The sequence below is a fragment of the Euleptes europaea genome, chromosome 12 (assembly GCF_029931775.1).
Source record: "Euleptes europaea isolate rEulEur1 chromosome 12, rEulEur1.hap1, whole genome shotgun sequence".
Classification (NCBI taxonomy): Eukaryota; Metazoa; Chordata; class Lepidosauria; order Squamata; family Sphaerodactylidae; genus Euleptes; species Euleptes europaea.
The window spans coordinates 36,245,105-36,389,283 of record NC_079323.1 but is presented as its reverse complement, the minus strand read 5'-3'; the positions used below and the strand labels follow the sequence as shown (position 1 = coordinate 36,389,283).

At 41.3% G+C, this 144,179-nt stretch overlaps 1 protein-coding gene and 1 pseudogene across 2 annotated transcripts; one reads left to right on the top strand and one right to left on the bottom strand.

Annotated features, from left to right (window-relative positions):
* Window positions 1-51,251: 51,251 nt before the first annotated feature.
* CBLB (Cbl proto-oncogene B) lies at window positions 51,252-143,896 on the top strand. 2 transcript variants are annotated; one of them, XM_056858493.1, is made up of 18 exons: window positions 51,252-51,440; window positions 64,770-65,020; window positions 77,397-77,543; window positions 98,017-98,173; window positions 100,717-100,838; window positions 101,538-101,675; window positions 103,580-103,667; window positions 105,728-105,859; window positions 110,038-110,241; window positions 119,297-119,482; window positions 123,338-123,706; window positions 126,480-126,574; window positions 134,250-134,390; window positions 137,420-137,505; window positions 137,610-137,738; window positions 138,063-138,200; window positions 139,986-140,105; window positions 143,086-143,896. In XM_056858493.1, exons 1-18 carry the CDS (start codon window positions 51,273-51,275, stop codon window positions 143,346-143,348), a joined length of 2,934 nt encoding a protein of 977 aa, XP_056714471.1. In that variant the 5' UTR covers window positions 51,252-51,272; the 3' UTR covers window positions 143,349-143,896. The 2 variants fall into 2 exon arrangements, with proteins under 2 accessions (XP_056714471.1, XP_056714472.1); XM_056858494.1 differs by lacking the exon at window positions 139,986-140,105.
* On the bottom strand, window positions 102,099-102,227 carry LOC130485701 (U2 spliceosomal RNA; annotated as a pseudogene).
* Window positions 143,897-144,179: the final 283 nt, after the last annotated feature.

Genomic DNA, 144,179 nt, shown 5'->3' with positions numbered 1-144,179 from the left:
TATGCTACAGTGTTTTGGATGAAGTACCAAAGAGAGAAACCTGGAATTATGGCATCCAAATCGCATCAGTCCCAACATCATTCTTCACTTTAGGTTAAAAGCACCAAATCTGAGCTAGTGTACTTGCCCCATTGTGGGGACAAGTTAAAGCTTCCTACAGTCCTAACATGAATAAACACACATGTACACTGGTTCTTGTAGGTTATCCGGGCTGTGTAACTGTGGTCTTTTCTTTCCTGACGTTTCGCCAGCAGCTGTGGCAGGCATCTTCAGAGGAGTAACACTGAAGGACAGTGTCTCTCAGTGTCAAGTGTGTAGGAAGAGTAATATATAGTCAGAAGGGGGTTGGGTTTGAGCTGAGTCGTTGTCCTGCAAAGTATTAAAGGTAATGTGCAAATCATTGTCCTGTAAGAATCAAGATAATGTGCTAATGAGGGTGTGTACACGTTTTCAATTAAACATTCTTTTTTTTTTAAGACAGCACCAATCAATGGGGTGGTAGAGTCTAGGTCACATAAAAAGGAGGTGGGATGGAATTATAAGGCAGTACCACAACCATAAGAACTATCTTAACTGGTCTGGCTCTGCCAGAAGCAATCATTAAGTTTTACAACAGGTACAAGCGGTAAGCTATTGGAAGTATCATATCTGATCTGATATGGACAAGGAGGGAGGAGAGTTTATCAAGTCCAAGGGACCGAATGGAATTAGGAGGTGCCGTGACCCCAACACTGGTGTCTGGGCCACTTGGGCCATGCAAACTGGAACAGATCCCAGCATAGTGCCACTTGCACCAGCCCCCCTCGACTGTCACAGCAGAGCGGCCCTCGGACGCCAGCTCGGGCTCCCGCCAGTATCCTGCCGGCGCAAGTCCTTGCACTGGCATCCTGGGAGACATTCCTAGGGTGTTCCGGGTGGCAGAGCTGCTGGTAGGCAGCTTCCTAACCCCTTTCGGCCTGGGGACACCCCCTTTAGCAGCAGCAGTGCTGCACCAGATTTTTGTTGGTGCAGCATCTGTTTTCAATGGGACTTCCCCCCCTTTTCTTATTTTTCTGTTTTAAAATGCCCCTTTTTCCTCCATGCTGCAGCAGCCAAACCTCTTTTAAGGCTCCGTTTGCCACCAGCGCCACGCCATCCCCAGTCACTGCAGCTCTCAGAAATGAGCTGTCAGTCTGAGTTCTCAGCAAGAATTTGGTACATGATCTTCTCAAAGTGAGCACGCTTGAGGGATAACCCTTGGACTTGATAAACTCTCCTCCCTCCTTGTCCAGACAGCAGTAGCCAGTAGATTCCCAGCTGGAGTCCTGTGCTGGGGATCTGAATGGGAAATAGGGAGTGCACTAGCTTCTCTTAGTAACAGCCAGCATACCCCAAAAAGGTGGAAGGAGAAAGGGCCACCAAGGTAACTGACAAATTAAAATATACATCATAAAATCCCATCTTAAAAACCATTAAAACAAACAAGAAATACATCATTAAAACAATTAAAACCGAGGTAAAATATACACAAAAATATTTTTTTAAAAAAAACAATGAAAGGAAGGAGGGATCTCTGAGGGAAGGCCAAATGAAGCACACAAAAAAGTAGAAGGTAGCAAGAGGGGATGAGTCTCCCGGGGGAAACAATTCCAGAGTTTTGGTGCCACAACAAGAAGGCCCTCTCCCTGGTTGCCACCTACCTAATCTCAGAAGGTAGTGGCAACCGAAGCAGGGCCTTGGAAAATGACTGTTGTGGTGGTTGGATAGGTTCATAAGGAAGTAGGCTGTCCTTCAGGTATGTTGGTCCAAAACCATATAGGACTTTAAAGGTAGGGTTGCCAGGTCCCTCTTCCCCACCGGCAGGAGGTTTTTGGGGCGGAGACCGAGGAGGGCAGGGTTTAGGGAGGGGAGGGACTTCAATGCCATAGAGTCCAATTGCCAAAGCGGCTGGTCTCTGTTGGCTGGAGATCAGTTGTAATAGCAGGAGATCTCCAGCTAGTACCTGGAGGTTGGCAACCCTATTTAAAGGTCAATACCAGCACCTTGAATTGTGCCTGGAAACAGATTGGGAGCCAATGTAGCTGGACCAAGACTGCAATAATATGGTCCCTACAACCCATACCAATCAACATGTTAGTGGTAGCATTCTGCACCAACTGCAAATTCTGTACACTTCTCAAAGACAGCCCTATGTAGAGAGCATTGCAGTGACCTAATCTAGTTGTAACTAGGACACATAACCACAGTGGCCAGATCTTTTCTGCCCAGAGAAGACTGCAGCCAGCTAACCTGTCAAAGCTGGCAAAAGGCTCTCCTGGCCACAGTTGCCACCTGCTCATCCAGTCGTAAGCCATGTGAGGGATCATGCCTTTGGTGTGTTGTGCATGTACATGAGTGTGAGGAGAGTGTAACGTACTGTATCTCCTTGTATAAAGTACTCTTGAAACATTGTAAGAGAAAGCTAGTGTGTTTGGTGCAGGGACAGTGGCTAGAGAGAGAGATTGTTGTGAAGATATTAGCCTTAAAACCAAGAAGGCCACCTGAGGGACAGAAAGGAGAAGGAAAGCTTAGCCGGTTGGGTGACTCCAGAGGAAAGGCCTGTTAAGGTAACTGCAGTTGTGGCCTGTATCCTCTTTTCCCCATTCTACAATAAAAATTCGTCTCTTTACATAAATCTGCCAACTGACATATCTCTTGCAGTATACGTGTGGGCGATACCCGAGACCGGAGATGGAGTTCCAACAACAACGGCTTTATTGAACGAACTAGAACTGAACTGCTGAACTGTGCAACAACCCGGCTTATATGCCTGCCCAGCCACCCGGAGCCACGCCCCCCCAAGTCCGTGATTGGACGGCTGTAGCCCATTGTCCAATAGAAACACACAGGCGAAGGAGCCTGGGGAAACTCCAAGCTCAACATGAGGCTTGCTCCCAGACTGCGTACATTACATCCCTACCCGGCTTAACTGTTAGAAAAAGGTAATACAGCTATGATACAACTGAACTGGAGGAGACTTTAATGCTAAATAACATAAGCCACCTTCAAAACGTTGTTTAACAACATAAAAAGTCCCAAAACACTTAACTGGTTGGCTCTTTTTTTTGATGCTGGATTGCTGACTTGAGGTGGCAGACTTTACAGCTTGCCTGCCAAGAACAAGACATTCCTTCTGTTGTGTCACAATCTGCCTTATTAGAGATTTCTGTAGAAACAGAAAACAACTATGAAAGAAACGGAAGTTCAAGTACACATTATGTAACTGACTGATATAATAAGAAAAGGGATACGGTTCCTATGAAGTATGTGCTGACAAAAGATATTGGACTTAAATTATGGAAAGCTGTTCAGTCAAAAGAGATTTGAACTTACATTGTTGTTCATCCAAGAATACTTCCAGACTTTAAAAGGGATGTAGAATGATCAAGCATATCAAACATTTCTTGCAGACTTAACAGTCTCTGTATATACTTCTAAAAAGTATTAATGACTTGAAGAAACTCATTAATTTAAGTAATCCTGGAACTGTATACAGAGTGATTTACTGGAGACGCTGCTTTTAAAGACCCAACCACAACACTGAATGGAATGACTTAGCATGAGTAGGAACATTTTTCCCATCTGTCTACAATCGACAGTATATATATATATATTTCAAAATAGCAAAGGTACATATTTGGTGTGCCAAGCAATATACAGTGCTCATGTTTATTACATGAAGTAGGAAGATTTATGCAGTGATATGATAAAGGAACATTGCTTTTTTGTTCGCATCAGTCCCAAGGCGATTAAAGCAGGCCAGTGGAAAAATAAAAATGACTTGGTCTTGTCATCTGAGATTCTTAATTGCTTTGGAAATTAGGGAGGAAAGCTTTTCAGGAGGCCTTGAGCACTATTATTCTATTGGGGCCGAGAGAAACAGGATAAACTTTTCCAAGCCATTTAGCAGCAGAGTGAGACCTCTACTTCTGTTAAAACATATCATTTGTAACATCTGAATAAGTGTACAGACCCATTTTGCTGTCTCAGGCATGAGGATTAAACCTAGGGTTGTCTACCACCAGGTAATTTTACAACTGATCTCTAGACTACAGAGATCCTTTTCCCTGGAGAAAAATGGCTGCTTTGAAAGGCTAACTATGTGACACTATGCCCACCTACGGTTGCCAGTAGGGTTGCCAACCTCCAGGTGGTGGCTGGTGACAGAGATCAGTTCCCCTGGAGAAAATGGCCACTTTGGCAATTGGACTCTATACCATTGAGGTCCCTCCCCCTCTCCAAACCCCACCCTCCTCTGGTACCACCCTAGTTGCCAGTTCCGGGTTGGGAAATACCTGGAAATTTGAGGGTGGAGCCTGAGGAGAGCGGGGTTTGGAGAGTCCAAATGCCAAGTGGCCATTTTCTCCAAGGGAACTGATCTCTGTCGCCTGGAAATCAGTTGTAATAGTGGGAGATCTCCAGCTACCACCTGGAGGTTGACAATCCTATACCCACCAAAGCCCCTCCCCTCCCCAGACTCCTCCCCTACCTCTCCAGGAATTTCCAAACCCAGAGTTGGCAACACTAGTAATTATCACTGCTGCAAATTCTACTGCACTGTTAACTAACAATACACTGACCAGGGCTGCTTCCACTCAGATGCCCTGCTCCACCTTGGCTTCCTTACAGCAGAGCTGGTTTAGGGAACATCCATATGAAGTTTCCCTTTTTCACCCTGCTTCTCTTTCCCCCCCGTTTCCCATGATCTTTTCCAGACTTGGTTTAATACACTATTTTGGGAAATGCAGCAATAACGCACTCTTGAATGCTGCATGGATGGGAAAGTGCATATTTTTTCAGCTCCAGTCCACGTTGGCACCATTTTTTTTGTGTCAGTTCCCCATGACTGCCACCCCTCCCCACAACCAAAAGACTTCAGGGGATTTTGTAAAATGACATCTCACTATAGCATTAGCATGCATGCATGTTAATTAAAACACTACAGTGATACATTAATTACTCTTTTTAAAAAGTCTGCCAGTGGTAGTGGTTGGAGTGTGTGTGAATGGCTCTCACAAGGGATTGAAGCAGAGATAGGGTTGCCAACCTCCAGGTACTAGCTGGTAAACTCCTACTATTACAACTGATCTCCAGCCGATAGACATCAATTCACCTGGAGAAAATGGCCGCTTTGACAATTGGATTCTATGGCAGTAAAGTCCCTCCCCTCCCCAAACCCCACCCTCCTCAGGCTCCACCCCAAAAACCTCCCACCGGTGGCAGAGGGACCTAGCAACCCTAAGCAGAGAAAGTGCAAGGGAAACAACTATGTGGGCGCTTACAAATGCATCTGCATTTGCGGCAGCAATTAAAGGAATGTGAAAAACCAGCACCATGTGAAAATTTATGCTTTCCATCACTATTAATTCAACAAAAGGATTAAATTATATTAACATTATATAATATAATCCCCCACAAAGGCTCACATGAAGTGTTCAATAGTCAGAGTTCCTCCAAATGAGAATTCTATCATTTTTATAATTACAGAGGCGTCATAATTAGGGGAGACCAAATATTTCCAGCTCAGGTATTATTATGATTGCATCATTAGTATGGATCAGCTGTCAGCCGATATTAGCATGGTGCCAGCCATCCCTATTGCTTGACCAGGATTCTACTAAATTAGCCCATCTAAGCTTTTTTTAATCACACATTCTTGGTACGCCTGTGGTCATCAGGGTCTTGATCACTTTTGAGTGTCTAATCAGGGCATTTCTGATTTCAGGGGATGTGTGAAATTACCATCATAAAAATGGTTAAAGGTCCACTCTTGAATATTAAATTGCTAAAAGGCCATATATATTCAAAGAATTGGTTGTGATTTTTTTTTAAATTAGTAAAGCACAGCAAATTATTGCTCTAAGGTGCTATCCTCAGAAGAAGGTCCAGAAGGTATGAGATCAGGCATTTCCCAGATCCAAGTCCATTGCTCTTGTAATGTTACCACTTTTGCTTTCCATGGAAGATTCAAGAAGTTCAAAGTCCATGTGAGAATTCTCATTTTGCCAGTCTTGCATCTTCCAGATTATGGCACCAATAGATGTCACCTAGACCAATTGCCCCCCAAATCCAGGAATAATAATTATTGTAACTTAGAGCATGAGCTGAACAACACATGAATACATGAAGCTGCCTTATACTGATTAGACCCTTCGTCCATCAAAGTCAGTATTGTCTACTCAGACTGGCAGCGGCTCTCTGGGGTCTCAGGCTGAGATCTTTCACATCACCTACTTGCCTAGTCCCTTTAACTGGAGATGCTGGGGGTTGAACCTGGGACCTTCTGCATGCCAAGCAGATGCTCTACCACTGAGCCACAGCCTTTTTAGCATCCATTGGTTCATTGGTATATATTTAGAACAATTGTTGACCAGCATATATCATCAATGAATTGTCCAAAGATATGAGTTCCCGCAGAACAGTAATATGAGATTCAAAGGGGGGGATTACCCACCTAAATAGCACCCTATCAGGCTCCCCATAACAAAGAAGTATTTGTCGCTAATTCAATCATTTAATTGAGAACCGGATTCTGACATTATGTCTTGTATTGCCCCCCAAAGCATTACAGGTGGTATGTGAAATAGTGAAAAATAAAACACATTTTCTTCGTTTTATTCTCTTGCCACATGTTTCCAGATTTCTGGCTGAGAAGAATTTTGGATACATGAGAAGCACAGTAGCTCTGGCCATAAAAAAAAAAAAAGAACCAGTTTCCCCCCTTGCCAAAGTGCCTTTTATTTTGCTTTGCTTTGTTTTGTTTTATACATGGCTGGTGTATACATAGCAAAATGAGATTCTGACCTATTAAACTTTAAAACTCTAGAGAGAAAAGAATGGTTAGTGTTTTCTTTTGGTGAAACAAAAGGAGCAGACAACAGCTCCTTCGACAGCTGTTATAGATTAAGTATTCCTTGAAATCTAAACCATTAATGCAAATAGAACAACCAGGATTGTTTACCTTTGGTCCTAAATTCTACAACCTGTCTTTTCATCATCACTGATCAGCCTTTCCAGTACATTAGAAAAGTCACTCTCTTAGTTCTCTAATAATACATGTTTTAGCATCCTGGGAACTAGGAGGAAATGAGCATCCAGATGAGGGGGACACAAGGAGTGCTCTTACTAGCCACTGGAACCAAAGAGCACCAGATGGTCTTCAGCTTGGAATTGCCACCGTGGGACTCATTTACCACAAAGTCCTGAGGCAGCTGCAAAATAATGAAGGCTCTGCTAGACAAATCTGGTGCTGCAGAGTTGTGAGGATGCTATAGGGCATTTGCTAAGGAGGTGCACTTTGTTTTTTAACAGTTGGCCCTGTGCCAGAAGGGGAAGCCTACTTGGTGGCAAAGGTAAATGCAAAAGGTTACTCTTCATCATTAAAATATGATGCTTTCATTGTTATTATTCATTATCAACAGTTGGTTCCAACTGGAAACACGTTTTCAGTTGTAGTTCCCCCCCCCTCCCCATCAGTCAAATTGGGGTGAAATTCTAGCGGATTGCAGTTCTCTCCCAATCGAATCTATGGGTCCAAATCGGCCCATATGGGCCAACAAAGCAACTCCAGTTGCCAGACCAGGTATTAATAGTAGTTCCAGAACTCAGGTCAGTTAATATATATATAATTTATTGCAGTTATAGACCAGTAAATATAATATTGCCTTGCTATGCTACAAATCCAGAATCTCAAACCTTCCATTTAAAAAACTGGTAACAAGACAAATAAAAACCAGATAAAAATACTATTCGCAGTATAAAACTTGAAGCAGAGTTTCTATACTGATTAAATTTCCTTATCCTTTCTATTGGCCCTTTTCTTGTTCCGGGCTTTTATCACATCAGCACAAAAATTGGCCACTTGTTTTGAGATGGTAGGGTTTTCGTCAATCAATAATTTATCCAGCCATACCTGCTCTGGACTTTCTGTGAATTTAACTATTATAGGATCGACAAACTTAACTCTCAGACCACTATAATATGAGCATCAAAAAAAGACATGCTTCATTATCTCCACCTCTTCCATGGAACATGGGCAGAGTCTCTGTAGATGGGGGTGGGGGTTTGCATTTACCTTTCAGTAATGCCGAGGGCATAGCCTCACATCTTGCCATCTCAGGTCAGTTGTTTCTGCTTGGCCTCTTCTCAGTGGCCACTTTTGTTCTTCGCAGCAGGCTTTCCAAAGAAGTGAGGAAAGCCCAACACTGTAAAGATTTTGGAGCCTCTGTAAGGAAGAGATTTTCCAACATTCTTCTGGTGGCTCATGAGTAGAGATCTGTTATTATGATGGAGTAATGGCTTGATTTCTAGTTTTTGATTAGCATTGTATTTTTGTGAATTGAGAGTTTAACTGGTTTTAATCATGAGTCCTGTTGATCAGGGGAAGAGCAGGATATAAATACTTTAAATAAATATGAGACTCCACAACCCTACGATTTGCCTCCAATGGGGGGGGGAGAAACAAAATCAATTAGCTTCATTTTATAAAGATTTGTGCATAGAAATGAACCCTCAGAGCCATTTACTTCCTATTATTGATTCAATCATTTCAAACTTACATCAGTCTGTCAGAAACACAAGACAGCAAACATATTTCTTCATCATACTACGTAAGATTGCTGATGCTGGTTCATATAACTGAATGAAAATTTCTGTTATTTTTTTAAAGTAACTGTTGACAAAACACTGTCAGGAAGATCTAGTCTCTTCCTTAATTTCTGTCATTCCATATGCAGTGAGTTATTTTTTTATCTATTTGTTTTAGTGGTATGTAGGAGCACTGAATCATATGAACCTGAACTGGTACAGTCCAGAAAAAGGTTTCACACCTCATCTATTCTTTGTGAGAACTAGGCTCATGCCTGTTCTTCTCATGCACTTGCTTGTAGAAAGCAGGACCTAGGGGGACTTTGAAAGAAGAGAAGGTCATGCAAACAGGCTGTTTGATGACTGGATGTTGATGGCAACTGCTTCATCTTCTATCTCTGGCAGCTTCTTGGTCTGGATCATGCAACTCTAGAAATGTTTCATGGCCATGATTGCACGAGCAGACTCTAAGAAGAATCTGGATGTCATCTGAATCACACAGATGGAAAGGCATGATGTCATTCCTTGATAAACTCTGTCAAATCACAGTTTACTGAAAATGAACTGGTTGCTTATGAGTCGTCTGGCATACTGATGGTACAAGAGAAAATTTGTCATTTCTGTAACATTTCAGAGTCAAACAAAAAGTGAAAGACACACCTGTCTCTTTTTAACTATAGGTCTGACCTAGGGGTATCTGTAAACAGGGACTAGGATTCCCAGACCCCTGTGGGTGTGGGGATCCCCCACTTTGGGGTCCCTCCCCTTAGTGTCATTCAGCTGGTCAGCAGGGGGACTTACCAGCAGCAAACAGAGGCCCAGACCTCTGTCGCTGGCGATGCATTGCCATCACTTCCGCCATGCACCAGAAGTAACATCATCATGCTGCAGGCAACATGAGGACACTCTGGTGTTTGGGTGAAAACTCTATAGCAAAAACGGGTTCTACCATAGAGAGTTTGCCCACATACCAGGGTCCCCACTTCACAAATGCCTTCCACCTATCCAACTCAGTCCAGAACAAACCATCTTCTGTGCTTGTTCCCAGGGTCTCTGATCCCCCCAGGAGGTGTGTCATCTCTCTGACTGGAATGTGCTTTGCCAGGGCTACCAGGAGTTCCATAGTGGGTGATCTAGTTCCCAGCAAAGCCATAAGGGCCTCTCCTCCACAGTGGGCAATTCTATATCTCCAATAAAATGCCCAATATATCCGGTGTTAGACTGGATAACCAAGAGGCACCCTAGTATTTGCAATTACAATATTTCACTCCTGATAAATATCAGAAATAGCCAGAACTGGGCAAGTAGGGCTGTTGAAAAAAAAAATTCGGTATAGTTCGGATTCGGCCGAATTCGGCCTGTCTGGATTTGGGATATGCCGAAGTCCGAACTCCCACGCTTTGGGTCCGCGCAATTCGGCGCGAATTCAAAGTTTGGAAAAAAATTTGGCCGAATAAAGCCATTAAAAACACAACCTCGCCTTTCCGCGGCTCGGGGGGGCATTTTTGGGGTTAGAGGTCCCAAACTTTCAGCGGCGCTTCAAAGGACCCTTCTTGCCAGACCCCCCAAGGTTTTGTAAAGATTGGGTCTGGGGGGCTGAGATATGGGCCCCGAAAGGGGTCCCCCCACCCTTAATGTGCATCTCTGAGCAGAGCTTGCTGAATTCAGCGAGTTCAGGCTGTTTGGCAAATAAATTCAGCAAATTCGGGTTTGGCGCAGCAGTATAACCGTCAGTTAGTTAGCAGCATTCTCCCGCGGCCAATCGGTGGCCATGCTGGGTCTTCTTCTGGCCAATCAGTCACGATTGAGTGCATGAGCCCAGCTGCTGCGCGGCCCGGGGAGAGAAAGAGAGAGTATCTGTTTGTGTGTGAGAGAGATCCCCCTTGGGGGGGGCGTGTGCACATTCGAGCCATTCCGTGGTTGCAGGGGGCACATTTTTGGGGGTAGAGCCCCCAAACTTTCAGCATACCTTCAGAGGATCCTTCTTGCAAGAACCCCCATGTTTTGTAAAGATTGGATCGGGGGGTGAAATATGGGGCCGGGAAGGGGTCCCCCACCCTTAATGTGCATCTCTGACAATGGGGATTTGCAATTAGCAAAGCTTGCCTCCCACGCCCAAAGCTCCCAGCCCCGACAAACAGCTGAGCTGCGGGGAGCAAGGGCGGGGCAGGTGCAAAGAAGATGGAACAGAAGACTTCCACTGTAAGACCCGTTTGGGGGCTTTTCTCTATAATTTTTCTCCTGTGTGTGTGTGTGTGGGGGGGAAGCAGAGTCTGTGTGTGTGTGGGGAGGGAGCAGTTTCTGTGGGTGGGGGGAGCCAAAGGGGGCTTTTGTCTGTTCTGCTAGGGGTGTGTGTGCCCCCTCGAGTCTCTCTCTCCCTGGTTTGAGGGGGGACTTCAGTTGTGTGTCCTCAGGTTTTCCCTCATTCATAAGATCGGTTAGGTCTATTTTGATGCTTGCTCAAAACTGGTTTTCAAATTGTGACTTAAAGAAAGCATTTGCCTGGTCCTGAGTCCGATGCAAAAGGGGAAATTCCACCCCTCCTGCTCCTTATGCTTAGCTAGCGTGCCTCTGTCCCTTTCCATGGTTTGCAAACTTCCAGGCATCATGTGTTGCTTTGCATGGTTGCAAACGTGTTGCTTTGCATGGTTTGCATGGTTGCAAACGTGTTGCTTTGCATGGTTTGCAAACTACTTCACACCTGCCCCACCCTTGCTCCCCCCAGCTCAGCTGTTTGTCGGGCTGGGAGCTTCCGGAGTGGGCGGCAAGCTCTGCTAATTGCAAACCCCCATTGTCAGAGATGCACATTAAGGAGGGGGGACCCCTTTCAGGGTCCATATCTCAGCCCCCCGGACCCAATCTTCACAAAACTTGGGGGTTCTTGCAAGAAGGGTCCCCTCAAGCTACGCTGAAAGTTTGGGACCTCTACCCCAAAAAATGCCCCCCCGGAGCCGCGGAAAGGCGCGATTGTGTTTTTAATGGCTTTATTCGGCCGAATTTTTCCCCGAACTCCGGATCTCATGCCAAATTGCACTGACCCAAAGCGGGGGAGCTCGGACTTCGGCATTTCCCGACTAAAAACGGGCCAAATTTTGCCAAATCCGAATTTTACCGAATTTTTTTTTCAACAGCCTTAGTGAGGTCAGGGACAGTCTGGAGGAGACAGGCCACAGGCAGGGAAATACTTAGCAACCCTCACCTGCATACCTATTGTCTCTTGGAACCTCAGCCCCCACTTTTGATATGATACCAGCAGACCCACATTTAAAGAGGCAGCTGTTCTTCTATGACAGCCATTCTGTTCTGGTTAGTCTCCCCTTTACTCAGCAGGATTTCTTTAACATGCTTTTTTTTTTGGTTTAGTAAGGGAGGTTTCTTCCAATAATTCTGGCACATAAAGAACATACAAGTGCCTGAGCTTCCTCTGCTAAAGTATTTACAGCCTTCAAAAGTGGTAACCCTGGGAAGAACACTATGAACAGAATGTTTCTTTGATGGGAAACAAGTGGCCCATGTGTACTGTGTGGAGTGGTAAAACCAGTGTTGGCTGAATTGTGCATGGTTTACCTACAACAATCAACAGGCATAACAGTCCTTAAAATGACCATTGTGTTGCTTTGATTTAAAATCTTGCGTTTGCACACTCTAACGAACTGAATCCAAAATGTGCATTTTGGAAGTTCCATTGTGTTTGGGACTGAGCAAGAGCACACAGCAAACGGCACAGTGGAGCCAATATTGGGGGTGCGGGGGGAGAGAAGTCACTCGCAGAAATTGATAGTAGCGCCCTCAGGGCAGTTTTTTAAGGCCATAAACTGGCTTTTATACTAGGTGGCACATAATAAAACTTGTCCTGGCTTGTGCATTTGCTATACTTTGTTAGTGACTACAAAGCCTTTCAGTCATTATGGCTTTCCAAAATGTTTATTGACACTTGTGAAACTCTGCAGCCAAATGAAGTGTCAGACTAGTTCATATTCCAGATGTATAGTGAGATTTGACTTCAAATGAGACAGATAGTTAACTGAGACAGTAAACAGCGAAAAAGACCTTCCATGAGCATTTGGGATAATCTGAGTTTTTATTTTTCTCCTTATTTCAAGGAACCCTAATGACATTCTGAGGATCAAGTTTAAAGTATACTAACAAGTGGGGAACTTGTGGTGGGGCATTATATTCTCCCCCACTATTTCCTCCTTCCCTACCTAGCAGCCCCCATAGATTCTCCCCCTTTCCTGCTTCCTTCTCTTCTTCCCACCCACCCAACAACCTACCTTTTATTTGTCCCCCCATCTTCAGCTACACTGGTTATTTATTTATTTTTTGTTTATTTCTATCCAGCCTTTTTCCACAATGGGGACCTAAAGCAGCTTACATTATTCTCCTCCTCTCCATTATATCCTTACAACAACCTTGTGAGGTAGGTTAGGCTAACGATATGTGAGTGACCCCAAATCACACAATGGGTATCCAGAGTAGAGTGGGGATTTGACCCTAATCTAAAACTCTAACCGCTACACTATGCTGGCATTTGTGTGGAGGCTGCTGTTGAATAGTGGTAAGGAGCCGGGCCTGGGTGAGTCATGCAAGTAATGAAGTAGCAAGCTGCTGGTTGTTGCTGGCCCTGGCCCCAATGAGTCCTCCCACAAAGGCCAAAACGGCCCTGGAACAGGCTCTGCCCCCTCACACACACCTTTTTCTGACAGAAACCAAGGCTTGTCAAAACAGTTGTGGTTGCTAGGGCTGTCAAAAAAAAAATTCGGTACAGTTCGGATTCGGCCGAATTTGGCCCTTGTGGGTTCGGTACGTGCTGAAGTCCGAACTCCCCCACTTCGGATCCGTTCAATTCGGCGGGAATTCAAAGTTCGGAAACAAATTCGGCCGAATAAAGCCATTAAAAACACAACCGCGCCTTTCTGCGGCTCTGGGGGGGGGCATTTTTGGGCTTAGAGGTCCCAAACTTTTGGCAGAGCTTCAAAGGACGTTTATTGAAAGACTCCCCAAGTTTTGTAAAGATTGGGTCAGGGGGGGCTGAGATATGGGCCCTGAAAGGGGTCCCCCCACCCTTAATGTTGTGCATCTCTCAGCAGAGCTTGCCGCCCACGCACAAAGCTCCCAGCCCGACAACAGCGGAGAAATTAGCAAAACAACTGCAAACACAACCTTGTTAAACAACACCTTTGCAACACACAACTGAAACCTCCCCCCTCAAACCAGGGAGCGAGAGACTCGAGGGGGAACACACACCCCAGGCAGAACCGACGAAAGCCCCCTTTGGCTTCCCCCCCACCCACAGAAACTGCTCCCTCCCCACACACACACAGACTCTGCTTTCCCCCCACACACACACACATACACAGGAGAAAAATTATAGATTAAAGCCCCCAAAGGGGTCTTAGTGTGGCTGTCTTCTGTTCCATCAGGACGGGCTGTAATCCAAGATGATTCCAATTAGGCACGGAACGTTTTGCTCTGGAGAGATGCACACAGGATCGGATCGGCTGCCCCATTCATCCCAATAGGGGAAAGGGGAAAGCCCATATCTTGGGACCCCCTGACCCAATGTTCACAAAACTTGGGGGGTTCCTTAAGAAGCTTAATCTAAAGTTCCAGTGAAAGTTTTGTGTCTGCACCCCCAAAAATGCGCCCCCTGCAGCCATGGAAAGAGAAAAGGGGGGAGGCGATATTTCTGCCCCCACTGAACCCATCTTTACAAAACTTGGGTGGTATCTTAAGAATAATTCACTGAAGCTATGATAAAAGTTTGGGGGCTATATCCCCAAAAAAGCGCCCCCTGCAGCCACATAAATGGAAGGGGGGAGGGAAAAGGGGGAGAGCCCATATCTCGAGACCCCCTGACCCAATGTTTACAAAACTTGGGGGGTATCTTAAGAACACTGGTCTGAAACTCCACTCAAAGTTTGGGATTTGTACCCCCAAAAATGCGCCCCCTGCAGCCATGGAAAGAAAAAGGGGGGAGCCCATATCTCGGGACTCCCTGACCCAATGTTTACAAAACTTGGGGGGTACCTTAAGAAGCTTCATCTGAAGTTCCAGTGAAAGTTTTGTGTGTGCACCCCAAAAAATGCACCCCCTGCAGCCACAGAAAGGAGCGAATGTGCACAAGCACCCCCCCCCACACACATGAGGATTTCGCTCTCTCTCTCTCCCTGGCCGGGCCGCACATCAGCTGATTCCTCCAGTACTCAATCCTGACTGATTGGCCAGAAGAAGACCCAGCTTGCCCACCGATTGGCCGGGGGAGGAGAATGCTGCTTACTGACGGTTATGCTGCTTACTGACGGCCGAATTGGCCGAATTTATTCGCGAACTCCCGAACTCGCTGAATTCGGCCCCCCCGGTTGCCCGCCAGTTTTGAGTTCGGATCCGTCCGAACAGAAAAGCAACGAATCGGGAAATTCGGTTTATTTTCAGTTCGGACCGAACCGAATTGACAGCCCTAGTGGTTGCATGTCTGACTTCACTCTCCTCTGCTTAAGGATAGATGGACTCACATTCTAGCTATATCTGAAGAAGTGAGTTGTGAATCACGAAAGCTCATACCCTGCCAGAAATTGTGTTAGTCTTTAAGGTGCTACTGGACTCTTGCTCTTTTCTACTGCTAAAAAGGTAAAGATAAAGGTCCCCTGGCTGTGCAAGCACCGGGTCATTCCATCCTGACCCATGGGGTGACGTCACATCCCGACGTTTACTAGGCAGACTTTGTTTACGGGGTGGCTTGCCAGTGCCTTCCCCATTCATCTTCCATTTACTCCCAGCAAGCTGGGTACTCATTTGACCAACCTCGGAAGGATGGAAGGCTGAGTCAACCTTGAGCCGGCTACCTTAAACCAACCTCCGTAAGGATCGAACTCAGGTCAAGAGCAGAGCTTTTGACTGCAGTACTGCAGTTTACCACTCTGCGCCACGGGGCTCTTTTACAGACAGACTAACATGGCTATCCATTGAGTACTAACTAAAACTGTCTTTAACTGCCTCCTAAAGGCCAAAAGTGAGAGGGCAAGGCGCACTTCCTTGGGGAGGTTGTTGTCCCATAAATGCAGGGCTGACACCAAAAAGGCCCTCTCTCATGTGCCCACCAGTCAAGCTTCTTCTGTCATTGGGACAGTCGGAGGGCCTCTCCCTGTGATCTTTATTCCCAGGCAGGAACATATGGTAGAAGATGGTCCTTCAGATACTCTGGTCCCAATCCAGGTAAGGTTTATAGGACAAAAACAACACCTTGAATTGGGCTCAGGATCAGGTTGGTAGTCAGATTGGATACAGACCATTTTATATGGAGGAAAAGGGCTGCTAAAATTGTCTCTAACTGGAGAGGGAAACTGTTCTGTCTTACAATACAATCCTAAACTGAGTTACAGGCTTCTAAATCCAATGAAGTCAATGGGCTTAGAATGGGGTATCTCTGTTCAGGATTGCACTGTCAGCCAAACCAAACATTTGATTCAGCCCTCAGAATAACAACAACCAGGCTTGAACCATCTTCACCCCCAGACTTCTGGAACAAGATGCATGTTACAATCCTTAGAACATCATCCCCATCCAGTAATTGAGTTTTCACTGTAAAAGTACATGACACTATGACCTACAGTCCCCTTAGTTCAATTAAGTTCAAAAAGGACAATCCTTCAGGGAGCTGAGGGACCTAAATCCCTCAAACTCCGTTTGACCAACCTATCTGCAGAGCTCCTAACAATAAACTTTTAATTTTAAATGGTGTCTGCTTTTCCTCTTTTAAGGTTCAAATTTTCTAAAAAGATGAAATAGGAATTTAGTGTCAAGGCTAAGCTGTTATTAGTAGCTCCTGCTTAGTATTAAAGTGGATATATATTTCAGGAAAGTTATGGTGTCTGCTTATTTTTGCCTTTTTATCTTTTTTTTTTTTTTTTTTTTACAAAAGGAGGGGTCTTAGTGTTCAGCATTATGTGTTTACTTTTGACAGTCCAAGGAGGGTTAAGCTTTTGATTACAGCTTTAGGTTCCAGTGAATTGCCTCAGGCAGTACACATATAAGATGGCAAAGAGCGCATCTTCAAAAACATTTGGAAATTATTTTGATGTATCTTGCTTGACTTGACAGTTTGATTTCAGCTCATTGCCAGTGGCAATTCCTGTTTTGGGTCTCGCCTGATTCTTAACTCCTAGTAGCAATATATATATGGGAACCTGGCCTGTATTCTATTTTTACTTCTTTGGAAGTCAAGTAGGAGGCTAGGAAATCAAGAGTTTAAGCTTCCAAAATGCCCTTCTACCTAGGAACTGCAGCAGGGAAAATCAAACAAGGCGGCGGAATGAACCTTTGCAACATCTGTATTTCCTTTTTTTCGTGCAATATTTGAAACTACTACTTGGCGTGTGGAGAGTGTGCATTCCATGATCCCAGTTCAAAAGGTGCCCAAGCAGCCATCTGGTCCTCACTTCAGATGGAACTTAAGCAGTCAGAGAAAAACTTGCCTTGTGTCAGTGAGGGTCTGTGACGGACGTTTCAAGCTTTGCCTTCTAGGAACCTAAGCCAATCACTTTCAACAGGTGGATTGGAACGCTGGAAAAGAAAAAAGGAGGAGTTTGGCAGTTCACTATTGGCCAAATGACAAAGTTGATGCTTGTTGGATTTTGGAAAGGGAGAGATGCTATGGGGAGTTCCAGGGAAAGGAAAGAAGAAATAGAGGGGGAAGGAGGATACAATGGAAGAGATGCCCCCCCCCCACAAGTCTTTGTGGGTCTCCCATTGGCATGTATCTGACAGTCTTAGTTAATTTGAGCTTGAGCTCACAAAAGCTCATTCAGGACCAGTATTTTGTTTTCATGTCCAGATACACTAAAATAAGAATAGGTTTAATTACTCTGAGGAGATGTAGAGTGCATTACTACTGGATCACAACAGAGAATCTTCACATTTCAGAGATTAAGGAGATGGACTCCTAGGACAGTTAGTATTGTTTCCAGACATGAAAACCCAATGTATCATTCACTCAGCTGAAGTCATATATTGACTGGTGAATATTATCCAGAAAATAACCTACGATTTTATTGGATCTTTATTAGGGTGTGGGTACAACTGGAGGCTTTAGTGGTATTTGATGTATTAATTATGCATTATAAGCTGCCTGAGTTATGGGGAAAGGTGGGATATAAATGTCTGAGTAAATACATTGTCTTTCCTTTGTAGTAATGCTTTCTGTATAGGAACTTCCATTATCTAAAATAACTGTTGACTGTCAGCCAATCATAAACTCAATTAGCTGACAGCATTGTTAATCAACATAACTAACTTGTTTTAGAATTTTTAAATACTGACAAGTAATTTTTTGGTATCAGCTCTGTCTTAATTCTTGAACCAACAGAGTCTTATTCATAGATCCAAAAACCATCAATACCCTTTTTGTAACTTAAAAGTCAAAGACATGACCATATGGAGGAAAACATTACTTTGGGGGCCCTTCTGCTAGGCTGGCGATTAAGCATGCTAATTACCACATACACACTTTAATTTACATACTTGTAGAACATACAGCCCCACAAGGATTTTTTTTTTTGCATGACAACATTTTCAGCACAAAGAACATTGTTGATATAAAGTACCATCAAACTGTTATTCAATTCTAAATTGTATTGCAGGTAACATTTGTGAGGTTTAAAAAATGACATTTTATGGACTTGTGTGGATAGATTTATGAGACGGTGCAATGTAATGAATTGCTCTTCAACTCATGAATCATGACCCTCAGATGAGTGGCAGAATTCCATCTGTGGAGTCACGAAGCTATAGAGTTGCCATTTTTCCTGTTGCTGATGTGAATGAATAGAGAGAGAAGTTTCATGTCTCCTACCTTCACCTCTCAGGAGATGGCATGTGCTCTTCAATACTGGTTGCTATGATCTAACTTCTCCCTTTTAAAAATCTCCCCATTTTTTTCACGGTGGCCCATATTCTCCATACTCTTCCTCTCCATGGCTCTGAAACAGCTCCTGCTTTCTGCCATGGAGCTTCCTTTTATCTCTCCAGATCTCCTGGTTCTCTAGCTTCTGCCAGACCCGCCCATTTTCCCATGTCTCCTGCATAACATTCCCTCTCAGATCCCCAAGCCTCTTCCTTGCATTGTCTTTCCCTCTCTCCTCTAATCATTTCCTCCACGTTCTTCAGAAAAACGCACACATCAGCACAACTCTATCTGGGACAAGCCATGAGTGAGACATAACCAGGGGTCTTAATTATCTAAGATTTTAGTATATGTTGGATTAGGACTTGGCAGAGTATATATTCAAAGTATTTTATTCTGTTCTTGTAGGTTATCCGGGCTGTGTGACTGTGGTCTTGGTATTTTCTTTCCTGACGTTTTGCCAGCAGCTGTGGCAGGCATCTTCAGAGGAGTAACACTGAAGGACACCTCCTCTGAAGATGCCTGCCACAGCTGCTGGCAAAACGTCAGGAAAGAAAATACCAAGACCACGGTCACACAGCCCGGATAACCTACAAGAACTGATGAACTCTGACCGTGAAAGCCTTCGACAATATTTTATTCTGGTTTGCCAAGTATTTTCTTGCCAACTTTTAAATTTCCTTTCTGCCTTGCCTTCAATTTATCCATTTTTAGTTAACAAGTTAACCTTTTTAGAACAATGATCTTGCTCTTTTAGAGTGAAATTGCCACATTAGTCTAAGAGCGCAATCCCGAAGGGGCCCCCGAATCGGCATAGAAGCTGGTGTGATCCTGTGCCGACACAAATGCCCATTTATCCTAGGATAAGGGGCACTTACGCTGGTACGGGAGCATTCATGCCTGCACCAATACTCCATGCCACTGTACAGGGCTTCACTATGGGGTGCAGCCATGCCAGGAGTGAAATCCCAGAAATGGGGAGCCTGTGCTGCCGTGTGTGTGTGTGGGGGGGAGCATTCCAGGGGCCAGAGCTGCCTTTAAGGAGCATCCTAACCCCTTTTGCCCCAGGAACACCCCCTTGAGATGCAGCATTGCTATGCCACCTTTTTTGGTGGCGTAACCTTGCTGTTTTCTATGGGGGATTTCCCCCCATTTAACATTTTAAATTGTTTTATTTTCTCCACAGTGGCTGGGAGAAAATAAAACATGACAGTGCCATTCCTGGCCGCCACGCATTCACCCCCACTTCAGGAATGGGCTGTAACAATCTGTATATACAAAGACCCAGGTCCCCAAAGACCCAGAATTAGAAGTTCATGTGTGAATAGCCACCTAGCATATACTTCTCCCTGGGTAACATGTGGTAACAAATCTTGGTCATTCTTTCAACAGGTTACTAACACGCCTATTTTCGTCAGAGTGCTAAAGCTGAAAGGCGCTTGCCCCAAGTTACTCAGTAAACACATGGCTGATTGTGAACTGAAACCCAAGGCAAAGCACTACCCACTATATTATCTATCTATCTAGGGACTCTGCTTGAGGCAGCTTATAAACCCCATAAAAGTTGTTAACAATTAATAAACTATTAAAAACCTAGCATTAAATACCCAGCAAGGTAATAAAGACTGAATAAACTACACTGACTCAAATATAAGGAATGTTATATGGAAGGCAAAAACAATGTACGATTTGAATAAGTTAAGAGGGGAAGGGATATTTCATTGTGCTTCATTTCCTAAAGAATCTGTTCTTCTCTCCACACTCTTCTCTCCATACTCTTCAGCAGAAGAGTAATAGTAACTTTTAATATCCATCCATGCTCCTTAGTACCCACTTCTCCAAACTGTCAAGAGAGAATAAAACAGGAGCAAAAATTTATGTGCTGACCTTCTAAAACAATCACTTCTAAAATATAAGTTAAAAGTCCCTCTTTTCACATCTGGGTGGGTATTTAAGTTTGCCCTTGATTTTTACACAAAGCTCAACCATCTGCACGAAGATACATTTTCTAGCTTTAAAGACCATCTGGGGAGGTGGGGAAGAAAGAGAAACACCATATTAATGCTTTAAAAATCTCTTCTGAATACCTGATAGCTCCTGGAGATATGTAATTTTTTAAACTTTAATGCTTTTCTGGGAATTGGGTGGGAAAAGAGAATCACCAGATGATTGTTTTTAAGTCCCATCTGATTAGCAGATTGCTCCTGGAGACAGTTAAATTAGCCACTTCATCTGCTGAAGAAAGGAGTATATCAGTAGTTAGCAGCTGTCAGACTGATGCCAGACTGTTTAAGGCTGGTGGGTTACTTAGAAAAAATGACTTAGACCTGTTAAATAATGTCCTTAACTATGACAACATGTGAGAACTAATGATGCTTCATGTATAATTTCTAGGACTCGGCTGAACTGTGAGGAGGGTCCATTCTGAGGAAAAAATAAAGCTTTTCACACTGCAAAATGTGACCTCCTTTTGTGGATCATTTGTAGAGGCTCAAAAAGTGGGAAAGTGTTCATGTGCCACCTGACACAATGAGACCGTCATGCTTCCCTCTCCCAGACTCATTCTCCCTCTTCCTCATCCTCCCCAGACTTTTCCTCATTCAGTTTTGCAGAAAGGTATACCTACTAATTGTTTGTCCTGCCTTTTCTCCAAGTAGCTCAGGTTACATAGTTTTCATTTTATCCTCACATCAGCCTTGGAATGTAGGTTGAGCATAGAGAGATCGACTGATCCAACTTCACCCAGTAGCTTCATGGCAAACATTTGAACCCAGGTCTTCAGTATCCTAGTCCAACACTCTAACCACAGCACCGTACTATCTGGACAATCACATTTGCCTCCAATGATGAAGCTGTATAGCCACTATCCAATTGAGTACCTTGCTCAAGAATGAAATATTAGCCATCAGGCAATAGTGATTTAGGTCATTTGGGTCCAGGGCTGCCTTTTTCAGGAGGGGTTGGAACTAACCCTCCCACAGAGAGGCATGTATTACCTCCTGTACTAGTACAAATTCAGCAAATTGGTTGACTGGGACTGAAAGAAAAAGGTAAGTGATTGGGAATGCTTTGTTCTCCACCAAAGGGCCTTTATGCTAAAAAAAAATTCACATCAAACTCCATCAACCCTAGCTGTATTGTTCTCATTATCTATTGCTCCTTTACAGTTTGGGGAGGGGGGTTATACCTTTTCCTATAAAGGTTTTATATGACATGTGGTCATTTTATACTTCCTGGGTGGTCTGCATGTTAAGATTCTTTGGGACACAGAAAAATGTCACAAAGGAATATTGTGGTTTGACTGTGTCCATAAATATGGATGTTTAATCATGTCTTTGATTTGCCTTACATAGTTGCCCTGCATAACATGAGGCTGATTGTATCATCAAATGTAAAATCCACAAGATGGTTGTCTATAAAAGGGTATGCCAGATGGCCACTTCTCCCACTGCATTTTAGTTGTTTTTGGAAGATATAAAATCGTATACCTAAAAATGTAACCGTGTGAATCTTACATATATGACATTCTTCAGGACTGGCTAACTAGGAGCCAGTCCTGGGTTTTATTTCCATAATTCATTTAATAGTCTTTAAAAGAGGTGCAGTAGAAGAGGTTCTGTTTGTAATCTCTGACTGTGGTGCTCAGTTTTGGCTTTGTCAAAAGCAGCACATTTACTTCAGTAAACGGCCTAGAAATGCGTACTGGCAAGTTGCCAGTCTTACCTGTTTGCAGGGTGGCACCCGCAGATGAGCCAAGTTATCATGGCCGAGAGAAGCAGGAGACGCAGTAGTACTGAAGGTATGTTGGACCAAGGCCATTAAGGGGAATTAGATGATAACCTGTACCTTGAATTGAATCTGGTAACTGATCGATAATCAATGGAGTGACTGCAGAATGAGTTTGATATGCATGCTCCACCTAGCAACTGACCTGCAGTGTTCTGTACAAACTGGAGTTTCTGATATGACTTTAATGGTGGACCCATATAAAGTGCACAACAATAGCACAGTCTCCATGGTTCCTGTGGCATGCATTAGCTCGCTTAAGGTAGGGAGTCATCTTCTGAGCCAAATGATGATGGAAGAAAGCATTTTTCTTTTGCAGCTGCATTATTTTGCTTTTGCAGTAATAATGTTGGATCCGGTATAACCCTTAGGCTCTTAACTGAGTCAGTAAGTGTAAGCTGGACCCCATCAAATGTGAGAAGTGCAATATCCTTCATGACCTGGCTTTTCCTGCCAAAATCACTTCTCTCTTGTCAGGATTTACTTTCCACTCTGTGTTGCCAGCATGCTGATGACAACCTACTCCAAAACTATGAACGATTTCTTCTCCTTTAATGAAAGCAAATGAATAAACAAATGGCATTTCATCCCACTTTCCAGCCTCCCACTGACAACCCTACTTCACTCTGATGTGGGATGTAGTGTTTAGTTGAGCCGGCCATCTGTGATGTGGCCAGATATGTGGTGTGCACGCCAGGGTCTCATAATTACTGTCTCACTGAAATATGGTGCCAACTGCCTAAGAAAGAATGGTGAGCAAACTGCATGTTAATATTCAAAGATCTACAAACCTAAAGTAGCTCCCCCAAACTACTTTTGAAATTTAATGTTCACTTTGTCCGGGATCATCAGCTCTTAAAAATAAAACTTACTTTTTTGCATCCAGAAATCCTCAACATTTTATAAAATAAATGGAAGGATTTGTTCCAATTGATACTATAATAATAAACACCACATTTTGAATTATCACCACATACCCTACTCCTGGGCACCCATGGTGCTTGAGAACAGCGGAGTTTTTCATCTGCAGATACCCTCTCATCAAAAATTGCATCATGGTAAGGGAGGAGAGCTACATTCCTTGAAACCCTCCCCCATTTGATAATTGTTGCTGGAAGCTACCAAAAAAGTAAAGCTCTGTCTAATAAAGCACATTCCCTATGTTAACCTTATTTCATATCTGCCACATTTCTATCTGGGACCACACCAAAAAGATCTTGCTCATGCTTAGCCTTGTGAGTACCTAGCACTTGCTCAACCTTGTAAGTACCTAGGGCAAACCCTCCATGTTCAACCTATGCTGGGAGGGATGCTGCTAAGCAATTAGATAAGAGCCACAAAACAGGATGGCCTATGGTGCACTTTTATTCACATCATGTGCTCCCTAGTAGAATGGCACTGTAACATATGACCATTAATTCCACACCACTAGGTAAGGAAGGGAGCATTAGATTAATTCAGTCAAGATGCACAGTTAGCTTGTGGCAGATCTGATAGGTCATTCACAATTGTTTGCATGGGGTGTCTATCAGTGAATCCCTGGTGTTTATTGTTTCTGCTGTTTGTATGGGCCTGCTCTAAGATAAAATTACATAGGTAACTTTCATCTCAATATATCTGTGCTTCTATAACTCTGTTGTTTACACACACAAAAATCTATCTTCTGTGTTTAATGTGGGTGTGTTTATCTTAAATTTCTCGTTCTTGATACAGAGCTCTCTCTGAGGGATAATACTGACTTTTTGAATTTTATTGAAACTATCAAGCGAGATTCAGAATTAGTTGCCATGAATGTTGTTTTGCTATATACCAATATCCCACAGAGAGAGATAATGATGGTTATTGAAGAGACACTGAATCAACAAGGAGATATATCTGCTTACCCCCCACTGCGTTTATATGAATGTTGACAAAATTGGCTCTTAAGAGGAATTATTTTCAATTTTCTAAACATTTGGAGGGAGAGTAGATACCAGGTAATGTTGTAGGATGTAGCTTACATTTTCATGGATTGTTTTGAAGAGATGTATGGATTCCAAGAAGATAATACTTTTAAAATAAATTGGATATTTGGATGCTATGTTTTGGATCATACCGGCTTTTCTACTCTTGTCTCTCTCAATTTCCCTTCTCACTGTAGCTCCCATCCCACATGGGTTTTGTCCACATACGAAGCCCACATAAGACATTTCAATGGTCAAAAGGAATTGCTGTTTCTTCTTCCACCTCCCCAATGCGTGTGCCTGGTATGGTTGCCAGCTCTGGGTTGGGAAATATCTGGAGATTTTGGGGAAGAGCCTGAGGAGGGCAGGGTTTAGAGAGGGGAGGGACTTCAATGCCATAGAGTCCAATTGCCAAAGCGGCCATTTTCTCCAGGTGAACTGATTTCTATTGGCTGGAGATCAGCTGTAATAGCAGGAGATCTCCAGCTAGTACCTGGAAGTTGGCAACCCTAAGAACCACACATTACCGAGAGGGAGAAGCCACATGAACACATGAAGCTGCCTGATACTGAATCAGACCCTCGTTCCATCAAAGTCAGTATTGTCTACTCAGACCGGCAGCGGCTCTCCAGGGTCTCAGACAGGGGTCTTTCACATCGCCTCCTTGCCCGTCCCTTTAACTGGAGATGCCGGGGATTGAGCTTGGGACCTTCTGCATGTCAAGCAAAGGCTCTACCACTGAGCCACGGCCCCTCCCAGAGCCCCCCAAGTGCATTTCCCTTTTTGAAACCGATCTAGGGTGAATGCACCCTTTCCCTTCTCTGCTCAGACCAGAGCGGAGAAGTCAGTATGGAACGACTGAAATATAAAGCTGTATTTTTTTAAAAAAAGGTATCTCTCTCTCTCTCTCTGTGTTAACATAAGATAATTTAACCCTGACTGAGAAGTGCAATTATGCCATTAGCGTGCATTTCATTTCATTGCAACTAACTCCCACTTAAGGGTGCTCAGGAATTTGGTACCAATGAACTTAAATCTAAGCTTTCCCAATATAGAATGGTTTAAGCAGTTGCTGCTCCTCTGTGGCCATGTCTACCGACCAGAATTTGTGGTACTTTGCCACCCACACGCAGGGTAATATGGTCTGGATATTAGTCACCAGCTTTAACGGAGCCCAGTGAACCAGAACTGTAGAGTCACTGCACTGTACTGTATGATTAAGTGGAATATTCCGCTTTGAACTCACAGCACATAAATAATTAAAGAAGTGAGGGAAAGGAAGTGAGAAAACGAAAAACACCCTAAATTGCAAGGCGCCTGTACTGATCTTACTGAAAGTCTACTCTAGCTACAGGACAAGTATAATGTTTAAATTGTCTCCACCCCCATTTTACAAATGTGACATTTTCAGGACATTTTGTTTCTGAAGAAATGTTCACGAAGATTTTTGCTGTATGAATAGTTTCACAAGACATAAGCAAGAAACAGGTAACAAATAAGAAAAGGATTGGCTTGATTAGTGTCATACCACGCAATTGTAAAAACATTTTCCTGGAAGTAAGTCCTACTAAATAGACCCATTTAGGGTTCTGAGTAGACCTGCTTAGATACGTTAAACTAAAACAGTAAAATAAGGTGATATAGTTCTTTCAGCTTTAAAATGAGAGGCAGCCCAAATTATTCCATAACCCACTTTAATGTAAATACTGAGAATATTTGTTACAATCCAGACTGAAATCAGGAATATCCAAGTGCCACTGAAATCAATGGGTCATAAGGGCACAGTAGCGCTGATCTGAATAGACACAAATATTTACAATTCACCATATTTCCCTGAGTTCAACTTTTTGAAATGTGGAAAATCAAAACAAAATTAGACTTTACATCTTCAACATCACTTTTGAAATCAAATGGTTTAGATGTGTTGGCCTCTCAGTGGTTTGGGGCTTTGAGTGAGCCTCATAGCTAAAATCTCATACAAACTGTCAAACATGTATTTAATTGATTAATCCATTTTAATTAATCTTTGACAAATATGCTCAAAGCAGATTCTATATACAAACCTCATCTCAGAGAACTAAAATTATGTTAATACACCTTCAGCATAATTTAAACTAACATCATAACAGTCAATAAAGGGGAAAATAAAAATAAATTCAACCAAAGGTTCTTCTAAACAGTTCTTCCTCTTCTGAATGACAAAAGAGAGGGGCAGCCCTCACATCACTTGGCCTGTTCTACAAGGATGGGGCTACCACTAAACAGTCCTTATTTTTCTTAGGAGAAAACAGAAAGCAGGCCTTAATGGGTGAGGAAACTGTAAGCTCTGTCTGGATTCATATGGAACTGCAGTCTGTTGTGGTTCCCTGAATAAATTATTATTGCTAGTTGTCTATTGAATGCTATCAGATGCCAAATAAATCTATCAAAGGCTGTAAGATAAAAACATTATTATATAATAACCATTGAATATTTCCAAGGGGTGGGGAATGAGGCATAAAAATTTTAAATACACTTTACATAAATACAGTTGCGTGCCAACCATCACATATTATCAAATTTTACATAACATGGGCCCTTTGAAATTGTGTTCTTGGAAATTCTTAGTTCTTTAGAAGTTTTGATGGATTCCTCAATTAGGAGAACATCTGGAAGACAGCTTGGCCATCACTATTGATCTTCCTTGGTAATGCACAGCTACAAGCAAATGTTAGAGGTTTGGTTCAATGCACTGGGAGTGCATTGTCCTGGGAGTAAATTTTGTCCTCCCCAAAATTCAGCTTCTGGAGATCAGTGAACCCTTGAGAACAGAATATGGTGCAATATGGGGGGCTGTAAGGGGGGGGGAATCAGCAGAAGATAGCGTACAGCATAACCCTAAGCAGAGTACACTTCTAAGTACACAGTGTACACTTATAAGTACACTGAAGTATATGAGTTTAGAAAGGTATCACTATTGAAGATGGCATTGTTAGAATTCCGCTCTGGACATGTTCTAGAACACATTCTAGGCGTACAGATAGTGATGGTGGAACCAAAAACACTCTCTTCAATGTACAGATGTCCTGCGATCAGACATGCATTGCTTCTTTGATTTGGAAAATGTTCCTGGGAGTTCAAAGGGGCTAGTGTTCACTTACTTTTTGAATTCTGCTGCACTGAATTTTGAACTGGGTGGTTAGAAACGAAAATCCCTTCTCCCTCTGTTCTTCAGAATGCAGCGTTAGTAACTGAATTCAATGGGTGTATATGTCTTAATTTGTTGGCCCTGATGTGGTCAATAACAGATTATTTGAAGAAGCACTAGAATTTGAATACAAAATATGAGACCCGGGAACCCCGGCCCTCCTATTACTGTGCAGTGGTATAGATTGTTTATTATGTTCAGAGATTTTCACAGAATACTGCAAAGATAATGAAGGTCCTATTTTGTTTGAAGTCTGTTTTCAGAGCTGGGCAGAGGGAGAGGGAGTTGATGCAATTTAAGCCTCTGAATGACTGTGAAACGCTTCTAGTCATCTGGCAATAATGTGCCAGTATTTTTACAGTAGACTGAATAACATTCCACGAAACAACTTGTTGCTCCACAGAAAGCAGCGATGCCCTTAAAAGGCTACAGGAAGTGCTACGTGAATGTAAACCTTTTTTTTCTGAAGTTTCAAATTCCCAACTAATGGACAAGCGATCAGGTTTCTGAGTGACGTAGATTTACACGTGGTTGGGAGTGCTGTCTGAGGAAAGGAAAGTCAAGGCCCAGATTAGTAACATCAGCAGCGCTTCCTTTTCCTGGAAATGTTGAAGGAGGAAAATACGCACATTCACAAAAAGCAACAGAACATGTACCACGGGGGACTGATTTATGGAGTATTTTCACATAGTTGGAAAAGGCAACCCTTATGCAACTGCTTACGTCAGAGCAGTTGTATCTGTGAACGTTTCTTTTAAAATCCCCTGGATCGCTAAAAAACCCCGGAAAAGAAGGGTCTTCTTAAAACATCCGAGAATAATCAAAATAATTATCACCAGCTGTAAAGCCAAATCCATTCACAAATAAATGACTTAGTTTCTGTCAGTGAAAGAACATTTGGCTGATTAAGGTCCAATGCATTAGAGATTCCTTTCTTTCAAAATATATAAAATTATGCTCTTTATTTACTATGTCTATCAATAAACAAGAAAATAATGTTTGAACACTAGGATGTATCCCTTGTTATGATCTGGTTACATGCTTGTGATGCTGAAAACAAGGGATATTTCCATAAAGCCCTATGAAGGTCTTAAGGGGCATTGCAAAATGTAGGGAAATACACATGCATCTCTGGAATGTCTGAAGTGGCCTTTCACATTAGCCCACAGCAGGATGAGAAGAGTCCTCGGGTTCTCAGACGGCAAGACAAGCACTTGTCGCCATCCTAAACATGTTACCCCACTCTGTAATTATATTAATAAGCCACACACACACCGGGCGACATAGTCCTTTGTTTTATAATAAGCTTCCCGTGGTGCCCTCAAAGCTGAAGAGTTTCCTCATCCCGGGGATTTAAAGAAACTTCTGCTGCCATCCTCGGTATGTAACCTGTCATTAGGAGAGCACCGTCATTTTCCCCTGCTGTGAGGCTGCTGCCGCTACCGAAAAAGTGATGGACGGTGAAAGCTCTCATTAATGTCTCATTCTTGAATGCAACATCTTTGCTTCTCCCTTCTAGTACATAGGAAGTGAATAGATGTCTCAAAAAGCACAACTTTGCAAATTTCTAGCAAACTGAATTTATTATTGTTATAGAGAAACATTTTTTTAAAATCATTATAAGTTTATTTGGCGAGTGGGAATCTAGTCAAGGAGCAGATTTCCCCCATACATAGATTTTTCCCCAAGTTCTGTTCTAGGTAGCAGGCTTCAGATAGGCTTCTGCCTGAGACATTGGACCACTGCTGCTGCTCAGAGAATACAGAACAGAGTTCTTTGACAATTTGCTACACGAGAACTGAGTTTGCACCTTTTAACCCCAAACTTTCTGCCTGAGGTATGGTACCTTGTTGTCTACATTATAGTACCAGCTCGAATATCTTTCCCCAAGTCTCCATCCCCTAGGGGAAGGAAGAAAATCAAGAGATACCTGCTCCGGTGAAGGCTATGCATGTCTCATAGTTCAGGCACTCCTGTGTCCCCTGAAAGATGGGATCCCCATTTCAAATTATTCTAAACAGTGAAATGTTTAGCTATTTTGGATTGGGTTTTTCGCCATTAAAATATCAGACTAGAAAAGAAAAAGATGGTGTGGCACTTTAAGGACTGATCCAGTCAGATGCACACGTTCTCCATGTGATTTTGCTATATGGGAGGGAATTTCCTTTTTTTTTATGTTAACATAAAAAAGTAACAAGGAAAAGGAATTTTTGGAGCAGGAATGATTTCAGACATATGTCTTGAAGGCTCTGATGTTAGAACTGCATGGATGACTGTGCCACAGGTCCACTTTAAAATGTGAATCGGTTCTCTAACTGGTTTAGTGCTTCACTTGTTTAACTCTATACAGGAGAGCTAATAATGTGATTGAAAATTCTGTTTCCCTGTAAAATGATGTATTGCAATTTGATAGAAACAGATTAAGGAGGTGGTTTCTTCATCACAATAGAACAAAGTTTACGATGAGCATTAAGAAGCCTCCTAAATGTCAGCAAGAGCCACTGTGGTGTAGGGGTTAAGAGTGTTGGGCTAGTATCTGGAAGACCTGGGTTTGCATCCTCACGCATGCCATGGGAACTCGCTGGGTGAATTTAGGCCAGTCACATACTTTCAGCCTAACCTACCTCACAGGGCTGTTGTGAAGATAAAATGGAGGAGATGAGAATGGTGTAAGGCGCTTGGGGTCCCCACTGGCGAGAAAAATGGGGGTAAAAATAAAGTTAAACAATCAAACAAATAAATGCCAAGGAATTAAAAGATGTATTCCTGTGTTGGAAGCCTAAGAATAATGCCACACCTGCAATGAAAGAGAAACATGTATTTCCTTTGGTGATGGACTCCTTTGTGTCTTTTCATTTAGCAGGCGTAACAACAGCCCTAAAGACTGATAAAACAACTTTGTATAATCACATTCACTATTCCCCTCAGTTCATTGGACATTTGAGGGCTTGCTTGCAATAGTGCACCTGATTTCACAAGTTTGGCACAACTGTTGACTTTCTGTACACATGGTGAAACACGTAAGGACACTTATGCATAGGTGGTGCCAGCCTCTGGGTGGTGGCTGGAGATCTCCCGCTATTACAACTGATCTCCAGGTGACAGCGATCAGTTCACCTGGAGAAAATGGCCGCTTTGGAAGTTAGACTTTATGGCTTTAAACCCCACTGAAGTCCTTCCCCTCCCCAAACCCCACCCTCCTCAAGCTCCACCCCCAAAATCTCCAAGTAATCTCCAACCCTGAGCAGGCCACACTACTTATGCATGTTTTTCACTCACCTGGCACAGGATATTATTAACGCCACATTTGATGTGGTGGATGGGAATGATTGCAGATTCCATCTACAATTGCTATTGATACATATTCAGTTCAGTTTATGCAGAACTCAGTTGGCAGGTTTCATTGTGATTGTCAAACAGACATGTATGGCTTGTAAGAAGACTATAAATAGAGTGATTAGAATGTTAAAGGTCCTGCTGTTCCCCCAGAGAGGACTATGTGTGTGTGTTAAATGCCGTCAAGTCACTTCCGACTCATGGTGACCCTATGAATCAAAGTCCTCCAAAATGTCCTATCTTTGATAGCCTTGCTCAGATCTTGCAAACTGAGGGCTGTGGCTTCCTTTATTGAGCCCATCCATCTCTTGTTGGGTCTTCCTCTTTTCCTGCTGCCCTCAACTTTTCCAGGCATGACTGTCTTTTCCAGTGACTCTTGTCGTTTCATGATGTGACCAAAATACGATAGCCTCAGTTTAGTCATTTTAGCTTCTAGGGTCAGTTCAGGCTTGATTTGATGTATAACCCACTGATTTGTTTTTTGGGCATTCCATGGTATCCGTAACACTCTCCTCCAACACATTTCAAAGGAATGTTTTCTTCCTATCAGCTTTCTTCAATGTCCAGCTTTCACACCCATACATAGTAATAGGGAATATGATGGCATGAATTAATCTAGTCTTGGTAGCCAGAGAGGACTATAGCATAGCCATAAAGCAAGTCCAGTTTAAAGATCTCAGGTAGTAGGATTGGGAAAGGTCTTTGTCACAGATCTTAGAGATTGTCAGCCTTTCAAAGACTACTGCTTTAGAGGGACCAAGTCCTATGAGGAAAGGTTGAAGGAGCTGGGTAAGTTTAGCCTGAAGAAGAGAAGGCTGAGAGGGGATATGATCACCATCTTCAAATACTTGAAGGGCTGTCATATAGAGGAGGATGCTGAGTTGTTTTCTGTTGCCTCAGATGGTCGGACCAGAACCAATGGGTTGAAATTAAATCAAAACAGTTTCCATCTAGACATTAGGAAGAATTTTATAACCGTTAGAGCGGTTCCCCGGTGGAACAGGCTTCCCCGGGAAGGTTTTTAAGAAGAGGTTAGATGGCCACCTGTCAGCAATGCTGATTCTGTGATCTTAGGCAGATGATGAGAGGGAGGGCATCTTGGCCATCTTCTGGATATGGAGTGGGTGTTACTGGGGGTGTAGGGGGGAGGTAGTTGTGAGTTGCCTGCATTGTTCAGGGGGTTGGACTAGATGACCCTGGTGGTGCCTTCCAACTCTATGATTCTATTCTGTGACAATTGTTCTGCATCTTTATCTGTTCTAAACCTAACCACCACAAGAGAGGTTGCTTTGCTTTCAGTTTCATGTCCTCTAACCTTCTCACCCAGTTAGATTTCAAGGTAATCATTTATTGGTGCGCGATCAACAAAAATATTCCGATTACGTTTGGATGACTTCATGGATTACGCTGAGCTCAGATTCATGGCAAATGAAAGACAAATGTGGTAGCAAGCAGCATCAGAGAAGAGAACTCTGAAAAGGCTATATTTTACAGGTTTCATATTTGCAGCTTTTAGAAACAAGTGCCTTGACAACTGCAGAGACACATTGCCTGTGGTTAAAGCTATCACTTCCTTTGACATTAGCAAGACTAATTCAAAGGAAGGAGGGAAATCCCCTTGGCAAGAACACTGTGGACAACATTTACTGTTAATCATTTAACTGTTTACAGTTCAATCCAACAAGTGATCTGCATGGAAATGCAGAGACAATTTCATAATAAAAATGATTGCTGAGATATTAAAGCCAGTTCAAATATACTTACAGAAATACTTCTGAACAAGGCTGCCAACTACCTAGGGGTGGGTGGGAATATCCTGTCCCTTTAACAGAGGCTTAATGGGGATGTTATTTGCCAGGTGATGTTATCTTCCTGTATACCACGAAAAGCTTCAGCTGTGCATTGCCACACATTAAGCCCCTATTAAAGGGGCAGGGCATTTTTATCCAGGCCTGTTGGCAACCCTACTGCTCCAAATCTTATTTGTGATTCTCCCCTCCCATTTTAACCAGATGTGCTGTCCTCAAAGTATTAAGATAAAGAAAATGGTTATAGCAAGATTTCAGATGCTCCCGAATGAACATTAATATTTGCATCACCTTAAAGGCATGATATTTAGACTGCAGATGCATGTCATTTCCGAGAACGAGCTCTGCTCTTTACATATTTCCCTGCCCTCCTCCCTTAGTGTCCTCATATGTCAGATCTGCTTTAGCTTGTAAACCTGCAGAATGTGTCTACTTATTTGTTTCGTGCACAGCAGCTAGCTGCTGCAGGCACAGTATGCAAAAGGTAGTTCTCATTTTCTATGATTCCCATATTATTAGTGGTATTATGACTTTTTCATATCTTTTTAACCAAAATGATCACATTGCCTGTTTACCATCGTCAGAGGCAACGTTACATGTACCCACGCCGTTTGAAGGTCAATGGCTATTAGAGACAGGGCCTTCTTGGTTGTGGCACTTTGGTTGTGAAACTCTCCCCCACTACTTTACTAGCACAGAGTTTTCAGCATTAAATCAAGACACACTTGTTTATGCAAGCCTTTGTAAAAAGCCTATGCTGTTTTAATGAGCTCTCCCGTTCAACTGATCTAACGTTTTAACATTACTTTGAGTATTGTATTGGTGTTTTGTAAGACCTTATTTATAACAGATTTTAAGTCATTTCTGCTTTATTATTAAGATTCTATTTTCTGCTGCTTTATTATTTTAACACCACTACATACTGCTGTGATGTCAATCTACTAACAATTCAGATGCGACTACACTAAGTCATTCCTGGTGGATGACAAGTTTACCTTCCCCTCTGTGGATCTTGGCAGATCTGGCTCTTCCTTAGATATTCAGGGCCCAGAAAGTAGTGCTCCAAGGAACAAAATTCATACCTTAAATTGGTCCAGAAATGTATAAGTAACTAATACAGATATTTCAAGCAGATATGTTGTCACAAACTCGTATCGATGAATAGAGTAAGTGGCTAGAGTATGTAGCAGCTGAAATGTCTGAGTAATCTTCAAGAGCTGCTCTATATAGAGGACACTACAATAATCGAATCTGGAAATCATTAGGATGTGAATAACAACAGCTAAGTCTCTGTATTTTTTCTAGTAATGGGGACAGCTGGGCCAACCACCTGCAGCTATCTTCCATACATGTCTTTTAAAACAAAACTTGTGGGGAAAAACTTGTGCTCCTCCCATCTTCAAAAACTTTCTCAGTCAAACTTTAATATAGAGTGAATTAAAGTGCTGAAAATGTTACTAATAAAACAGGAAGGATAGTCCATCATTTTAAGGTGAACTCCTGCATGCAGTTACCCCCAGCCAATGGTGGGGTGGGAGGCACAAGGTTGCCAGCTCCAGGTGGGGAAATTCCTGGAGATTTGGGAATGGAGCCTGGGGAGGACACCCCATTGGGATACAATGCAATAGAGTCCACCCTCCAAAACATCCATTTAATCTTGGTGAACTGATATCTGAAGTCTGGAGATGTGCTGTAATTCCGGGATATCCCCAGGCCCCACTCGGAGGCTGGCATCCCTATCACATTGTATCCACAAACCTGCTTACTGTTATTAGTGGAGGTCTGAAGAAAGGGATTTTCAGGAACTACAGAATAAATAAAACGTGTCACTGTGAACCACTGTCAGAACTAAGAGTCCTCCTCCACCCTGTTGGACATTTAGATTGTCATCTAGATTAGATATGTCTCACCCCTTTCTTTGCGCTGTGCAGGTCTCTGCAACGATCTCTTAAAAGAGTATGTTCTCTTACACTGTAAAAAAAATGAGCAGCTTGGTACATTTTCAATCACTCAGTGCTGTACGTCTTGAACAGGCAGGAAACTGAAGCATTTTTTAAAAAGATGTTCATCAATACTTTGGAAAAAAGGGGGCTATTAATAAAACCTCAAGGGTTCGAAGAAGAAAAATATCCTATGCCCCTACATTTTAAGCCCTTTTCCCCTTCAAGTAGCTCAGTTTGATACATGTGGGTTTCAACTCCATTTTATCCAAACAGCAACCATGAGGTTGCTCATCTTGAAAGAAAGGACTAGACCAAGTGGCCAGCTTCATGGCTCAGTGGGAATTGATGCCTTGGTCTCACTAGCTCAACACTCTAAGCATTAGAATGCACTCTTTATCATGACATTTTAAATGTGTGTGTGTGTGAGTGAGTGAAGGAGACAGTGTAAACAGTACTATACTCAGAGAAATTCTGAAATGTGCTTAACTGTGAGAAATAATACCACTTGTGCTTGCAACATTAAACCACTTCACTTTCTGTCATTGGCTTTGCAAAGTTTTCTTGGTTCAAAACTCTCAGCCACAAAAACTTGAGACATCCATCCCAACACTGGACATCGAAGAATTACAACTGAGAGGATAGTTGCGGGGTGGGGGGACAGTTTAACCTTTTGTTATATTGCAGAGGCTAAGTCCTGTTTCCGATTGCAACTCAGCTGCAGACTCAGTAGAGTGACTTACAACTCAGCTTAGCACAGTTTAAATGTCAGGAAACTCTCATGCTCTGCCGTGGGGTACTTGCTTGGTAATGGCTTTTGTAACCATCTTAACCCATCTCTCTTGCCTGATTTATGCCAGGGTTCTATCTTCCCGGTGACTGACTCATGTTAGAGCTGCTCACTTTACCTGCCTCAGATTCCATCTTTAGATTTTTTGAAGATGCACACCAGGCTAATTTGTGAATTTACAATACTTATTTTTCTCTTTTCTCTACCATAAGGTGTCTCAAAGTGGCTTACAATCACCTTCCCTCCCCCCCCCACAACAGGCACCTTAGAATCATAGAATAGAATCAGAGTTGGAAGGGACCACCAGGGTCATCTAGTCCAACCCCCTGCACATTGCAGGAGTTTCACAACTACCTCTTCCATACACCCCCAGCGATCCATACTCCATGCCCAGAAGATGGCCATAGAGTAGGGGTCACTGGGGGTGTGTGGGGGAGGTAGTTGTGAAATCCCTGCATTGTGAGGTAGGTGGTGCTGAGAAACTTCTGAGAGGTGTGACTAGCCCAAAATCAACCAGCAGGCTTCCTGCGGAGGAGTGCTGAATTAAATCCGGTTCTCCAGATTAGAGTCCACCACTCCTAACCACTTCACCCCGCTGGCTTAAACATGTAGCCAGATGCTCACCTGGGGGAGGTGAACATACATCAGCAAGGGTATAGGGCACATTTTCAGGCATCTGCCAGCTTCCCAACATGCTACTGAAGACACAGGTAAGGATAATTTAGTCTTGTGATCTTCATCCATATGTCATTGTCTGACTTCTGATTATGCCCTTTTCCTGAGTACACTCAGTAATGGAGTAAGTTCTTAATGACACAAAGCTTGGCAAGCTGAAACATTATACTAAAAGTCTGTGCCCCTGAAGCAATAAAGAGGAGGGAGAAGAGGAGCTGTATTCTGGTAAGTGGGTAGTGAACTTCATTTCTCTCCCTCAATTCCCCAAGCACCACAGGTGAGGCAATGCAAGAAAGGAAACATATTTTATTAGAGGAAGTGGAACAGACACAACTTACTTTCGGTCTGTGAAGTTCCTCTTTATTGAGCTGAAATTTAGCTATACTTTGTGGCTGGTGCAGCATAACTAGATAGCATCCCGGCACCAACTGCTGTTTCTTGTATAGACCGCATAATAAAGAAAACTTACCAAGTGACATGTATTTCAGGCATGGCTTTCTGCAGCTTCAAGGCAGTGTGAAGTAGCCACGTCATGTAGCTGGTTTGGGAACAGAAAAATTCAGGTATTGCCCATACAGTGAATCAAGGGACAGACGAGATAAATTTTAGGGAGAATAAGGCAAAGAAAACTGAAGAATAAGTAAGGCAGCTGAAGGCGTCAAGGAGCTTTAAACAGGAACTACAGAAAAAGTCTGACAAAAAAGAAGGGGCCCTCCTTGGTTCAGGAGTCAAAATGTCCAGCACCGTGTACTAGATAGAAGGCAACATGTATTCAGAGTCTTGGCCTTGTTGAAGCATTGCTTTACTGGAGCAATTCCAGTTTTCCTTCCACAGAAGAATTCCACTGGAGTGATATGAAGAATTATACAAAGGAAAACAAAATATACACAGATCTTATGGAACCTTTCCCACATATATTTCTCCAGATATTCTTTCACAAAGTGATTTTAAAAAAAACACCCCATAATCAAACCCCTTTGTTTCTTCGGAAACAAAATGGAGATGGGCTACACTAAGGAATTGTGAAGTTTTCTGCGTTTGCTTATTTGTAATACACAAACGTCATTCTATAGTATTGGCGGATATGCCTGGGGACTTGTGTAGAAGAGAGCGTATCAGGAATATTAATTTTTTTTTTTTAAAAAAGAACAGAACACTTGGAAATTTGTTCTTGACTCATAAACACAGTTGGCATGACATGTATTGTTTTTCGTTGGAAGATTTGACTGGGGACAATATTTTCTTCAGAAGCATTTATATTATTAAATAGCAAACCCTAATGGGCAGCCAATTTTATCCTCTGATTATTGGGATCTTCCTTAAAGTAGATTTCTCTGTAATATAGGGAAATTTTCCATCTACATATGAAACTATTTATGTGATACATGAAATGGACGCCAACATCTTGTAAAGATATATATGCTTTTCTCAGTAAGAGATCTGAGACACATATATGTGACTATCCTCAAATTATAGTACCTAAAACAGAAAAACTAGAGCTAACCCCTGCCATAAAACAGGACTGTTCACCCCCCTACCCATAGGTATCACACATCCCCCCTACCCATAGGTATCACAGGATCACACAATCCTGACCAAAATGTGCCACTAGCAGAAAACAAGTGTATGAAAAGCTGGAAAAGAAACCAAACTGTTTGAGATAACAAAACAGAACAAAACAAGCAGGTAACCTTCTGAATGGGAAGGATTTCCCCCTTCTATGTTTTTTCCCCTGAGTAAGCAACCTATTAGAAGGGAATGGGGTTGGACTTATTATCTTTTTAACTTTATTTACAGAATTTGTATCCCACCTTTCTGCCCTTACAAAGGTCACCAAGGAGACTAACAATTTAAAGCATACATGATAAAAAAAAAATCCTCCCCTTTTCACCAGCAGAAGTGATTGGAGCCAAACTTTTGTACTTCCTCTGAGAATTGCAGAGAAATGCTACGATAAAATCTTGGCCAAAAATGCTAAGTACCACAATGAAATACCTAGATACCATGGCAACCTGGAACTTGTCAAGCTCTGCTTTAGTCCATATCAATGTAAAATGTCTCAGAAGTGTTACAAGATTCCTTTATGTTCGAGGATGGCACAACGGTGAGGCCACTGCGCCGCACTTCTTGGTAAAAAAAATTACACAGGTGTGAATTTTTAGCAGTGGCCAAATAGAATGCTTCCAAAACTGCAACATAGTTTTCTGACAAGTTGACTGTCATCCTAGCAGTGTAGTCCTTAGCTGGGTCTCTGGGACCTGGGTATGGTTAGAAAGCACATGAAACAAGACATTCTCCGAAGCTAAGCAGGTTTTCAGTTTGCAAGTGTCAAGACAGAATACTACTTGGGAACGATGTGATAGAAGAAAGTTGCTCTGATAAGAGTGCTATGTCGTAAATAGGTAATAAATGTTTTAGCCTGTGGTCTTCCATGGCTCATGTAGCACAATTTTATTTTTGTAACGGAGCTCACAGTCGCTAAAATTCTGTATTTGTGTCTGTCAAATGATGTTTCTCTCCTTTTTATATGGTAAGATCTAGCTCAGTCTTGCTTATGAAAATAATTCACCATAAAAAGTTATGATACTGCTATTCAGAGACATTCGCACGGGGATATCCAAACAGTTCTTTCCATCACAACAGCTTCATGAAAGATGGATGGCACTGACTCACTCGTCATCCTATAAAAGAGTTTTCTTGAGAATCTGAGTCAGCTTTATACTTAGGCAGGCCAAAAATCCACATGAGTTTTTGGAACTTATTTTAGTCTACTAGTCAGATCTTGGAAGCTAAGCAGGATGTGCCCTGCCTAGTACATGGGTGGGAGGCCACTATGGAAGCTGAGGGTTGCTCTGAGGAGGCAGGCAATGGCAAACCACCTCTAAACATCCCTTGCCTTGAAAACCCTATGAGGTTGTCGTAAGTCAGCTGTGACTTCATGGTATGTGTGCATGCACACACACACAAGCAGGAAAAGGAAAGCTTACTGCACTGAAACAAATGGGTCTTAAAAATGTTTAACTTTGGCAGCATTGTGCTTGAGTACTGACACTTGGGCTTTCTTCCACAGCTGCATCAATTGTGGTCCTGTAGATGTCCTCATGCAGAAACAACTGCCAAGTGAAGCTTGTTTTAAGGAAGTGTCGTACATGCAGAGTGGGTATTTAGAGGTTGGCTGGAGAAACCTCCCAGCACAATCTGCTTATTTTTAGCTCTGATACAAGAACTAATTTCATGGAAGACTTAACCTCTACACCAGAACTAAAGAAAATGTTGGCCTTGGCTTGACAGGTTATTTGATGCTGCAAGGAATAAGTATAATGTTAAGACTCTTAGACTGAGAGTGACGTGATTGGGTGGAGAGAAATGCTTGGAGGTACATAGTAAAAGCCAGTAAATTTAGTCATATAAAAATTTAAAAAAGATAAATTCAGCTTTTGTGCTGTTGTTTTACAGACCTAGAAAACTGTTCTGTCGGCTACTACTACATAAATATTGTGAATTGCACTAAAGATGGGGGGAAAGACAAAGAACTACATTAATGAAAACAAAATGCATATCTTGGCTACTGGCCTCAAATACATCTGGTTTTAAAGTCCAGGAACTCAATCATTACATTCCACTGAAATCAATTTACAAAATATCCACTAAATTAAAAGCTTTTGGATGGCAACATTGAATAATGAGAATCTCTGTTCACAAATGCCATTCATTCAGCTGCTCCTTTTGCAAGCATTTTGATTCACTCTTGAGTGCGAAAGGTGCTTTGTGATCTTAATAACCACAGATACTTTATGATAGTTTGATCTCATTGGAAAAACCATCTGTTGAAACCAAATAGATTTCATTTTTGGTACCAATAAGCAGAGACCCCCACATAAAAACTCAACAGTTTAGGTATCAGAATACAACAGATTACTGAATGCCTTGCTAATACTATTTTTAAAAACTTCTTTGTAGATTCAACAGTAGATAAACATTTTAAATTAATCTTTTAAAATACCACAAAACCTATACATTGCCAATATATTTGGCAATGTGTGAGGTAGTGATTAAAGTATCAGACTAGGAACTAAGAGACCCAGGTTAGAATCTCTACCCTGCCATGAAAGTCATCTGGATGACTTTGGGGCAGTCATTGTCTCTCAGACTAATCTTTGCCTTACAGGGCTCTTGTTGTGAGGATAAAATAGATGAGAGGAGAATAATGTTGGCAAGGGGCCCAACATCTCCAGTTAAAAGAATCATGTGGGAGGTGATACAGAAGACCTCTGCCTGAGACCCCACAGAGCTGCTGTCAGTCAGAGTAGACAGTTCTGACCCTGATAGACCAAGGGTCTAATTCAGTATGACAATTTATATAATGTTATTTTAGGTCCCCAGTGGGGAGGAAAAGTGGGATATAATACCTAAATAAATGGACAAACCACAGTCCAGTCCAATGATCAACTAGATCATAGAGTAAATCATTAGGGATGTGCACTTATTACCCCATGAACAGCCATTTGGGCAACATACCAGGGGGAAAAATCAGTATTTTATGGAACTGGATTTCATGAAAGGCATACTCATTGGTATTCAGGAATACGCAGGTCTCCAATACAAGTTCAGTGTTTGGATTCAGGTTTTTTTCAGGACTCTGAAATTATTCAGGTCCATTATTCTCATTGGGGAATCTTTCCGGAGAGGGGGAAGGGAAGCTGGAGGAGCAGTTTTTTTGATCAAATGACACCAAAATTGCCATGGAGGTGGTACTGCCAGTCCACTAAAGAATCCCCAAGTTTCATGGGCTGTTCTAGGGTGCTCTTTTAGTCCAGTCCAAGATGTTTCTCCATCATCCTTTACAAACCAAGAATGTGGCCTAAAACAAACCTAACGCTTTTTGCATCTGCATATCACAGGTAAAAATCACACATGAATACATGAAGCTGCCTTCTACTGAATCAGAACCTCGGTCCATCAAAGTCAGCACTGTCCACTCAGACCGGCAGTGGCTCCCCAGGGTCTCAGGCAGAGGTCTTTCACATCACCCTCTTGCCTAGTCCCTTTAACTGGAGATGCCGGAGATTGAACCTGGGACCTTCTGCATGCCAAGTAGATGCTCTACCACTGAGCCACGGCCCCTCCCCATCACTAACAATTTTCAGGAAATTATGTCTGCCATTATTGTCTTTTAATCCACAATCGCCTTAAAAAGTTTCTAAGGAACTCCAGAATGCCCTAAAACCCACCAGTTTAGATTTGTAAACGCAACAGGTAGCCCCTTGGCTTTAAATCAGATGTCCAGACACATGCTTCAAAAGTAACCTCCCTTGATTTAAACAGTGCAATAGGAGAAATACTGTGTGCCAGTATACAGTTGTAGCCAAGATTTTTATTTTTTTGGTTTGTTTTATATTCTTATGGGAGACTCAAATATTAAAAAATCTAGTCCACTCCATGTTACTGTCCTCTTAATCAATGCAAATCTTCACCCTGTAGAACAGGGAAAAAAATCAAACCAATATGAAAACTCATTCATGTAATTTAGAATGCACATTCACGGCTATAGGTTGTCTAAATGCAAATTATACGTACCTCAACATCACCAAACATCGTTAACCATAAATGTGTGAAGAAATAAACTGCAGTGTAGAATAAGTGTAATTTCAGATAAAATCAAGAGCATTTCAGATAAAATACACTGCTGCAAATAAAAAGCATTTCAGATAAAATACACTGCTGCAATTGATTGTACCCAGCAGTACTTCTTTCAGGTAACAGATTTCATTCCACATGGACTTTTAAAATGTATTAAGTTACTAGTTATTTGGTTTATATTTGTCTAAAAGCCACTGTGCTCTATATACTTTAACTGACAGTTGTTGTTGTATTACTTTTGCTTTGTTTAGTTCTTACTAGAACAGGCGATACAGCAACGTTGCAAAGTGGGCCCAGGTCTGGTCAGTGCCTTGATGGGAAATCTCCTTGGAAATCCCATGCAAGCTGACTCACGTTCTAAAGTGGAATAAAGAGTGGATACAATGTAATAAATTATATGCTACAGATCGAAACAATCAAACTTGAAAGAATCTAAGAACAAAATTTTTGTAGCCATGAAACTAAAGCGTCTCCTAGAATTGCCCAGTCCCTCTTCACCACTCGTGGGAGATTTTTGGGGTGGAGCCTGAGGAGGGCAGGGTTTGGGGAGGGGAGAGACTTCAATGCCATAGAGTCCAATTGCCAAAGTGGCCATTTTCTCCAGGGGAACTGATCTCTATTGGCTGGAGATCAGTTGTATTAGCAGGAGATCTCCAGCTAGTACCTGCAGGTTGTGCAACCGAAACAAGAGCTAGTGCCCCAAATGTGACTACTGGAATTCTCAAGCACTTATGGCAAAACAGACAAAAATATGCTGATAAGGCAATAGTTATATTGTGCATACAAACAGCAAAATGCAAAACAGTGATATACACAAATAATTTCAAAGAAGAAAATACAACAGCCCATGTAGTTTAAGGTCCTTGCAGCTTGTAAAGGAGTCCTTGCAGCTGTGTAGGTGAACTCCAAGCAGCTTGTAAAGGAGTCCTTGCAGCTGTGTAGGTGAACTCCAAGGAGTCCTTGCAGCTGTGTACAATTGAATTGTTTTGCCATAAGTGCTTGAGAATTCCAGTAGTACCTGCAGGTTGGCAACCCTAGCCCAATTCCAGTGTTCACGTTTAGGGATGTAATTTCAGTTTACCAACATTAAGGAAGAGGTGACTGTAAAATCAAATAAATGTAGCAGAGTATGAGATGTTTTAAATAAAGAATAATATTTCAATGGATGGATGGTTCTATGGTAATACATGGCTGATGTGAATGAGCTGGAAAGGCATTAGAATGCTACCCTACAGCTTGGTCGGTGCCTTCAGCAGATGGAATTATCAGAAGAAACAGCACAGCAAAGAATTTAAAATTACTCCCCCGGGGCAAGGTTATTTTGAAATTAAGTTGACACCGTTTTTATAATGCAATAAATTAAAAGGCGGGAGCTCTGAAGGAACCTGTACTTTTATGGCCTGGATGGAACCAAACGGCTCGTTACGGCATATTTTGTTCAGCATGGAAAACAAAACAAAACAATCTTTGGCCCCAAGAAACAGACGTCATCCAAGATTGAGCACGATGCAGCCACGGTTAATTGCTTTGTGTGTTTACGTGCATGACAATGAAAGGTGAGGGCAAAGGGAGAGGTTCACACCCATTGCAGCATCCCCTCCGCCCACGCAGTGTTTGCACAGGCATGTGTGTGCTAACATAGGTGGGCGGAGAGCAGGTTCAAAGGGATCTCCTTTCCCTGCCATATCACTTTCACCAGCTATGCGGGCTTTTGTGTGATACAGACATGTTTACATACATATCTATACATGCATACGCGTGGTAACATGTGCATCTACAATGGGAAATGCATGCCTGGGTGGCAGCATATTTGCGCATGCTGTCCACAGCGGATGGAGAAAGCAGGTGCACATCCATTCCTTCACATGTCCTTCCACAAAATTACCGCCTCCCCCATGTTAACCATATTAAAGATCTGATCTTATGCTGATCTGCACAAAATGAATAGAAAACAGGAAACCCATGTTCCAGGGTGAGGGGCAGAAAATCAGAAGGTTTGCCAGGTCCCTCTTCGCTACCAGCGGGAGTTTTTGGGGTGGAGCCTGAGGAGGGTGGGGTTTGGGGAGGGGAGGGACTTCAATGCCATAAAGTCCAATTGTCAAAGCGGCCATTTTCTCCAGGGGAACTGATCTCTATTGGCTGGAGATCGGTTGTAACAGCAGGAGATCTCCAGCTACTACCTGGAGATTACATCAACTACCTGGAGGTTGGCAACCCTACAGATCAGCATTGTTACTCCAGAACAAGGGAGAAGTCCCTGTGCTGCACAAGAGGCTTGGGGGAGCAGTGTGTGTGCATGCTTGAAGGCTGTGTGGCTAGTGTTTTTGTGCCATATTTCCAAGGCCTCAGCGTAGGACATCTACTTCCAGTGTTGGCAATACAGCCTCTTAACTGCTGGAAGGTGCAGTGCCTGGGGTTTTCCCTTCATTTCAGCAGCAAGCACTGTAAAATTGGCTCTGCCTTATGGTTTTCCACAAGTGTTGTGGTAGTTATACACACTGGGGTAAACCATTATAAGTGATGTTTTGTTTTAACCAGGTTTTGGTTTTGTATTAAAATATTTATATGTTTACCCTGGAATGCTAAATGAAACCAGCTGGGGGGTGGGGAGCAAATAATTGTGGAGAGGAACAATTTGGAAATCTCGTCCCACCACCAACTCTCTCCCTCCCCCCCCCCCCAGGATTTTACAAACTCATAGGGGCTTAAGCAAACTGAACAGGGAAATTCGTAGAGATACCCCTCCCTGTAGGGTTGCCAAGCTCCAGGTACTAGCTGGAGATCTCCTGCTATTACAACTAATCTCCAGCCGATAGAGATCAGTTCACCTGGAGAAAATGGCCGCTTTGGCAATTGGACTCTATGGCCTTGAAGTCCCTCCTCTCCCCAAACCGCGCCCTCCACAGGCCCCGCCCCAAAAACCTCCAGCCGATGGCGAAGAGGGACCTGGCAACCCTATCTCCCAGGCATACTTCTTTGCCACCATAAGCCCCTCTTCCAATCCAATGGCTTAGTTCTGATTTGCTCACTTCTCCCTCTCTTTGTCCAGGTAAAGAACACTTTTGTTTCTATTATTCTCTGACCCCCTCTGTCAAAAGCTGACTTCAGCATTCCAACCTGTACTCAACAAATTGATCTTAAGACCTTGGCCCTGCTGCATACCCTGAGTTTCAACCCCCGACCCCCCCATCCCTTGTGTGACTGCTTCCATGTGCTTCCCCTGGGGACTTTTTCTGGATTCACCTCTTTGATTTTTACCTGAATTTGCTTTGCATCTCTGCTTAGCTTTAGTCAGTGTTCCTTTCCGGGTAACCCAATATTCTTTGTCTGTTTAGGTCTTAAAGCTACCAGCTGCTTAGGTAGCTCAAGGCCACCAGCTTCCCTAGATGGCTTCCCAATGCAGAATCATCAAAGGATAGGCAATATAGAAGAAGAGTTGGTTTTATACCCTGCTTTCTCAAAGTGGCTTACAATTGCCTCCCCCCCCCACAATAGGCACCTTGTGAGGTAGGTGAGGCTGAGAGAGCTCTGAGAGAACTGTGACTAGCCCAAGGCCACCCAGCAGGCTTCCTGTGGAGGAGTGAGGACTCCAGATTAGAATCTGCTGCTCGTAACCACTACATCATGCTGGCTCTCAGCAGAATATAGTCTTCTGTTTTTCCTGCGACTTTCTATCTCTCCTCAAGTCTCTCGAGTTACACATGTGTGCACATCGAGCATCTCATGTGGGCATTTTGATATTGGGTGCTACTTGTGCGCTTGATATCATTCTGACTGCACAAGCGTGCTTTAATACTTCACTCAATAACAATAACTCTGATTATTCTGATACCTGCCTCCATTTCCTCATCAACCTTGCAGCAGAGTCTGGTCCTTTTTGTCAAATAGATCCCTAAAAAAGACTGCAGTTTCAGGTTTCAGGTATATTTCTTTCTAGCTGGGTGTTAGACCCTAAGTCAGTAGATCCTGCTGGGATAGAAGTGAGGGGGACCAGAAGAACAGTTTCTGCCCCATGTCTGGGCATTCTGTGCGACTCTGAATCTGGTCTGGGTAACTGGCTTATTCATAGGACATATGCGTACCATACGTGTGTACAGTCCACATATTTTATTTATTTATGTGCTTCATTTATACCTCACCTTTCTTCCCATTAGGGCAGTTTACATCATTCTCCTCTCTTCCATTTTACCCTAACAACAACCCTGAGTGTATGTGACTGACCCAAAGTCGCCTAGCAGGCTTCCATGGCAGAGGAGATTTGAGCCTGGGTCTTCTGGATGCTAGTGTGACTCTAACCACACCATATTAACTCACATATACGACTGAAAAGGTCACAGAGCCGCAGCAACTATTTTAGGCACAACTAGATTTTCGTCTAATAGCATCTTAGAAATGAAAAAGATTTTTTCAGGGTATGAGTTTTCTAGGGTCAAAGCTCCCTTCATCATAAACTATTTTAGGCAGGGTTTTTTTTGCCACTCCAGTTAATTTAATTTTTAAGTTTCAAGTTATAATTGGCCCTGAAAGAAAAGGCAAAGAAAGGGATTTTTAAAAATAAGATGACCTGTCTCCTAGTGGCCTAATTGGCACTGAACCTGCTAATGTATTAGCTAGATACACTTTGATTATATCAACGCTTTACAGCACAATGAAAAGGGTACCCTAATGAACCCTCTAAATATCACAGGAATACTCCCTAAACCAAACATTTTATGCAGTGTAAATCAGTTTTAAGTCATCCAAGAGAAAACAAGTCCCCCTCCCCCCAAAAAAAACCCCAACAAGCTGATGGTTGGAAATAGTTTCCTCTAGACAGTAAATGAGAGTTTCATCAAAGCGCTGAAAGCGTTTTCTTTTTTTTCTAGGGTACACAGTCAGGAAATGAACACATTTTGAAGTGAACACAGAAAAGGTGCAGATTTAAACACTCTTCTCTATATTGCTATCCATAAATGACACGTATGTTTAAGGCAAATTAAGTTTTGTTAATGTGAAGAAGGGACAATGTTCTTTTAAAAGGCCATTTTAACTTGCCGCTTATTCACATTGTCAAGGACTCCTGTCGCAATGATATGGTAGAACCGAATGTTTTCATTGATGCACTCAAGATAAACAGAAAATATTATGGACTGAAAGGCACAATCATTAATGCGTTTCAATGCTTCACTTTCATATCATCCACGAGGTCAATGGAGCAGAGTCTTCCGTGAAGAGTTTGTGAAAGCAGTTGGCCCTGCCTTCCCCAGATGTTCCCCTACACTGGCCACTGAATGTCCTCCAGAACATTGTGACATGTGGCACTACGGGGGAAGGGGGTGCAGGAAGGACAGCCTAAAATCCTTCCCCCTGCCCTCATGGACAAACACATTAATCCATGAGCCGATAAAAATCTGGCAAGTCTGAACCACCATAACACAAGTTTGTGTGCGGGAGGGGTTGATTTTTGGCATTTTCCTCTTCTTTTGCAGACATTACCCCAACCATATGGCATAATCCAATAGCCCTACAGGAACTTGCTTCTACAAACTTTGCAGAAGCTTTGGATCCACTCCTATATTACTGGATTTATATTGTATGCGGTGGGTCTGACTGATTCATGGTGGTATCAACATTGTTAGGAAACTAATACATCACGATGTAACCTGAAACTGGTACAGAGTGATTACAATATAGGATATTTGTCTCTCTGCTTGACATGAGGAACATAAAGTATACCTGAAGATTGTTTTCGTCACATCAACACAAATTACACAGATGAAAACTGATACATGGTCCAAGTCACATGATGACCAGAAGTAAACAAGGCCATTTACTGAAGATGCAAAGGACTGAATCTGGAATCCTCTGTATGCCAACCACATATTATGGTATTCAGCAGTCCTTCTCAAGTCTAGCGTGTAATAAAGACCTATCATTTATTAGTTATGTGGTTAATTTTAACCAGGAATACATTTTCAGCATTACTCCCTTTCCTAATAAATTTCTTAAATTTTATAGTAACAAACTGTCAGGAAAATCTGATTTCCTAATTTATGTAATTTTTTTTTAAAAAGTGGTTTCTTTTGCTTCACACCCTTCTTAGGTTATTAGATGACATCGAAAAATGAGAGACCTTGCAACTATAGCATTTGTTCCACAGAGTACAGTAAAAGAGTGCTCTGAGTACGCATACGGAAAAGTAAGTACAATGGAGTTCACTAGGGGTTAAGTAAATTGATAAATTAATTTCAACATAATTCCTCAATGGGCGTAGGATCATATAGTATTCAGATACTATATGGTAATTCACACTGGGCAGCCGTGTTAGTCTGTCTGCGGTAGTAGAAAAGAGCAGGAGTCCAGTAGCACCTTAAAGACTAACAAAAATATTTTCTGGCAGGGTATGAGCTTTGGTGAGCCACAGCTCACTTCTTCAGATACTTCCTTTCTGAAAAAGTGAGCTGTGGCTCACGAAAGCTCATACCCTGCCAGAAAATATTTTTGTTAGTCTTTAAGATACTACTGGACTCTTTAAGGTGCTACTTGCATCTTAGTCTTTAAGGCACTACTGGACTCTTGCTCTTTTAGTCTTTAAGGTGCTACTGGACTCTTTAAGGTGCTACTTGCATCTTAGTCATTAAGGTGCTACTGGACTCTTGCTCTTTTCAGATACTATATGGAACCGTCCTGTTCTGTAAAGAGCAGTCTTTAAACCTACAATCCAATGCACCTTTATCTGGGGGCAAGCCTCATTCCACACAGTAGGGCTCCCTTCTGAGTAAAATATGCAGTGACTGCATTTTAGTTAGAGCTGCACATCTACACAAACTGATTTGGGAACAAGTCTCTCTGCATTCGGAGGCACTTACATAGTGTAACAGTTTCCTGCCTGCTGAATACTCTTACCAGGAAGTAACTACCCTTGAACTTGCTTCCGATTAAATATGCACAGGATCGTGTCCCGAACCCTAGGATTGCCTAGCCGTGTTCAACACCGTCTCTATCCCATTTACCAAAGCGCTCGCATGAACACATGAAGCTGCCTTCTACTGAATCAGACCCTTGGTCCACCAAAGTCAGTATTGCCTACTCACTGGCAGCAGCTCTCCAGGGTCTCAGGTGAAGGTCTTTCACATCACCTACTTGCCTAGTCCCTTGAACTGGAGATGCTGGGGGTTGAACCTGGGACCTTGTGCATGCCAAGCAAATGCTCTACCACTGAGCCACAGCCCCTCCCCATTGAGCCACGGCCCCTAAAAACAGCAGGGTCACATGAACACATGAAGCTGCCTTATACTGAATCAGGCCATTGGTCCATCAAAGTCAGTATTGCCTACTCAGACCGGCAGTGGCTCTCCAGGGTCTCAGGCAGGGGTCTTTCACATCACCTACTTGCCTAGTCCCTTGAACTAGGGATGCCGGGGATTGAACCTGGGGCCTTCTGCATGCCAAGCAGAGGCTTTACCACTGAGCCACGGCCCCTCTCCATGAATATCCAGGGTCTGAGGCAGAGGTTTTTCACATCACCTACTTGCCCAGTCCCTTGAACTGGAGGTGCCAGGGATTGAACCTGGGACCTTCTGCAAGCCAAGCAGATGCTCTACCACTGAGCCACGGCCCCTCCCCTAACTCCCCTCCCCCCGAGCTCCTTTTCTCCACGTTTCACGTACTCTTTCCCCCTCCTGTCCGATCCCATTCGCCGCCTTCCCCTCTCATACCCCTTTACCTGCCTCCCTCACCGATTCATGACTCACAGTCGGGCGGGGGGAGGGGGAGGAGGAAAAAAAGCGCTCAGCCGGAAGTCTGACTCTTATTGGCTCGCCTCCTGATCAGTCAGCAACGGGAGGACCCACAAACTCCCCCCGCCCCCTCGAATTCTAAAGTCGGGGGCGGGAGGGGAAAGGAGGAGGAAGAAAAGGACCGCGAGCCACACTTGGCCCTAGTCCAGGACCTATCACGTGTCCTCGCAACAGCTTCGCGGCCCCCCCCCCCCACTTGCGCGCGCGCCCACGTTTCGGATTGAGCCCGAGGCCGTTAAAAGCGGTTGGGGAGGCGCGCGAGCTTTGTTCTTCGGACTGCGCAGGCGCCGTACGGACTCGTAGGGGTGGCTCAGGGCAGCGGGGAGACGCGCGCGACAAGGAGCCAGCCGGTGGTGGAGAGGAGGAGGAGGGCTTGGCTGCGGCGGGCCCGGGCTCCGCCCCTCAGGGCCCACCCCTCCACGCCCCTCTCGGTACGCGCCGCGGGGGGGAAGCCGGAGGAGCGCTGCGACGGGGGCCCCGCGGCGGCGAACCGGCTCCCCATGTTTCCTCGTCCGGCCCCGGCCACGACTGAGGGGAGCGGCGTCCCGTCGCGGCTGGCTCGGAGGAGAGCGAGGGCCGTGTGGGCGGCAGATGCGGGGGGTCGGCGAGCGCCCCAGGAGCAACCGGAACCGGGACAACCGCTGGGATTTAACGCAGGCGCGGCCAGGGGATGTGGCGTCCCTGAAGGAGGAAGGGAGAGGGGGCCGGGTGACTCGCGAGGAGAGACTCACCCCCGGCTCTTCTAAACTGGTCGTGGGAGGAAAGGGGACCTGCTGCCCGGAAGGCTCCTCGGGAGACTCGGATCTACCTTAAAACCTCCCAACTTTTTTTTGTTAATATAATTTTTATTGATTTTTCAAATATATAAACCACAATTTGACAACAATTTTAAAAATAAACCATAAAAGTGAAGACAAATCCATAGATTATTGTTGAAAATATAAGTAAAACCTCCCAACTTTTGATTGTCGTTTTTTTTTTTTTTTTTTTGCTGCTCCTGCTCTTTGGATTTCGTTGCCATCCTACATAGTTTGAAACACGCCTTACGAATACCTGTATACAAGTATCGCGCACAGTTGCCAACTTGTACGTATTTTAAATGTGTCCGCCCAAGATATACATGGCATAGAAATGCTAATTGTGTGTGTGTGTGTGGGTTTTTTCCTCCAGGTGGGGCGTTTGTTTAGTAAGGGGGCGGTCGCTAGCTTATATCTCTTTTAATTGTTAATTCTTGTGAATATGTGTGGACAAATGCATCATTCTCTCTGTTGTAACAGCGTGAGCTTAAATATCTGAGAGGCAGAGAGTGCCTGGAAACTGAGAAAGGGAGGGGGTTACCGCACTTTGCATTCCTAGCGATGTATTAGGAGTTTGAAAATATTGTCAAAAACATCGCTTTAAAAGGGTTTTTGGATACCACGGCTTATAAATGGTTAGAAGACACCTTCACAGCTAAAGGGGCCAAACAAAGTGCGAACAGTATTTTTTATAACATTTTCAAACTCTTAATACATCTGGGAATACAAGTGCGGTAACAGCCAGAGTCTGATGATGGTTACTGGGCATAATGATCACTGGTGACATTAAATTTCTTCTAAGGAAAATAAAGGGGGGTGGATGGGTGAAAAATAGACTGTCTTTCCACAGATGTGTTAAATTACTGCGTTCAGCGGTGTTGATTCAGGATTACTTGCTTCTGACTAAAGGTTACCATGGTTAGTTTGTTGTGGGTTCTCCTCAAAAGTTAATATGGTTTTCCACTGTGTTTGGAGCCTTGCCTTTTGGTGAGCACAGTAAGACAACACTCCTTTATTTATGATGGCGCAGTCATGTTTTATGCTCTTACTCTCTTTCTCTTATCAGTCTTATAAATTAAGATCCCAGATGGCCAGTTCCCTCAACGGCCGGAACCCAGGTGGCCGAGGAGGAAATCCCCGCAAAGGACGTATTCTGGGCTTCATTGATGCTATTCAGGATGCAGTTGGCCCTCCCAAGCAAGCAGCTGCTGATCGCAGGACTGTAGAAAAAACCTGGAAGTTGATGGATAAAGTGGTGAGTGTATAGTCTGGGTTTCCCTATGAGGAAAGAGTTTGAAAGTACTTATAACAGGACAAAGAAATCTGTGTTGTACTTGAAATTTTTTTGCCTTGCTTTGGAAAGAACACATGCTTTCAGGTTCATTGCAAATCTCCATATCTATTATGTACCCTTGGGCTGTTTTCTTTTGAGCACTGAAGAAAAATACACTTTTGTCTTAAATGTTGTACTTATTAACTAAGAAAGTTCTTCAAATATTAGAGATTTGTGGAGTGGTGAACATGCAGCTGGTTTTCTATGTACCTAGTGTTCATTTGGTTCCACACTGGGTAACATCACAGTTCTTATTTTATTTTTTTCATAAGAAACTTCAGTGAAGGTTATCAAGCTGTGAAACACTCCTATGTTAATCATATGCTTGTGGCTCAGTCTGCAAGTCGTGGAATGGAAAATATCTGATTCTTTTAGATGAATTAACAGAACTTATGACTCTCGCTTTCATTTTTAATGGTCTTAAAATACGTTTTGTAACTTCTTGGAAAGGAGTTATTGGAATGCTATATCCTGTGTGTAAAGGATGCAATGTGGTATTATAGATGATCTTTCAGGATACCTGAATTGGAACCACTGGGCAATCTTATACAAGTTGACCTTTATTCACACTACAGAAAAATGTGGTTCGTTCTTAGGAAAGCATCACAGATTTGTTTTTTACTGACGGAACAGACTATCTTTTAATCCTTCACAAATTTTTAATGTTTGCTATATGATAAGTACTTTTCACTTAAATTGTGAAGGATATGTGTTAAACTAAGGCAGAGCTTGACAAATCCCAGGCACCAGGTCACCACAGTGCCTAGAATTTTCATTGTAACACCTGGTATTTTCAGCAATGATTTTATCATCGCCTCTTTTCTGTGGTTCTCAGTGCATGAAGTCCTTAACACCTCACTGGTGGAGGATGCAATATGGAGAAGTTAGGCTATAGTTAAGAGTTAGGCTTTTGTTGTGGTGAAGGCAGCCAAGGTTGCAACTTTATTTTATGTAGTACAAACTTTTGTCATAACCTCTATAAAATCACAAGAAACTGTGGAGAGATTAGGATTAGGTATTGTGGTAGCAATAATTAGAAAATCTGGTCATTAGAATACAAAATGCTTCTTGATCCAAATGTTTTCTTGATCCAAAGAAAACGTGTCAAGCCCTGATCTGAAGAATGCTAATGCGTATAAGTAGGTGGAACTCCTATTTTAGAATGTCTGTAATGCGCATATATGGATCTCTGTAATGTTTGTATAGCTATATAAATTTTGCTGCATTTGCCTTAATAGTTTTGACTAATGTTTAACTTAGTAGTCCTTTTAGATTTCTACAGTAAAGCTTAAACTTTAGAAATGAAGTCTAAGGTATAGTCAGGTTATGAAAGTTCTCCATTTGATTGCATGCATGGTTGATGAGCATCTCTTTTAATTCAGGCCCTAGTTGTTTTTGAAGCCTACTTGAGAGGATTTGGAGAAACCATTACTATTGGTATTGTCAGTGCTATCATAGCAACTCAGACTAACCCCTATGTCCTGTATGAACCTATGCTTGTATCTGTTTATCCACAAATATGATTAATTCTATTGTTACAGATGATACCATGATTTTGTCTAAAGCTGCCGTCCTCATTAGTTTCTCCAATTGAGCTTAAAGACATAAGAATAGAACTTTAATTCTTTCTAGTACATTCAGTTTTCATGTTTAAACCTGGCTAATAAAGATTAGTTAAAGAACCAAAGTTTTTTTAAATTGCCATTTTTCCTTTTCATCCTGCTGCTTCTTAAGTCTTCCCTGTAAAAAGTATAAATTTTTCTTCCTTTTGTTCCGGAATCTAGCACTGTCTTCTCCCTACAGCTTTATTGTACCAATTTTGGTAACAGATCAATCCAAATCATGCTTAGTTTATTTCAGCAACATTACTTCCAAGTAAGTTTTGCTAGGATTGCACCTTTTATATTGAAAGCTTTTAGTTATGTCTATTCTGCTTGTCTAGCACACAATTGGTGCAGTTGTGGCATTTTTTATATGTCTACTTGTCAACATGGCCAAATCCATGAATATTTAAATTGAGGAATTGGATCTGAGAACAGGCAAGACAGCTCTTTCTACAAACCTGTGAAAAGCCCCAGTTTGCAGAAAAATCTGCAACCACCCCCCATAATGCAAGCAGTGCTTGTACCTTTATGCAGAGGTTGCCAAGTAACCACAACAATATTGCCGTCTTCAGCCAGGGCTCTTTTCGGGGCTGTTTTGGCCTTTGAGCGAGGACTAATCAGGGCCAGGCATGGCCGAAACCACTGGACGACTTGCTACCATGTGACGTTCATGACTTACCCACGCCTGGCTGGTTGCTACTGTTCAATAGCAGCCACCCCACAAAAGCCACTTGTGGTGGTTAGAGTTTCAGACTAGGATCTGGGAGACCCAATCTCGAATCCCTACTTTGCTGTGGAAGCTCATCCAGTGACCTTGGGCCAGTTACTCACTTTCAGCCTAATCTACTTCACAGGGTTGTTGTGAGGATAAAATGGAGGAGAGAGAACAATGTAAGCTGCTTTTGAATCCCCGTTGGGAGAAAAGTGGGGTATAAATGAAATCAATAATAAATACAGCGGCAGATGGGAGCAGAGAAAAAGTACCTTGGGAAGGAAAGAAAGAAGCAGCGAAATATGAGGATATGGGGGCTACCAGGAGAAGGGAAAAAAGAACTAGAAGGGAAGGGATAGAGGGGAAATTACAGACCCCTTGCTGGTTCACCACAGTGTAGCTGGGCCTGGCCTGCAAAGATTGTGCAACTAGGACTGGCCCGGTGGCTGGTATTGTACACCTTGGCAAGATGCTTCTTGGGGAGAGGCCGCCACGGGGAGGGAAGGAGGGAAAGATGAAGACAGGGAGGCAGATAAAGGGTAGGTTGGCTGGTGGATGGGAAGGAGAAAATGAAGCTGACCAAGGGAAAAGGCTGTGGGGGTTTTCAAGGAAAGGAAATGCGGGGGGGGGGGGAGGAAATGAGATGCCCCCTACAAGTCCTTGTAAAATCATTTGTAATGTTGCCCGGAGGCAGCAGTTGCTGTGCTGTCCCAAAGTCTGATTACTGGTACTTCATATCTTAGGTAGCAATCTGCATACTTCGTCTCAGAAGAAAATTCAATTTTATTTAGTTGGTTATGCTCCTATGATAGTGGTAGGTAGGTAAAATTGTAAGAGGCCAAAGGCTATAACAATATAACAAAACTGCAGAGGCAGAAATAAATATAACAAATAAAATATAAGTCAGCAGAAGTAAAACGATATTAAAATTTTCGGAACCTGGTCATTACATAGATTGCAGCACGTTAAGCATCAGGCTGAGAGTTCAACACAGATCTTGGCTTCCAGTGCATACAGTGACATATATATCACGTAATGATGCTCATCGAATAATTTTATCTGCCACTGACTGCAGGGCTAGCCTAGCTAGAATGGCTGCAAGAAACTTGGCCCTGGGAGCTGAGTAAATTTTACAGGACAGGACATAATGGGGAAGGTTCTCCAATTCTAGGGCCCCACAGATACATACTCGTTGGGCAACTGGTATATGCTGATAATGGCCCACTAACATGGCAGTTGTCATTGTCTGAAATCTCAGAGCTGTAAAGGCTTCTGTAAGTTTATGGAAGGTGATGCTGGACAAAGAAGCTGTGGTGTGATCCTGTTTTAGCAGTTTAAACCATGGGAAAAATCTGGCACTATCTAAGGTGGCATCTATATTATATATCTGATCCTGGGTTTTAAACCCATCCAGAGGAAAGCCCTGGGCATCAACAGGTATTGGATAAAGACAGAAGAGCCTGTGATAACCGGCAACCCAAAAGGTGTCTTTTGGGAACTGGATAAAGCACTGCCTAGAAAGATGACCAGAGAGAATTCTTCAACTTTCCCTAGTAAATAAATAAGAAATATAGCCAAAAATCGGAGGCAGATAAAAAGTGGGTTGGTGAATGGTTGAGAAGAAGAGAATGAGGCAGGGGCAGAGAAAGGGGAGACGATACGGGGTTGCCAGAGAAGGGAAACAGGAAATAGTGTGGGAAGGAGGAAAGGGGGGAAAGTGAGGTGCCACCCCACAAGTCTTTCAGGGTTCCCTACCAGGTAAGTGGGCCTGGTCCAGTGGCTGGCATCACAAAACTGTGCTGCAGTTTTACTAGGTAGAGGCTGCTGGGGGTGTGGATGGGGGGTGGGAAAGCTTAAGACAAAGGGGCAGAGAAATACAAGTTGGTTGTTGGTTGGGAAGGAGAGAGGGAGGAAAAGGGAGAGGCGGGGTTTTCCGGAAAAGGAAAGAGTTAATAGTGGGGGAAGGGGAAATAGGTGCCTCCCATGTCTTTGCAGGTTCCCACTTGTATTTATTTTACAGGTTTGTGTTCTGCCTTTCCATATGTCTACTGGTCATATCAAGTGTGATAAAACTTACATTATTTCAGCATTATTAGCATTTGGAATTAGGTATTCAGTAGTAGTAAACATTTACAGTGCGTTCTTAAGGAGAGTTACTCCCGTCTAAGCCCATTCATTTCAATGGACTTAGACTGGAGTAATTCTCCTTAGGAATGCACTGTTAGTTGAGAAACAAAAATCCTTGATTCACAACAAATTTGTGAATACAAACTTTTGAGATCTGAGATTTTTTTCTGTAATTGATATAAGATAGAAGGCTCTTTGGTGCTTCTTTATAATGTGCACATGCAGTGAATCAAAAGAACATTGATCTCATGATTTAGAATTATGCTTTATCATTGCATAAATTCACTCTCATGACTTTTTTTTTAAGAGCATAGGTAACTTTAGAAGCTTTATAGGTAACTTTAGAAGCTCTAGAAAAGAGCAAGAGTCCAGTAACACCTTAAAACTAGCAAAATTTCTGGCAGGAGATGAGCTTTCGTGAGCTGCAGCTCACTTCTGCATACTTCTCAGAAGTAAATTAAATTTATTTAGGTTTTAGTTTTGCTACACATTTCCTTGTTCCTTCAGTGAATAAGTGTGTTCAGTTTGAATCTTAATGCATCCTATTTAAGCTTCTATCAGTTAATCACATTTTATTTCTAGATTAAATTAAAGTGTACCAGGCAGGGTGATGTCATGGTGTGAGATACTATGACCTGCTCCTAGAATTGAGCATTTGATACTTGTATTTAACAGGTCAAACAGTATTCAGGTCAAAGTTTCATAAATAGCAAAAGTAAGTTTTCTAGCTAAAATAAATAAGTAGATTTCTAAATGCTTCTAGAAATCTATAGCCTATGTTCATTTAAATATAGTGTAGGATTTGAATTCTTTGATGCAGAGAAGTCAGATGTGCGAAATAAATTTATTAAAAACAGTGCCAGGGATGACTTCTCAAGATGATTAGGGCAACACTTTAGGAACTTAATTATAAATGGGTGTGACAAGTACCGTATTTTCCGGCGTACAAGACGACTGGGCGTATAAGACAACCCCCCATTTTTACAGTTAAAATATAGAGTTTGGGATTGTCCCGAGTCCGCGGCCTAGGGCCGGCCCTCGGGACTGCGCCCCAACCCTGCGGCCGCCCCCAGACCTCCTGGAGCGGTCCAACCCGAGTCCGCGGCCTGGGGCCGGCCCTCGGGACTGCGCCCCAACCCCGTGGCCACCCCCAGTGGGGGCTCAACCCCCAGGGAAACAACACCACTTACCAGGGTGGGAGAAAGAGGGGGCAGGGGCGGCTGGACGAGCTGGCAGCGCGCCAGGAGGCGGGGCTGGCGGGAGAAACAGGAGGAGGCCGGGGGCCGACCTCCCGGCATGGAAGAGTGTGTGCCGACCCGGCCCAGCCGGAGCAAATCCTGGAGGCGAGGCGGGGAAGGAGCCTCCCCGGGCAGCGGGAGCCCCACAGCCAGAAACACCGGCTGTAGCCAAGGCTCAGCCCTGGGCTCTGGCGGGACGGTGGGAGCCCGAAGCGGCGGGATGTGGCTCTCGGGGGGAGTCGGCGAGGGGAGAAGGGAGCGGGGAAGAAGAGGGGGACGGGGGCAAGAGTAAGGGCCCTCGAAAAGGGCGAGGCTAAAGGAGGGTTTGGAGGGGAGGGAAGCCCATAAAGACAGAAGCTGAAGGGGAGGTCGGGGAGGAAAGGGGGCATGTTGGGTGTGCTAGGCGGCAGCCAAAACACCCTGTTCCGGGAGAAGAGAGTGGCCACCCCAGCCCCGGCCAGCCAGCCGCCTGCCTGCCTTGCGCTGTCGCTGGAGCGCAGCCGAGCACTTCCCTCCGTGCACCCCGGCGCGCCTGGCTCCGACTCCGAGCCGGGCAGTGAGCACCCTCGCCGGGCTCGCCTCCCCTCCCTCCTCTGGTGGACATGGACAGAGCGGAGGCGGCTCCCCAGGCAGATTCTCCAGTCCGGCTCGGAATTCAGCATCCGGCGTATAAGACGACACCCGGCGTATAAGACGACCCCCGACTTTTGAGAAGATTTTCCTGGGTTAAAAAGTAGTCTTATATGCCAGAAAATACAGTATTTTAGGAAACCACCACAGTTACCAATTTTGTGACAACTAAATTGGGAAATTCAAAGGAAACAAACTCTTATTGAAGGCTCTGGAGTTATTCAACGTCAGAACAGAATGAAGTCTTCCATATAATTGTTGTATAGATCTTTAAAGGCTAATTTCTGTATTTACATTCCATTATAGAGCAGCATGGTCTTTTCCTTTCTCCTTACAAAAAGAAGCGTGTATTTGATTTGAAATGTAATTTAGACTTTGTATTTTCTCAAAAATGACATCATAGGTACTGGGCTTTAACAATCTGAATGTTCAGATTAAGGCTACAGTTCTATGCATACTATTTTATGCATATTATGGAATTAAGTTGGTTTGCTTACAAGTAAGCATGCTTAATATCATTCTCTATTGCTGTGATCTTAGATTTGCATGATTGAAAGTACCCATAGTGGAGCTCACCTTGACATTAATTTATTTAGGTTAGTAATTGTTTTGAGCTTCAAGCCATTCAGATCTTGTGACTTCTGTTAGGAAGCAGCCTCACAAGCCCTTTTCCTCTTTGTCTGGGTGCCTGGAAAAATCCCACTGCCATCTCAGGTCTCTGCTTAGTGAGCACCCCTTTCCCTTACTCCGAGGTGTGCTACCTTCTCTCTGGGTAGTAACTACTGCTACCAACTCATCTGCAGGAGTATCTCCTGCTAAAAGGATTGACACTTCTAGCACAGTTTATTCTGTTGCTGCTTTAATTGTCCGCCTAGTTGTTGCGTCACCAGTTTTGTTCATATTAGCTAGTGTGGTAGTGGTCTTTCACACTCTGGAGATGGTGACCTTAACCACTGCCTTTCTCCGTTACTGCTGTTTAGAAAGCAGGGCTGAATTATTCGTGGTTGGGGTACAGAGATCAAACTTTGGGCATTCAGAATGTAAGAAAGTTTAATAAACGAATAAAAAGAGGATCTGTGCACACACCGTCTTAGTCATAATTCTATATGTATCCTAAGGTATGTTGCATTAGGATGGGATAGTCGTTCCTAAAGTCGTGGCATTTTGAATTCTCTATGTCCTTAGCCCTCCGAGTTTGAGTCTTCTCCCATTGTTTTTTGACACATAATAAAGATATTGGCCCATTTTAAAGGCTTAGTTCTTCATGGCACTGGCAAAATGGCTAAGAGGTAAGAGTAAGTACAAGAGTAGTTCCCGTGTCTAGTTGTGGAGACTGAGTGTCTTTATAATTCCATGCAGAGAGATAAGTTTACCTTTATTGGTAGAATATTGCTGTACTTGGTTTAGTTATGCTCTTTACATTTAGTTATGCTACTTGCATTAGAATTAAACATACAACCCTAGGGAAACATGAGATGAAAAGTTGAAAGCTTTTCATTTTATAACCATACTCTTCAAAATAAATTCTTGGAATAGGTTTTTTCCAACTGAGTTAATGTTCTGTGGCAAGTTCTGTTATAATACCGAAGAGTTTTTGTATGCTATATGATTAGCCTCGAAGCGTAGAAGAAAGTCACTTAAGTTCAACTTTCCAAGTGTATTACCTTGGAAACAGTGCTAGTATTGATAGTGTCCACTTGAAGATAGTGGACAGATGCTTCATGATTGTTGATAGTGATGACTTATTCTGTCACCATTGAGTAGCTTGCGTTCATTACTGTTATACCATCACTGCAGTATTTCTATGTTGTTGGACGTTGCTTGCATCATTTATTTATGTGAAAAAAATTAAGTGTATCATGGAACAAACAGAATACAGACTTATATAAAATGTTACATTTTAGTGAAAACTCAATTCTCCTGAAGATTCCATTAAAATATCATTATTGTTAGTCTTTCTAATAGCTGTTGCGGTAGTGCTTTGGTACTATTTCCTAGGTGCTTACGATTTGGATTTTGTAATTGGCTTTCCATGAAAATGCCTGAGTATACTTTTTGCTTGCTTCAGTAATGAGGTGCATAAGGTATAGCTCTAAGGAAGTTCAAGATATTTGTTGATGTGAATATGCTGAAATATCTAATCACAGCCGCTAGAGTAGTATTAGCATCTCTATGGAAAACAAATAGAATCCCCACCATAGAGATCTGGTTGGATAAATCTTATGAATATATAACAATGGCACAACTGACTGAAACTTTACAAATGAATGATAAAAAACAAAATAGAGACAAATGGACACCTTTCTATGATTATATTGCAACCAAAAAATAACAACTAGACTCCAAGAGCTATACTAGATTTAAGTTGGGGCTTAAAATTACCCTAGTAGAAAATAATGGTATTAATAAAAGATGCAAGGGGGTAGTATAAGACGTTATACTGTTAAATATTATTTTAACAATTTACCGCTGTTTTTTTTCCTTTCCCCTCCCCATCCCTTTTTCCTTCTGTACCCTTACTTATTGTTGAAAATCAATAAAAATATTAAAAAAAGAAGATATTTGTTGATGTATTACAGCTTTAGTGAAGGTTCTATTTATCACCTGAACTGGATTTATAGATTTGTATGTAGACAAGTTATTATTGTTCCTCAATGAGAATTTCCTTTTCCCTTGAAGAGGATTAAAAATGTGAAAGAAAGTGGAGAGAAGACATTGGGTTTGATCTGGCACAAAGCTTTGACTTGCGTTTCGATTTATGCAAGAGCTCTAACACAACCAAAAGCTCTTTGCATGAAGTCAAACTTGTTGAATCCCCACTTGGTCAAGGTCTTCTGTAACCAGTTTTTGGGCACTATAATATATAGAGAGGAAGGTCATTGAACGATGGAGATCACTGTGGCGGTGGCCAATTTCTTAGTCGAATGAAAAATTTAGGAAACTGTGTTATGATTTTATGTTTATTTGAGCTTTTTTTTAGCCTGGGGTCTGAGATAGAGCGCCCCTGTAAAGCATGGCTGTGCAGTATTGCGGTCCCTGTTATATATTCGATCCAGTTCTGTGCAATCTGGTAACCTATAATGGTGATATTTTTGACATGTCAGGTATGCAAACTTCTCTTGGCACCTCAGCAGCTACTTATGTTAACTCATTTGGTGCTCTTTATTATCCCATGAGCAGCGCTTAAATACATATCTGGGATCCCTTCACCGATCCCCTGGAATGGCTATGCATCCTTTTAATCTTATTTTTTAATTTGACTTCAACCAAAGTTTGGAATAGTAGATTGGAATGTATTTCTCTAATCTGGGGGCCAAAGGGAAACACTGCACAGCAATTCACACTCCATTAAATGCTATTACCTCCATGCTTGGGAAAAGACAAATACAAATGAGCTCACACCTTTCCATTCAAAGATAATAACAGGTCCCAGTTAATTACATTCAGCATTCCACAAACACTAACAGGATCAGTCTGTCAGTTACAAAGGATACATCAACTCATCAGTCTCTGATTTTGATACATTTATTTCCCTCATTATGTTTCTCCCTGGAATTAAACCCAAACAAATGGTGACCATATAACCTAAGCTTGTTATTCCATTTGGGCCACAAACTTCATCAAAGACGTAATCGATATCCCCAGTTTCCCCCTCCTTGTTACCTTTCTGATCTACCAGTGAGGTCTGAAATTTTTGATTCATACCCAATCGGCTTTGAGACGTATCTTATTTCTACCTCTGTCTTCACTCTTTTGGGGTATAAAGTTAGTCCCAAGAATCTCAGTTTGTGTTCCAGCTGTTGGGTCCCATCTCTAAAATGGGCTCCAGCTACTGGCTCTGAACTCCTGAGTGAAAACGTGTCTTGGGGGAAGGTGTGTGTGACTTTGCATCAATTCTGCCATCCTAAGGCAGGCATTTGTGATGACAGCACTCCTCTGTTCCACCCTACTTTCATCTGGGTGGTTTCCTCCTGTCACTGGCAAACCTCACCGGACCAGGCTAATATATCTTTTTCTCTCTTTCTCCACCCCTTTCTCTTTAAACTATCTTTAAGTTCATACTGTTTGTTTAGGTTAGGATTTAGCAGAAGTTAGGATCTGTATAACATCCCTTTAGTGTAGATCACGATGGGTAGCTCTCTGTAGTCTCTCTGTAGCAGTAGAAAAGAGCAAGAGTCCAGTAGCACCTTAAAGACTAACAAATTTTTTGGCAGAGTATGAGCTTTTGTGAGCCACAGCTTACTTTCTGAAGAAGTGAGTTGTGACTCACGAAAGCTCATACCCTGCCAGAAATTTTGTTAGTCTTTAAGGTGCTGCTGGACTCTTGCTCTTTTCTATCCCTTTAATGTGTGTGTGAGCCTGAATCAAACTCTGTATTCAAACTCTGGCATCTACCTTACTTCCTTTTAGGCACCAGTCCATAACACACACACCCCAGCTTTAACTAAGGGGCTGCTTCTCTTTCTTAGTTATTTCATAGTTTCCTTGAAGCCTGAGGTCCATTTTACTAATTTTACTGCTCAGCGTTTGGTTTATGCTGGCTTCTTTTTATTGGCTTGTTTTGTTTTAGTTTTATTGTGAACCTTCTTGAACAGGCCTTTGGAGAGGAGACATATCAGCTTTCTAATAAAAATCACCGATTTAGGTTTAAAGTGTATAATATGTAGAGGTGTTGGTGTCTATTGTAGAACCTACATTTATTATTGTTGCTAAATACAGCAAAGCAATATTATGGGTGCAAGCACGTTCAAATTTCCTGTGTTTATTCAGGGGATCATCTTTGATTGTGTGTGTTCTTCTGAGGTGAATAGAATAGTCAGTATTTTAAATGCTCTAGGCTACCTGTAATTCCAGTTGGCTGCTATTTCATACCAGATTGGCTCTAGAGTTACTATTACTTAAACAAACATTAGTCTATTTTCTTTGTTGTTTCATAGAGATCCAGATGGGGAAGAACAGCATCCCTGTAGTGTGCCTAACTTGCATAGTTGATTATTGGAAGTGTTCTGAGAGTGCATTTCCTATGAAATCTGTAGACTGTATTTTAGAAATTAAGGGTTGCTCTTCATTTCTTAGTGGGTAAAATATGCTGTCCGTGCATATTTTTTAAATTGATGACTTCAGTATTTTCAGACTTGAATGAAGTTGGTGCTTTTTAGAATATATTTAAGGGTTTGATTCCGATGCTTACCTGAGTCAGAGATCTTGTTTCTAGGTATAACAGTAGGCTGTTGCATCCCTGGTATAAGAGTGTGCTCATATGCACAGGGATAACATTATAGCTTTAACTGTACTGAAACAGTATCTTTGACCTGGGTAATCACCTGTACCATGCTAAAAATTCCTTCCTACATAATCTTGTTGCAATCAGAAAAGTATTTATCATTAACTTTATAGGAGTGCATGGTTAATCTCGTTCATAATTCAGAATGAAATAGTAAAACTTCATATATGGTATTGGTGTTATAATGAAATGTATTGAAATGTGTTCTCAGCCTGAAGCATGTTTTTTGTAAGGCCCAGTGAATTTTTTGTTGAATGAGTAAGCCTTTAGAGATAATAGACTGACCTTTTGGATACAAATTTGTATGGTGTTAAGTCTTCCTGTGATAAACCCAAGTACATTTGTAGAAGCATTCTTGTAGTCCTTTTGCTCCTTTCAAAAATCTCCATTAAAAATGAGTGTAGAATTTCCCCAATAAATGTGATTGGGCAACACTTCAACTAGAATTTAGCATTCAGGTTTGAAAAGAATACATTCACCCATAGCAAAAGTCATTGTTATGAAATCAGTTTCCACATCACTGATACTCATTTTATGCATTAAAAAAAATTGACATTGGTACACTTTGCAATAATAACTGAGGCATAGTAAATCATGGTAACCACAGAATAGTCCTATAACCTCTTTATGACTGTGTTGGCCTACAAATATTGTTCAAAAGGCCTCTAAAACTGGAACTGGATTCTGTGTTTTTTACACCACATTCTATTCCAACCATAAAAAATCATTAACAAATTTAAGCATCTCATGTATCTACCAGATTTTTTTTACTGTTTTCTTTAATTTGTATTTAATTGCATCATAATAAAGTTGCTCATTTTTGCTTTTATGGATTTCCTTCAACCAGTTACATTCTTCCTGTTAAAAAAACTTGGTTAGCTTATAATGTTCTGAAGGTTAAATAATTGGTAACTTCAGGATAATTTTCTGGTTTTGTGTTTTGCTGCTTGAATATATGACTGTTGTCATTGCTTTGCTCATGCCTGCCAATCTGTGATACTAAAGCCCTTGCTGTAGTTGCTGACAAGATTGTGTTTATAACTTCAGTTAGAACTATAGACTTTAATGTAATGCAATAATAGTTTCATGAAAAAAAACAGTGGCCGACTGTGACTAATAACTGAGGAAGTTGATATGTATTGAGGTATACCTCTGTTAGGGCTGATTCATGATTCTTTTTCCCATTTGGCTGCCCATCATTTTGAAGACTTGTGTTGCTGTGTTTTTTCTTTTCTCCCACACAAATGTAAGTACTTGAAATTGAAACCAAACCTTTCAGCTCTTCTATTGTTTCAGCTTTGTGAATTTAGCGTCCTACCAGTTACATCTATTGGAAGTTTGTTGCTGACTCTAATCTCAGAAGTTTGATCTAATATGTATTTAAATTTTTACATCATAGCTTAAAAGGGCTTAAAATGCAGTTAGCTTTTAGAAAATCATTTCTGATTTTAGAAAGTTGTTTTTAATTATGTTTTCATGCCATGCCATAAATCTTTATAGAGATTTCATTGTTACATTATTATGAATGAATTTGCTGGGGAATGGCTTTGTACAATAATTTTATGGCATAGGAGTATGATTTCACCTGCAATCCTTTTGGTATGCAATACAACTTTGTCTTATGTGATTTTTATGCAAATGGTTCTTTGCTTCTAGGTAAGACTTTGTCAGAACCCTAAACTTCAGTTGAAAAACAGCCCACCTTACATACTTGACATTTTGCCAGACACCTATCAACATTTGCGACTTATATTGAACAAGTATGATGACAACCAAAAACTTGCACAGCTCAGTGAAAATGAGTATTTTAAAATCTACATTGACAGTCTCATGAAAAAATCAAAACGAGCTATAAGACTTTTTAAAGAGGGGAAAGAGAGGATGTATGAGGAGCAATCACAGGACAGGTAAGAGAACGTGCTAATGTTCGAACAATTCAGTCACAGCTTTGTTTTATATTGTATTTTGTTTTATTTGCTACGAAGGAATATTTTTATTAGAATCAAGCAAAATTACAGGGCAGTATGCAAGCTTTATAGTTCTGAAAACTCTTTATCATATTGGATATTGGGTGGGGGGAGACGTCATAAACTAAGTATTTTTTTTACATTTCCCCTGTCCTTGCTGTAAGGCAGAGGTATCAGACATATGGCCCACGGGCTGGAACAGGCCCCTTGACAGCTCTTATCTGGCCTGCGAGCCAGCTGAGCCAGCCAGCTCCCCCAGTCCCAATGTGGGCTGGCGAGCTCACAGTGGGCTCACCAGTCGAGGCAGCCACCCCACCACACTTAATCTGGACTGGTGAGTTGACTGTGGGTTCACCAGCTGAGGCAGCCCTCCCTCTCAATCTGGGCTGACGAGGCATGGCCCAGCACGACCAAGTGACGTGTCATATCCGGCCCTCATAACAAATGAGTTTTACACTCCTCCTCTAAGGTATATGTGGTTGTCCCATTTCCATTTTATCTTCACAATAGCTGTTGGAGGTAGGTTAAGTTGAGAGAGTGTGTCTGATTCAAGATCACCCATCAGGCTTCATGAAGGAGTAGAGATATGAACTTGGGTGTCCCTAATCCTAGCCCAGCGTTGTTCTAGCTCTCATTTTATACATGTCAGCTATTTTTTTATATGTGAACAATTTAGAGATACTGTATGTATTCTTAATATACTGTGACCCACAGGACAGTTAGTAATTGGACTCTTGAGTGTATTCATCGGTTACTTTTGAAGCCTGCTTGTTAACTGGCATTTACAAATGTGTTCAAGCAAAACAGATATGTCTCATTCAGCATTATGTATGGGCTGTGTATGAGCAGGTGTTGGATTTTTGAATTCTTCCAGAATAACAAAACAGTGTTTCTTGAAAAGCTTTTGAATCAAGTCTGCAAGTAACTTAGCTGTCATGGAAAAAAAGACAACAGGTGATTTTTTTGGGGGGGGGGCCACGGGGAATGAAACTTTGGGGGAAAATTGAAGCATATACAATATTTGCTTGCCTGTCATAGAAACATGTTTTACTGCTTTCACATCATAGTGATAATTTAGCTTGCATACAAAATTGAAATATGTGGCATAACTGTAGAATTTAGAAGTATAAATGTCTTCGCTTTCTACAAGTCAAATTTGAAATACCCTCTAGAGCAGTGGTTCCCAACCTTTTTTTTACCAGGGACCACTAGGACTTTTTTGTTCGGTGCAGGGACCCCAAGGTTCAAAATAAAAATTCCGAGAATTTGAAAATAAACTTTAATCATAACTGTTAGTTAAACATTAAACTTAGAATAATATTTGAATATATATATATATTTATAATAGAGAACTTTTAATTGAAAATATTAATTTATTATGGGTTTATAACTTTGTTTCGCGATCCTTAATTTAGTTCTCGCGGACCCCTGGGGGTCCATGGACCCCCAGTTGGGAACCAGTGCTCTAGAGAGAGACTCCTGCACCTTGTGCTACCTAAGAAATGTGTCATAATTTTTGCCGTCTAAGAAGTAGGAAAAAATAAAAATTGAAGTTGGAAAACAAACTTAGTAGTAATTGGAAAGTATTATTTGGACAGGCATAATACTGTCACTGTAGGACAACCAGCATATTTGGATAACGAGGTAAACTTTATAATAAATACTGAACTGTTTAGTATTATCAAAACATTTTAATGTAATTGTTGCCAAAAATTATTTGTATTTGAGTAATAAAACCTATGTTAAATGTATGTAGGAATCATCACTGTCCAATGATGTAAATTATCTTAAAACTTTCATACCACACATCTGTGAGTAAAACCTTGTCTTAAAAAATTCTACTCATTCCAAAAGAGAAATATGTGTGTGTGTGTGTGTGTGTGTGTGTGTGTGTGTGTGTATGTATATGTGTGTGTGTGTATATGAGTGCTCTCTAAATTTCCATTTTAAAAAGTTGGAAAAAATACTGGGAGAGAGAAAAACAACCCCTTCTCCCAGCTTTCACATTTGTAGCTTTAATCTTTGGTGGCCAGCATAGTTTATATAATGTTTGGTTTAAGTGAAAATGAGTTCTTAAGAATATGTGGCCAATGTGGTGTAGCCCTTTGCTGTGCGCCTTATCATCTGAGTTATGGGCCTCTTGCCAGATGTGTATTTGAATCCTCTGTTCTGTTGTGGCTGAGTGAGTTGTGGTCCTTCTATTGATTTCAGTGGGCCTGTATTTATTTTAAAAGGTTCTTTTGATCTTGTATTTCCCCACTGCGAAGTCCCACCAAAAGTTAGCTGTCAGCTGCTGACTTTGGGTGGGACTTTGTTTTGTGGGGAAATACAGAATCAGGACTAAGCTTGCCAAGTGTGTGTAAAGTGCTGTCAAGTCGTAGCCAACTTATGGCGACCCCTTTTTGGGGTTTTCATGGCAAGAGACTAACAGAGGTGGTTTGCCAGTGCCTTCCTCTGCACAGCAACCTTGGTTTTCCTTGGTGGTCTCCCATCCAAAGACTAACCAGGGTTGACCCTGCTTAGCTTCTGAGATCTGACGAGATCAGGCTAGCCTGGGCCATCCAGGTCAGGGCAGCCATACCCCTGCTTCTTCCCTGGCATGCCCCAAGCCCCTCCCAATTGTGCTTCTTACATGAGTGTAACTTATGCTGATGTAACTTTGATTCATGATGTAAGGATTTAGCTGCTGTCTGATCCTAGTCTAGCTGGTATAACTGGAGAATATAATTCAGTTTTTGCCATCTGGTATAAAGCAACTTTACAGTTTCTAAATATTTTGTGCTTGTATTAAGTTATGATGAATATATTCAAGCAGGACACACATTGCCATTGACAAGATATTGGACAGAACTGGTAAATGGTGGCTGTTAAGAAGTTAACAGAGATGATGATGAATTTAATAAATGTCATAGCACTAACTCTGTTGTATGGTTTCTCTGTGGACACTAGAATACTCATAGTGTGGTATTGGGGAGGTTTATTAGTAGCAGTTGGGAGTAATCTTTAACTGGAACAAGATTTTTGAGGAATGCACTATTTCAGCGCAAATGGGATTCAGTAGGTATGGAGATGGGATTTATCAAAGATGGCCAGTTATTGGCAAGGATGCTCACTGCCTGTCTAACCTCCATAGCATCCCGAGAGTTGATGAAATAAGGGCCCCTATTTTCCCCATGTCTACACTAATATTATGCAGTATCAGATCAGTGACGTGCAAAACTACACGCCTCTGAGATGTTCCAGGAAGAAGAAATTGACCTAGCTTGCCTAACAGAAATATGGCTGGAAGAAAATGGCGTGGTGTCTGTCCCAACTAATGCCCCCTGGCTACATAGTCCTCCACCAACCCTGCACAACTGGCCGGGCTATTATCATCCCCCAATCTTTCTTCCAGTGCGAACTATCACTGGCATTGACTGTGTGCTCCTTACATTAGGGACTAAGGATAGATTAGGCATTCTTGTTTACTGGCCACCTAGTCACCCATGGGCCCTCTGTGGGTTGGCAGAGGTATCCTTGGATGTGGTGCTGGAAACTGTTATACTGATAGTTCTGGGGAATTATTATCTGGCACTGCCTGAGATTTTATAGCTTCTTTGACTGCCTTGGGTCTCTCCCAAATTGTGACTGTTCCAACACATGAAAGAGATCACACCTTGGACGTAATCTTTTGCAGTGAGCCTTTTTTGGGAAGGTTTGGTTTCAGGGCTGGAGGTTTGTCCTAAACCATGGTCTGACCACTACCTACTTAAAACCAAGGTGAATGTGGCCCTGACACCCTGCATGAGTGGGGCCCCGATTAAAATGGGTCCACCCATAGAGGCTCATAAATCCTGCTGGATTACAGAATTCTCTGGGGGCTTTTAGGATTCTGTTGAGGCTGCAATGGAAACATGGAATGGGAAGCTCCTTGAAGCATGCATATTACTCCCATTCTGTAGATGGTCCATTGGCTGGCCATTTGTTACCAAACTCAGTTTAATGTATTATCTATCACATACAAAGCCCTTTATGCCCTTAGCCCCTTATTTGCAGGACTTCCTGTCTCCCTGTGCTCTAACACAACAACTTTGCTCAGATCAGTAGGGTCTTCTGCAGATGCTAACCTGCAAATATGCAAAATCAACAACTGCCCATACATGTAGTTTCTCCAGTGTGGCTTCCGCCTTGTGCAATGGCCTGCCCAAGGAGGTCAGAAAAGCTCCCACTCTCCTGGCTTTCCACAAACTGCAAAACTGAACTATTTTCTGCGCAGTTACTAGGGTTGCACTGTACAAAACGGTTTTACAAACAAGCTTGGATAAACAATTAGGGACTGCGGTCTATACTGCCATGTATAGCTTATTGTAAATAGGATCCTATTTATGTAATTTCTATACCACTTAATGTGTTTTGTGAATACTTGTGCTATGCTTCAGTTCTTTCTGATGGTTCTAGACTTCTAAAATCCTAATACATTGGTTACTGAATGTCCCATTTTGTTGATTGTGCTGATTCCCTATGTGTAATACTCCTTGAGTCCCTATATAAATCTAAATAAATAAAATAAGTAAATAAACCAAGTTATTACTTTGAGACCAGACTTGCAAATGTGGGCCTGCAAATACTGAGGTTTTACTATGTGTACTGAAAGACATATTTACTATGTTACTTTGTGTACTGAAAGACACATGTATGCCTCTAAGTGTGTCACTGTAAACACGACCAACTTCATTGTTTGCCCAAAATTCACATTAGATTATCATGAGTTTAAGGAAGACCCTCCCCACTTCTGCCTCCTCTTAGTCCTCTGATAAAGCAACTCCTGGCTTTGGTTCTCTCCCTAAGGAAGTACTCCTAGTCTGCGCCCATGGACCTTGAAAGGAATACCTAGAATCCAGACCAACCAAAACAGAAATAACTCAAGCGGTCAAAATAACATCAAATATACAGTGATAATATCCACTAGAATGTCCTTGTCAATCATTATCTATTTCAAGTTTCTGCGTACACTCAACAATGGAAAGCAAGGAGCCACAAAGAGTAAGGATAACACCTATCTGTCAAGAATCCAAGCAGAGGTCCATTTCCCAAATCCGGGGTACAAATCTGTAGGCAGAAAAATAATCCAGAAAGTAATCCAAGATAAGCACAGCAGGGGCTAAGTATCACTGTAGTGCCTGTGGGTAGAGAAGCAGAGACACTTGGTGACTATTAAATCAGGAATTTTCTGTAGCCCCTATACAAAGAAATGAAATCAGCAGAAGCCTGCAGGAATTTCAATTCAGGAATAATTCTTGTTCCAGTTATAGGGGGCTAGTAGAGTTGCTTTTGTCGGGTGGCATCCCAGTAATACATTTCTGTATTCTGTAGTGATTGGGTCAGATAATTGATAGATTGTGGAGCTTCAGCAAGGGTGCCATTATGAAATAATAAATGCCTCTTAAAAATAGGTGACATGGATTAATGCTGATGGTCTCAAATTGCTCATACCTCAGTGTACATCTCAGTTTCTATTTTGTGCGATATTGTCTTGTCTGTTTTCTGTAGCAGCTTCTGGATGATTGGACCGCACAACGTATACCTGTGTACTGATAGGGGTCCCCTTTCCTAGATATTTGTGGAATTTTGGCACTGTTTGCTTCTGCTGTCTTAAAGGTACTGAAAATAAGGGAAGATACTGTAGTAGTAGGAGGGGAAAGAAAGTATGTGCTCTACAGCTCAGTTTTTTACAGCTGTTGAGTGCTTTCAGGATTGCTTGGCTGCCTGCCCACTCCCTTGCCTGACAAACTGAGGCATCAGGCATCCAAGAGTGTGAGCCTCTGCTGGCTTCTTGAAGCTGCTGCTAGGCAACTGAGTACTTGTTGGCTTGTTCATCTCCTTTCTTGACAACTAAGCCTGTGTGTAGGGAGGGCTGGGAGGCATGCAGTTCCTGCAGTCAGCAGGACTCCCTTGGAGTGTGACAAGCAAAGACTTTGATCTTAAACAAGATCCCCCTCCCCTTAAGATAGTCATGTGTATTCCACGTGCTGTTCCTGGAAAGGCTGTGGTACCTACCTCCAACTAGAAATTTTGCACCGTAAAATCTCTTTTTAAAGCTTGCAATTTCCAGCTGCTATTTAACAAAAAAAGAAAGTCACTCTGCCTTTGCTCAAAGTAGAGCCTTGAAATTATAAAGAAGGCTTGGGGCAGGGCCATGGGGGAAGGGTGCACTAGCAAAAGCCAGGGCACTGTAGTGGCTGAGTAGCAAGGAAGGGGGCAAAGGAGAACAGGATTAGATTTGTTTACTCTGTCAGAAAATAACATTTTATTGTACTTGTTAAACAGATTGTCATTAAAACATTTTGTTTATCTAAGCTAGTTCCCCAATAATAATGTTAGGGCTGTGGGGAGGGGGGGAGGAAAGGGGAAAACTGGAGCATACGCCTTTATTTTATTTAAAATGTTTTTGGACCATAGTTGCTTCACAAAATGCTTTACAGCAAATCTTCAAACAATATATGATCAATCAAATAGAGAACACTTGAAACGCATATAAAAAAACCTCAAGGTCAATAATATAAAACTAGTACTCCACAGAATAAAAAAGAATGCCAAAGGATCTTTAGAATATTTAGGCAACAGTGCAAAGCCGTTTTAATCTAGTCCTCACCTCCTCTAACAGTCTGTTCAAGAGTATTATAGCCTGAAAAAAGGCGCTGCTGTCTGGACCTCTCTGTTAAAAGGTTTATGGGAATCCACCCATCACTTCTGTACACTGACAATATTGAATGAAAACGTTTTCCCCAGTAGTGACCCCCTTACAGTTTCTTTATTCCTCCTGTGTATGTGCACAAGCATGGTTCAAACTAATAAATACAAAACTCTGTACCAGTAATTAGCCAATCCACGTGTTTATAACTTAAACAAAACAAAATGTGTGTTACAGTAAAATATTCGATATTTTCAGGTCTTTCAATATTGCTGCAGTCCATTTAGTGTGAAAATGTGAATATTGGTTGCATAATGCAGTTGTTCAGTGATTAGAGCCCTTAGCTTTTCTTAGCTGGAGCAAAACCTTGCTTTCCCAATGAACAATCAATGCAGCCTTCCTCAGTCTGATGGGTAAGCTTCAAACTGCATGTTGTGTTTTCTCTGGTGTACATTTTAATACTTTTTTACACAAATGCAGCCGCTGGTGCTACCTTTTCAAAAACAGCAGCATGTTTGCTAATCCTTTTATGCCCGTTTTCCACTGAAAACACATTGTTCCAAAGCTGTTTTATCTCCTCTGGGTAAAATGTACACGTACAGTGCCCATATTTTTTCTCCATCGAGGAAAAGTAGCTCGGGGGTGACTTTTTTCATGAGAAAACCGCAGGGGGGGGGAAGGAGTTAATGACTCTTCCTATTCCCCAGAATCATTATACTTTGAAAATGCTGTATCAGTAACTGCATTGAGAAAAGAGAACAGGGACACAATGTGGTATTAGCTTGACCCTGAAAGTTAAAGAGAGTCTCACTTTGTTATCTGTCTCAAGTCATTTTCCTGTTAAAAATTAATAGAGCCCTAGTGCTTTTTGTAGTATTTATATATAGGAATTCCATAATAACACAGCAGAATTAAATACTGTTTAGTTGAATAGCAACAATCCTAGTAAACAGTTTTCTATGATTGCATTATCTTAATGAGAAGAAATTAATGCTGTTGCTGTAGAATGTTTGAGAGATTTTAGTACCCAAATGCTAAGATCTAAAAACAAACAGTTTAAGAGTTCCGTACAGAAGTATTAGGTAATAATTTTGTTCTGAAAACTTTGTTCTGTAACCGAAACCAAAGAAAAAAAGATGATGATGAGAAAGTATTTGATTGTGCTGTAATTGGTTGGAAAGCGATGAGAATATCAGTTCAGGCAACAAATTGATTTACATGAATGTGATGGATGCCAGGCTGTAGCTGTTGACATATCAGATGTTTTTCTTAAAAAGAATGGAAGAAAATGTATTCTCACTGGAAGACTGGCAATAGCACTAATTGTTTGATGTAGTGCTGAAATAATTGAAATTTGTGTGTACATCTGAAGATGCTTTGTACCATTCATCCACCTAATCCACCACTGTCTGTTCTAACTGGCAGTGCTTCATGTATGTCAGACCAGACTTTGTAGCTGATGTGTTTTAAGTTTTCATATCTTATGATTCTACTAGTTCCATGTGTTTTCAGAATGTGGTGATAAAACTTATAATTTCAAGATATTCCTTATGTTGGTGTAGTGCCGGAGTCCCCAGCGTAGTGCCTGTGGGTGCCATGGTGCCTGCTGACACCTTTTGTGGTGCCCAGCAAGTGTTTTTAGGAAGTGAGCGGGGCCGGATAGTGCCTTTGTCCAGCAAGGCTTCTGATTGACTATTGGAGATTTGATGGGCTGTGGAGATTTTTTTAAAATGTTGCTTTGAGAGTTGCTACCACCACAAGTCAAGCATTTGCACTGTGTTACTGAAGTTAAGCTGTGGCAATCATTTTGTGGCTGGCTCTGCCTCCTGTTGATGTGCCCACTCTGCCGTGTCAGAATTCCAAATATGCCTACAGACTCGAAAAGGTTGGGGACCCCTGGTCTAGTGTTTTAAGGTCACATGTTCACCCAGGCAGTTCAGTTAGTTGGGAGTGCTTGCACAAACCTGTTGGGAATTGCTCCTTAGATTAAAGCTGTTTGTCCTACTCCTCATTCTTTTGGTCTCTATTTTGGAACCCAGAAACATTACACAGAGGACCTTTCTTTATTGCACTTTGAAAGAATGAAGAATTATGAGAGTTCAAATTCATATTCATATCAGTTGTGTGTCGTATCAATTACTTAGAAATCCAGTAAACAGCCAAAGCCACTAAGAAAGATGATTTAGCATTGTTTTGTATAAATAAAGAAAACAGTTATTCTGCTGAAATGTTTTATAAGCTGCTTTAAGATTGCGGTGTAGTTGGCACATTTTTTTAAAGCAAGCTGTGACTTGCTCATAGCTTTATTACTTCTAATCCTGTTAATAGGATTCAGTTTAGGAATCAATTGTAATAGCTTTCAGAGCTTAGTAGTATAGTGATAAAGAGCAGTGCCAATGGTGGAAGTATTTAGCAATATGCCTAATTTGTTGACTCGGTATCCATTTGATATGATACCTGTGTCTGTATTATTGCTGCTATTTAAATACATCAAGCAGCCAAACAATGCTTTCTTTTTAAAAAGCATCACATTGTCAGCAAGCTGTGACCATTCTGATACCAAACAGTGCATCATCTACAAGTTGGGTACTAGTTGAGTGGTAAGAGTATGAAGTAATGTGACACTGTGTTTAAGAACTTTTAATCTGAACCTAATCTAATGATATCTCGCATTGTCTTCTGCACTTCCACTTTCTCACCTTTGACCTCCTTGGCTCTTTGTTCATATTTCTGTGGACAGAATGATCCATGTATAACCATTTTTCAGCCATGTTCCTTCTTACGTTCCTTCACATATCGCATTAAGTAATCAGTCAATTCCAAATTTTCATAACCTTCAATTTTTGTCCCGATGCTGCCCAGTGGAAACATGGGAAGGTGGAAGAGCAAAAACTACATGCTACCAGTGCACATACATAGTACACTCAGGCTACAAAGGAATAGAGGATGTATTGTGCTTTCCCTTCTTTGGAATGTGTGTGTGGTTTCTGGTAAATGGATAGGAGGTGGAAGAAGACTCACTGTTGCAGTTATAGCTGGATTGGATCTTCCCTTGCTTGGTTTGTATGCACCGAAGCCCCTAGCTCCTCTTCTTCCTCACTCCATTTTTTTAACCATTCAATGGGAAAGAAAGTGATAGCAGCTTGGACAGCTGCTTCACCTTGAGAACGATGGTCTGATGTGTACATAGGTTTGCCTTGTTGGGCCTCCCAAGAACCCTGGCACTGTTTCCTGTCCTGCCCTAGATTCTGAAACATTGTAGCTCATATTTTTTATATCTGTCCCTAACATTTGTGGAATCGGAAATGTTGGAAACAACTAGAATTTTAAGAACCTTTTCAAAGTTCTTGATCAAAACTTACATTTCAGTCTAACATTTTAGCATACCTCTATTCCTGTCATCAACATAACGGCTGTAGTATGAAAGTGAATGCACCTGCATATGACACACAATCTAGTTTTTACATCAGTATATTTCTGTACTCTAAGGCAGTGCTCAACAAATTCCAGGTATCAGGCCGCCGTGGTGCCTAGAAATTTCATTGTAGCACCTAGTATTTTCAGCCATGATTTCATTCTTTCATCTCTTCTGCAATCCTCAGTGCATGACGTTCTTGGAATAACCGCTATTTCACCAGTCAGCACTCCCTACTGCAAGAGGGCGTTATGTGAGCTGTCCACTTACGTGAGCACTGTTGTGTTGGAGCAGCTGCCTCTCTTGCAGCCATCCCCATTTCCTCAAATTAGAGAAATCACCAGTTGTGGCTCCCTAGTTTGTGAACTGGGATGAGAAAACATCATGAGGTTATTGCTCCAATGTATACTCTTCACACAGTTCACTTGTTTGCAGAAGTGAGTACTTGATTGTATATTGCCCCTCATATCGTAAAATGAGTTGCTCAGGAGACTGTCTCACTTGCACACTTGAGTGATTCAGCTGTATTATGTGTTGTGAAGTTTTGTTGAAAAAAATAGCCATAATTACCTCATGCTAGTGTTTGTGATTTATCTTGTAATATAACTCATTTTGTGATTCAGTAGCACTAAATATGGCTTACATCTGGGTCACCATGGTGTGTTCTCTGTTGTAAGTAATCATATGGCTCCTGATCACCTTTTACTAGTAGTAAAATAGTAGTTAGAATTACTAGTTATGGGTGATCTTACTAAATCAAATAGAAGGCTGCAGTGATTCCTGAGGAATTTTGTTTTAACAAGATGCTATGTTTTGATGACAGTGTTTATTACTATCCAATTTAATGAGAACCTAATTGTCATTGTACGACCCGATTAATTCTATTCCATATGGTTCAACAGCTCCCCTGTGAAAGAAATACTAGAAAATACTATAATTCCTAGCAGGAACCTCAGCCTGATACTAAGGGTGTTTCAGATAATACCCTTGATTATTTGTTTTCTAGAGCTATTGATATCAGTGGTATGCACAGCTGAAAATATTAACATGCTTGCTGTTGTCTGTTGTGTTAAAAAAAACTGAGCCCAATTCACAAATTTCCAGGTGTGGTATTTTGCAGGATTGGATCACATCTTCAGAATGCTGAAGTGAAAACTGTAAACTTAAAAGAAATTGCACAACCTTCTCATGTGTATCTAGCATTTTATAGGTAGAGAATAGCTGTCTGCTTCAGGGTAATAACAGAAATCCCATGCTTTACTCCTTCCATTGCATGTGTGTGCAGTCTGATATATTGCTGACCAGTTTAAAAATGCAAACAATGATTTACTTGTAGAATGTATTATTTCAGTTGCGATCGACAATGAGGCTAATGAAAACAGCTTTTGGCATTATTCTTGCATGAGTATCCACATTTTTATGTTATGGATTTGTTGTCTGTGTGATGTAGCTCCTTCATTTGTGATGCTGAAAATCTCCTTTCTCATCACATGATTCAAAAGTTCTTTTCCAAAACATAAATACTATGAACCATATTTCAGTGCCATTTATGCATCATTTCATCGTTCCCCCAGTGAGAAGCGTTGAACTAGGCATCAACTATTAAACTGAAGCCCTTCAACAGGAAAGAAGGTTTTTTGAGTTAGTCACTGTTGAAGGAGTGGGCAGGGCATTGTATGGAGTGATATATTTATGAGCAACCCAGAATTTATTTCTCTAATTTTATAGCTGATGTCATTCAGAATATAGGGAGTGGTAGCTTTTCATTATAAGATGACCTCCTGTGCATTAAGATCATACTGGGGAGAATACTATACAGGGTGGTCTTATGATAGGTAAAAGTTAAAAAAATAATACTGTAAGAGGAGGGATCAAGGCCCTGCCCTCCCAAGGTCTTTAACCTTGCTCTTCAGAGCAGCTTCATAGTTGAGGGGGGAGTGGATTTGATAGACACCCTTGTCCTCTTCCTGCTCTCCAGTCTTCTCTTTTTGTTCTTAGGAATGAAGGTCTGGCACTTCCTCATTGGCCTGTTCCTTCCTGCTTTTAAAGGCCTTTGCTGGGCTGCACATGCTCAGCAGCCTTCTCCAGCTCTTCCTCAGAGGCTGGCCTCTGGGGAGAGGCTGGGGGCAGACCCATTGGGACCTGTTGCTGGGGGCCCAGGAACCCCTTGCAGTAACAGCCCTGTTCCCTTTTCTTTTCTTTTCTTTTCTTTTCTTTTCTTTTCTTTGCAGGCGGAATCTCACAAAGCTTTCCCTCATCTTCAGTCACATGCTTGCAGAAATCAAGGCAATCTTCCCTAATGGCCAATTCCAGGGTGACAACTTTCGTATTACAAAAGCTGATGCTGCAGAATTCTGGAGGAAGTTCTTTGGAGATAAGTAAGTATCATTTTGCTGTTGTTGAGTCTGTCAATATAGATTGGACAAAGTTATGTGCCAGTGATGAAGAGGTGAATTGCTTTCAGCTTTACATTTTTCATGAATATTTGACAATATTTCTATTGTTAAAATGCTATAACAACTGTGAGGGCGAGGCCATGAGAAATGAGTATTTCATCAGTAAAAGCCATAGCTTAGATAATATTCTATGCATAATTGCAAACTTCTTTGTTCACTGCTTCAATGAATTGAGTTAACCATTTCTAAAATCATTATTGTTGGCAATATCTTAAATTCATAAAGATGAAGACAGTTTTACCAATAATAGTTTTAGATATTGACAACTCACTTGGAAAAGTAATCTGGCTTGGAACTTGACTCTATTTAGAAATAAAATGTTATAAGTGGTTTCAGCTGAACCCGGGCACAAGATCTTGGCATGAAGGGCTTCCACACTGTCCAGTTTTTCCCCACCAACATAAATGCATGGCCATATGTGCAGGTTGCAGAAGGAGGTGTTATAGGGAATGGAAGGGGGGTGTCTATGCATACTTTCCATATTTCTATCTAGCCCTGAGATTGTACCATACAAGTTAAGCCGAATGAGGTGGTAGAATGAACTGTGCTACTTTAGAATGCAGATAGGAAGAGAGACCTTTTAAATGTTGACTAAAGCAAGACTAACAAAATTTATTCCACTGAATTTTTTTGTGAGTCAGCGCTCACTTCATTAACAACTTCCTGCAAATGAAAAAAAGTACACCAAGGAGAGAAGACTTAGTCTAGCCCTTTGCATGCTGTATACGTTTTCTGCTTGTAAGGAATTATAAATGTGGTAAAACTTTGAAAAAATGTAATCTCTTTCCTGAAGTCTCTAGGGATACAGTCTATTCTACTGCTTCAGGCCACCAAATCACAATTTTATTCTGTTGTATGTGTAGCCCAGGCCAGTAGTATGGTATTCTTGTGGAACAGCTCGGACTGCACTGAGCTTTACATGTGTAAATAACTAGAGATGGTTTTTCAGAGCATTATAGTGGTTACTGTTGCTAGCACAGATTGGATTTTAAACAGACTACAAAAATACAGGGAGGACAGATCTTAGTTACATTTAATTTTAGCGACTACTTCAGTTTCTGAGGCAATGTAATTCTGATCTGGAAAACAAGAGGGGATGACTGTTATCATTGTATTTTCTTTCAAATTTATTTGGGGCATCTGACTTGCTTGTAATTGAAGATGGTAGATTAGCTTGATATTGCACTTCTCTAGCAAGGGAATGTCACTGATCTTTGCAAGGTATTGCTGGAAAACGACATAATTGCCTTCAGGACACTAGTAGACATAGTAGCATTTATAAACTATTAGAGAACTGGAGTTCTTTTTGCACTTGAATATAATATCTCCTAGAATGCCTGGAACCAATTGTATATGAGTTGCTATTTAATCTACTGAGTTTATGCTTGGCAATATGCCTTGGGTCATGTCTTTTAAACCAATGCTTGTTAGGACAAATTACTTTACAAATGGTTTTGTTTATTCCATTTTTTAAACTGTAAACTGCAGGGAAGCTTTGGTGTTCAGTCTTGTCAAAATTAACTCTGGGTTTTCTCATTACATTTTGAGTTTAGGGACCTGAAATGCCAAGTGTTGATTCTTGCAGAAAAAACTTCAGTGCTTGTGCTCATATGTAAGAGAGCAGGGCCTTTTTTGGACTTCCTAAAAGAAAGATTTACTGTGTTGTCAGAAATAGACAATTGTACAGGAAATGTGACTTATATTTTATTTTCCCTCCCTAAGTGGGTGGTGTAGAAAGCTGATATTTATTACTTGCCAAGATGATTGGCGTCTTTGCACTAGTTTGCCTCCTGTCCAGGCTTAGAATTTCAAAATGCCCCACAGGCGCTCACTACAGAAAAAAATCTTACAGAAACCTCTGGAAGAGCATGACATTGTGACTGTATTAATGGAATTCATTTACCCAAAAAAAAGTTAAACATTGCATGAGCATACAACCTCATGTTACATAATTAAAAATTAATCATTTTCATAATACTTTGGACTATAATCTACCTTAAATAAAAATGTACCTTAAATAAAAAACTATCTTTAGATAGATGTTTCCTCAAAAAACTGATTTAAATAAATCTGATTTAAAAAAATATTGATTTTTATCCACCCTGCTTTACAGTGAGGGGGAAAAGTATTTGATCCCCTGCTGAATTTGCCCGTTTGCCCTCTGACGAAGAAATGACCAGTCCATAATTTTAATGGTAGGTCTATTGTAGCTGTGAGAGACAGAATAACAACAGGAAAACCCCCAGAAACCCAGAAGACAAAAGTCAGAGATTGATGTGCATTATACTGAGTGAAATAAGTATTTGATCTCCTATCAACCAGCCAGATTTGATCCCGTCAACCAGCCAGAAGTCAGGCTACCTGGTATCTTCACTGTATGTAACGAGCTGAGATTAGAAGCACCTGCTGTAAGGGAGAGGTCTTACCTGTAATCCCAGCTTGTTACAGTACCTGTACAAAAGACACCTGTCGACAGAAGCAATCAATCCATCAGATTCCAAACTAGCCACCATGACCAAGACCAAAGAGCTGTCCAAGGATGTCAGGGACAAGATTGTAGACCTGCACAAGGCTGGACTGGGCTACAAGACTATTGCCAAGCAGCTTGGTGAGAAGGTGACAACAGTTGGTGCAATAATTCGCAAATGGAAGAAACACAAAACAACTGTCAACCTCCCTCGGTCTGGGGCTCCATGCAAGATCTCATCTCGTGGAGTTGCAATGATCATGAGAACGGTGATGAAGCAGCCCAGAACTACCCGGGGGGGACCTGTCAATGATCTCAGGGCAGCTGGGATCATAGTCACCATGAAAACAGTTGGTAACACACTACGCCGTGAAGGACTGAGATCTTGCAGAGCCCGCAAGGTCCCCTTGCTCAAGACAGCACATGTACAGGCCCGTCTGCAGTTTGCCAACACACATCTGAATGACCCAGAGGAGAACTGGGTGAAAGTGTTGCGGTCAGATGAGACCAAAATCGAGCTCTTTGGCATCAACTCAACTCGCCATGTTTGGAGGAGGAGGAATGCTGCCTACGACCCCAAGAACACCATCCCCACCGTCAAACATGGAGGCGGACATATTATACTTTGAGGGTGTTTTTCTGCTAAGGGGACAGGACACCTTCACCGCATTGAAGGGACGATGGACGGGACCATGTATCGTCAAATCTTGGGTGAGCACCTCCTTCCCTCAGCCAGGGCATTGAAAATGGGCCGGGGATGGGTATTCCAGCATGACAATGACCAAGCCAAGAAAGGAGTGGCTCATGAAGAAGCACATTAAGGTCCTGGAGTGGCCTAGCCAGTCTCCATACCTTAATCCCATCGAAAATCTGTGGAGGGAGCTGAAGGTTCGAGTAGCTACACATCAGCCTCGAAATCTTGGAGAGGATCTGCAAAGAGGAGTGGGACAAAATACCTCCTGAGATGTGTGCAAACCTGGTGGCCACCTACAAGAAACGTCTGACCTCTGTAATTGCCAACAAGGGTTTTGCCACCAAGTACTAAGTCATCTTTTGCAAAGGGATCAAATACTTATTTCACTCATTATAATGCACATCAATCTCTGACTTTTGTCTTCTGGGTTTCTGGGGTTTTTCCTTTTGTTATTTGTCTCTTACAGCTACAATAGACCTACCATTAAAATTATGGACTGGTCTTTTCTTCGTCAGAGGACAAACGGGCGAATTCAGCAGGGGATCAAATACTTTTTCCCCTCACTGTAAATGACAAAACTGTAGACAGGTGAAGAGAAAATTATGAGTGTATTCAAAGTGTCTGTCTAGCAGTACATATTAGTTACATGCATTCATTCGTATGTTGCTGTGGGATACATTCCTAGATATGAGAGAGTGATTTACAGAAACATTTTAGTAATTAAAATACTAATTAATAACCAACCCCTCACCTTTTTAAATAGGTTTGAATTCTCCACCACCATCTTATGCCCTGCACTATCTCTTCAGAATAGATACATTGGTTAAACTGATATATTGCTTATATTACGGATGTAACTTTCTCCTGCTTAGGTAACTCAAATCAATATCTGAAACTGGTTTGAAGGTGGTTTAGTCTTACCATTTAGTCTTAACGTGATCACGTCATACGATGTATGAACATAGGCATCTTGGCTACAGACACAACTTGCTAGAGTGTCTTGAAACAGTAACGCAGCTTGGCTAGCCATCTCCCTGAACATTCCTTCAGGTCCTAGTTTGCCAAACAACTGCCAAGAATTTGCTCATACTTCAGAGATTCTCATTGCTTCTTCTACTTAAAGAACCAAGAAGACTTACACACTCTGACCATACATAAGGAGAAAAAAAGCAGTGCCAGATTCTTGGCTTTCTTAATCACCTTTGCTCTAACTACAAAATTACTTATACAATCATACAATTTTGTGAATGAACAGTTGCTTGCTTTGGAAGAGCGCAACCTGCCCAGGCAACCCCCTGAGTTTGGACTAATGGACTTTACTCCCAGACAGGTTTGCATAAGATTGCTGCAGGATCTAGCTTTTATTTCAGTTAGAGTAGGCACTCTCACCATAATTTATGCACAGATAATTCCTCTGCTGCAAATGAAAAGGTGGAATTGTTCAGCCCCCCCCCCTCCCCAAAGAGATGTCTACTGAAAACATTTGTGTTACATTACTGTAATGTGCTCTACCATGTGATTAAGTGGTTCCTAAATTCTGGAGGTGGACCATATTTTTTTTTCTAGGAATACTACTTTTTTTGAAATGTACAACAGATTGAAAATTGTGGATAGAAAAGCACCTTCTCAAAAGGATGTTGAAGTAATGAACAAGGTAGGAACAGAACCAGGTGAAAGACAGTATTAAAGCAAGAACATAAGAATCTGAATAGGCAACACTTCTGCAACTAGCTGTAATGTAAATGTGTTTTGAAGTTCATTTGAAATACTGAAGCTGCTTTATCCTTAATTTACCATTGTATTTAAAATAAAAGGAAAGGCAGTTAAGCTAATGTTAGTGCTAAATGGACTCAGCATGTACTCAGCAATTATATTTGTTTACAAATATTGTAGTGATCCCAAAAGAGTTGCAAAATGCACATATAATCCTCTAGTGTCTTCGTTATATGCATTGTAGCACTCCATAGCACTTCATTTCCCCCAGTTCTAGCATTTTTATGATTTATACTGTAGTTCATCTGCTGTTTAGTACAGAAATGTGAAAGATACTATTGGGAATAAAGACAGAAAATCAAAAGATTGTTATTATATTGGAATTTTTTAGCCATTAATATTTATTTTTCTAAATTGGACCTTTATTTGCAGCCATCTACTTTCCCTTTAAAGAAATTAACAGAAAATAATCTACATTCATTTGGATTATTTTTACATTTGTTGTGTGTCCGGTCCTTTAGAAGGACATGAGTTTTTCATCATCCTCTTGAGTATCTCAGCAAGGAAGAACTATAGCCCTTCTCAGCAATCTTAGAAGGGTACTTAACACTTTTGAGAAGAAATACCAACATACACACACACCAAAATGTAGCACTACATTTACATACTTTGTGATTCCTTTTAAGTTTAGATTGCATTTTTAATAAAACATTACAGTTGTTCAGACTGGTTCAGAAAGCATCACTACCTTATAGAATCTATAGATACCTTTTACCTGGAAAATTAGTATTAGAAATTGAAGCTGGATCCTTCTAGAATATATGTAAAACTTCGGGTTGGCTTCATCCCAGAAAATTGTAAGGTGTGCTGAGATTCCATGTACCCAAAGCAGCTGTGGGCTTATATTTTTTCAAACAGTCGACCAACCCATGCTACCAGACAGGCTATTTTTGCCCCCGCTCTGGTGTAGGTGCCACTTTATTCCATGATAAAGTGGCACCTCTGCCAGCATGGGGTCATGCTGGCTCCTAAAGAGCCGTGCCCCCCCTTCAGGAATGGGCTCAAAGTCCTTGATTCGATAAGATAAATCCAAAAAGCTGGTTTTTCCTCAGAGTAGAGACTCCCAACCAAAGTCTCTTGAGGCAGGATAAAAAATAAGCAAATGAGGGCTCTGCAAGCACAGGCACACAACATAGTACATCTGAAATTTATTAAGAGAGTCATTTTTAGTATAGAAGTTGAGGAATGGCACTTTCCAAATGAATATACTGAAACTCTAATAGAGTATCTGTTATTAAAATACAGCTTAGTTCTATGCAGCACATTGGAAACAAGTGTAACCGCGTAAGCATGTGTGTTATGAAATATATTTAATCCCCATTTTCTGTGAGGACCATGTTATAAAGAATTGTGTGCCTGAGCCAAAAGTTTCTTATTCAGTATTAAGGGGAATGTCTTCAAAAAAGTCATGTCTAAGCCAAACGTTTGAATGATTCAGCATTGAGTGAAAGTTCATAATTCTAAAAAAAAAATTAGAGCTGACTTCTTGCAAAGAGAAGTTCTGCTGAATCATCTGATGTCTGTTAAAACTTTCTTTTTAATATGGCAATGTGATATCCAGATACATAAAATAGATCTTCAGATTCTAAGTAATGCCTAAAGCAACAAATACACCTGTATCTCCACTGCTAGCTGCTCAATGATTTTGTTAATCTTTGGCTACTTACTTACTTTGATCCTCACCCACTCTGAGTGGATTAATTACTCTTTTGATTCAATCATGTTTTAAAGTGGTTTCTCCTTGTAACATTTCTCCACCTTTCTGTTCTTGCAGTCTTTAGTTTAAATGCATTAGCCTTATGGATGTACACTTCATACATCTGATGAAGTGAACTTTGACTTACCAAAGCTTTTGTTGGGATACATTTTGATAGTCTCTGAACTCTTGTTTTATTTTGCTGCTACAGGCTGACATGGCTACTCACCTGGAATTGTTATCTAGTAGTGTATTTATGCTTCCAATTCAGGAATCAGAAGTCTTTTATAATTAAAGGAGCCAAACTATGTCAAAGATCAACAAAGCCAGTATAAGAAAGCCTATTTACATAACTGAAAACACACAGTTTAACATTACTGATTGACAAGTTGGTTAATAATACAGAAAGTTTCTCCAGCTGAAACATTAGTTGTCATAAGTAATTTATGAGGGAGGGGAGACAAAAGGTCTTAGTAATAAAACTATTGAGGGTCCCTGCACGATTGCTTTAGTGTACCGGCATAAATCTGTGTGTGGTTCACACTCACTGAATACTGTCAGCTGTTCACTTCTATAAATTACTTTTCTGTAAAGCAACTCTAAGAAGCCTTTGAGTCCTGTAAAAATCTTTGCCTATTTTTCCTTTCACATATTGGTTATTCAAGCATCTCACTTATACCTACAATCAACCTTACCTTAAAGACCAGATTTAAATAAACAAACACATTTGTTTCTACGCTTGAGTTGCATTGGCTCTAGACCCACAGGTTATAGTCCCTGTGTTCCGATCGTTCCAAATTTTTGTACAAACCTTTTAACAAGTAGGCTGCTAGGGTGTTCTAAATAGCTATGTCTGATTGAAACAGTTTGATTATTAATAGACTGTTGTATCAGACATGTTCCCCCTTGTAGCAACATGGGACGCCTTGCCTAAGGACCTCTTCAGTCAGAAAGTATTCTGTACATAGATCCCAATAACAGTGAATATGTGTAATTGCCAGCCTTTATAATAATAATGATTCTAATTAGAAGAGTGGCTTTTCCCAGGTACAAAATGTTGCATTTAAGTATTAAAGAAATGAAATCATCCTGCAACAAATGCGCTATGCCCAATAAATAAAGGAAATATTTATTGTAAGGGGTGTGTGTGGATTATTCAGTGTTTTTTTTTATATAAATTTTATTGGGTTTTATGATAGAAATTTTCCATTGCATTAAACAACATCTATAACAATATCGAATTTCAATTCTAACCTAAAGTTGTTATAATTCCATATCATATAATAAAAAAGAGAAAAGAAAAAAGAAAAAAAAGAAATGGAAAATTTTTTGACTTCCCCATCACCTCTATCTGCCTCTTAATAAAAAGTTCCTCCCGTCATAGGTAATCTAATCTTGATAAAATATCAATACCATATATAAAAAACCGTAATCTGTTAGTAAATATAATTATGCTTATTCAATATAAAAAAAAAAATCAAAAATAATCCTCTGGATCAGATTAGAAAATATTCTTCCATTCTTCCCAATTTTAACTCATATTCACAATAATGCATCCACGCCCCCCATTCCCCCAAAAACCGAACGTCATTTTCTTCATTTAGAATAGCTGTGAGTTTTGCCATTTCTGCCACTTCAAACATTTTAACAATCCAGTCTTTTTTCTCTGGAGTTTCTAGCCCTTTCCATTTCGCTGCATAAAGCAGTCTCGCAGCTGTTGTGGCATATATCAAAAAGGTTCTTTGTGTTGCTAAGTCGTCTGGAATCATACTCAATAACATCATTTCTGGTGTTTTGGATATATTCTTTTGTAGTATTAATCTCAGTTCGTTATAAATCATGTCCCAGAAGTCTTTGGCTTTGTCACAGGTCCACCACATGTGATAAAAGGAACCAATTTCTTTGTTACATTTCCAACAAGTAGGGGACATCGTTTTATAAATCTTTGCAATTTTCTTGGGTGTTAGATACCATCTATACATCATTTTATAGATGTTTTCTCGCACTGACTGTGCTTTTATTCCTTTTAAATCTTTAGACCATAATCTTTCCCATTTATTTAAAACAATATCATGTCCCACATTTTGAGCCCAATCGATCATAGTTGGTTTAATCGTGGCCTGCTCACAGTATATTGTTAAAAGGAGATTATACATTTTAGAAATCAGCTTTGTATTATTGTCTAGTAGAATCCTTTGAAAAGGAGATTTTTCTTTAGAGAAACCTTTTTTTGCATCTTGTACAAAAACTGATTTGATTTGGTAATATTGAAGCCATTGTAAATCATCCTTAAGCAGTTGAAAGTCTTTTAGTGAGCATTTCTTTCCTTCCCAATTAGTTAGATCTTGATAGGTAATAAATTTGTCTGGTCTAAGTGGGCGCAAAGTTAGCATTTCTTGGGGCGATATCCACATCGGTGTTTCTGGTTCCAAAATGTGTTTATATCTCATCCAAATACGAAGTAGAGAGGACCTGATTATATGATTACGGAATGTTGCTTGTAATTTAATTTTATCATACCACAAATAACCATGCCATCCACTTAAGTTATTATAACCTTCCAAGTCTAGCAAACGTACATTTGACAAATTCATCCAGTCTTTTAGCCATACTAAAGCTACCGCTTCAGCATAGAGTTGAAAATTAGGCAGTGCTAAACCTCCTCTAGTTTTTAGATCCACCAAGTATTTATAAGCAGTCCTTGGTTTTTTTCCTTGCCAGATGAAGTTTGAAATGTCTTTCCTCCAAGTTTCAAAATATTTTGTTTGTGATATTATTGGTAAATTTTGGAATAAGAAGAGCATCCTCGGTAAGACATTCATTTGGATCGTTGAGATACGTCCCATTAATGACAATTTTTTGTTTGACCATATAATCATATCAGTTTTAATCTTACCCCATAACTTGAGGTAATTGTTGGTTAACAGATCTTTATTCTTTGCAGTGATCCAAATTCCCAGGTATTTAACTTTGTTAGCTTTCTCCCAGCCAGTATATGATATAAATTCCTGTTGTTGTATTTCCGATAAATTTTTAAATATTATCTTTGTTTTTTCTTGATTCACTTTAAAGCCTGATACTTTTCCAAAATCATCCAAAGTCTCCTGAAGTATATTCATTGACTGTGTTGGGTTTTCCAAAATTAGCAGTAGGTCATCCGCGAATGCTCTCAACTTAAATTCATGTTTTTTAATTCTTAGCCCGCGGATGTCCTCCATACTTCTTAGTTTCACACATAGCGGTTCCAACACCAACAAAAATAAAAGTGGAGACAAGGGACATCCCTGTCTAGTCCCTTTCGTGATTTGGCAGTTATCTGACATTGATTCATTAACCAAAATTTTAGCTTGTTGGGAGGTATAAATAGCCGATATACCTTTCTGAAAACGATCTCCAAAATTCAATTTATCCAAAATCCGTTTCAAAAAGTTCCAAGAGACCATATCAAAGGCTTTTTCTGCATCCAAAAATACAAAAGCCGCAGTTTGTTGAATATTATGGTCATAATATTCCAGTGAATCTAGTAAAATTCTTACATTGTCTTTTATTTGCCTTCCTGGTATAAAACCTGCTTGGTCCTCATGTATAAGATCCTTAATAAATTGCTTTATCCTACATGCCAAAACCGAAGCAAAAATTTTGTAATCCACATTTAAGAGCGATATAGGTCTGTAATTAGATGTTTTTTCTGGATCTCTTCCTTCTTTGGGTATCAGTGATATAAATGCGTGTGACCAAGTCTCCGGGGATGTTCCCTCGTCCAAAATTGCATTGTAAAGTGAACCAAAAAATCCAACTAAATTGTCACTAAAAGTTCTATAAAATAGTGCAGTAATTCCATCTGGTCCAGGTGTTTTATCCGTTTTTTGTCTCAGTATTGCTTCTTGTATTTCTTCCCTTGTTACTGGAGCTTCAATACATTCTCTCTGGGTCATTGACAAAGCTTTCATCTGTATTGAGTTTAGAAATTTGTCTATTTTCTGTTTACCATTACCAATTTCTGCTCCAAATTTTGTAAATTCCAAAGTATGTTGTTTGTAAATTGCAATTGAGTCTTCTTCCAGGCCGAGTGTTTCTGTATCATAAAACCTCTCAGAACAGCTTTGAATGCGTCCCAGACTGTATTTAAAGAAGTTTCCCCATTAAGGTTAATTTCAAAAAAGTCTTTCATTAAAACCTGTAATTCCTTTTGTATCTTGTTGTCTTTTAAAAGTTTATCGTTCATTCGCCATCTAAATGCTTGTTTATTGTTCCAATCAAAGGTAACAGGATTGTGATCAGAAAAAGTTCTAGGTAAAATATGAATTTTACGTAGTTGCGTGAAAATTGATTTACTGGCCCATATCATATCAATTCTGGAGTGTGAATCGTGTCTTGCTGAATAAAAGGTGTATTCTTTAGCTGTTGTATTCATTGTTCTCCAAATGTCTTGTAATTCTAATTCTGAAGCCATGGCAAAGAAGGTTTTAGGCAAGCATCCATCATTGATATCTTTTGCTTTTGATTTTTTGTCCAGAGATGGGAGAATAATTCCATTGAAGTCGCCCATCAATAAAATTTGGTCTTGTGCGTACTGGGTTATCAGGTCATGTAATTTTTCATAGAAGGATTTTTTCCCTTCATTGGGTGCATAGATTCCAACCACTATTGTCCTTTGTCCCAATATTTTAGTTCTGATAATTACAATTCTTCCTTCATTGTCTTTATATACTAGTTCTGGACAGAGACTGGGGTGGGCATAGATTACCACTCCCTTTGTTTTAGTTTTAGCAGAAGCAATAAATGCTTGTCCAAGCATCTGTTTCTCCAAGTATTTTTTATGCTTTGAAGCTATATGGGTTTCTTGTAGGCAAATTAGGGAGTATTTATATTTCTGTAGATATTTGAAGATTCTGGCCCTTTTAGTTTTCTCATTCAGTCCATTTACGTTCCAAGAAATTGCTTTTGCCATAATGTAGTATTTTTTAACAAAATAAAAAGTCTATAATTTAGTACCACCTTCTGCACCCTGTACCTCTTCTTCTTCCTCTTCTTCTTCCTCCTTCTCTCCAGGTAATTCTTTAAGATCCATTTTATATTTTCTCAAAAATTTCCCCACATCTGCTTGGGATAGAATTGTCGTTTTCACTTCCTTATAGGTGAAAGCCAAACCTTGTGGCATAATCCAACGATATTTGATGCCATTAGCTTTCAGTATAGACACAAAGTCTTTGTAGTTATTCCTCTGTGAAAGTAGATGCCTTGGAATATCCTTCAGTAGTATAAGAGAGGAGTCTCCTGCTGACACTGGATTTTCATAATGAATCTTCATAATCTTGTCTTTAACTCTGGTGTCATAGAACACTATCATCAAATCTCTTGGCTTAGATCTTCTCATTCTAGCAGGTAGTGGTATCCTGTATATTCTATTAATGGCTTGTTTTAATTCTTGTTCATCTATCTGAAATAAGTAGGCCAAATTTGGTATTGCAGATTCTTTATTATCTCCCATCATATCTGGAAAATTGCGTATACGAAGGTTGGTCTCTTTCACTCTCATCTCCATCATTGCCATTTGATTTTTTGCCGCCATCTGATCCGCTTGTATTGTTTCAATCTGTTTTTCTTGGCTTGTTAATTTTTTCTTTGTGTCCTTGTGCTCATCCATTACTTTCTTAATTGATACATCCATCGCTTGCATATCTGTCTTCATAACAATCATTTGAGTTTTTACTTCTTTCAAGTCTCCAGTGACCACATCCAACTTCTGATTAATAGCTTGGGATGCTTGGCCAAGATTTGTCATCATAGAAGTCAACTGTGCCATCTGTGCAGACATCTGTTCAAACTGTTTATTTGTTGCCTCAGTTTGTTTAGTTAGCATATCCTGTAACTTTTTTTCCATGGTCGAGGTTTGTAAAGAGTCCCTTAGTTTAGTATAGGCAGGGCTATGTAGTGAGCCAGAGCGGGGTCGAGACATTTACATTCAAAAAAAGCTGGTAAAATACATGTCCACCGACAGGGCCTTTAAGGTGCTGGTTAAAAGATGATAGTTCAAAGATCAGCCTAGTAATTTTTTTCGGGTTGAAAAGAGTCGAAATTGGCTTTAAAATTGCATTTTAAAGTTTTAAAATACCAGTGAGTTTTTTCGGTCGCTCTAGATCGGATTAATCAGGAAGTAAACAGGAAGTTACTAGTGCTGCAGACCTTCTATCGCCTCTTCTCGATGGTTATTCCTTCAGGAATGATTTGAAAGTAACTCGAGTGCGACGGATATTCAGTCCCGCGGCTACTTCCTGTTGTTTTAGTTCCAATGATAGAGAGGGTGTTATAGAGAGTCTTCCGTTCCAGGCACTCCCTTACTGCAAACGTGGCAGGAATTCGCCGGAAAATCAGGAAGAGAAATCACCCTCCCCTTCCTTCGGACCTCTCATTGGTGATAATTCTTGTCAGTCTAAAAGGTATCCTTCCGACTCTTTGTTATGGTTTAGGCTGATCGATCCGATAAGGCTCCTGTCGCTAATCCCGATGACTAACTCAGATCAAACTTTTTCAGTTCGGATTATGGAGGGGTGGGGGTCCCAGAAATATTCTTATCAGCCTCCCGTCTGTTCAAATTTCTAGTAAGTAGACGAAGAGTTCTTTTGTACTCACTTGGGTGTCAAGAGGTGAGGTTCTTTTCTTTATGTAGTCCTTATGTTGGTATTAAGGCGGTGGAGGGTAGAGCTTGCTGCCAAAGTTGCGTTTTGGCGATGTCCTTCCCTAGTGCCCTCGCAGGACCGGCGTCTAGGACTCCGAGGGGCTTACCCCTCAGAGTACCTAGGAGGTCAAACCGCGTTTGCGGGCTGCAGGGAGTTCCTGCTTTCCAACCCACTTGCAAGGGTCGGATTGGGGTATCTATGTACCCCAAAAATAACGCAAACTTGGATTTCTCCCAGGACAACCTGGGGAAATGGAGTGCTCTCTCCAACGGCACCACCGGAAGTCGTGTGGATTATTCAGTGTTGATGGTTATGGCTATTACATGTAAAGTTCACCATTACATGTAAAGTTTAGGATTATGTCCCCTTACACCAGTGATACACAGTGGCTTGGGAGCTATCTGCGGCTCTTCTGTTCACCAATATGGTACCTACCCCATGTTTCAAGAAAGTGAATAAGGCTCTTGCCCAGTGGGGCTTGTCGCAGACAGATAGTTCCACCTTGAAACAGCTTTTACTAGAAAGACAAGTCGGCTGTGTGGCTGCCTGAGCTGCAGGCCTTACCCATACCAGGGATGGTGGTAAATGCGGCTCCTTTGGTTGATTGTTATTAATGTGGCTCTCTGAAAGCTGTGGAGTGAATACCACTGCCTTACATAGTCAAATACCCTTGCGGCCTGCCTTTTTTTTGTAGCAAACCAGTTTACTCTTACATCCAAACCAACAAAGTTTGGCTTGTGCTTGCCCTTCAAGCTAGATCTAGAAAGGATGGAGGTGGTAGTGGTTTAGTTTAAAAAAAAAAAATACCTGTGACTACAGGTCCCAGCACATAGCTCTTGAGTCAGTTTGCAGCATAAAAACAATCAAATTAAATAGTATAATTAAAATCAGCAATAAAAAAGTAATGCAGCAGCCTAAAAACATCTTCGCAATAAAAAAGCAGCACATCAAGAAAATGGAGCCTTGTTTACTCACCGTGACGGCTCCTTCTGTTCTGGATCGAAGGGCATCTTGTCATTCGTGGGTATTATCATCACGTGCCCAGGGAGGCAGGACCAAAAAACTTCCAAACTTCCTGTCTCCCTGGGCGGGAAGCCCAGTTTACGGACTCGCCGAGCTAAATAGCCCTACAAATCTCGTCCACAGAAGCCTGTCTGTTAAAGGCAGCAGAAGTGGCCACGCTGCGCACAGAGTGCGCGGTTATGCTAGCCGGAGGGGTGATCCTGCTCGCCCTATAGGCTTCTATGATGCATTGTCTCACTGCAGTGCTAATCGCAGATGGAGACATCTTCCCACCCTTGGAAGGACTGGATAAGGAGATGAAGAGCGCATCCGATTTTCTAAGGGAAGCGGTACGCTTGAGATATACCTTCAATAATCTCCTGAGGTCTAAGTGATGCCACTCCCTTTCCTTTGAACGAGAGGGATTAGGGCAGAAAGACGGTAAATGGATCTCCTGTGACCGGTGAAAAATTGAATTCACCTTGGGAATAAAGGTGGGATTGTGTCGCAAGACGACCTTGTCTCTATGAAATATGCAAAAACCTTCTCCACATGAGAGCGCACTCAACTCGGAAACACAACGAGCTGAGGTCACTGCTGTGAGAAATATAGTCTTGAGTCTGAGCATCCTTAAAGGGATCTCTCTGATAGGTTCGAAGGGGTGACGGGTTAGAGCCGTTAGGACCACGTTCAGACGCCAGGTGGGAAAACGGTGAACTATTGGTGGACTAGTTTGACCCGCACCCTTGAGGAAGGTTATGACATGCGGATGTTTAGACAGAGGGGAGCCCCCCTTTATTGACAACACGGTGGACAAGGCTGCCACCTGTCTACGCAGGGTGGAGACCTTAAGGCCCATCTGAATACCCTCTTGCAGGAACTCCAGGATGGAGGGAATGCCCAGGGATAGAGGATCAAAGCGCTTGCTCTTACACCACAGCACAAAGGCCCGCCAGGAGGTGTTATAAATCCTCCTGGTGGAAGGCTTTCTGGCTTCTAACATTGTGTCCACCACTGCTGCAGTGTAACCCTTCTTTAAGAGGGACCTCCTCTCAATTTCCACGCGGTTAAGTGCAGCCATTGAGGTTCCGGGTGCAATAATGGGCCCTGATTCAGTAGGTCCGGTATGTTTGGAAGCTCCCAAGGTTCCTGGATTGAGAGTTCTCTCAGGCCTGGAAACCATGGCCTTCTTGGCCACATGGGAGCAATGAGGATTACCGTGGCTTCCTCCTGTCTGATCTTCCTTATCACCCTCTGGAGGATGGGGATAGGAGGGAAGGCGAATAGGATCTCCCTTGGCCATGGAGCCAGAAGGGCATCCATATCCTCCGCCTCCGAATGAAAATAGCAGGTTAGAAACCTTGGAAGCAGATGGTTGACTGCCGAGGCAAACAGGTCTAACTGTGGCTGGCCGAATCTCTCTACCACCTGTTGGAAGACCGACCTGTTGAGGGACCACTCTCCCTCGTCCAACACCTGACGACTCAGCCAATCGGCTTTGATGTTGAGTACCCCACTTACGTGCTCCGCGGCAAGTGACACCAGGTTTATTTCGGCCTATGAGAGGATGGATTCTGCCTCTCTGTGGAGTCTGGATGACCTCGACCCCCCCTGCTTGTTTAGATATGCTTTGGCCGACGTGTTGTCCGTCCGGACCAAAACATGCCTGTGCAGGATAAGAAACTCGAAGTGCCTTAGAGCCAATCGAACTGCTCTTAGCTCTAACAGATTTATGTGTAGCCTTTTTTCCTCCTGGGACCAGGTCCCCTGTATTATGTGGTTCTGGCATGTTGCACCCCAACCCTCCAGGCTCGCATCTGTGTAAATTTGAATCTGTTCCTCTGTCAGAAAATGCAGCCCCTTGCTGAGGTTGCTGGTCTTGCTCCACCAAAGAAGTGAGCGCCGAAAGTCTAGAGGAAGAAGAATGGTTTTGTCCCTGCTCTGCGTAATGAGGGCCTGGTATGGTTGTAACAGCATCTGTAGCGGCCTGGAATGGAACCTGGCCCATGGTACCGAGCTGAGGCACGCTACCATCTTGCCTAGGAGTTTGGCTAGCATCATTATTTTCCCCTGAATGGATTTGATGGTGGAGTGCACCATGGACTGGATCTTGGTGATCTTGTCCCGTGGCAGGAACACTCGATTCTGGTGTGTGTCTATAATGACCCCCAAGTGTTCCAACCTCTGCGTGGGTGTTAGATGACTCTTCTCTGTGTTCACAAGGAAACCGTGTTCCGTTAGGACATTGATTACCTTGGATGTGTGTACTGTGGCTTCCTCTCTGGACTATGAGCATATTAGCAAGTCGTCCAGATAGGGAAACACTGTTATCCCTTCCTGGCGCAGGAGCGCCACCAGTCACTAAGACTTTCGAGAACACTCGTGGGGCGGAAGTAAGCCCGAATGGGAGTGCCCTGAACTGGAAGTGGGATTTGTTGTAACAGAATCTGAGGAACCTCCGGTGAGAGGGGTGAATTGGAATATGAAGGTATGCCTCCTTTAGCTCCAAGGAGGTTAGGAACTGATCCACCTGAAGGGCCTCCAAGATGGATTGGAGGGTCTCCATCCGAAATTTCCTGTACCAGATCTTTTTGTTTAGGTGTTTCAGGTCCAAGATAGCTCGCCAGTCCCCATTTTTCTTGGGGACTGTAAAGAAGGTGGAATATACCCCCTTGCCCTGTTCCTCCGGAGGGACTGGTTCTATGGCTAGAATTTGTTGTAAGTGACAAATGGCCTGCAGTGTTCTTTGGTGCTTTTCCAATCGAATTGACCTTGGGGAATTTAGAAATTTGTCTTTTGGTATGCTGGTGAATTCTATGAGGTATCCCGATGAAATGATCTGAGACACCCAGGCATCCGTGTAGGAGCGCTCCCACACCTGATGGAACTGCAGGAGCCTGCCTCCCACCTGTAGTGACTTGGCGTCACTGCTTGTGGTTCTTGTTGAACTTGTCTCCTCTATTGCCAGGGAACTGTTGTTGTTGACCCTGAGAGGGACAAAAAAATCTGCCGCCCCCTCTACGAAAGGAACCCCTATTACCGGTGTTCCAAGATCCTCTAGGCTGGTCAGGCCTATAGGGGGCTAGTGTATGAGAGGATCTGAAGTTAGGGAAAGAAGATGAGGGCTTCCCATCCTTCTTGTAGGATTTGGGTAGAACCTTCTTTTTGTCTTTGTTCTCTATTAAAATCCTTTCAAGTCTTTCCCCGAAGAACTTACCCCCAGTGTAAGGGTAAGACATGGTTAAGGTCTTATTTTTTATCTCATTTTGCCATGGGCGGATCCAGAGAGCCCTTCTGATGGCAATGTTCGATGAAGTGGCCCGAGCCGCAAAGGACATGGCTTCCAGAGAAGCGTCTGCCATGAAGGCTGAGGCCTTAAGCAGCCTGTTAAGACCTTCAGATAGTTTACGATTATCTCCAGTGTATAACTGTATGATTTTTCTGAGCCACACAATGGAGGCTCGTGCCATAAGGGAGGTAGCTGCAGAGGCCTGGATGGCCAAGGTAGATGCCTCATGCACCTTTTTTGAAAGGATCTCTGCCTTTCTGTCCATTAGATCTCTTATGGTCCCCATGCCATCCTCCGAATGCAGGTCAGGGGAGTGAACAGCCGCTACTGGTGCGTCTATGAGAGGCAGTTGAAAAAGGCTCATGGCATGAGGCACCATAGTGTAGAGCTTCTTAATGCTAGCAGGAAATTGCCTGTTAGCAAGGGGCTTATCGAACTCTGTTTGAACCTGAGTTTCAAAAAACTCCGGAAAGGGGATTTCCCAGACACGGGGCTTTGTACAGGGAAAGAATTCCCTGGTTCCCTTTTTCTTGGACTTGGCCTTAACCTCATTAGCCGGATCTGGGTCTTCATTGAGATCCAGAGCTATCAGCGCTTTATTAAGCAAGCCCTGAAAGTCCTCAGCCAGAAAAAGGCGAGGGTGTTGTTCCTCTAACAGAACTGGGGCCTCTTCGTCAGAGTCGAGCGCCCCTTCTTCCCTGCTTTCATTGTCAGAGGCTACTGACAATTGTTCTTCCATGGTCTGTTGTGGCTGCATAGAAGGTTGGGCTTTTAGAGCCGCCTTAGTGCGTCATTGCGCTCCTGGCCGGCTCTGCCTATCCCCCTGCTCCTGTTGAGAGTGGGCAACGGGTTGGGAATGAGAAGGGTCGTTGCCCTGGATGATGGGGGCGAGCGAATTTCTAAAGGCCTCCATCATCTGCGCCTGTTTATCTAGGACCCCGTTAAAAAGATTAATCATTTCCCTTCTAGAAACTGGGGCCTCCGAATCCACTATAAATACGTTAACCCCCCCCCCCCCAGTGAAGACTGGAGTCAGCCGGATCCTCAATCCTCCCAGGGTTTGCCGGGGCCATCGTTGGAACGGGCGCCATTTCGTGAGTGTTGCTCCGCTCCGCGCCATTTTGAGGCGGCTCCTCAGAGCGCACCTTTTTTGAAGTTGAGGGCCCCTCCGCGCTGCGGTTCCCGGGGCCGCCGCTCCGGCCGCCGGCAGTTTCCCTGCAGCGGCGCCCTGCCGAGACGACGAGGGCTGAGTCGCAATCCTCCTCAGACAATATGTCCAAATCTAAATCTCTCCTGCCGTCCGCCATCTTGCCTAACAAGGCGAAGTGGGGTCGGAGAGATAAGAGAGGAGCTGAGGAGGCGGGGGGGGGAGGAAGAGTGAGCGCTCGTGGAGGGCCAACGGAGCGAAAAAATAACAAACAGCAAGAAGGGGGAACGAACGGAAAGGCAAGACAGACTTGAAAAAGAAAGGGGTGAAGGAAAAATTCCTCAAGATCGGAGTTCAAAAACTATGCTGCCACCCTAACCAAGGCAGGACGGAAACTGGGCTTCCCGCCCAGGGAGACAGGAAGTTGGAAAGTTTTTTGGTCCTGCCTCCCTGGGCACGTGATGATAATACCCACGAATGACAAGATGCCCTTCGCCCAGAACTGAGAACATAATACAATCAATAGAGAAGTGGATGGATTTTTTTTAATCAAAGCAAGAACACGAGCTAAATAAAATCAGGCAAAAAACAACACCAAAAGACTTAACCTGCTGCTTAAAGCTAAGACAAGTTTATTTAGACAAGTTAAGTGCTAGGTAATCAACTGTGGGGAGGGGTTTCAGGAATTAAGATGCAATCATACCACTGTAATTTGCACCAGGTTAAAGCTTCTGAACCACCTTCAATGACGGCCTTATGGAGAACATCTCTGGATGTGATCAGAACATGGATATCTCAAGAAAGGGTTTCAGCTTGTTAAAGATGCCACATGTCACAGTCTTTTTATGTATGGTTCTAATAGAACCCTTAAACAGTGATCTTGTGGAATAGTCTGTTGGCTATAATAAGAGTCCCACCCTTTCCAGTTGTATTAATTGTTATTCAGAGGAGTTCGGCTATATGGGCTAAGGCTATCTCAATATTTCCTAGGTCTCTGTGTTACTGTCTGTCAATTTCTGTTTTGATTTTATGTTTTTTATATGAGATGTGTGTTTTGCCTTCTAGGCATTTGCTGTGAGCCACCTTGGGGCTTTGGGTGGGGAGAGATAAGAGAGGGAATGTTTTAATATAATATAATGTAACTTTCATGTTTAAGATGTATCTAATACTGATAGGGCTCATGGAAAAACCATAGTTAATTATAGATTGTTCTACAATATTCTGAAACTGTTGTATGAAAAATGCTTCAGCCACTAAAGTCTTTTAAAATAATATTAAAGTAATGAATTACAGCTTTTGGCATAGGTCTCTGTATTCTTTTACCCTGTTTTCATTAAGTGCTTCTTGAAGAAGGATGCAATTGTTTAGTTTTGTGGGCCCATTAGACTAGTATAAGGTACACAGAACATCTACAGGCACAAATGGTTAACACTTGAAACTTTTATCTGTACCAGTTTCTAGCACCGACACCAGAGATGTAAAGAGAATGAGATAGAGGTCATACTGTGTATTTTAATATGATGGAACTGTGTGTCAAAAGGTTGAAGAAACTTCATTTATCAACTTCATTTCATGAGAACAAACCCATATTGAAACCCTTTGGAAAATAACAGTAGTGTGATTCATTAATTTGTTTTCTTACCCTAGAACCATAGTGCCTTGGAAAGTGTTCCGGCAGTGTTTGCATGAAGTGCATCAGATTAGTTCTGGTCTGGAAGCAATGGCATTGAAATCTACTATTGATTTAACTTGCAATGACTACATTTCAATTTTTGAATTTGACATCTTCACAAGATTATTTCAGGTAAATTATTCAGACTAATTCAGTATTGAATGCTGCCTTTCTGTGATTTCACTACCGTGATATTTTTTTTTAACATTCTGAAGATTTCTCTAGTGGTCTAAAGTGATTTTCTTTGGCACGTTGATCCCTTCCCTGTGTTAACTAGAATGCCTTGGTATAAATCAGAGGTTCCCAAACTTTTCAGGCCACCGTCTCCTTGGTTCCACAAACTCAACCCCAGTGCCCCCTACCTTTTCCAACAACATATTTGAAGGGGCCCACCTCTAGCGCCCCCCTGCTGCCCACTTGCCTCTTAGTGCCCCCCTAGGTAATCCCACTGCCCCCCATGGGGTGGTACTACCCACTTTGGAAAGCACTGGTATAAATGAATGATTTGAGTTTTAGTAATTTTGGCTAAGTTTTGTGAAAGCTTTTATTTGGTACATATTTTCAGTTTGTAGTTATAAAGTTTGCCAAGTTTTGTTGAGGGGAAGCTTGTAGTGAGAATTCTTAGATTCATTTTAAGCTGCCATATTAAGAGTGGAAAACCAAGGCTTGGTATGTACAGGATGGTTAATATGAGTGGAGACCATTGGTTTAACATGCCCCTGGGGTGCCTTTTCTGTTGATAGAGCCATACTAATTGAAGAGTGAGTGATATCTCCCCATTACCCCTCCTCATTGCAGCCCCCCGACCTGCACAGCTGTTGCTCAGTGCAGATCTTGTGACTGTGGGAATCAGTTTTTCTGGGGTTATAAGTGATGGCTGTGGGGAGGGGGAAAGTGGGGAGAATCCACAAACCTTAGGTGAACAGATCACTAGACTAAGTCCAGTCAGTATGGAGCCTACAGATTTCTATATTCTTTTGTAATCTTACCAATAAAGCAGAAGAGACAGGCAGGGTTGAGAAGGCTCAATTCTGTTGGATTTCCAGGTACATTTCCAACTTGGGCACATCACGCCGGATCTGAGAGTGTACATGTTGTTCTTGGACACTTTACCTACAATCATACTATTTGCCATGTTTCACATTCCTGATTGATGTGATAAATTGCACACTTGACTTTGGTAAACAAGTGCAACAGTGCTTTTTGTGACACCCTCTTTACTTAGAGACCCTACCACTGTCCACAACCTCTGTCATACAGGGTCTCAGGTAGGTCAAACAGTTACAGTTTGCCATCATTCTCCTCTCCCTTTAATGGAAGAGAGCCTTGACCCCTTTCTAGATATTGTGTCCTCTCCTCTTTCCCAGAAATATTCAGCTACTGCACAGAGCTACTGAAGTCAGATAACCTGATACTTCTTTCCTTTATTCTCTGCAACCATGTAGTTAATTAAATTCACTGGCCACGGCACTCAAGGTTGACTGATTGATTTTTTCAACTTATAACCCACCCTCCCCAGCCGAGAACAGGCTCAGGGCAGGTAATATGTGTGTATTTGGTGTTTTCCTTAGAACACTAGATATCCAGTCAACAGGGGTTAAACACAGAAAACCAGAGGCACTTGTTTACAGCTTCAGCAACATGGGCTGACTCAAATACAGTAATACAGTAATATTTGAATTTAAGATCCCAGATTGATGAATTAATTACAAAGTTTTAGTTCTCAGAAGTTGGCTCTTAACTCAGATTCAAATTCAATACCTTTATTGGCACCATCATAACAAATTCTACTTAAAATTCACCAGTCAGAAGACTATGGTATGCTCGTAACTCATTGGCCTCTGGGAAAGGTAGAACTGGACCTCTCCATCACACTGTTGTATTGTAAAGTAGAAAAAAATGGTTGGTTAGAATTTTTGAAATTGTTAATTAAAAAAAATATTGTCAGGTAGCCATAAAAAAATATTGTCAGGTAGCCAGAAAAAAAATATTGTCAGGTAGCCAGAAAAGAGCAAACTGTTATATGTGGCTGATTGTGGTTTTCTTGCTTCACCTGCTGATAATCCAGACCAGTTTTTTCTTCTCCTCTCTTTGTTGTTCTGCCACAATTTGGTGTAATTGCCTAGGGAATGGACCTAACGTTTGTGTGGTGTAGTGGTTAAGAGTGGCGGACTCTAATCTGGAGAACCATGTTTGATTCCACATGAAGCCAGCTGGGTGACCTTGGGCTAGTCACAGTTCTCTCTGAACTCTGTCAGCCCCACCTACCTCATAAAGTGTCTGTTGAGGGGAGAGTGATTGTAAGCCGCTTTGAGACTCCTTAAAGATAGAGAAAAACAGAGTATGAAAACCAATTTTTCGTCTTCTGCTTATCTTGTATATACTAAGAGCAAGTGGCTGTCAACACAATGCATGTAAGATTTTATATAGTGACTTTGGCTACATTCCTAAGATCACTTTCCTGTGGGTAAGCCCCGTGGAATAAAGTGGGGGCTACTTCTGAGTAAACTTGCTTAAGATTGCTCTTTTATGCTGTTGCTATTTTTCAGCCTGATTGCCTCACAAGGTTATGAGCATAAAATGTGGAAGAGAAAGAAATGTGTACTATGTTTGGCTCCATGGAGCAAGGGTGGAACGAAAGTGTAATTTCCTTTTTTTCCCCACCTTGAATTTAGCCTTGGGGCTCAATATTAAGGAATTGGAACTTCTTAGCTGTGACACATCCTGGATATATGGCATTTCTGACTTATGATGAAGTTAAAGCAAGATTACAGAAATACAGCACCAAACCAGGAAGGTAATTCATTTCGTCTGTTCTATGTGCTGTTAAACTTCATGCTTTCAGTCATGATTCTGTATACATTGGCTAGGAAAACTGAAGTATGATAATGGATATTTTATAATACGTTTTTCTTTTATAAGTCTAATTTGTGTAGTAAAACTTGTTCCATATTGAAGGCAACGTTGGAAATATGTAATGTGCCTAATGGCCAGTGATAACTAGTCACATATTGTGAATTACATTTTACCTGGTATGTTTTTGAGTTTCCCAGCCATGCTGGAGGAACTGTGTCCATGGTATTACTATTCCTGGTAAATCTGAGACACACTTGTAAAGAGATGGTAAGGCTTAATACATATGGATCTGTCACCAGCAGATTTTCAAGCTTTCTTGAAATGTTAAAATTCTTTAGCAGGATATGTTCAGTGGGTCATAGGCACCATGTGTCATAATTATAAAATCTTACCAGCCCCATGATTTTCACAGGTGCTTCAGTCTGTGCATTATAGAAATGACTTGTGGCCTTCTTTCTTTTTTCAATTACCTTTTATTTCTGAGAAGTCAAAGAAAATTTCTTATCCGCTGGTACCCTTGTGGTGGCAGATAACCTTAAGATCCAAGCCACCAGCGTACCTGTGCATGTAGTCCTCTAATATGGTTGGGGGTTTTTTCTGCCTCAACCAAGTGATTTTTAACTTCATTTCTGTCAAACAGCTACATTTTCAGATTAAGTTGCACACGACTGGGACAGTGGGCCATTGGATATGTCACTGGCGATGGGAATATTTTACAGACCATACCTCACAACAAGCCTTTATTTCAAGCTTTGATTGATGGCAGCCGGGAAGGATTGTAAGTATAAATATTCCCTTGATTTTCCCAACCTCAACACTCTAGCTGTGTCTAACAGCAGTGTTTCATCCTTTATCCACATCCTGACAATATGCCTGTCTAAGAGTATAGTGGCAGTGAATGGCTGTTTCACTTGTCATCAATGGTCCTTCAAAGAACTATGATTTGGTTTTCATATGGAATATGAAAACCATGGGCTTTCATACTTCCAGTTTCTAACACTGGGCAAATTAGAATCAGTGCAACTTTCCAGATTGGCAACTAGCAAATATCCCACATGAAATGGATTGACTCAATCAAGGAAGCCACAGATCTCAGTTTGTAAGACGTGAGCGAGGCTGTTAACAATAGGATGTTTTGGGAGTCATTAATTCATAGGGTCACCATAAGTCAGAAGCAACTTGACTGGACTTAAAACTCATGCACAAATACCTCACACTGATCAAATCAGAAAGACCAGGCAAATTATGAATAGAAGTGCAAGCTCACCTCTGATTCCAGCTCATCGCATTCATACTACACTTGATCTTAGCCAGAAGGCCGAGAAGCGATACTCATTGAAAGTAATCAGAAAGCTTGTTTTATTAGAGCTGAAATCCAAGCTCTCGGAGTTTCCAACAGGATGGCATACCTATTGATGTCATTAGGAGGGTCATGGGGTTCTAGCCATCCTCTTTTGCTCCTCCATCCTGTCCCAACTTATCTGCCTTGTTGATGAGGAGCAATGAGGAGGTGAGATGAGGTGGTTTAGAGGAGGTATTTGCAGCCATCCTCCTTTTTCCCCTCCTTTTGTTCTCTTCTGCCCGCCATGCATTCTGAGAATTGGAGTGGGATGGAGAGAGAAAGAGAAGAAAACAATGGAGATGTTGACTCTATTTTTCCTGGTTTCATTTTGCCTCATTCCAGCACATCAATGAGCCATAAAAGTTAGATGGTGTGGAAGCAGGACAGGAATTCTTTAGTTAGGATTTAGTATCTGAATGAAAGAGGAATTTGGCAGCTGTAAGACTTGCCTCACTTTGAAGGTGGGCTTTCTGAGCTGCTGGAGTTTGTTCTCCAAGTCAAAATAGTATGAACTTCACTAGTGTCTGTAATTATGAGTAACAGTGGAGAACTGTAAAAGAAGAAGCTTTTATGTTAGTTTTCTAATTCATAATTCCAGGAACCTCTGTATGGCCTCAAATTACCCCCTGTCTTTCTTTATCTTGTTTCTGCTCCTGCTCATCTTTGCTCTGCTGGGTCTATACTTGCAGTCTCACGTTGAGTGTAGAGGTAGGAAGGGGTGGGGGAGCTTGGATTGCCTGTTTAAAACAGAGAGAGATCCAGCGCTTTAATGTCCACTTATAAAGGTGAAAATTGTAAGTTTGTATCCCTAGTCCAGAGAACATAATTTTATGTGGTATCTTTAACTGCAACTTCAACAGCAAAATGAGCACATGATAGAGAGCTTAAAAAGGTTAGATGTTAAACTCCAAACCAAAATGCAAAGTGGAGTTCATTTCAGTAGTACGTATAAAAAAACAACTTAAATATTGATCTTGCAATGAAGTTGTTGATGTCAGGAAGAACTGAATTGGAGAGAACTTACTGAAAAATGCAGCCTTGATATTGAGAGCAGAGAAGAGCCATCTGAATATCTGAAAATCCCTTCTTTAAAGTATGTAATTGCTTGATGATAATAGTTTTGAGCACCATTATGACACACTGTTTGTGTTGTCCAGTGACTTTGTGGGCATTTTATCAACTTTCATTTGATTCGTTCGCATAACTGTTTGTTTCCCAACGGTGTTAGCACTTTGAGTGTCTATACTGTTGCCGCTACTTCATACACTGAAGTTTATTTATTAACTTTGGCTACAAGAAAAGCAAACTAAATTTGCAGATGTTATTTATTTGCAATCTAGCTATCTGTACCCAGATGGACGAAGTTATAACCCTGATCTGACAGGACTATGTGAACCCACACCTCATGATCACATAAAAGTTACCCAGGTATGCTGTATATTACCAATTTACTTTGACTACAGATCATGTACTTAAATTCTAAACTTTCAGTAAGATAATTGGGAAGCCCATCTGCTTTTAGAAGAGAGGGTGATCATTTCCAAAGAGAGACAAAATGCTGCTTTGGTGTATAGTATAGTCATGTTCGGGGCGGGTGGGAAACCTTTATGAGTGTAAATGTATTAAATAAAGTTTTAAAATTCAGTATTCTCTAATTTAAAGTAAGCATTAATTGCAAAGTGAAGGAATTTCGTGATACTCAACATGCATGGCTGCCTGTATGAAAATGGGAAGAGTAAGTGGTGTCACAGGTTGTAATATTGGTAGTAATCCCACATACAGGTTGAGTATCCCTTATTTAGACATCCAATATCCAGACTGATTTGAAAACTGGACCTTTGAGCTGGCATGCAGGCATTATTCACAGGCCCTCAGCAGTGCCGTTGATGGTTCAATGTACACAAAACTATTAAAAATATTGTTTAAAATTACATTCAGGCTATGTGTATAAAGTATGTATAAACGTATATAAAACAAATGAATTTTGTGTTTTGACTTGGGCCCCAAGATATCTCATTATTTATTTGCAAATATTCCAAAATACAGACAGATCCAAAATATGGGCCACTTCTGGTCCCAAGCAGTCCAGATTATGGGATACTAAACCTGTATGAAGGTTTGGAGTGCTATTTCATGATGTATGAGAAGATATGCTCTTTTCTGGGGTATATGTTGTCATTTGGATGAATTTTTGATTTAATTTTTATTTTGCATATCACTTCTGGAGCTTCTGATGGATGATCTGACTTCCATTATGCACTATGGAGGTTACTAATACATGCATGTCATCTTGTTTTAAAAAGCAAACAGCGGCCTTGTATTCCAGATAGGCAGTACAAAGTAACTAAAATTTCCTTTGAATGAGGAACACGAGTAATTCTATACATCACTTCTTGCAATGTAGTGCTTAGTTTTATTTATCTTAAGAAAGAATTGACATTTTTATCAACCACATTTTTATTGTGCACTTTTCCCAAGAAACTTAGGGCAGTACACAGTATTCTCCTTATATTTTTTTTTACATATCAGTGTAATCAAGTTAGGCTGAAAATTTGTGACTGTCACATGTTCACCCAGTGAGCTGTAGTAGTTCAGCAGAGATTTCAACTTAAATCCACCACTCTGCACTACCTATTGATTTGTTTATGGGCATGCAAAGTGGCTTGCAACATCTTTCTTTCCTGTTCCAGGTTAGGTTGAAAAGTAGGTTAGGCTAAAATAGTTGCAGCTGGCCAAAGATCGCCTAGCAGGCTTCCATGGCAGAGCAGGAACTTGAGCCTGGGTCTTCCAGGTTAGATACTATGCCATGGTAACTCCTCCTCCCTCCAGTTTGTTTTTGATTCTTATCTATTTCGAAGTATTATTCTGACATGCTGACTAGTAACAATTAGTTCAGTTTTGTTAAAATATGCTTACTTAAAATATCTTCTGTCACTGCTGTTAACAGTTCAAGGCTTCTGTGAGACGAAGGTTACATAAAAAGAGGGCAGTGGTTCTCGAATGGGTGGCGGGGGAGGAGGAAGCAGGATTTGATATGGAAGATTTCTTGGTGGCAATCAGGTTCATGTTACAACTCTAAGAAAATTTACATTCATCAGTAGATTGCAAGAGTAATCTTTATTCCAAGTACATCCTCTTTTTTCTTCTACCATCTCCCAGGATGTATTATTTAAAATTAGCACCTTAATTTAAATGATGACAAATGCAAATATTTAGAATGCTGATGTTCTGTACGTGGGATTTTTAGTGCCTATAGTGAACTTGAATAATCACTAATACATATAACAGCTTGTGTAATATCTCATACAAGTATGTATTTTACATTTCAGGAAGAGTACATAACATGTACTAATTTGATTTTTGTCACAAATGTTTTCAAAAATTTGCTTTATACTACACAGTACAGCTTAGAAAAACAAATCAGCTATTCTGAACACATTCCATTAACTAGTCACCTTGTAGAACCATATTGCATTCTCTTGTTTCAGGAACAGTATGAATTGTATTGTGAAATGGGTTCGACATTCCAGCTTTGTAAAATTTGTGCAGAGAACGACAAAGATGTGAAGATTGAACCTTGTGGGCATCTGATGTGCACATCCTGCCTTACAGCATGGCAGGTAGGTTGTCCGTCTTATAGCTTTTCACCTCCGTCAAACACAGTTAATCAATTTAGGTTTATTCTACTACCTATAAAGACTTCCATTTTACTGATTATATTTTATTTTCCTGCTGTTCTGTTATAAAATCTAGGAATGTACTTTCAAAGGTGTAAGCTTCATACCCTTAATATTGGCATATGTTTTTCATAAAGAAGATCAGGGCCCAATTCATTATAATCATATTCTTGATAGCTTCAAGTAGGGTCCCAAATAAGAAGTAGTTGTCTGTTACAACGTATATAGACTGAATACAATTGCTCCTTGGTGCAAATCAAAGCATGCTTGGTAGCTGCGAAAGTGTGGTTTGCACGAAAGAGGCTTGATGTCTTCAAGAAAGACTATTCAAAAATGAGAGAAGATGGAAAAGAAGATGGCAGGGCATGTGTGTGAATAAGTGAGAGAGTATTCTCTTTTAGTAACTTGTGGGGCGGGGGGAGCTGCTCATCAGCTACTATAAAAGCCCAGGGGCCAGGAGAAGATAAGAGAGTGAAACTTCTCCCTTCCTTCTTCATCTTGTTGTATCCTACTTGTACCCAATGTCGTTCTTATTGTACCCTACCAAGATTATGATATTAATGACAACATGGTTCCCTGTTTTGTCTAAGGATTTTTCATACTCTGTTACAGAAAATTCTGCTTCAGCCCATTCTGTGTCCTATATTTAGAAAATTTCTATACTACCTCTCCAGGGAACCTTATAGCTTATAAAATAAAACATAATAAAAACATGAAGCATCACAGAAGTTATTAAAGCCCACCATTCAAAACACAGCAAAGCTTAAAATGTGTCTTAAACATTTATCAGGCTAAAAGCAGACTATAAAATATGATAAATAGATCAACACGTTAGGTAAAACTCTGGGTAAATAGAAACATTTTGACCTGGCAGCTAAAAGAAAGTAGTGTGCAGGCCTCAAGGGGAAGGGCAATCCACAGGCAAGGAACCACCACTGAAAAAGCCCTATCTCTGGTCACCACCTGCCTCACTCTGAAGGTGGGGGCACACAGAACAGGCTGGTGAGGAAGATTTTGGCTGGTAGGATAAACAATATGGAAGGAGGCTGTGCATCAGTTATCCAGGCCCCAAGCTATTTAGGGCTTTAAATGTAAGAATCAGCAATTTGAATTGTGCTCTGAAACAAATGAGCAGCCAGTACAGATATTTCAGCACTAGTGAGATACAATCCCTAAATCCCACCCTGACAGTAGCCTGGCTATCACATTTTGGAAGAACTGAAATTTCTGGACCACTTTCAAAGGCATGTAAAGTACATTACAGTAAATCTAACCTGGATATAATCAGAGCATGGATCCCTGTGGCCAGATGGCGCTCCGGAATGGCCGGAGCTGGTATATGAGCTGCAGCTGATAAAAGGCACCACATACTACAGATGAGTCCAGCTGTAGGCTAGGATCTGGCAACATCCCCAAGCTACGAACCTGCTCCTTCAGGGTGAGTGCAGCCCCTTCCCAGTCAGGCTGCTTCTTCAGTCCTCAAGCAGCTTTGTCGTTGACCAGCGGTACCTCAGTCTTTAGTGGTGTCATCCTGGGGCTTTTAATTGAAGAAGGTTTTTGCTGTTTTCCATGGGGTAGGTACTTTGCCTTACAGTTTCATAACTTTCTATCCTCCTAAGCACAGTTAAAAATGCAAATAGCTCAAGTCTTACAGAAATCAGTAGTTTCTCCTTTCATGCCTGTAGAACTTTCAGAGCAGACTTCTAGTTTGTGATTAGTGAGATCTAGTATGAAAGAAATTTAGTTTCTGTTTTTAATCAAATACCCTCTCCATCCCTATACCACTGAGAGATTGCAGTTCGTGCTCTGTCTCTAGGCAGCAGCTGTAAAAACAAATATCAAGGTAAAAGCCCAGATGTTGATGTATCTTATATCCACAGCAGGTAGTTGAGATACTGTATCCCCTTTTATGCATTGTAAGGGGTGGGGGGAATTTGGCCCTAACAAAACTTTAAAATCTTACATTTTAACAGGACAGTAAATTCCCCACAAGCTAGCTGTAATAAGATACAAAGCACTGGACCTTTCTTTCATTAGCAGCCACTTCCTATTTAATCAAACTTCATTGCAAATTTAACTTCTGTATAATTAATGAATTGATGAAGGGATCGTTCTGTAGCAGTGTCAGTTGTTACAGACTTGCTAGTGGTTAGTGCTTAATTGCTGTCATAATGGCTCATTAGACATGCCTAAGGAGAGATTGCAAGTGCTCTTTTTCTCATAGAGAAACATCTGTGTTGTTAAATAAAATAAGCTACTTCATCTGTAGTGAATGCAAAACTCATTATTCTAGATATTTTATGCTGAAGGTCAATTTGTTCTGAACATTTTGCTTTATTGTATGATTAATTAGAAGGATCTAGGTGGCTCCTCTTTTTTTAAAAAAATGCATGTGTATAAACACATACTGGTGTCTGCTTTTGGTGGTAGCTTTTTATCCATGTATACACAACACTGAACAACATTTTACTGTGTTGTGCACACTGAATCATCTCTCTTGGTTTGAACTTTCACAGAATCAGATGCATTTTAAAACTGGAAGCCCAGGGCCCACAAATAGATTAACAAAGTTGCAAGTAGCAATAATGTCTTCATTTAGTTAGTGACTGCCCCTAAGAGTAACTGGTGATGGGGTTGCTTCTGTCCTTGACCTGGCCTTCAGAGCAATTCATTGTGCCTACAGAACACAATGTGAAATCAGGGATGAACATTTCCATCAAAGGGAGTGTGACAGCCACATATTTGGCTGGCTATTAAAACCCATCAATTTTTTCCCCCAATTCTTGGTCCATTGACTTTCTTTGATCACACTCTTCTCATAAATGAGTCAGGCTCCTTCTTGTAGTTGATATCATCTAGTTTGTGATGAGACCTGGAATAAACACTGATTTTTCAGTAATTGTTTCAAGTAGCATTTCAGTTAATAAATATAATATATGTGCATTACAGATATTAATTATATTAAATGCATATATCTGATGTTAAAACTTAAATAATTGAAATAGATTTTTAAAAAATGGCCCAGTGTGCCCCATAGAAGCAGACACACTACAATTTTAAGTGACTGTCCTACTTCATCTATTTCTAATTACAGCTAGGGATGGTGCTTCTCCTTGATATCAGCTCACATGCCATTTTAGGGGCGAGCAAAGAGTAATTACTGGAGGAAAGGGAGGATGCTAAGGGGATGATTTTGAGAGCACCTCAGAATGTGGAGCTGGCCTTGAAGATATTGAATGGTAGAGAGTAACATTCTTTCGCAGCTTTGTTTCGGAGTATGGACAGGAGCTAGTGTTGAATAATGACACAACACAATTGTCAAATGTTGGAATCTTTTAAAAAAGATATTTTCTTTTATCAGTCTGAGATGCTGCTGGGAATGGTTGTGCTGATGACTTCCTTTTACTTTTTAAAATGGGTTCAGTGTCTGCTGCTTCTAAATGATACCTCAATTCTCAGTTTAAGGCAGCCCCTCTACACTCTGCTTCATACTAGGACTATATTGAAATGGGAATTGTTTTCCATATAGATAAATTGATGGATGCTTTCAGTTTATCTTTATTTTGGTTCTGCTCAAATCAAGTTGGTTAAAAACCATAATGCAGATTCAGAGATAAATTCTGATATTCCCTGAAGCATTTAGTAATGCAATCCCAGTGATGTACATCTACAAGGTAAACAAGTATGACCTTTTGAAAGCTATTGCTTAGAAACTGTTTGGAGATGTTAGTGGAAATCCATTGGTATGAAAAGCTCTTGGCCTAATTTCCTGGAATTCTACCAAACAAAAAAGTTTCTCATTAGTGTGAAATATCAATGGCAATCATGATTTCAGCACTATATCTGAACTGGCATAGAACTGCAAGCCAGCAGACAACGTTGTATTGGACAAGGCAATATTTTTATAACGTAACTATTCAGTTGGCTTTTTTAAGACTTATGTTTGTTTTATGCGACATACCTTTGGCTGTTATCATGAATCATATAAGATTAAGATTAAAAGACATCTGTAAAATTCTATTAACCTGTTTTCTTTATCCCATGTACCTTCTATTGTCTCCAAGCACGCATATTTAAAACATCATCATTAATTAAGAGTGGTGCTTTTCATTCATATATAGGAATCTGATGGTCAAGGATGTCCTTTCTGCCGCTGTGAAATAAAAGGAACTGAGCCTATCATTGTGGACCCCTTTGATCCCAGGGATGAAAACATCAGATGCTGCAGCATTATGGATAGCTTTAGTATACCCATGCTTGATTTGGATGATGATGATGATAGAGAAGAATCTTTAATGATGAATCGACTAGCTTCTGTGCGAAAGGTACATATTATTCTCAAATGTTAGAATGCTTTGTATTTAATAAGTGAAATAATAGAATCTGCAATATTCGCTCATGGTATAATAAAAATATCTTCTCCCACTGAGTTTGGAGTACATCTTCATCAGCGGGTTTTGTCGTTCCTATGCTCAGGGAGGCAGGATCCCAAAAACCTTTGCTTCCTATCACATGTGCTAGGACCGCCCTCTAATATCCAGTTCTCTTCCTGCCTTAGAGAGAGAAGCAGCATTTGTGGTTAGCTCTGTAGCAAACCTTCTTTCCTAGCCTTTGCGTTTCAATAATTAATCCTGTCTAACTTTATTTCTGTGTTTTTTCTTAGTCCTAATCTTGGTCTGTGTGTCACCCAGCAGCCTTTTCCTCTTGTATCTACTGTTTTCCCTTGTCTTTGCCTCTGTCTCCCTTTCCCCTCCCTCCTCCTCCGTTTACAAAATGTCAGAGTAGAGATAGGGCTTCAGAGGAATTAATGTCAGGAGACGAGGAGCAAGTTGAAGGACTCCTTCCCCCCCGACAGCTTTCCCTAGCGGCGTCCAAGAGCCGCGCAGGGGAAAAACGGCAAATCAGCCAGATTTGCAGGCGGCGGCACAAAAACGAAGCCTCCAGCTGGGAGACGTTCAAAACAGTGTGAAAAAGACGCGCACGGACAAGATGGCCACCGCAACTCCCCGTTCGGCCTCTAGAGGTTACGAGGGCAAACTTGATCCCAGTGATGCCGGCTCCTCTGGAGTTCATGCGACTGGGATTACCTCGGGTAATGTTAAAAATGTTCATTTTTTAATTGCGGAAGGGGGGAGGGCAACTTAAGTCTGATAAATTTAATGCGGCAGGCATTGAGAGAGGAGTTTGCCCAAATTAGCGACCATTCTTGCGGGGACATCACAAGATCCAGAGCCTTATCCCTGGGTTCCAGGGCTTCCATCCACTCTGAGTCAGAACGTGGGGAATGCTCCAGCGACACACTCCATGCCTGGCCAACTAAGGCAGCAAGGAAGGCACCATTGTCCTTTTCCAGCAGGAACAGGTCCCCTTCTCTCTCTTCTAGCGGTAGAGAAGAGGGCGAGTTCTCCTCAGGAGAAGACAAGGAGGGGGAGGAGACTCAAAATCAGGAACAACAATCCTGGTTATTTGCCGGGGAAGATTATCAGGCGTTCCTGAGCAAGGTATTGGCAGCCTTAGATTTTCATGAGGATGAAGACTCAGAGGCTTCCAAAAGTAAGGCTAAGTTTAGGGGCATGAAGGAATTCTTCACCAGACTGAGGACCCATACCTGGGCTGTGCCTTTTCCTGAATACTTTGAGGACCTCAAAAATGAATGGGAGAAGCCTCGCTCTAACAGACAGCTCCCCCCTGCTGTTAAAAGAATGTATAATCTAGAGTCCCGAGCTTCTAACCTCCTTCAGGATCCCTTATTTGAAGCACCAGTCGCCGCTCTGCAATCCAACGGCTTGGGACCCTCTAGATAGAAAAGCTGATTATTCTATCAGAAAGGCCCATGAGGCTTCGGCCGTATCCATACAAGCATCTATGGCAGCATTGGTGGCTCGGGCATCCATCATGTGGATCAGAAAAATAATTTACCTGATTCCACAAGACAATAAAATGGTTCTGAGTGGTCTTAACAGAGTTCTGAAAGCAATAAATTTTATGGCGGACACCACTCTTGATTCCATGACTATGTTGGCCAGGGCACTGGCAGTTTCCTCTATTTCTAGGAGGTCACTTTGGCTCCGGTCCTGGTCAGCTGACTTCTGTTCCAAATCCATCCTGTTGGGATACCCATTCGAGGGTGATCGGCTCTTCGGCTCTAAACTAGAGGACATACTAGTCTAGATGAAAGCCAAGAAAAAAACCTTGCCAAAATACATAAGGAAAGAAGGTAAGACCTCTTGCTCTTCTTCCTTTCGTCCCTTCCGAACCTCTCACACCCTGGCAAGGGGCAGAGCGGACAACAGAAGGAACAACTGGAATTCTGGAAGGGGATCCTTTCGCAAGGGCCCCAGGTTTAGCAGGATTCCAGCTACCACAACATTTGGACAAGTCCAACAGATTGAGAAAACCGGGAAACAATGACTGCTGGGACAGTCCGGTGGGGGGAAGACTCCAGCTTTTTGCCAATACCTGGGACTCACTTCACCCAGACACTTGGGTGCAGAAGATTATTCATGAGGGATACAGCCTAGAACTACGCAAATCCCCCCCCAAACAGCTTCTTTCTCTCCCCCTCCTCTTCCAAACCGGACAAGATAGCCCGCAATCAAGCAGCCATAGACCACCTGCTTCAAATCAGGACAATCGAACCAGTCCCCCAGACAGAACGGTGCGCCGGGGTATACTCCATTTTCTTTACCGTTCCGAAGAGAAACGGAGATTGGCGCTCAATCCTAAATCTAAAACACGTCAACAAATTTATCTGGCTCAAACGTTTCAGGATGGAGACACTCAGGTCCATCATAGAGACACTCCGTCGCCAAGCGTTTCTAACGTCGATAGACCTGATGGAAGCATATTTACACATCCCCATCTACCCTGAGCACCAAACGTTTCTCCGCTTTGCAAACAACCCCAATCACTGTCAGTTTCGGGCCCTCCCGTTTGATCTCTCATCGGCCTCAAGGGTCTTTACCAAGGTCCTGGTGTTGTTGGTGGCTCACCTGAGAGAGGTAGGGATCCACGTCTTCCCATATTTAGATGATATCCTGGTGAGCGCTCCTTCAGAACAACTGTCCTTACAGCACACGGAGACCGTCCTCCGGGCTCTAGAACTCCATGTTTTCGTGGTAAACTGGATCAAGAGCACCCTCTCCGTCCCAGTTCATCCATCACCTGGGGGTGTTCATAGACACAAACCAGAATGCAGTCTTCCTTCTACCAGACAAGATCTCCTCCATTGTCAAGTTGACAAGGACAGTGATTCTTTCCAAATCCTTTGGCCTGTCGTCCTTAGTCAGACTGCAGGGGAAAATGGTGGCATGCATAGGGATTGTGCCATGGGCTCGCCTCCACATGAGGGACCTGCAATGGTTTCTCAAGCCATTTCAACTGCAGATAACTCAAAAGAGGAACCCAGGCCTCACCGTCCCAAGACAAGTGAAGGACAGCTTAAGGTGGTGGACCAGGTCCCACAACCTAGCCAAGGGACAGAACTATCTCCCGATCTCCACGATCCAGATTTTACCGATGCCAGCTTGAAAGGCTGGGGGGCAATTCTGCGGCAACAAGTAGCACAGGGTCGTTGGACACCGGAAGAGAGTCACATAAATCTGCTGGAGTTATGGGCAATCCGGAAAGCCTTGGTAGAGTTTCAGCCAAGAATCAAGAACAGTCACGTCCTGCTGAGAACGGACAATGTCTCAGCAAAAGCTTACATAAACAAGCAAGGCGGGTCTCGTTCCTCCTCCCTTCACGCAGAAGCCATAACAATTCTGAATTGGGCAGAGGCTCACTTGGTGTCCATCAGGGCAGAGCACATAAAAGGAGTACTAAACGAGCAGACAGATTGGCTCAGCCGACAGCAGGTGGACGAGGGGGAGTGGTCCTTAAAGAGTGAGACCTTCCTTCAAAAAACAGAGAAATTTGGAAGACCCATCATGGACCTCTTCACAACAGGTGAAAATCAGCTCCCAAGGTTCCTGTCAAGATTTATGCATCCAAGGGCAGAGGGAATAGGTGCACTGTTGTCGCCGTGGCCACGGGGTCTCCTTTATGCATTTCTACCTCTACCAGTCATCTCCAAAGCTCTATGAAAAATCAGACAAGCGAGGGCCCTGATCATCTTCATAGCCCCTCGGTGGCCCCGACTACCTTGGTTCGCGACACTGAGAGAGCTATCGATCCAGGAGCCATGGTCCCTACTTCCAGTCCAGGACCTTCTCCAACTGGGCTCCTTAGTACACCCAGATCCAGCCTGGTTAAAGCTGACCGCCTGGCTCTTGAAAGGTCAAGGTTGCTAGAGACGGGCTATACCTCAGAGGTCATCGACACCATGTTGGAAGCCAGGAAACAATCCACCAGGCACATATACGATTTTTCCTGGAAGGCCTTCGCTAGATGGTGTGGGAGAAAACATTCTGATCTAGTGACCATTTCCACTGGCAACTTGCTTGACTTTTTCCAGGAGGGATTAGCTCAAGGGCTGAAGGCATCTACTCTCAAACGACAGGTGACGGCGATCGCGACAATTGTTCCCCAACTGGATGGCTACCCAACATCAAGACATCCCCACATAGTCACTTTCTTGAGAGGAGCCTCGGCCATCTCTCCTCCTACAATTCATAGATTTCCGACATGGAGACTTCACGTGGTACTCCAGGCTCTGACTCGACACCCATTTGAACCCTTACGGGAGGCTTCCCTGGGTCACCTTAGGATGAAAGTTTTCTTCCTCACGGCTGTTACATCAGCTAGAAGGGTGTTGGAACTGGCGGCTTTGTCATCTAGAAAAAGCCTCTGCATCTTCCACGCGGATAAAGTAGTACTACGTCCAGATCCGGCCTTTATCCCGAAGGTAAATTCTAAGTTCCATAGACAACAGGAACTCCATCTTCCATCCTTTTGCCCTCACCCTTCTCTTCCAAAGGAGAAGAACTGGCACACTCTGGACGTGAAAAGAGCTTTACGCATCTTTTTTGAGAAGGACGGAACCTCTCCGGCGCTCGGAGTCTTTATTTGTTTCTATTTCATCACCCAATAAAGGTTGCAAAATGTCACAGGCAGCTATCAGCAAGTGCATCAAACAGTGTATCCAGCTGTTCTATCAACTTAGCAGCATACCAGTGCCGTTAGGAATTACCGCTCAGTCCGCAGCGCCGCTACTTCAGCAGCATTTGATGGCCATGCATCCATGGAAGAAATCTATAAGGCTGCGACCTGGTCTAGCCCTTCTACGTTCATAAGACACTACAAGATAAATGCCTATTCTTCATCTGACGCGGCATTCGGCAGGAGAGTCCTCCAGAATGTTGTATCAAATTATCAATGAAGATTCCCTCCCAGTGAACGTCAGCTTTTGTAGATCCTGCTGATGAAGATGTACTCAGTGAACTCAGTGGGAGAACGGAACCTTGGCTTACCTGTGAAGGTTCCTTCTACACTGAGGGAGGAGTACATCTTGCCCACCCAGGGTGAAGAATGGATCAAGATGAAGAATGTCAAGTGTCCAGATAAAGCTGTCTTTCTGTTTTTAAAAATTCTGCTATGGAAGTCCTCGAACTGGATATCAGAGGGCGGTCCTAGCACATGTGACAGGAAGCAAAGGTTTTTTGGATCCTGCTTCTCTGAGTATAGGAACAACAAAACCCGCTGATGAAGATTTACTCCTCCCTCAGTGTAGAGGGAACCTTCACAGGTAAGCCAAGGTTCCGTTCTGCACTGTTGACTCACAGTGTCTGGTGTTCAGTATCATGCTCACTCTAAAGATGGAGGCTCTATTAAAGCATTATAGCTAATAAATATTGGTAGCGGTCCAGCACAAGCCAAGAGAAGTCTCAAACCAGATCAGTATACTTCAGCAAACTGAGTATATTTAGTTAGAGGATCAAGAAAGGATCAAGAGGGCTCCTACAGAAATAATTCATTGAACTTGAATAAATTTACATTTTAAACTAAATATAGAATATTCATAAATGATAGCTGACAAAATTAAAACATTGACTATCTCCATAGGCTGACTTTTGTATTTGGTGTTTCTGAGCAATTTCAAATATTTGCTCCATTCTTGTTAAGAGCCTAAATCTAGTTAGCCAATATTTAATCGCCTTTTACTGCCATATTCTTTATATCATTTCATCTAACCTAATTCTCTTAGCCTATTGTGTTAACATGTTATATTTTATAAATGACTATAATGCAAAACTGCCAAATTTTAAGCACATTTCACCCCTTCAGACAGCAATTTAATTGGGTGTAACAATCCAAATTATTGTTATATTCTGGTGAATAAGCCAATGTTATTTAGTTATATATGTGTTATTACCTGGAAGTCAATAAATAAAGCCATATTAAAAGGTAGAAATGGCCTGAATTATACTGCAAGGCTTATGGTCTGACAAACCTTTGACTGGTTGAAAATAGAATTATAACTTTAAAAGAAAATGTATTTCTTCTACAAAATTGAGAAGGAAATAGTAGTCCCATTCGAAGCTTTCCCGTGCAGAGCTTAATAGCTCCAAATCATGTTTCATAGCCACACATTCTGCAACTAAACTATGTGAAAAGCTGCTTTGTCTGGGGAGCTCTTCAAGCCTCTGATTTAATGTTTGCCTCTCACTGGGCCAGAACTGACTTTGATTCACACTGTTATTCTCAAAATAGTTATGAGAAGTCAGCCAGACTGAAAGCAGATATTTATCATGAGCATCATCTTTAGAGAGGATGAGTAAGCATGCGTTTAATGAATCATGACCAAATGACCTTAGGTATAAAGGATTCTTTTTTTCCTTCTCCAGTTCCCTTGGATTGCTGGCAAACTTTATAAGCTTTATTTGTTCATTCTTAATGGTTGTGACATTTTATTTTGAATGGCCATATTGCTAGCCTTTTGCATATCAAAGAGAACTGTTGTAAAACGTAGGTTCAAATGTTTATCTTAAGTTGTGCTTTCTATAAACTTTCCTTAACTCATTCTGATTTTAATGATGCATCTTTATGTCAACAAATTATTGTTTGTTATATACAGTAGAAATATGGAATATTTTCAAAGGATGTCTTTAATTCCACAGATAACATAATGTCTCACTAATAGAAAAGTGGCAGCTATTTCAAGCAAAGCATTTCAGGCCCCATATGCAGCATTGCATTTGTGGTTTTGCGTTCAGGTACCAAGGCCATAATTAATTTCAGTGCACATCAAGGAAAAAGTTATTACCCCTGCCTCACCATATATTGTCTAATATATTTTCTGGATCAAACAAAAAGTGGCAGGCAAAAATCACATTTTTGCAAAATAAATTTTAGAAGAAGAGTTGGGTTTTATACCATAATTTTCACTACCTTTTAAGGAGTCTCAAGCCAGCTTACAATCACCTTCCCCTCTCCACAACAGACTCCTTGTGAAGTCTGGGAAAGTTCTGAGAGAACTGACTAGCCCAAGGTCACTCAGCAGGCTTCATGTGGAGGAGTTGGGAAATAAACCCAGTTCACCAGATCAGAGTCCACCGTTCATGTGATAGATCATACAAATACTGTGAAGATAGTTTAAACCTTCCCCCTAAATGCTGCCCCAGGGGGATGGGGGATGCTTTCACCACCAAAGCCGCATAAAGAGGTTCTCAGTAGCATAGGGAATTGGCAGGAATTGCTGCCTGCTTCTATCAAGGGAAATGCTCCATGGAATCAATCAGATGTGTAGAAATAGTGGTATTTTATCAAAACATTATTTTAGTCATTCTTTATTAAATTACCAGCTAAAATGCACATTTCCCACTTTTCTGGGTTTTCAAGTTTGCTAATATGGAGATTACTTCATTGAAGTCTAGTATTCCTACAAGGTCTCGGTTTCTGTGCACAGAAACGTCTTCTGTAATTGTTTTGGTCAAGTCCAACTGTTCCCCTATATTCCTAGCTATATCAGTGACACATTGCTACAGCCTGGATATCTGTTCAGAGCAGTGTTGAATTGAAGTGCATCAAAGACTGTGTGCCTGATTGACTAGAGGGGACCATTCCCTGTCAGTGACAGGAGTTCGAATTCTTTCTGAGATGAAAGGGCAGCCTGATCATACTTCTGACATGTAATAGAGTTAATTTAGATTGGCATCTTCATTTAGAGCCAACCCATGGTTAGCAAATAGCGGGAGGTGAGGGAACCAATACTACTAGGAGACCACTGACACTGCAATATAAATTCTGCTTGATCAAACTATATGTAGTCATACATCACATACTTCTCATCTGACAACCAGATGCCTCTAGGAAGCTGACAAGAAGAGCAGGAAAGCAGTATTCTTCCCCTGCTGTCACCCTCCAGCAACTGCCATTCAGTAGCATTCTGCCTCTGGCTGAGTTTCTATTTAGCTATCATTGATAAAACTATCCTACATGAACCTATCTAATATCCTTTTAAATCCATCTGAACTGTTATCCACCTGCAATACGCAATAAGTAGCTTTTGTATCAAAACTCTTGTGCTATCCCCTGAGGTGTTTGCAAAGCACAGATAACTCAGAGAGAGGTTGTATTTCAGGAGTGCATTGTTAGACAAAATATATGTTCATGTTCTAGTTTGGAAGGTAAAGGTCTCCTGTGCAAGCACTGGGTCATTCCTGACCCATGGAGTGACGTCACATCTTGACTTTTACTAGGCAGACTTTGTTTATGGGGTGGTTTGCCAGTGCCTTCCCCAGTCATCTTCCCTTTACCCCCAGCAAGCTGGGTACTCATTTGACCAACCTCGGAAGGATGGAAGGCTGAGTCAACCTTGAGCCGGCTACCTGAAACCGACTTCTGTTGGGATCGAACTCAGGTCGTGAGCAGAGCTTGGACTGCAGTACTGCAGCTTACCGCTCTGACTGTAATTAAATGACTGTCTTTTGTTATTTTTCAGCAAGCCTTATCACAATGTAGTACGAATTACTATATAGCTTGGGAGAAATCTGGCATTACTACTTCTCTTTAATATTGCAGATCAGCCGTGAAAGTTAACCTCTACCTTTTATTCTTCAATCCTGGCTGTATGGGCATAATAGCAGATGTTTGAGATTCAGTGATCCTTGGCTCAAGGATCAAATATTTCCCCCCTTCCCCTGAGCAGGCTTTGTATCCTTCTCACCCTCAATGCTCTACCTCAACCCATTTGGCTGTTAGTTCACATGGGTCCTGTGACCCCTGGAATCATCTTTCACATGGTCAGAAAGAATGGCTGTGCGGAGGGGGGGCATAGGTAAGATCCGAATCTGTCAAGGCTTTCCACGAAAAGATAACTGGATGCAACTGAATGATCAATGGAATTGTGAAGAATAATATGCCAGGTATCGTTCAAGTATCTCAGCAATGAAAATTACATATTCATTAACATCTAATAGTAAGATCTTCTTCCTTTTAAAGTGTAATGAAAGGCAGAATTCCCCTGTGACATCCCCAGGATCCTCTCCACTTGCACAAAGAAGAAAACCTCTTCCTGATCCTCTGCAAGGGCCCCATCTCAACCTTCCACCGGTGCCTCCTCGACTGGATCTCATTCAGAAGGGTGTTGCTCGATCTCCTTGTGGCAGCCCTACCAGTTCACCAAAGGTAAGCTTTATTTGGCCATGCTCTTTAGAATTCAGGTTTATAACACTTTCCAAAGAAAATAGGTGAGATACAAAACACTCACAGATGTTGTTCTCATGTTCACACTGAGGGCTTCTGAAGCTCCCCACTGCAGCTATCCTTCCAACTCTTGCCTCACAAAGACTGAGATGTAGTGCAAGTCAGAAATGTTAATGGTGAGAACTTCTGTGGACATATCCAAACTATTGTCCATACACTTGATAATGAAAAACAAATTCCTTTCCTTTCTTAACTATAAAATGGCATGGGTTACTATTGACTGTTGGAATGTCCACATAAGAAAATACAGAAATGTTGCTTTGCAGAGTTGTTGCCTCAGAAGGCCACTGAGCAAGAAAGACTTAATTTCCTTCTGCAGTTCCCTTCTTCTTTCTGTGCACATAGCCCATTCTTTGGTTGAGATGTATCCAGGGATGGTGCAGTGTTATCTGACAGATCTCTAGCAGTAACTAGAGAATAAAATATAGCAAAACATATTTTAAGTTGAATATTGGATACCCTTTTTATTGTATTACGCTCATACTTTACCATTTACCTTGCTGTTCAAAACCCCAGAGTTTGTGAAAGAATGCCAGTGAACAAAATGTTACGTTAATCCTGATTTGCAAAAAAAGTGATAATTTTTACAAGTATTGGACTTGCATACAAATAAAATGGTTATTGATCCTTTTTTAAAAAATTTATTAACTTTAATAAGATACAACAATAGAGGAAATACAAAGGAGAAAAGAAATTAAGTTACAGTTGAAATCCAAAATTAAACAATGAATCCAAAATCCAACCATGTCAAAAATTCTTCACTGAAACTTTCAAACTGTACCAAAAAAAAAATAGTCATGTATACTCAATTTATTTTGACTTCCAAAGCTTATTCTTGTTGATATTCTTCTGTCTCAATTTTGTCCCACATTTTGTAAATTACTCTATATCAAAACAATTGTAAATGTAAAAAACTGTCATAATAAACCGATATCTAAATAATATTTGTCTTAAGTCTCATAAATTTATGTACTCCAATCATATTTTCATACCATATTTTAATTTTATATAATCTTGAAATGGCATCCATGTTGACTCATGTTTGTCCATATCTTTGTCCTCATAAAGAGCAGTCAATCTAGCGGACTCTTTGTAATCCAAAAGTTTAAAGATCCAATCTTCCTTCTTTGGAACCTTGCTGTTCTTCCATTTCTGAGCAAAAGTTATTCTTGCTGCTGTTGTAGCATACATGAGAAAGACCATATTGTCAGCATAAATTGCTTTATCAATAATATTCAGAAGACCTAAAGGAATACTCTTTTTAATATTAATTTTTAATATCTTACTTAATTCTTGACTAATCATTGACAAAAACCTTTTGGCTTTTTTACACTCCCACCACACGTGTATATAATTTGCTCCTTTTTTTCTGCATTTCCAGCAGTGCGATGGAATTCTATTATTAAACCTATGTAGTCTTCTTGGCGAATAATGCCACCTATAAACATTTTATAGTAATTTTCTTTTAAGCTAATACAGGGAGTGAACTTTTGTGTTTGATTCCAGCTTTTTTCCCATTGAGACATATTTATATTTTGCCCTGTATCTAGGGCCCATTTCACCATGGTATCTTTTACTACTTCCTGCTCTGTCGCTAACATAAGAAGAAATTTATAAAATTTTGATCGAAATTTGTCTTCTTTTTCAATTATTTTCTTTTCTAACCATGATTTTTGAAGGTTAATGCCTCTTTTTAAATCTGATTTGAATAATTCCTGAAATTGTCTGTATGAGTACCAATCTTTGCTGCAACAAATTATATCCTCTTTAATTTTTAGGATAATTTCTTTATTATGCACATAAAGTATGTCTCTGTATTTCAGATTATATGAGGTGGGATATATATTTAATTATTCTATCTATAGGATCAGTCCAAAGTGGTATTTTATTTTCAAAATTTAATTTATGTTTATCCCAAATTTTAAATAAGCTTTTTCTAATGAAATATTTTTTTAAAAAATTGTCAGCCAGAATTTTGTCGTTGAAAAGATATGCATGCCAACCAAAACCTTTCCCTTTTCCCTCTAAATTAAGTAGCTTTTTATTTTTTAGAGTAATCCATTCTCTTGCCCATGTCAAACAAGCTGCTTCATAATAAAGATTTAAGTCAGGAAAATTTAAACCTCCTCTAGATTTATCATCGATTAAATTCAAGTATTTTATTCTTGCTCTCTTATTTCCCCATACAAATCTTAATAACATCTTAGTCCATGTTTTAAAATAAACTCTATTTATCGGTATTGGAATAGTTTGAAATAAAAATAGAAATTTAGGGAGAATATTAATTTTTACAGCTGCAATTTTCCCCATAAAGGAAATCTTAAGGTTGTTCCAAGAACTTAAGTCATTTTTGATTCTATTTATAAGTTTAATATAATTATTTTTGAATAAGTTAGAATTTGGCTCACAAAGCATAATACAATCTAATTTTTTTAACTATGTCTAAGTTTGATAATTGGGATAATTTTTGTTTTTCTTTGTTACTAAGATTAATTTTCATAATCTTAGATTTTTGTTGTTTATTTGGAGACCTGATATATGACCAAAATCCTGTAAAGCTTGTTCAATATGTTCATAATCATCTACTGGATTCTCAGTAAATAGTAATAAATCATCTGCATAGGCTCTGTATTTATAGGTATACCCCCCTACCTTCACTCCTGTTATCTTATTGCTATTTTTAATTTGAATATTCAAACATTCTAAGGCTAGAATAAACAAAAAATAATGGTTATTGATCCTTATGCTTGACTTACGTTCTGTCTAAATCGTACAGATTTTTGGGTAAAATGGGAGAGATTTTAAACTTTTGTGAAATTGTTGGGTTGCAGAAAACTTAGAATTCTATAATCTGCTCTGTGTCCCCATTGGGAAGAAAGATGGGGTATAAATGAAGCAAATAAAACATAGTTATTTGTAATACCAAAGGGCAATTTGGTTGGATTTGGGTACACAAAATAAAATTAGATTTTAATTGAAAACTCTGTGTATGTGTTATGTGCACCCAGTGATAAACACAGTTTATTTTATCAGCATTTTGCATTCAGACTTGACAGTTCTATTTACAAATTAAATTTCATTCTAGTTGCATGATACTTAAACAACGGAAGTACATAAAATGTGTCCTCAGCGCTATCATATTTTTAATTAGCTCTGTCATTTAAATTGGCAGTGAGGAATCTGTGTTGCTGGTCCTAACAGTGAGTGCAGACATCAATTAGGGATGATGAACATGATGCAGTATACAGGGAATTGGTTCTGTTGCTGCTTCTCTTGGAAATTCATAAGGCATTCTTTATATCCCACATTGTATATTGTGTTTTTAATGTCTTAAAAATAAATTTTCGGTAAATAATCTTTCAACTTTAATTACTCATGCACAAATTCTGATAATTTTTGTAGCAAAAAAGTGCAGTGATATGTGGGCTATGTGAAAGTAAATATGCAAAGAGTATTTTTTAAAGAAGTAAACAATGACTCTCACAGTCTTCTGGCAATAAATATTACAGATAATTCCTTGATGCATTCCTAGAATAACCTGACCTTGCAATTCACAAAAGGAATATGCTTTTTTCTATTTCCCCAACTATTAATGATTATTAATTTCAGCTTGCAATAACTGAATTTAGCGTACTGTTCTGTAACTGAAGAGATGTTTTCTCAGTAACTCCCAGTCCCTTCACATCTGTTTAGTTGGGGGGGGGAATCATGTGGCTACTGTGTACTTATTTGCGAGATATATTATTAAGGATACATTGCTTTGTTTTGCACTTCTAGTCTTCTCCATGCATGGTGAGGAAACAAGACAAGCCTCTTCCTGCACCACCACCACCTGTGCGTGATCCTCCCCCGCCTCCACCAGAAAGGCCCCCTCCCATTCCACCAGATAACAGATTAAATAGACACTTGCATCATCCTGAAAGCGTGCCTTGCAGAGACCAGCCTATGCCACTTGAAGCCTGGTGCCCCAGAGAGGTGTGTGGAACAAATCAAATGGTTGGATGTCGAATAGTAGGAGGTGAAGCTTCACCAAAACCTGGACTCACTGCAAGTTCAAATATAAATGGAAGGCACTGTCGAATGAGTTCTGACCCAGGATTTCTACGAAAACACAGACGCCATGATATGCCTGTAGAAAGTGCCAAGGTACATACATTTAATTATGCATCAGAATTGAACACAAATTTTCACTAGCTAGAGTGCTGTTCTCTCCCCCCCCCCTTTTTTAACTTTCCTCTCTTAATGACAATGTTTTCTGTTTAGAGTTGCATCCTGGTTTGCTCAGTTGCATTAGAAAATAGCAAGAGGTCAGTAGCATCTTAAAGACTAACAACATTTCTGGCAGGGTATGAGCTTTCATGAGTCACAGCTTACCTTTTCAGATACTGGGTCAACAGTGCCTTTCATTCATATTTGAGCTATGACTAATGAAAGCTCATACTCTGCCAGAAATTGTGTTAGTCTTTAAGGTGCTACTGGACTTTTGCTCTTTTCTACTGCTATACACAGACTAACATGGCTACCCATCATGATCTAACTCATTGCTCAGTTGGTATGTCTGAATGCAGCAATCCTATCTTAATCCCAGTCGGTTTAGTAGCACAGCTCCCAGGGTTTAGGGATACAACTGCTTTGTGGTCGTAAAAACCCCTTGCAGTTCCTGCCATTGTTGGCTTGTAGTGTGTGTGTGTGTGTAAAGTGCCGTCAAGTCGCAGCCGACTTATGGCGACTAGGGCTGTTGAAAAAAAAAATTCGGTATAGTTCGGATTTGGCCGAATTCAGCCCGTCTGGATTCGGGGTATGCCGAAGTCCGAACTCCCCCGCTTCGGGTCCGTGCAATTCGGCGCGAATTCAAAGTTCAGGGAAAAATTTCGGCCGAATAAAGCCATTAAAACCACAACCGCACCTTTCCGCGGCTCCAGGGGGGGCATTTTTGGGGGTAGAGGTCCCAAACTTTCAGCGGAGCTTCAAAGGACCCTTCTTGCAAGACCCCCCAAATTTTGTAAAGATTGGGTCGGGGGGCTGAGATATGGGCCCCAAAAGGGGTCCTCCCACCCTTAATGTGCATCTCTGAGCAGAGCTTGCCGCCCACGCACAAAGCTCCCAGCCCCGACAAACAGCTGAGAGCAAGGGCGGGGCAGGTGCGAAGAAATTTGCAAAGCAACAGAACTGCAAAGCAACACTGCAAAGCAACACAACTGCAAAGCAACACCCACAACTGCAAAGCAGCACCTTTGCAACCATGCAAAGCAACACCTGACACCTAGGAGTTTACAAACCATGGAAAGGGACAAATGCAGCTAGCTATGCATAATGAGCAGGAGGGGGTGGAATTTCCCCTTTTGCATCGGATCCGGGACCAGGCAAATGCATTCTTTAAGTAACCATTTGAAAACCAGTTTTGAGCAAGCATCAAAATAGACCTAACCGATCTTATGAATGAGGGAAAACCTGAGGACACACAACTGAAGCCCCCTCTCAAACCAGGGAGAGAGAGACTCGAGGGGGCACACCCCCCCCCCAGGCAGAACGGGCAAAAGCCCCCTTTGGCTTCCCCCCCCACCCACAGAAACTGCTCCCTACACACACACACACACACACACACACACACATACACACACACACTCTCTCTGCTTTCCCCCCCACACACACACACAGGAGAAAAATTATAGATTAAAGCCCCCAAAGGGGTCTTACTGTGGCTGTCTTCTGTTCCATCAGGAGGGGCTGGGAGGACTGGGTAATCCAATATTATTCCATTTAAGCACAGAAGGTTTTGCCGCCCTGGAGATGCATACAGTATTGGGTGATCCATTCATCCCAATAGGGAAAAGGGGAAAGCCCATATCTCGGGACCCCCTGACCCAATGTTTACAAAACTTGGGGGGGGGGTCTCTTACGAAGGCTCGTCTGAAGCTATGCTGAATGTTTGGGGGCTGCACCCCCAAAAATGCACCCCCTGCAGCCACGGAAAGAGAAAAGGGGGGGAGCTCATATTTCTGCCCCCACTGAACCCATCTTTACAAAACTTGGGGGGTTTCTTAAGAAGGCTCGCCTGAAGCTATGCTGAAAGTTTGGGGGCTGCACCCCCAGAAAAGCGCCCCCTGCAGCCACGGAAATGGAAAAGGGGGGAGGGAAAAGGGGTGGAGCCCATATTTCGGGACCCCCTGACCCAATGTTTACAAAACTTGGGGGGTCTCTTAAGAAAGCTCGTCTGAAGCTCCGCTGAAAGTTTGGGGTCTCTACCCCCAAAAATGCGCCCCCTGCAGCCCCGGAAAGGAGCAAATGTGCACAAACACCCCCCCATGAGGATTTCTCTCTCTCTCTCTCTCCCTGGCCCGGCCGTGCAGCAGCTGATTCCTCCAGTACTCAATCCTGACTGATTGGCCAGAAGAAGACCCAGCTTGGCCACCGATTGGCCGGGGGAGGAGAATGCTGCTTACTGACGCCCCGAATTTGCTGAATTTATTTGTGAACTCCCGAACTCGCTGAATTCGGCTCCCCCGGTTTCTCGCCATTTTTGAGTTCGGTTCGTCCCGAACTAAAAACCGCTGAATCGGGAAATTTGGCTGTTTTTCAGTTCGGGACGAACCGAATCGACAGCCCTAATGGCGACCCCTTTTGGGGTTTTCATAGCAAGAGACTAACAGGTGGCTTGCCAATGCCTTCCTCTGCACAGCAACCCTGGTATTCCTTGGTGGTCTCCCATCCAAAGACTAACCAGGGTTGACCCTGCTTAGCTTCTGAGATCTGACGAGATCAGGCTAGCCTGGGCCATAGTAGCAGACAAACCAGGATTTCTGAGCAAACTTTTATTAGTATCCTGCTTAGGGAATTCCCTATATGGGAAGTTTCACTTTATACCTGGGAGTTGAGCCAGTTATAATACTGCATAATTCAAGTTATAAATATCTTGCAGATATTTTCAAATGGCCATCTAGGAAATGAAGAATATGATGTACCACCTAGGCTCTCACCCCCTCCTCCAATTGGTGCTGTCCTGCCCAATATGAAGTAAGTTTAAAATCAAGAAAACTAATCATACTGTAACTTACGAGGAAACCGTTTGCTGTAGTTAATTCCTCAACCTTTTAATAGTTTTTTGGACAGAAAAAATGTTGCATTGTTTGAAAAATCATTAAATTTAATATGCGAAGAAATAATGCAGGTGAATATGTTCTGCTTCTTTGAAATTTGTTGTATTGCACCTCCTAGCCATAAGTTGGATGACATTAGCATCATTTTTTACTTACAGAGAAGCATGTACTGGGTAATACTTATAAATAAGTGTGGTAGGAAACCAAAAGTCATGTGTGATGAAAAGGTGCATTTTGTGTGTCTGGTATATTCTCTTCAAAATCCAAAGACAGTTGGTAGAACTACAGGATAGAAAGAAATGACCAGATTAGCAGCTGCTAAATTATAATAGCGGAAACAACTCCAAAGGGAGGCAACTTTGCCAGGAGAAAGAAAATCCCATTCTAGGCCCCACTGGATTGGGTCCCAAGGTTTGCTTTTCATATTTGAAAAAGAGTCTTATACTTTGTTCCTTAATTTCATAGAAAAGACTCAAGCCTACCCTCTCAGCCATTAGTCAAAGGCAAAAGAGAACTTTGGGAAAATGCATACTAATGAGCCTAGGAAAACACTTCATTATTATGCATTTGAAAGAAGTGTTTTCTTGGGCTCATTAGTATGCTTTCTCTATCTTCCACTGGTCACAGTTTTATCTTGGTTTCCCTCTGGCCATAATGTGGCCTGTGCTTTTTGTGTTTTCTCATTTATTTTGAATCAATATCTACAATATTAAGTCAACTTTTTCATATGAGGTGCTAAGCTGTAGTTCTAAGCTATTCCTTGAAGCAGCCCGTCATCTTACCAAGCTTTTACATAAGATTTAAAACTCTATATGTTGTGTTTTTATTTTTTTTATTTTAAACTTCGTTTGATGGCTTAGTGAGCATCCATAACATGATGAGCTTTCTCATATAATGCAAATGTATGAAAAAATAGTGTAGTGATTACGTAATAGCTGTCAACATATTAAGTTGTTCTGTAAAATGCTTTAAAAATTACTTTATCAGTAGACATTCTGTCAAACCTATTATGTTGGAAGATGTCTTTGCTATACTGTTTAAGAATAGCAGATAATGGTAGTGATCGGCAAAGAACATTAATGCAATTTAATAGTTCCATTGGTGGTTATTCACTATAAAAATAAGAGAATGGGAACTCCTGCTAATTGTAAAACTGTAGAAAATGAACATTTGACGTCAAACTGTTGTAAATCTATAAATATAAATTTGCAATATATTTCTACAAGTCACTGTTGAGTTCAGGGGAAATTTATAAATAAAATATAAATAAATATTGGACTGCCACAATATTTTCTACTGAGCCCTGTGGCACAGAGTGGTAAGCTGCAGTACTGCAGTCCAAGCTCTGCTCATGACCTGAGTTCGATCCCGACGGAAGTTGGTTTCAGGTAGCCGGCTCAAGGTTGACTCAGCCTTCCATCCTTCCGAGGTTGGTCAAATGAGTACCCAGCTTGCTGGGGGTAAAGGGAAGATGACTGGGGAAGGCACTGGCAAACCACCCCATAAACAAAGTCTGCCCCATAAACGTCGGGATGTGACGTCACCCCATGGGTCAGGAATGACCTGGTGCTTGCACAGGGGGCCTTCACCTTTTCTTTTCTTTTACAATATTTTCTAGATGGTCTGAAAAATCCATGTTTTTGTTCAAATTTTGGGAATGGGAAATATCACATATGTTTGTACATTGGTTACAACTAAACTGGATCATACAGGGGATTATGATTAGGTATCTCGTTGAAAGGTATGAGGCACCTGGGATCCATACTGTTGAGCATACATTTTGTAATAATTGATATATCTTTTGTATTTTCTGTCATCCTTTGCATGACAGAAAGTATTCATCAAGGAAAAGCATGCTTATTTTGAAGGGCTTTGAGAGTTGATTGTTGTTTCTTGCAGTGAAACCTTTAAAATGCTGTCAATTTTTGCTACTAGTTCTTATCTTTCTCCTGTTATTATTGGCACTAGACATCTATATTTTACAGTTATATTATAAGCTACCTTGAGTGCTCTTAAGAACAACATAGAAGGATAAAAAATATTAATAAAAATACATCTTTACTTATTTAGTACAGGAGTACAGTACCATCCAAGGCATTCCTCTCATGGAAGAGGCAGGAGTGCAATTTTTGCACTTGCTTATTCTCCCCTGCAACCTGCTAACCTATGTGGCTATTATTCCACGCAGGTCCTGTGAACCCAGAATAAACTTTCCAGGGGTCAGAAATATCTGTTGTTGGAGAGTTGGGAAGATTGGAGATGGTCAGCACTTTCTCCTGACAGGTCACTATCCTAGCCATTGTATTAGCAATAGTGAAGTACAAACAGGGGACTTTCAGGGGGAGATGCCATCCCTGTGCCACCCCTTATCTTAAGTGACCAGATAATGGGAGGAGGCCGAGCTTGGAACAGAAATTATGCTAGACACTCAAAATCAGCTGGCTAGGTGGGTGAGAAGACTTGCAACAGAAAGCATTCAGGATGCACTCCTTTCCCCCAGTAACTGCAAGCTAGTTGATTGGGTGTGATGGGAACTCTTGGAGAGCAAAATGTGTGCCGGGTAAGCATGCCAGACATGCTTTGTGCTTCAGGCCTAGAAGGTTTAAAACAGGTTTAAAACTATTGAAGGCATTAAAATGGCAATAGATTATAATATAAGAATAGATTATAATATAGATTATATTATTATATAATATTATATAATAATATTATATAGATTATAATATAATAATAGATTTCAAAGTGAAGATAGTAATTGTATGTAGTGCAGCTGCATACCCATGAAAAGAGTTAAAATTGTGTACACTTTGTGATAAAAGCTTGAAATGGAATGTATAGAAAGGATGCCCTATGAAACACCAATGAAATTGGAAGTCATTCCTAATCTCAAAATTCATAAATACTATCAGTGTCTTTGCTATCATGGGCAGTTGGTGCAGATTAGGGTTTATTGTGGAAAAAGTTGGAGCAGACAGATAACATTAGGTGTCTACATTTGGCATTGATAAGCATGTTCAGTCTGTTTCAACACTTCTGGGAAAAGATCAACTTATTACAAAACTCAGTTGTGTGTGCCGTCAAGTAATAGCTGAGTTATGGTGACCCCATATGGTTGTTTGCCATTGCCTACCTCTTTGTCAAGACCCCGGTTGTCCTGGGTCAGTTGCCGGCCACCCCCCCTTGCCGGCCGCACCTACCTGACAACAGACCCCTGTGGTGCCAAGCCACGGCAGCCGTAAGAGGAGCTGACGAAGGAAGGGTGTCACCAGCTCAGGAGTCAGAGCACAACACCCCGCCACCTCCTTGAGGGCGCGCATTCCAGGGTGCGGGCTGCCCCCCGAGAGGCCCGACTCATAGAGCCCCCCTGCCGCGAGTCAGGCGAGGCGGTGAAAAGCCTCCGGGAACCAGAGACCCCGCCGGCGCCCGGTACGCGAGGGGGCGGGTCGTCTCCAGCCGGAGTCGACGGGCTGGGGGCGAGGCGGCAAGGCAAGGAAGCCGGCCCTAGCAGAAGCAACAGCTCCACGAAAGGGCTGCGCCTTTCCTGAACGCCCCGGCGCTGCACAGCTGACAGGCGAGCGTGGGCAGGGCAAGGGCGGGCCCCGCGGCCACCGGCTGCAGCAAACAGGGAAGCAAGGGGGTGGAGTCAACCCCGGGGCCCCTATATGGGCTTGGAGGGTGGAGCCAACAGGGGAGGAGGGGAATAAAATGCCAGGAGAAGCCAAGGCCGAGGAGGAGAGTTTTGGCAGCAGCGAACCAAGCTCTGTGGAGCAACAGAAGGCAAGCTGACTGCTACCGACGGGGAGGACAGCTCAGACTCCCCGTCGGACTGGTCTGAAGCCGCTGAAGCTCTCCTCAACCATTCCCAAGTTGAGCCCAAGGGTCTCGGACTAACATCCGCCAGGGCCCCGCTCCACACCAGTATTCCTTGGATTTCAACTATCCAAATATTAACTAGGGCTGACCCTGTTTAGCTTCTGAGATCTGATGAGATCAGGATAGCCTGGGGCTATCCATGTCAGGTCAGTTACAGAGTCTTAATTGCTCTCAAGGAAAAGTATCATGTTAAGTGTGGTATTACTTTACAATTGTGGAAGGACAGTCAGAATATATGAAATTTGTGGAAACAGAAGTGAATGAACCATAGCAAGGGATTGTGGCTGCTTGCAATATGCATAATGGAAACATGAGAAGGTTCAACAATGGAACATATTTTCAGTTCAAGTATAGAACTACTAGGTGTAGTTCTGAAGCATTATATATTATAATAATAGAGAATGCCCCATTAAGGTTTTTAAGAAGCAGTATAATAAGTAATTGTAGAGTCATTACTGCCTGGTTAGTGCTTTTTATGCTGCTATAAAGAAAATGTAAATTGGTCTTCAAGAACTTGAGATCTTGTTATTTAGCAGTATCCTCCAACTAGCTACCAAATGAGCCTCAGTTGAAAATATAAGAGTATCTCTGTCTTGATTTGAAATTTCAGAAGGTGCCCTTTTATATACTAAATTACACAGTTTTATCACAAAGTACACTTTTTTGGCTTCTATATGAGCTTTGTGTCTGGTACACTAATGCGGCTATAATAGGGAAGTATGGATATGAATCCTTGGTTATCATGAGCCCAGTGAATGCCCCCCCTCACACACACACACAGACTGAGACTAGATGAACACTAGACTAGATGAACCTTTATTTTTGTTCAACAGATCTCTTATACAGAAAGGGCATGATTTAGTCTTTAATTTATAAATAAAGATGACTGAGAGAAGTCATAGTTGAAATTTATAAATTGTAGATCGTGCAGGCTAAGTGGATGAAAAACTTTTTCTCCCTCTTCTGTAACACTAGAACATGAGGTGACACAATGCGCTTGATGGGCAGTAGATCCAGACAAAAGACCGTTGCATTGAGTCAAAATAGGAAAGGTGGGGTACAACTATTTTAATAAACATGAATTAATAAAATAAAGCAGTAGTGTTTACAATGCATAATTACGGAATTAACTGCCTCAAGATGTAGTAATGGCCACTAGCGTAGGTGTTTTTAAAGGGTGCTGCACAGTTTGGGGAAGATAGCTAACATGCATTGATGATGGCTAGTTGAAATATGCACATTCAGAAGCAGTATACATGTGAACACAGGTTGCTGTGGAAGCAGCAGCAAGAGAAAATTGTGTTCATCACCTGCTTGTAAACTTTCTAGGAACATCTAATTGGTTAGCCATTGTGAGGAAGTATCTGGTGTGTTGGTTTAATCCAGGAGGGCTTTTCTTAGGATAAAATATGTGATACCCAAATAAATAACCGCTGATAGAACAAATCATATTTTTAGCCAGTTCAGACATATTGAACCCTGGATGTTTTCAATTTTGATGTATTTTCTTTATCTGCTTAAATATAAGGCAGATGTATGGAAAAACCAGGTTCCTGCTTACTGAAGCCATCCTCTTTATCCAGAATCTGCAAATGGTATTCCACTCAATTCTGCCTTGTCAACACATAATTTGATGTGTATTAATAAAATGGGATTGCATGAACCAGGTTTACTAACTTCCCAGGCCTGAGAACCTGGCAGTCACCCCCTTTTCAACCTCAGTTCTCAGACTGGGTTTAAAACCACAAACTTTTTGCATTCAATGTTATGTATAACAAGGCATAGAGAGGCTTGAGGGACTCCATAGGATCAGAAATCAGCCTTCAGCTGAGATTCTAGTTTCCTGAATTAGGACCACTCTATTTAAAATATTTTGTTTAATTGGGGTACATGCAAGAGGCATAAAGAGCTTTTAGTTTGAGTATATGGTATCCTTTGGCTCCCTCTACAGAAGGTGGTTAAATATTACATTGCAAAGAACATTCTGATTCAGTTTCATAGATCTTGCCGGGAGATCTGTCTTCAATTACTCTGTCGATAAAATGTGGTTTCTGTTTCACATTTGTTTTTAATTATATCTCTTTTATGAAAGGAATTAATATCATTGTCTATTTAAGAAAATGCAGTCTTCAAGTCTTCAGACTGCATTTTATAGTTGTAGGTTTTCTGCTTTTATGTTTTACATGCTTATAACTTGCCCATGATAGCCAGTATGTACATTTGCATGGTGTGCCATAGTGATTAAGAGCAGCGGACTCTAATCTGGAAAACCGGGTTTGATTCCACATTTGTCCACATGAGCAGTGGGCTCTTAATCTGGTGAACTGGGTTTGTTTCTCCATTCTTCCACATGAAGCCTGCTGGGTGACCTTGGGCTAGTCCTAGTTCTCAGAACTCTCAGCCTCACCTACCTCACAAGGTGTCTGTTGTGGGGAGAGGAAGGGAATGTGATTGTAAGTCACCCCTTAAAGGTAGAGAAAACCAACTCTTTTTCTTTCCCTCATTTTAAGTAGCACCTTGAATTAATTATGTTACCAGAAAATATATCTGGAGCCTCCTGCGCAGAGGAAAATGGGGAGGGGTATAACTCTTTGTATTGCATTTTACCAAGAATCTAGAAGTCTTGTTTTACTAAGAACAAAATGGGATGTAACAAGTTTCAAGGATGCCCCTGGCATGGTCTGGACTAGACAGACAGAAGACTGAAGAGACAAAATGGACTGTGCCATTTCACATAGTAGTTGAGGGATAAAATGGAGGTCAGGATGATGATGTGAGCTGCTTTGTGTCTCTATTGATGAGAAAGGTGGGGTATAAATTAAATTCTCTCTCTCTCTCTCTCTCTCTCTCTCTCTCTCTCTCTCTCTCTCTCTCTAGCTCTCTCTCTCTATCTCTATCTTCCCTAGCATTCATTTGTTATAGCTGGCTGAGACCAAGATTGAGGGAGATCATGGGGGTTATAGCAGATAGCTCAATGAAAATGTCAGTGTGTGGCAGCGGTGAAAAAGGCAAACTCTGTGTTGGGAATTATTAGGAAAGGAATTGAGAATAAAATGACAAATATTCTAATGCCCTTGTGTAGGGCCATGGTTTCATAGTTCTTTGGATCTCGACCTGTACTTTTATGGTAATCCTGAAAATAATATAAAGTAAATGGAGGGTAGTTATGTAAGGTTAAGACTGAAATGTGATTTTTCTTATCACTTATAACTTTGTTAAAAAAATTATGCTGACCATAAGCTTGGTATGTCATTCTTAGCCTACTGCCTGTCTGTCCTTTAACACTGCTGCTCTTGTATTGTAACCTTCAGATTCTTTGAGGAATATAATCTGATTCAAATTTCTTAAATGCCTGTGTTGTATGGTTCATTGCTATGCTACATCTGCTAAAATAAAATGGCTTCTTGAAGATTCAGCATTTAATGCTCTCAATAATCTCTAATTGAAGCAGCAGCAGTAATCTCATAATTTTGCGTAGTCTAACAGGATAACCCATTTGTGTTATAAATGGAATAGGAAGATGGCCAATAATTTGGCTAAATTGTTTATATGTAATCTTAAGTCTACAGAATCACTGGTGTTGGCTGCCTTTGAGCCAATAGCTCTCTCAACCTAATTTGCCTTAGAGGGTTGTTTTAATAAAAGACCACTCTCATTCATGATAAATACTTCTGTTTTCTGTAAAGATTTACCTAGGCTTGATTTATTTTTCTCTTGAGGTGTCCTGTTCCCGTTGTAAGTTCCCTCCCTGAGAAACCAAGGGAACATGTAGAAGACGATGAGTATAAGATTCCTTCATCCCATCCTGTACCTTTGACATCACAGTCACCTCATTGTCATAATATAAAGCCTCACATCCGGTAAGGTGATTTGTTAAGTTACATAGAACAGCAGTTCAGCATGATTTTATATCCTTAGATATCTTTGAGTGAGCTAAAATTTTACAATTGCTGTAAAGTTTGTTTAGGTGTTCACACACGCCTTTTCCTGATCCTAGATTTAATCTCTAGTGGTAATAATGTTGTAATTTTGTTTAGTCCAAGAAATAGAACAAAATCTCCTGGGATTAAAAACAAAATGAGCTGTGAAATGTTTATTGGACTATGACTGTCATGGTTCATAATATATTTCATCTTAAATTGACCTTGTTTTAGTTCTTCTCTAAAATGTTGCAGCATTTTGATGCAAGGTTGAAACCCTCCGTTTCTGTGCTATGGATGCACAAGTCTAGAAGCAGGATGTTTTTAATACTGTGAAAGCTTTGTTATCAGACACTTATTGGGGAGTTGGTGTTGCCAGTTATGATTGAATGTCTGGCACATTTGATTATTGCTCTGCCCTGTCCTCTACCCAGAGGAGTCTGCAGCAACCAAACTCCATCCCACTGGGAATGTCATGGCAACAGCCCCTCCATGCCTGTCAGGACCTTTCCCTCTAAGCCTTAGGAGCAGGCCAGCTGCTTGGGACCCCTCTGGCAGAGCTGGCTTCCAACAGCTTCAGGCACCCAAGGATAACATTAGCTGGAGGCATCAAGTTGGTCACCTGGAGAGGCGAGAGTGGGGCAATGTATGCCGAGAGATTCACGGGTATAGTGGTTGAGAGGGAGGAAGTGTTGGTGCTGGTTAACTGAGCATTTTGGATTATCAAGGGAAGGATGATAAAGCTTTTACTGTACATTGTTCATAGGTCTTACAGAGCAATTTCCCCCTGCTGCAGTTGATCTATGTTTTTATCTAAATACTTGTCCAGTCCTCAGTACCAGTGACTTTTTGAACTTTGATGTCTGTAATCCTAATTTTAAAATCCCCCATTAAAAATATACTCAGTAATACCTTATGTAAGAGAGGTACAGTTAAAATTTGAAAAATAACCCCCCAGTCCATCAGGAGGTTCTGCAGCATATGCCCTACAGAAATGAGCGAGAGCTATGGAAGCTGATTTTTTCTTTAAACCTGTACTGGCTGCATAGTCCTTTAGGCTGGTACAGCTCATTTTAAGCTTCATGCATTTGGAGCAAACAATGTTCTTCTTAAATGCACCTGAATGTACTAGGACACACAAGGGAATTTTTCTAGTTCCTACTTTCCACTGCAGACCATATTACTACATTTGACGCTCCAAGTGTCTCTGAAGTCTGGGGATTGGCTTCTTGGGTGGATACGAAAGGTGTTGTAGGAAGTGGGCATCCTAAGAGGTCCCTCACGCCATTCATAAAGTCATGTAACAGAAATCAAACTGCAGTCATCGTTGACTTCAGTTTAATTTTTTTTATTCATGCAAATCCACAAGGTGACCACTTTCATATTAAATATAAACCATTCAGTACACTGTTAAGTGATCATTCTAACTGGATTTGTACAAATCATACTTCTGGTTTATAGTTATAAACTTACACATTTTTATCAGACTGCAAATACTTATGGGCACAGGCAGTAGTATGTGTTTTGTTGTGATTCAAAACATTTCAATTCTCAATTTCTAACCTACCCTTTAATAATACATTGAGGTTTAATTACTTGTACTAGTAGATCAATTTCCTTGTTTGATAGATGTGCTAGCCCTAGTATAAGCAAAGGTATGATTATTGGCTGAATATATGAATGGTTAATTTATTTGTAGAGGTAAGAAAATCTCTGATACTGTCTTATTGTGGTGGTCTCTGCTTTTGTCTTGATTCAGACTCCAGAATAGCTACATTCTAGTGTGTCATAGTGGTTAGAGTGTAGGATTAGGATCTAGGATGACTAGGTTAGAATCTCCCACTCAGACATGGAAGGCCAGCAGATGACTTTGGGCCCATTGCAGTCTCTCAGCCTAACCTACCCTCACAAGGTTATTATTGTGAGGATTAAGTGGAGGAGGGGGAAAGGATGTGAAAAGCCACTTTGGGTCCCCTATCAGGGAGAAAAGTGAGATATAAATTAAAAAATAAGCATATATGTTATCAATATGTGTCAACATTATGCTGATCTGTTTGTTAGGGATAATTCATATTTTGCCTAAAATTTCTCATTTTTATATGTGAAACAAATAAAAAGATTCTTCAAACATTTATTTGGAAGTAAGAGATAAAGCCCAGCACAAAATCAGAAGTTATATTTTTCTATAAGTTTAATTGAAATTGTGCTGACGGCTTCTAGTTAGTATTTCCAGTTGAACTGCTGTGAAATTTCCAGTGGGCTTGTTTTTAATCATTAGTACTTTTGCTTCTATTTAATCAAGAACAAATGAAATTGACACGAACCAATATAATAAAGATGTTGGTTTGGATCCTGTGATTCATGAAGAGAAGTTGTTCATGGAATTGATAGCTCCCCCCTCCACCTTATTAAAAGCTGCTTCTGAAAGTCCAGGTGCTCTTGGATATAGAGGGAGGGGCAGCAGAAGTTGTACCCTTTATATGAGCACTTACTCTGTTCACCCAATACTCTCATAGAAGAAGGGGAAGACAGTATTTTCTGCTGATTCCCCTCAAACTGCCTTCACTTCATGGTTCTTTGCATCCAATTCATTATACTCTGAATTAATTGGTGATATTTCTACTGAATTTTGCCTTTTTATTTGTATTTGAAGAATTGATACTGCATTGCTCCAAGATCTTTCATCCTTTTTAGGAGGAAATTCAGTTACCTCTAAAGCATACCCCAAATAAAACAAAAACCTTTGCACTCAGTAGAAGTTAAGATAACTGCAATATCCTTGTATAGACCTGTCTAATTAATTTATATTCTCCCTTTCAATTTGAAAGGACATTCTGAATAAATAATTTTGAACAAGTAAAAATATAACTTATTAACTGTATTTAATAGTCATTGTTGCTAGGTTGTTGTTTTTTTCCTTCATGTGACCAGGTGGCTTTCATTTTATGTGTTTTCGTCTCTACTTTCAGTGTTTGTGAGAATGGTCAGTGCTCTGGAGCAATTGAAATGCACAGTGCAGCCTCTGAAATGAAAAGGCTGAAACATCCAGAAATAGGTATGTCGTCTCACTTTTGGTTCCTTCCAAGTCTAGAAGAGAATTAACCTAAGATTCTGCTTTTGAAAGTGCAGTTCAAAAAACTTTGCTGCTTTGTTGTCTAGGAGATGCCTTTGACCCCACAGTTCCAGTACCTCTGCCACCTGCACGGCCTCCTATCAGGGACAACTTGAAACATGGCTCCGTACTAAATAGGACACCTTCTGATTATGACCTGCTGGTTCATCCTCTAGGTTGTATATTCTTTTGAGTCTACTAATAGCTACTTGCTTTAGTGTAACTTACGGGAAGCCAAAAAAACTACTTTTTTGCATTTGTAGTCTGTGTTACTTAAATAAAATATGTTGTGTTAGATCATACGAGTTATAAGTGAAACGTGCAGATGATGAAACTCTTCCATTTTTTAAAAATTCTGGTTTGTGCTAAATAGAGGCTTACAGTTTCATTACTGGAGGTGCTAAACTGTGAGGAAAGGGTCTCTTTGTGGCCAGCAAAACCACTTTTGGTTATTTCAGTCATGAAGATTTGCTTATATAATGATTCTTCTATAAATGCAGAAGATGCCGCTGACAACCCGCCACCCTCGCTTCCACCACCACCACCCCCTGCACGTCACAGCCTCGTTGAGCAAACAAAACCATTTGGTGCAGGCAGCAGACCTTTGTCAGGACACGAACTTTACCTTCCTCCTGCAGGTAATGTAAAGCAATCAAAACTGGAATATTGTAGCAGAGGATTAACCAGACAGATAAAATGGTATGCAGGTATTAGTGGGCTTTGTGACTATTTCCAAACTACAAATTTTTGCAGCGTTAGACCAAAAGAACTTAAATAAGAGGATACAAAGGCTTGATTTCTTACGTTTTCATAAAGTGATTTCAGCAAGACAGGATCTGTGCTATACATATCTGCACTGGGGATGAATATGAAATCTAGTTAGATCAGATTATGTACTTATTGGCTCTAACCCCAGTCCAGTAAAAAAGTGTGACAAAGTTTGATGTTTGATGCTGAGGCTCTGAGGCTCAATTCAAGCATTTAGAAAGTCATCTTGGGATTTTCACCTGATTATCCATAGTTACAAAAGAAACTGGGAAGGGGAGAAATGGATTAATATGGGATAGGGAAGTAAAGATTAGACTGCTTCCTTCACCATGAATCTCTAAAAATATTATCCTGATTTTTAAACCTTTTGGATACCCGCTTTCACTTTACTTTATTGATACATACTGCTGTGCCTCAAGAGAATGTAAAGGCAGTCAAGCGACGGGTCTTACTTTTTCAATTTCACTTCAAGTGATTTAACAAAGTCCCAGGCATTATTGCAGGATAGACAACTGTATTTTACCTCTGAAAACAGAATTGTTCCTTTTTTCCAAATTAAGCTAGTATGTGAAATCTATGTGAATAGGCTCTTTGTGAGAAATCTCTGCATGTCTATTTCCATGAAGATGGATCTTGAGGATTAGGTGAGCCACCAAAACACACATATTTACAGTATAATATCAAATGCAGGGAAAATCCTAGGGTTGCCAGATCTGGGTTGGGAAATACTTGGATATTTTGGGGGTGCAGCCTGGCAAGGGTGGAGTTTATGGAGGGGAGGGACTTCGGTGGAGTATAATGCCATACAGTCCACCTTCAAAAGAGGCCATTTTCTCCAGGTGAACTGATTTCTGTTGTAAGGTACCCAAAAGGTAAGGAATCAACATGAAACCATGGGCTAATATTGATACAAGTGATTTTGTGAATAATGCATAGTAAATTTAATACAAACACAAATATAAATATAAACAACTTGTATGTAGCCCTGTTCTAGTCTCTATGTATCTATGCTAAACATGCCAAATAAACAAGAAAACACAAAGTTACAACAGTGCAACAATATATCGAAACAGTATCACAGCTCAGACCAAATGCGTTTCGGCTGTAAAGCCTTCAGTCGTCCGAATAATACAATTTTGAATATACCTATGCCATTGTGAAATGTATGAGAAAACTGAAATTCTTAGAATGAGTAAAATGACATTCTGAAATATAAATGAAAATGTGAGATTACACACCCTGAAAGTAAGAAATCTAATACTAATGTCCAGAATTTTTTTAATTTTTTTAAAAAAATTAAACATGTAAACACTTACTGTAAAGTGTAAAGTCTAAAATTTGTTAACATATATCCCATCCATAGTTGCCTTTATAGTCTTAGGCTCCTAAAGGTATAAATACATTGATTACGTGTCAAGCGCCCTCTGGCCTTTGTCAAACAGCTGCTCAGAAAGAAGGCAGCATATACGTACTTTGGTTAAATAAATAAATGATGAAGAGGCCGAGCAAACTTCCCTGTGCAAGGGAGTTCCATAATTTTTGTTCCACTGCAGAGATTACTGTGTCCCATCTAACAACTTGTTGTATCAAGATGGTAGAGAAACATGAGGTGTTAAATATCAAAAATGTATCATTTTTTTTTCTTAATTTTGTAGAACTTTTCTTTGATCCAGTAAATGGCTTCGTTCCCTTGCCTCCAGTTCGAAGGTTAACTGGTGAAAACATGAAAACTCACAGGACATCGCAGGAATATGACCAGCTTCCGTCTTGTTCAGGTAAACAAGATACCATACAGTAACAAAAGCTGTTGACTCTACAGAGAAAATCAGAAGACTAGCCACATTTATTTCAGCACAGACTTTCATGAGTCAGAATTCATTCAGGTGAAATAAAATAAAATCATTTTCCTCAGATTTATGCAGAAAATTACAGAAAGGAAGGGAGAAGGGGGACAAGCTAGGCAAAGAGAAGCCTGATGCCATAAATCAGTTGTGATTCTTTGTCAGAACTGTTCCTCAAGTATTTACGCACTAAAAAAAGAAATGGATGGCATTGGGTTCCAAAAATTAAGTGAAATGAATGGTAAAGTAGAGCACTGGAAATCATTAGAAGGAAGGCTTAATTTCTCTTCACTGGCTTCCAGTTTGCCTCCAGGCCCAATTCAGGGTGCTGGTATTGACCTTTAAAGCCTGATATAGCTTGGGGCCAGCATACCTGAAGGACCACCTTCTCCCATATGAACCTACCCATCCACCCCTATCATTTTCAGAAGCCCTTCAAGTGCTTCCGCCGTCTGAAGCTAAACAGGTGGCAGCCTGAGAAAAGGCTTTCTCAATAGTGGAATTCATTCCCCAGGAAGATTACTCTGTTTCCCACTGTCATTGTCTTTTGCCAGCTGATGAAGACTTTTTGTGTTGTGTTTGGTGTTCTCCCACTAACTCCTGCCCGTCTGTGTGCTTTTTCTTGTGTTTAAGTGTCAATATGTTTTATTTAATTGTTTTAAATAGTTTGTATATATTTGCATTTGAAATTGTCTTTAATGTTAGAAGTGTTTTGGTATTTTAATATATACCATTTTGGGGACCCTGAATTGGATGGAAAGACAGCATAGAAATGTTTTAAATAAAATTAGTGGATGTTGACATTAAGAGTTCCTTCTTTGTGTTTATGCAAGCCATTCCTAAAAGTGGTTTCTGCAACAAGAGTCACATGACACCTTCCTTCATAATCAAATGTGCAAACCTTTGCATAATTGTTATATAGTGTTCCATTTAATAGTGCATATAACTTGTGCAGTGCTGGCTCATCTCATACAGAACTGCAGAATAGTATTTTTCCCCTCAGTGATTGGTCCTCTGGATACCAACCTAAGAGTTGTTTAATCTTACCCAATTATTCCATGATACTCATTTATCAAACAGCTTATAATTTTTATATCTATCTATATCTATATATCTGTATATAATTCCTGTATGTTTCTTTATGTTGATTGCCTCCAGTCTTCTAAATTGTCCATATGTTTCAACCACCATTACAAATACTAATGCAGCATGATCTGTATCAATGTTTTCAATTTAAAGTGAATTAGATGAGAATCTGTATACTAAATCATGTCATAGTATAATTGAAAGCATTTATAGGATTTATTGGCTGTGGAACTGATGAGATTCATGAGGAACTGGTTCACCTTTCATGAAACTGAATAATGCACTTGTGGATAATGTTTGAATTCCAGAAGTTAAACCTTACAGTTCAAAGTGCAGATTTTGTGCTTATTCTAGTCTCTTTCATGATTGATTCAAATCAGTTTTAATGCACTTGGTATAAAATAGTGAGAGGATTTTTAAAGCAATTTTTGAATATTTCATAAACTTCCAGTTCATCGTGCATGAACACATGTAGGCCAGTTGCCAATGATTCAATTAAATATATTTCTTTGAGAGTAAAATTTTCCTTGACTATACGGATGACTATGTTGAGATTCCATCTTTGCAACTACTACAAAAGCATATTTTGTCATGCCACTTTCTGTTCTATTCCCAAATTTCAGCCCTCTGACATACTTACTGCTCTATAACAAATGTATCTGGTTTTCAACTCTACAAATTCAACAAAAATAGAAATACACAAACCTTATTTAATGCATAAACAGTAGAAAATACTAGGGTGAGGGTTTAATTTTTCTGGATTACCTCTCTGCTTTTCAAAGAGACCACAGGCTTTTTGTATTTATAATACCAATTAAAACTATGGACATCTGTGGTTTTACATAATATTCTGGCATGTGCATTATGTTAAAAAGAACAAGGCCTTTTCTGTCACTAAAGTAATGACTGTAATCGACTTTTGAAAAACAGTTGACCTAAATTGGTCACAAGTGTCTTAGACCATAGATACAGGATTCAAAAAGACAAGTAACAGATTTACAGCTGAGTTTCTAAGCTTGACTCCAGTTTAGGATGCCGATAAAGGCCAACTCTGGGCACAAAGTTGTTGGAGTGAATGGGGAAAGGTGGGGGTGGGGGGAAGAGGCTTGCTGGTCAAAGTGATAGTTATGTGGGGCAGCTAATGAGCATGAGAGGCCCATCCTCCCTAGTGGTTATTCTTTATGACACAAAATTTCAGCTGTGCTTTCCAGATTGCTGAAGGACTGCCCCTATCCCAAATTTGAGCCATGGCTTTGATTCCTAGCATGCCTTCACTCAGAGGCCCTTCCCACCCTTACTGTGGTTCTCCTTGCATGGAGGTGTGTCTCTGTTTCCTTCCCTTGTAGTGTTCTGTATGCATGCTGCAGTGGGGTGATGTTGGGTGTGTGGCCACCTCAGCTGCACCAGTTGGCTGCTTCCATAGCTGGCTGTACATCACAGTGTTATGTACTGATGACTGGTGGAGGTCAGAGGGGTTACTATGGACACGGGTAAAAACTCTTTTTTGTTTACTTATCACCATACGGCAAGCAAATAATATGATCCCAGCAGTGCTGGGGTCTTAGCATTGGGCAGTTTGTACTGCCTATCCATTTTATAACCTTGCACTTTCCTAAATTGAGAAAGCCATGCATTTAGGAACTATTGTTTTTATTAATGTTACAATAAAAATGCCATGTAAACAGATTTATTGCAGATCTTTCCCTGGCATTGTAACAATTAAGCCCTTACCACTTCTGTAAAGCTTGGCCTTGATTTTCCCAGAGATGCCTTTACTGTTTATTGTAATAATCAAATCCTGTTATTTCGTTCTTTGATTTTTCTGCAGATGGTTCGCAGGCACCAGCCAGACCTCCTAAACCACTTCCTCGTAGGACTGCTCCAGAAATACATCACAGGAAGGCACATAATTCTGATCCCTCTTCCGAAAATGTTGATGGAAAAATTGCAAAACTTATGGGAGAAGGCTATTCGTTTGAAGAAGTGAAGCGGGCCCTTGAAATAGCAGAGAATAACCTCGATGTAGCACGGAGCATCCTAAGAGCGTTTGCCTGCTTTCCTCCACCTACTTCCCCACGCCTCAATCTATAGCAGTATGGAAAGCCAGTTCTCCATGTGCATGAGTGAGATCATGACATCATGTGCGACATGGGGTTCAAGAGACACTTCTTCTCTAGGCATCTTCAAAGCATCGAGGTCCAGCAGTTTGTTTGTTTTTTAAAATAACTGCTCAGCTCAAGACACAAGTGGATTGGAACTTCTGTATTTTTGCTAGCCATACTTTTTTGAATCAGGGTTGAACTGACAAATAATTTAAAGAAGTTTACTTCCCATGAACTTTTAATCTGTGAAGTGCATTTTTTTTCATGTTTACAGCGTGGTGAGTGACCATTTTCAGGCTGATCGTCTTTCTGTGTTCTTGTTCATATTTTCTATTCTTGTGTGGTATTTCCACATATTTTTGTACTGATCAGAGTCATCTAAGTCATTTACTTTTTCCTAAATGCCCACTCCATTTTTTTTCCTTTTTCAGAAAGCTTTAATGGTTTTTTGCATTTCAGTATCAAGCAAATGCAGGAAAAATGTGGCCTTCACTACTGATATTTTTCCAGTATACTTTTGCTATTGTGTGTGAGAGAAAAATGAATGTGTGGTGCATTGTTTTGTCTTTAGACTGCTTTTTCAAAGGCATTTTGACGACGATGGGCAGCTTTTTTTGACATGTGACCAGCAAGCTTCAGGGCCAATATGGTTACAACAGTAAAATATAAATTCACATTAAATTGCATGATGCAATAGTTCCCCAGAATATACGAAGTAATGTAAATAATTTCTGGTGCAGATTTTACAAATCCAAATATATATGTATGTTAAAATTCTTTTTCAGTTTAATGATGAGGTTGACATTATGCATTTCCTGTG

Bases quoted from the DNA above. Each gene is read 5' to 3' on its own strand.
- CBLB (XM_056858493.1), top strand. From the start codon at position 51,273: ATGGCCAGTTCCCTCAACGGCCGGAACCCAGGTGGCCGAGGAGGAAAT. The intron at 105,860-110,037 runs GTAGGTTGTCCG...ATTCATATATAG, and splicing joins CCTGCCTTACAGCATGGCAG to GAATCTGATGGTCAAGGATG. The intron at 110,242-119,296 runs GTACATATTATT...TTCCTTTTAAAG, and splicing joins GACTAGCTTCTGTGCGAAAG to TGTAATGAAAGGCAGAATTC.